Source organism: Meriones unguiculatus, chromosome 1 (assembly GCF_030254825.1).
Source record: "Meriones unguiculatus strain TT.TT164.6M chromosome 1, Bangor_MerUng_6.1, whole genome shotgun sequence".
Taxonomy (NCBI): Eukaryota; Metazoa; Chordata; class Mammalia; order Rodentia; family Muridae; genus Meriones; species Meriones unguiculatus.
Window position 1 is genome coordinate 29128435 of NC_083349.1, and position 140862 is coordinate 29269296.

Genomic DNA, 140862 nt, shown 5'->3' on the forward strand with positions numbered 1-140862 from the left:
CAAGCATGAGCCACATCCTGCTGACACCCTTTTCTCACACCTCTGCCACAGGCTGGAGGAGCTTGGCTCTGTGGATGCATAGAAGCTGATTTCACCAGATGATTAGCCAGGATCCCATAAGACCTTCTGGGACAAGGGGAAGAGGCTACGTGCCCTTCTCTTCTTCAGAAAATGCCTCAGGGACTCATTCCAGGAAATCCTTTCTTTGGTTTGTTTTTGTAACTTTATTAGATTTTTTTTTTTTTTTTTAAACTTAGCAATAAAACATCCTCAGCAGTCAGGGAAGGCTAGGACATGAGAGCGATGACAGGACCAGAACTGAGAACTGAGAAAAGTCAGAAGAGAGAGGATTTATCTGGAAGGAGAGCCCCTTAACATGGTTGCCACAAGAGGGTGTGTAGGGCGTTCACTGCACAAAGGTACAAAGGGGAGGACTCAGGGAGGACTCAGGGCGCTCTGAGATCCTGAGGGAAGTCTGTGTGGGCCTTGGTGCGAGATATGTCTATTAGAAAAGAAGGAGCTGTTTTTAGTTCAGTCAGCAGGCTGCCTGCTTAACCCCTGTTAAGGCTGGAACTGGGCAGAAGGGAGACCTTGTGGAGGATTATTTTTATTTTTTTAACTGTGTGATTGTGATTGTGTGTGTGTGTGTGTGTGTGTGTGTGTGTGTGTGTGTGTAGCTGTGAGGGCGGTTACCTGTGGAGTCCAGAACAGGGTGCTGGATCCCGTGGAGCTGGAGCTGGTGGTTCTAAGCCTCCTTGCATGAGTGCTGGGAACCAGATTCAGAGGCTGAGGTATTGCTCCAGCCCCAAGAAGACCTTTAAAGAGTCAGATTTTACTGCTGTTGAGTTACTTACCCCAGGCCACATAACTAGGGAATGGGAGGGCCAGATTCAAATACTGGTGGTCTGACCCGAAGGTCCTGACCTAACCAGCACACCACACTGCCTTATGGCCTTCTTCATGATTTTATGGGTCGGGCAACATATTAGTTGTGTTTATGTTGCTGAGATAAAAATACCTGATATGACTGCTTAAGAGAAGAAGGGTTTATTTTGACCCATGATTTTAGAGAGTTTCAGCCCTTGTGGCAGGAAACAGATGGCAGCGCCGTTCAAGTTCACAGCAACTGGAGTGTATGGGGGAGGCTATTCACATCATGTTAGAAGAGAATCCGAGTATGAACCAGAAACTAAGGGATGGGTCTAACCATAAAGTCTCACCCCTACTGGCCTTCTGCTTGCTTATTTCCACAGCCTCCCAAAACTGCACAACTAGCTGGAAATCAAAACATGAGCCTATTGGCACAGCCTACACTCAGGCCATCCCAGGTATGGATGAACATTAACCCAAGAATGCATAGGGCCACGCACTTTTAGGAAGGGCTGCAAGCGCCATGACTGGGAGGAGGCGACCTGTGTCTTGAAGCACTGTGAGGAACACCCCTGCTGACATAGCACAGCACTCACCCTCTATCCCTGACGTCTGTCTTATAGCAAGGGTGTCAAGAACAGGGAACAGTGTTCTCGCCATAATCTGGGCACACCGACTTGCCACATGTTGAGTTTGAAGGAAGGTCCCCAGCCCCAGGAAACAAAGAAGAGATAAAGAGTTAGGTAACGGGTTAGAGAGACAGTTTGATTGGTAAAGTGCTTTCTAAGCAAGCATGAGGATCTAAATTTGCTGGCCAGACAGTCTAGGCTATCAGTGAGCACTGGGTTCAGTGAGAAATCATATCTTAAAAGATAAGGTACACAGGAGCTAGAGAGATGGCTCATCAGTTTAAAGTACTCACTGCTTTTGCAAAGTACCTAAAGTCAGTTCCCAGCACCCACCATACATATATGGTGGAGTGATAGCTCAAGGGTTAAGAGCACTGGTTGGTCTTGGTCTTGGGGTCTGGGATTCAATTTCCAGCACCCACATGACAGCTCACAACTGTCTGTAGCTCCAATTCCAGGGTGTCCCATACCCTCTTCTGGCCTCCATGGGAGCTGCATGCACACAGTGAACAGACATACATGCAGGTGAAATGCCCATGCACATAAAATACAATAAATAAAACCTGTAAGAAAAAAAAAAAGGGGGGGGGGAAGGCGGGGAATGATTGAGGAAGACACCTGATGTTGACCTCTGGTCTCTGCATATACTAACACATGTGCACCACCATGCATGCATGCATGCACACACACATATATCACACACACATATGTGCACGACAAGGTGGAGGGCCCCTGAACAACAGCTGAGGTGTCCCCTGATTTCTACACGCGTGAACATTTACAACTGCACACACGCCTGCACACACACACACACACACACACACTCAAAACGCAGACTTCTAAGCGGCAGCCTTTTCCCACTCTGGATTTGGGGTCTCTTTTCCTCATTATGCAGCAGCTATCAACTTTTTTCCATTTTTTTTTTCCCCTGTGGAAGAAGCTGCTTTTGTGAACATTTACTAAGTGCCAGGTGCTCCCTTGATCCACCTCATTCCACCCCTACTACCTGCTGCGAAAAGATTTTGCTCTTGCAAAATCTTTTGTGTGTGGCGACGCACGCCTTTAATACCAGCAGGGGCAGAGGTAGGCGGATCTCTGTGAGTTTGAGGCCAGCCTACAAAGAGAGTCCCAGGGCGGCCAGGGCTGTGACACAGAGAAACTCTGTCTAAAAAAAAAAAAAAAAGAAAGAAAGAAAGAAAAAAAGGCTTTGCTCCTGGTCACAGCTGCCAGCACCCAGAAAGAGGAAGTGACTGACAGCAAGGGTCTCTGTGCTCTTCCCACGGCCTCTCCCCGCTACCTCTGGTTCCCTGGGGACAGGGGTGCATGCTGCCTTAGAAGAGCTTGAATGCTTCTCCTCGGAGGATCTTGGTGTCAGGGGATTGGCAGTCAAGGACTTATAGTGCCCTCTGGGTTGCAGAGGGTCCCCCATGAGGAGAAGGGGTGGACCAGGGCTGGTGGCCTGGATAGAGATGAAAGACCTTGAATACAGCAATCCCTGCCCTCTGAGCTGATAGCTATTTTCTCCTTCAGCTCCCTCCCCTCTTTCCCCTTGCCTGGTGCCCAGTCCTGCTGCTTTCGGGAGCTGCCAGCCTCCCCGACTCGACTCTGCGCTCACTCTGTGGCCAGGTAAGGAGGCAGCCTTCCAGGGGCTGGGCAGCCTTGGTGCCGTCTCAGTATAGACTGAGGGCTGCTCAGGTTGATGTGGGATGAGCTTGGGAGCCTGGTGGGGCCTGATGCCCAGAAGGAAGGACTGTGCTTTCCTGGGTGCTAAGTAGATGATAGACACAATGGTGAGCTGTCCAGTCATGGCCACTGTGCTATCTCAGGTGTGGGGACGTGATCACTTGGTGAGCTTAAAGAAACTGACTAGTTCACCCAGCTGGAAGCTGAGTAACTGGAATTCAAGCTCAGGGCTTTGCAAAGTTGGGATTCCTGCCACAGCAGTGTCCTAGCTCTTTGGGCACACCAAGATCCTGGGTCTTGAAGCTGTCTTCCGGCAGCCTGAGGGATCAGACTGGGTGGTTCCCAAGAGTGTGGGAACACTGTCTCCTGAGCATCTCCCGTGTCTTGGACACTGCAGCTGACCGGAACTGCTTCAGGGTAGAGGGGGGAATGGCTCATATCTGTCTGCTGGGAGAAAAGCCTCAGGCCCCCACCTCAACCCTCCCTCCCCTCCACTTCTGTGCCTCTCTGAACCTGTTTCCTCTTCTGAAAAGCTGCTCACATTGGTTTACTGCTCTGCAGATGCCAAAGCTTAGAAAGTAGGATCAGGAAGAATCCAGAGAGCACAGGTGTGCTTGTGCCCTCTGACCTAGCTCCAAGACGGATTCTTTCAGGAAAAACTCTAGCTTGGTATCCTAGAGTCCCACCGCATGAAGGGCAGTGGTTTCTGGAAAGATGTGGACTTTTTCATTCCGGCCACTGTTGTTGTTGAAAAGAGGAGTGAGTTCTGAAGTCCCCTCCTCTTTCCTTCTCTTCCTCTATCATCCCACTTGCAAAGCCAGAGAGACAGCAGGCTGAAGACCAACCGTGACCCAACATGGCTGTGTTTGGTCAGTCAACAAGCACTTTAAACATTCGTGTCTTAGTTTTCTCATCTGTACAACAGGATGGAGAGAGTTCTGGCACGTTTTGTCCAGAACCACAAGAAAGAACATCTGTGTTAGAGGATCTAGCACAGTCTCTGAGGTTCTCCATGCAGCTGTGAGCATGCATAGAACCTGGCTTTTCCAGAGCACCCATGCTGTCCACATGCCTATTGGCCCAGTAAACAAGGATGGGTTTTCTGGGATAGGCAGGGTCGTCACTGGGCCCCTTGAAACCCCGTGTGATACTTCCTCCAACCAGGTCTCACTCGTGTCCCTCTTATCTTATTTCCTCTCCTTCTATCAGAGGAGGGGCCAGCTCTCCTGATCTCAATCAATCAGCACACCCAGGCAGCAACTTCTGAGGCTGACAGTGGCTCTCTAGGAGGAACTGCAGAGAGGTAAGGCGCGAGGGTGCTGGGTGGTACAGACCTCCTATCTCATATGAGGGAATGAGCTCATCCCTGTGTTCTGGGGACTGGGAAAATGGGTCCTGCCTGGCCTGACCTTTGTGATCTTGGATGTGTACTTGATATTAATCACAATGGTATTGATACAGCACCTGCTTTATGTAAGTTCCTTTGTGTGTGTTTGTGTTATGTGCCTGTATGTGCATCTTTCATGCATGCATGTGTGTGTGTGCATCCATGCATATGTGTGTGTGTGTGTGTGTGTGTGTAAGCCAGAGGTCAACCCTAAATGTTCCTTAAAAAGACTTCCTTTTATTATTTTAAAGTGTGTGCCTAGGAATCAGGTAAATGTGTGAGTCAGATGTCAACCCTGAGTGATGTCGCTTCGGAGCAGCCCACCTTAAAAAGATTTTTATTATTTTAAAGTGTGTGTGTGTGCACGCGCACGTGGACACATGTGAATGCAGGTGCCTACAGAAATCAGAGGAATTGGATCCCCTGGATTTGAATTATATAGGCAGTCATGAGCTGCCCAGCATGGGTACTAGGACTCAAACACTGGTCCCCTGGAAAGCAGTATGTGCTTTTCTGTGGAGCCATCTCTCCAGTCCCCTACCTTGTCTTTTTGAGTTAAGGTATCTGGAGCCTCTGTGTCATTGGCTAGTTTAGGCTGGCTGGTCAGTGAGGCCCCAGGAGCCACCTGTCTTTACCTCTCCAGCACTGAGATCACAAGCAAGTGCCACCATACCCTACTCTATACTTGGGTGCTGGGATCTAACTAAGGTTCTCACACTTGCATAGCAAGCATTTATATTTTCCCTGTTCAGCCACACCCTCTTTAGATTGTTCTCATTTTGTTGCTTCAGTAGCCCTACAAGCTAAAGACTGTTAGGGCAGACACCCATGTTACAGAGGACACAGCCTCAGGAAGGCCACACTTGGCTTGCACTGGCAGAGGAGGGCAGCTGGGTGGGATGTTACTCCCTTGTCTTGCTCGTCCTCACCGATTCCCAGTGTTCATCCTATTGCCACGTCATACTGGCAACTCTGACACAGGCTTATCTCTTGCCCAGGCTGCAAGCTTATGGTTCCCGGGTGCCTGGCTCAGCCCTCCTTTCTTCCCCTTTGCCATGGCCAACATCACAGTGAAGCAGCTCTGTCCACTCTTGGAGGAGATGACCCAGTTTCCAAACCACAGCAACTCTAGCACCCGCTATATTGACCACGTGTCCGTGCTGTTACACGGGCTGGCTGCGCTGCTGGGCTTGGTGGAGAACGGACTCATCCTGTTTGTGGTGGGCTGTCGCATGCGCCAGACGGTGGTCAGCACCTGGGTGCTGCACCTGGCGCTGTCCGACTTGCTAGCCTCCTCCTCCCTGCCTTTCTTCACCTACTACCTGGCGGTGGGCCACTCCTGGGAGCTGGGCACCACCTTCTGCAAGCTGCACTCCTCGGTCTTCTTTCTCAACATGTTTGCCAGCGCCTTCCTGCTCAGCGCCATCAGCCTGGATCGCTGTCTGCAGGTGGTAAGGCCAGTGTGGGCACAGAACCACCGCACGGTGGCGGTGGCACACAGAGTCTGCCTGGTGCTCTGGGCTCTGGCGGTGCTCAACACAGTGCCTTATTTCGTGTTCAGGGACACCATCCCGCGGCTTGACGGCCGCATCATGTGCTATTACAACATGCTGCTCTTCAATCCAGGGCCTGACCGCGACGCCACATGCGACTATCGCCAGAAGGCCCTGGCTGTCAGCAAGTTCCTGCTGGCCTTCGTGGTGCCTCTGGCCATCATCGCCTCGAGCCACGTAGCCGTGAGCCTGCAACTGCGCCACCGCGGCCACCAGAGGACAGGCCGCTTCGTGCGCCTGGTGACGGCCGTGGTGGCGGCCTTCGTGCTCTGCTGGGGGCCCTACCATGTCTTCAGTCTGCTGGAGGCGCATTCCCATTCTGTTACCGCGGTGCGGCAGCTCGTGTCCCGTGGGCTCCCATTCGTCACCAGCCTGGTCTTCTTCAACAGCGTGGTCAACCCACTGCTCTATGTGTTCACCTGCCCCGACATGCTGCACAAGCTGAAGCACTCGCTGCGCACAGTGCTTGAGAGCGTGCTGGTGGAGGACAGCGACCTGAGCGGTGGGTCGGGCAGCCGCCGCCGCCACGTTTCCTCCACCGCCACCTCAGCCTCCACCCTCCTGCCGGCTGACCGCCTTTCCACCCTACGACCTGGGCGCTTGACCCGCTGGATGAGGGGTGGCGGGGCACAGGCCCCGCAGAGGGTCCAGGTGCTGAGCTCCACCTCGGATTAGAACCCCTCGGCCTTGGATGGCACGCCAGCACACCCCTGGCCTCTCCTCATACCCCACTGAAAACGCACATTGCCAATGCCAGGCCCAGGTTGTAGCTCCCCTGGGTAAGCTCCAGCAAACTAGCTTGTGGAAGTGCCCTGGGTGACTGGGAGCAAAGTGAATTGACGCAATCCTTCCTGAACATTTAATCTTGTGGTGTGGAGCTGGGAGATCAGCAGGGTGTGGAAGCAACCTTTAGAGGAGTTACCTAGTTTCACTGCTGGCCCCAGGCTTCTACACATTTAAGAACAACTGCCTAGGGATCTTGATGAGGGCGGGGGTGATTTTGTACTTCCAATACCTTCCAGGCAGCTGTCCCAAGGACAACTGGGAGTCAGAAAGGTTAAACTCACAGCCTGTGTATCATAAGGCACTGCTTTGTGGATGGGACAAAAGGAGATGTTCAATTAACAAGTGTAGGAGGGTCAGAGGAAGGAAAAGGGTTAAGTAGTTTCCAGCCAAACACCTTCACTCTTAGGCCCCTGCTTGGCCTTTCATCACGCAACCTTGCTGGCCAGCTCCTACTCAGGGATCTTCACTCCCCAGTCTCAGGGCTGCTGCTGCTACAGACTGCATCACTGGTTGAATTCTATCCAGAGCCAACACCCTCCAACCTCCCCAGCATTACTGCTGTCTCTAGGGATAGGGCCTGGCAGCTCTCAAGTCCACCTGCAGGTAAGAAGGGCACCCTTACCAGCCATGGACCTTCTACCACACTGCACCTAATGTCCTCTACCATGTGAACAGACTCCAGGGCAGCCAGCAATGGCTCACCTCTACATTCCAGGGGAAGCAGAGTGGATGTGGATATAGAAGAGCCAGGATGAGAAATTTTCACATCTCCTGAACCACTCAAGGCTAAGCTGGTTGTCAGTTCTTCAGTGCCAAGTAGACTTCAAGCTCAGAGCAGGTGCTTCTCAAACTGGCTAGTAAAATGTCACCCTTAACCCCCTTCTGCTTTACTCAGAGCACAGCACACCTGGCACACCATGTATTTTAATTGTTTACTATGAGAATCCCCCATTGGGGGCAGGGACTTCTATCTTTCTGGGAGCCCAGAGATGTACTTGTGCAGGTATCAATAAGCAAACACTTCTGGTTGGAACAGCACAAGCCCTAAGACCTCGACAGTCTAGCATAGGAAAGGGGTGCTGGGAAGGAACCCAGTTCCCCCAAACTTCCCACTTAAATCTCCATCTAGGTTAGGAAAAGGCTGGCTCCAGGTGGCTGAGGGGATACAATCCGAATGCCCAAGTAGACAACATAGCACTGGGAAAACAGAAGTGCTGACTTTGGACAGCAGGCCTCCAGGTATGGGCTAGACTCAAGACGCCAAGAAAGGAAGTTAGCAGCTCACCGGGGATCAAGAACTCATAGTTCAAAATCTTTTTTGTTGTTTTGCTTTTTACATTGTTTTTTGAGACAGGATTTCTTTGGGTAGCCCTGACTGTCTTAGAACTTGCTCTGTAGACAGGCTGGCCTCAAACTCATGAGATCTGCCTGCCTGTGCCTCCTGAGCACTGGGATTAAAGGCGTGCACCACCACCCAGGTCAGCAGTTCCTTTTTTTTGTGTGTATAGCCTTGGTTGTCCTGGAACTTGCTCTGTAGACCAAACTGGTCTTGAATCTATTAATTCAAGATCTTAAGGCACTTTAGAAAGGAGATGGGGACAGTTAAATCTCCTGAGTCCCTAAGAGGTCTTGGGTTCCCTCTGGCCTGGAAGTTCCTGTCTTAATGTGACACAGTTGGTACGCTAGTCCCAGTAGAGGCGTCTGACAGTGGCCTGAGAGGTGCCCTGTTTGCTGTGGCTCTTGGCTTATGGAGACCTCCAAGCTGTCCTGAGCTCAGACCTTGGCTACAGGCCTCTGGGGCGGCTGCTTCTGAAGCAAGGCCAGGGTGTCTCTCTTCTCAATGGAGCGCAGCTGCTTCTTCTTTGCCTTCTTGAGCTTCGCGGGGTTTCGGATCTGAAGATGGGGAAACAAGAGGCATCAGTGTGGCTGAGGACCCTGAGCCTGTCTCGGGAAAAGGAGGGCAGGGGCCTAGGACTGCAGCAGGACAGTGGACATGTAGGACAGGCAGCCCAAACTCCTTAAAGGCCTCTTTCACCTTGCCATAGACTGCATCCCTTAAGTGGGGGTACTCACCACTTGGACAATTTCAGCCTTGCGTTCATTCTCTAGGCGGCGCCTCAGGTTCTCAGCCCGGCGTTCTTTCTTCTCCTAAAACAATAGAAGGAAAATCTCAGGATAGAGTTGAGGTAGCCTTTGTCTCAGACCGCTGGTTAGTGAGAACTGCCACAATCCTAGGGAAAGAAGCCTGCTTGGTGTCAGAGTTGCACCTCGTGGGGAAGGGTGGAGGCCTAGGCACTTCTTGGGGAAGATCAGGGATGAAACGCCTCTGTGGGCCTGGAGCGGAGGCAAGAGTATCTGGCTCCAAAATTAGAAAGAAGGTGGGTAAACAGACACCCGAGGACAGGGGCTTACACAAGATGACTATATGGGCCAAGAAGTGTTGCCTTCCCACCCAAAAGTCACATGCAGGCAGAATGGCCCCTTGTGCCATCCCCTGCATGAGCTGTCAGGAAGAGGGCTGGGGTGGTCCTCTCCTTCACGCTACCTTCCGTTTCCTTCTCACCAGGCTCAGGTGTCCCCAAATGAGGATAAAGACTAGAATAAAGCTGGTTGAGTTGTCAAAGGTTCAGGAGGACTCTGGTCCAGCTTGAGTTTTCATTCTGCTACTTTATAACTAGGTTTTTGTGGCTGAGTCTGGAGGACTCTGGTCCAGTTTGAGTTTTCATTCTGCTACTTTATAACTAGGTTTCTGTGGCTGAGTCTATGCCTCTATTTCCTCCCTTCTATAGTAAAGCTGACCACAGAACCTAACTCATCAGACTGATCTGAAGAGTGTGTGACTAAGGCCTGAAACAGGACCAGCTCTCTGGGGACACTTAAGAGCCTGTTTGAGGGGTGAGAAGTCCAAGGCTTGCTACCTATGCTGCTGCTTACTCCAGCAGGGCTAGAGAACAGATGGTTGTTCCAACATTGACTGCTATGTGGTCAGGGCCTCTCATGCAAAGCTTTGATAACCTGGGATCCTGGCCCTTAGGGAGGAAGTGAACATTGTTCCTACATATTAGGAGTGTTGGAAGGATGCACTTCTCTAGTTGCTCATGAGATGGCAACTGTTTTACCCAAGAGGGAGCCAAGGCTGCACAGGGAAAGAGATGAGGCCTCAGTGACAGCTAGCCCTGGAGTGATGCAAAGCTAGGCAGAGGGATGTCTTAATGAGTGACTGGCCCATCCTTCCTCTCAGTGGCCAAGCTGGGACCACAGATCCGAGACAAGTCACCTGACTCTAGATCAGAGCTTCACTGCACCCCAGGCTCACCAAACTAGCCATGACACTTGAACTTGGTCCTGGGGACAGTGCTGCTAACCAACCCAGAAGGACTTTGCTTAATCAGTACTGCCTGTTAAAGTGAAACCAGGACTCTTTGCAAGGCTTCCTGCAGGCTAAAGGTGTTGGGAACAGCCTGTGGTGATGGTGATGGAACCCAAGGTCTTGTGCATGCAAGTCAAGTGATCTACCACTGAGCTATACAAGCTTACAAGCAAGAACCTTTAATGAGGACATTTTTGGTTCTGAGGTGGAGTAAATTGGAAGGAAAGTACAAGGATCACCCATGGAGTGGTGTGTGGGAATCTCTTCTGGAATCACAGCACCGAATCTGAGGCAAGCTTTTCCCTCATAAGCAGGTCTCAGAGAGGTGCCAGACTCCACCACATTGAATGTTTGATGGCTTGCTGGCCTTTATATTGGGTTCCCTGTTCTATGTCTAGGTTTCCTGCATGTTCCTGAGACAGAGGCTTAGCTGGATGGTAGAAATCCCATTATGGCCCTAGACTACTCTGGTCCCCTTCTCTCCAGCCAGGGCCCTCATACCCAGGGGCTCTGACTAAGCTGTACTCCTCCTCCAGCCCTGGTGCCTGCTGCAGCAGACATGCATTTGGCCTCTATGATCCAGACTTGGATGGATGGCCCCTTACCTGCCGCCGCCTCTGCTTCTCCTCCTCCAGGTGCCGGGCGAACTCCTTAGCCAGCTTCCTCTCTTGTCGCTCCTTCATCTTTCGCTGCCAGGAAGTACGCAGGGGCTTGTCCTGAACCATCTGGGAGAACCTTGGCAGTAGAGAAGGCACTTAGGGGACCTCTGTGCTGCTGCCTTCACAACCTGCTCTCCCTGGCCTCTGGGTCTGCTTCCTGCCTCCTCTTGCCTGCCTGGCACTCAGCTTTTTACAGAAACTTAGGATGGAACAGGCTCCCTAAGCATGTGGCTGTACCTCTGAGGTTAGCTTGTGCTTTCCATTCTACAGAGTAACAAACCAAGACTTTGAGAGTCCTCTTGTTCCTAAGCGCAGGTCAGGACTTGAACCTTTCTGTACCCATGTGGCCTCAGCTGTGAAGTTTTACTGCCAAACCTGTGAGTGAATGCCTCTGGAGATGAGGTATTCACTCCTTAGAGGAGTGTAGCTTTGCTCCCAAACAGCAAGGACAAGGGGGCTTTTCTGTAACAATTCTGACTCTTCCCCAGTTTGGGGGGTGTAAAGGTGGTGAAGTGGGATTAGAGGAATTCTGAGAAGTATGGCTTTTCTAGAGAGATAAATGTTCTTCGAATCATGAATAGAGATGACTTCTGTAAGAACACATCTAGGGTGTGCTGAAACATTCTAAAAGGAAGAAAGTGCAGGGACAAGGAACAGAAAATGAAACTGGGCCAGGAAATGCTGAAAACTGTTGAAACTGGTGATAGGACTCACAACTTAGCTCTTCTCTTTTCTGTACACTTCAAGAGTTTTAAGAAATAAAAATAAAATAAAGATAAGCCTCCATGTCTGAGTTCTCCCCCATCACTTGCCAAGCCTGCTGGGTATCCCATGGGCTAGTTCTTTTCCCCTGTCTTATCCCTAAAACTCTAAGGCTCCTCAGCAGATTCTTACACAGTGGTCCTTCTGCTTCCCACACTGACCTTGACCTACAGGAGTTTCTATTTACCTCTGTCTGTTATAGGGTATCTTGAGGCAACCCTGTCTCTGAAGGCCTTGATGCATTCTGGACAGATAAAGGTCAACACTGCTTTTTTTGAGCTGCCTGCTCCCTTCCTAAAAGTCTGGTACACACAGTCTGGAACTTGGTTCCAGGCTCATTCATAAACAGCACGGTTCTGTTCCCTCCTACTGAACTGTTAGTTTCTGATACCAGTATGCTCCTCTCCTGCCAGGTCCCCAAAGGTTTACTCAAGGTCCAGTTTCCTAAAAACAGAGCAGTGGGTATCTTGTAGACGTCCTTCCTACCCTTAAAAACTAGGATTTAAGAATCCTGAAGAGACAAGATAATGGAAGCCTGGAGAGCCACAAGAACAAGATGCTATGTCTTTTTAGAGCTGCAGTGCCAAGAGAATGTCATAGAAATGGTCCAAATCTCTTCTGTCTTGCAAGGGAATCACTATGCACAGGCTGCTGTAGCACTTGAATTATGGTCATGATTTAAAAAACCGCTCACAGAATCTTAATTTCATTTTACAAAGTTAATGTAAACAGTCACATGTGGCTGGTGGCTACAGTACTGAGGCACTAGTTATTGGAGATGGAAGACAGGTCTGGATGAGTGATGGTCCGGAGCCCATCACTCACTGCCTGTGTGACCCTGGGCAAGGACGCTTCTCAGCATGGCACCCTCCTGCAGGCAGATAAGAGTGTAGAGAGGTAACAGTTGGGGACAGCTGGGACCACGTACCCTCTTATCTCCTACTGTGATTTCCTCTTCTTCCCCCTCAACAGAGCAGAGCCCCTCCATACTCAGCAGATCCATCTTCCCCACCTGAGGGTGAGTGCAGGGCCCAAGGCTCTACACTGAACTCAACTAGCTCCTCACCCTCTTCCCATTGAACCAATCACTCTGGCTGGTTACCTGGAGACATTAGTAGCCTGGCTACTGTGACTTGCTGGGACAGGGAAAAGGAGCAGGTTCAAGCTTTCTCTGATTGTACTTTCTCCTTACGCCCCACTTTCTTCTGTTTAATCAAGTATGCATTGAGAAGGGGCAATACCCAGCACCTAAAGTTTAAGAGTATGACAAAATTACACCTGTAAAGAGCCTGCACAAAGCATGGCACAGTTTGCCCTTAATCCAGTATTATTCTCTTAAAATATCTCATGCCCTAAATGTTATGAATTCTTGTCTCTGGACAGTAGCTAAAATTTCAACTGAACCCCACTTCTCTTTCCCTGCTGACTAAACGATGCCCTTTCTGTAAGGACCCCTCATTCCTTTACTCAAAGATATAAACTGAGCATAAAGGTGATACTAAAAGGACAAGGAAGACCTCATGTCTTAAGAAGGCTGCAACCCAAGCCAAGCTGATCAACAGAAGTTAATGGGTTCCGCTCACATGCTTTGAAACCAAATCTATGTATGCGTCCTGTGTCTCATTTAGTCTCCTTGAGCCTTGGTTTCCTCAGATGAACATCAATACTAGTAACACCTGCTAAGGGTTAAATGTGATTACATGGGCTGCTGCGTGTGAAAGCCTCTCCCTAGGGCCAGTTCCTATTGAAGTGATACTAACCAGTGTCGGGTGATACATTTTATTAGAGAAAACAGCTAGCAGACAAGTGGGAAGGACCTCACTATGTTCAAGTAATGGGTGCCTTTTTTGCTCTGCCTCCTTCACCAGATGTCGCAGACAAGGTGAGCTTGGAACTCTGAATAGAGAATGGAAGGGCCTCAGGTATTGGCCCACGCCTTTAATCCAAGCACTAGGGAGGCAGATCTCTGTGAATCCCGGTCCTACGGGCCGGGGTGGGGGCGGGGGGAGAATAGGAAATGGAAGGGAAGTTCAAAAGAACCCCGCGGAGGGTCTCCCTCCTCAACCTGAGGGCATTTTGACATTTTGATCGTGTTTGTTAACTTGGGTGAGGGGACTGCATTCGGACGAAGACAGGGTCCAAATACACGGAGACCCCTCAACCCATTGCCCACGCTACCCCCACTTTACCTCTTCTTTGAGCGGTCTTTCCACACACGCCCGGATTTGGGCTTCCCCTTCGGGATTACAGGGAGCTCCTCCTTCTTCAATTTCTTGGGCGCAGGGGCCTGGGGAGAAGACGTAACTCGCTTCTTTATGTCGAGGCCTCCTGGCACCGTCTCGCCAGCCGGGGGTGGCTTGGCTGGCTCCTGCTGCCGCTTTGGGGAGCTAGGTGCCTGGGATGTCAGCTCCTCTGGTGGCTGAGAGGGCTCGGGACCCGGTGCTTGCTGGCCCGGGCAAGGCTCTGGGGATCCTGGGATCACCTCCTCCTTAGCGTGGGCCACCTCTGAGTCCAGTTCTCCCTGTGTGGAAGAGAATTTGGATGACTCCTCTCGTTGCGGGGATTCCGAACTCGATTCTGTCTGGAGTCCTGCATGTGACTCCAGGCCCAGATCTTGATGAGGTTGGAGGGACCCAGGGTCAGGCTCTGGCTGCTCTTGGGGGGACCCAAAGCCTGCATCCTGTCTCAGACAGGGTGATTCGGGGTTTGTCTCCGGTTGAGGTATGGGAGATGCAAGGCCCAGTGGCGGCACTCTCGGCGACGTGGGCTCGCTTGTTTCTTCTGGGTTCGACTCGAAATCTACAAGGGCCCGCTTCACCCGAGAAACCGCGTGCTCAGGAAGGGTCTCTTGGGACAGAGGTTTGAGGCCTTCCAGCCGCCGGCTGCGCCTCAGCGGCGTATCCATGGCTCACGTGTAGTCTCGGTCGCTTTCGGAACCACCGGCGCCCTCATATGACGTCAGCCCCGTCCACTTCCGTACCGGGCAGGAAGTGCTCTTGCAGGAGAAGCCTTGATGGTGTTGACGGGTAGAAAGACAGCCGTACCTGCCTCCGGGGCGGGGCTTACTAGACGCATGCGTGTTGTGAGTGATCTTAATCCCCCCGCCCCCCCAAACAGCATATTCTAGGTGCCTGGGTAGGGGATACCTTTTCTTTTTTTTTCTGAGAGAAGAGGTTGGCAAAAAGTCCGAGGGAACCTGTAGGCAGGGTCGAATGAGTGTGTTAACTCATTCTGACACAGCTGGGCCCGCATTTTCTTTCCGCCTCAGTTTTCTCTTTTGTGACAGAGCGGCTTTGCGTTGTTTTAAGAAGGAGGAGGTTCTGGGGCCCTCCGTGAGTGGGAAATCTAAGTCTCGAGTGGTGTTAAACGTTCCCATCCTTGCCACGTCTCTCTTCTCCCCTACTCTGCTCAGGTAGACAGTTCGTGGTTCTCTTCTTTCATCACGTTCGGTTAATCAGCGAAGTGTCAGGTCTGACGCCCAGGAAACCTTGACTGCTTGTTGTTGAGTTGGGGGTCCCAACGTGTGCCCGAAGTCAGATCTAGCTACCCTGACCTCAGTAAGCCAATTGAAAGGCAAATTAAAAGTAGAAAGCTTAAAAAAAAATTTCAATGGGGTCATATTGACCAGAGGGGCAAAGAGATTCTCTGAATCACACAAGTCCGACCTCAGGATCCTGAAGTACGATAAAAATTTAGAAAGAGGGCCAAGGATAAGCACATCCTGATCAAGGTGGGCTACGTCCACCATTGTCCCATCATTATCTGGGTTTTAGTCTCCACCTGTAAGGTGATCCGACAACCTTTTAGAAGTGTGAATTCTCTTTTCCAGGAGACAAGTTCCGCCTCTGGCTGGTACCCTTTTCTTCTCCCAGCATAAGAATTCTGGGGAAATTCCCATTTCTTTGAAGTCCATTGTCTGATAGATTGTCTGACAGGCTGAGATAGAATAATGTCATTTCTGTCAGGATGGTTACATGCTGACCTAGGAGAAGCCAGAGAAGATGAAGACCCAGAGAAAAGTTGCTGCAGGGTGGAAAGTGGATGGAGAATTTTTGAATACACTTTCTAGACACTGCCACGTATAATCTCAGATGCATACTGATGGAGTCAACCCGAGTCTCCTCTTAGGGGTAGGGAGTAGCACAGCTTCCCCATGTCACTAGAAACAGTTTCACCCTTTTGTTATAATTGTATGTCAGTTCTTGCCTCCCTGGTATGGGCTCCGAGCCCTCCTGTTACTGAGGAGAGCTGCAGGCACTAACTCTCCCAGCTCCTCCAGCCTCTCAATTCTCAAAGGAGTAGGTTCTGTTTGGTTACTTAAATGCCTGCCCTTACTTGACTGGTCCAATACTCCACAACGTGGAGGTGTCTGGGGCTCTGGAGGAGATTATGTGCCGCCACTCCACCTCCAGGCCACCTCAGCTCCCCCTCTTACTTCTGTCTAGAGGGGTCAATCACTTGCAAATATTGATCAGATCACATCACAGGTCTACTTAAAATAACTCAGGGCTAATTTTACATCCTTTCCAGGGAAGTGTGTGAGAGGGAGATGGATTTTGGATGGAAAACTTTGGGTATGCATCTGATATGTTTGCAAGGTCCAGCCTGCCATTGGCATTGTGTGCAGTGGCTTCTCCCTGGCATATTTTCCCACTCATTTATGGTTGCTTCTAGAGGAGTGGGAGAGGGGGGAGGCGGGGGTAGCACTTTGCAAACATTATTTGCATATACATCCTAATCTCAAGAGTTGGCACTTGTTTCTGTATTAAAAGATCTCCTGGGTCTTCAATCTCTTGGCAGAACAGTGTGATGCAGGGGACTAATGAAGGTCTGTCTGTTTCTTTGTGTATGTCTGTCTGGGCTTGTCTTTCAAACTGCCTGTGCCTGTGTGTGTCTCTGTGTCCATGTGTCCTCTCTGTGGATATTTGCCTCTGCCAGAGCAAGGTGAGAGAGTACCTGGCTGCCTGTGCTTGTCTCTTGGCTCAAGCTTTCATATCTTTGTGCGCTCCTGTCTGTATAAGTCACATGTGCCCACCTGTGTGTGTTTGTGCACAGCTGTGTGTACATCTGTCAATGTAAACTATTGTGCTAGGATCGACAATCACTCTCCCAGCTTGGTCCTCCAGGGGACCAAAGGAACTCCAGGAGGCCCGGCTAGGCAGCAAGTGTTTAGTGCCGGGGATTTACAAATTCAACCATGCTGCCCTGATTGGGTGGATGATTGAAGCCTAGGAGACTATCTGTTCCATATCATGGGTCCATCTCTAATCACTGGTTTCCTTCAGTCAGCAGATCTCAGGTTACATAAATAAGCCAGATCTTGCCCAGTCAGCACTTCATGGCATGTGTGACACTCAGCCCCTCGAGTGCATAGTCCAGGGGCAGTCAGGAACAGGAATGTCTGCAGGAGGGGCAGTTGCCAGGCAGCTAAACCTTCCAGCTCTGTGACTAATCCTGTCTCACAGCGTCATGTACTGCCTGGCCTCGGCCAAGTGCCTTTTCCTTTCTGTGCCTTGGTTACCTTCTGGGGAACAAGGAGATTTACTATGAAGAGTTGAGGCATGGGTGTCAGACAGGACAGGTGTGACTCCCTCCCACCTTCACCACCCATTTGCTGCGTGATCTTTACCAGCACCTAATCCTCTCTCTGTGCCTCGGTTTCTTTACTAAAATGAGTCATGAGAACAGCCCACCTGCCTCCTGGGGTGGTTGTGCACAGTTAAACAAGTATGTATCCCTCTGCTACTCACAGATGCTAACTTATTCAAAGATAGTTTCCCTATGGCGTTTCCAGAATCATCTTTTAGTCAGGCTGAAATTTCCCACTTCTCCCAACTGTCCCCCAGTTCTCCACAGACCTCCCTCTTCTTCTCCCAGGATGGACTGCACTCAGCACTGTGGAGTCATTATCTTTCTACTCCATAGTTCCCAGCAATATGACCAGCTCCTCCATGCCCTTCCTGGCAGTAAGCCAGGAAGTCCTCCATGTGGGTCCAGCTGTCTCCCAGTGTTATTTTAGATACTGTAATATTTCCTATCCTCCTCTCCTTTCCCCTCCCCTCCCTTCCCCTTCTCTTACCTCTCCTTTCTCTCTGTTTCCCTTTTCACATTCTCTTTTTGCTCCTTGGCCCCCAACCCCCTACCACACAGAGCCATCTTGGTTGGTCTGGAATTCGTGGCAACCCACCTATCCCATCCTCCTCTGCTACAGTGCTTGCTACAGATGTGAGCCACCATTTCTGGCTAGTATAGGACTTCTGTTGAGTTGTTTTGACCTCTTTCGGGTCAAGCTCCTCTCAAGTAACTCGCTTAATCCCCCTCCTTTTTGGCAAATGTGAATATGTATATAAGTATGTGTATGTATATATGTATATATTTCAGATGTATATACCATCAGCTGGTTCCACAGAGTACATGGAGTAGGACAGGGGCCAACTCTCCTTGAGAGCACTCATCTCAGTCTTCAACCCCTTTGACCATAACTAGGAGGAAAAGCGCAGGGCCATTCAGTTGTGCCTGCAGGGCACTCACAGCGTTCTGGGAAGCTGCTGGCTTAGGGAAGGGTCACTCCAAAGCTCTCTGGTGCCTGCTGCCCAGGGTAGAGGAGAGCAGAGCCTACCTCCAGGTCCTCTCAAAGCATCTGCAGGTTTTGCTGAAACAGGAAGGGACACTGCTGCCATCCCCTGGTTGGTAGAGGGCGGGGATGCTTGTGTGTGTATGGATGTGTGTGGGAAGCTAGTTTCTCTCTTCTCAGGACCTGCTAGCTTTCATAGCATGCTCCCTGCCCTGAGCAGGTCAGAGAAGAGGTTAGAAGTGACCTGAGCAGGGATCCTAAGAAGGTGGGCATCTCATACTCATCCCATCCTCTGCATCTAATAACAGTGCTGCTCCAGCCTCAGTGAGAATCAGTCAGCTGCAGGGTGTCCAAGCCTCAGATGTCAGGATTCAGTAAGTTTGGTATGGAGTTGTGGGCTTGGATTTCTAGCAAACTCCTGGGTGCTGGTAATGTGGTGGTGCTGGTGGTAGTGGTGCTGGTGGTGATGTTGGTGGTCCAGAGACCACACCCTGAGGCTCAGTGTCCCAGAGAAAGAAATGAAGGAACCCCAAAGAGTCTGTCTTTGCCTTCCACACAGTGCAGAGGCTGAGCTCACCAGCATCCTATCTTCACCTAGAACTGATTACTTCCCCTGTGCCTGATACTAGAAATACCTCTGGGGAGCAAGTAGTCATGGTACTTGCTTTGGAGGAATTTACATCACTTTCAGGGTTCCCCTGGAGAACACAAATCTGAAAGCCCCAAGGCAGTTGGATCAGGAATGAGTTTCCCTAATGAACTGGGGAGGTAATAGCATCTCAAAGAGGCCATAGGCTTCCTGAAAGGCACTCAAATGTGACTTTAACTCAGACTCTTAGCTTAAGATACGCTTCCATCTCCTAGCTGGGAGCCACCACCAGAAGTGCTTGGGGGCTGGGCTTGGATGGGACAGTGACAGATCTTGTACACATTACTAGAGGGTATCATCGGGGGCTTGAGTGTAAAAGGATAGCTCATCAGAAAGACAGGTAAACATGTCCCAGTGTTTACCCATGCACACTCAGACGCTCAGTTCCCAGGATCTGGTCAATGACAAAATAAGTCGCTGCCCTCTCTCCCCTTTACTGGCCTAGCCTTCTCATTTCCTTCACATCTAGCTTCTTAACAGCTCTGCTTTTCTGTTTTCTCTACAGTGTGATATCCACTTCAGTGGTGTTTGTCTCTTTCTCAGTCAATATGGCCTTATCTCCACAGCAACCTCTGGAGTTGCTGTCTTTCTGTGATGCTGGGAATGGTACCCAGCATTTCATATACACTAAACAAGGATTGTAACACTGAGCCATACCCCCAGCCCTTGGCGCTATTGACTTGGTGACTAAGAAAAAGCATCTCAGAGCAAAGTATGAGGTCCCTTCCCTAAACCACAGATTAAACTGATCTCTGGATTAGTGGCAGGGATCTCAGTTCTCTCTACCATAGCAGCAGCTCAGACTGTTGGGTCTGATGGACCTGCAAATAAAGAGGAGAGAACCACTGAAGTCTAAGTAAACCAAAAAATCAACTTTATTCATCGCAGGAGGAAGTTTCTAACCCGTTAAGACTGCAGTCAGACTGCAGCCCTGAAAGGAGAAGGTAGGTTCCTTTTAAAGCAAAAACCAAAACCAAAACCAAACCAAACCAAATAAAACAAAACAAAACAACAACAACAAAATAACAAGGTGTCCAGGAGATGATTAAGTAAGAATTCAGTCACACTCTGCAGGGGCAGACCCTTAAGGTGAAGCAGCTGGTGTTATCGCTTTCTATTGCCTGTTGCAGGCCATTTGGCTTTTCCTGCAATTAGGGAGAATCTAAAGACAAAAGGGCGGCAAGAATCTAGGGCAAAGGACATTCAGCAGATGTCCCATTCATTCCATGGAGACTCTGGGTTGGAGGGTCCCTTCAGAGACCAGCCCTAGAACTCAGGCAGATGGGGCATTCATTCAACCTCAGGTGGGTGAACTGATCTCTAAGTGTCAACAAACGACCTTTTCTGTTTCCATGGAGCCTCCAGATGTCTCACGCTCCCCTTGGAACAGGGCTGCACGTGGAACTCAGCATCCCAGGGCAGGGCCCGAGCTCTCTGTCATCCTGTCATCTGCACACACATCAAGAACTGATTGTGTGTCCTGTGGTCATAATGCTGCACCTCAGATACGCTGGCGCAAGTAGCTCTGCCAAAGGACCGTCATGGAAACAGATTGTTTCCTCCACTAACCCCATTTATCTGCAGGTTGAAGGGCGTGCTGCTAACAAGATGGCCAGAAATACTGATAGGAATACATTTTACACAGTAGATTAGAAAGTCATAAAAAAATGTTCAAGTTTCACCAGTAGTTTAAACCATCAAGAGTCTAGTAGCTAGCACATACGGGTGATGCTTGCAGGTCTTATCTGATTCTCTGGGCAATCTTGATTTTCAGAGGTGCAGGGGCAGAAGCTGGTGAGTGGTCCAGCGGGGGTTTGAATCCAGGGCTCTGTTACTACAACACGTGTGATTTTACCCACACCAGGCCTTTGTGTCTCAGGCTAAAGGTAGCATAAGTTCCCACCTGTAGCCTAGGCTGACCGTTCTTTCTAAGATAGAAGCTGCAGGTCTTTAAAAGTGCTCCTCATCTGGGTGCGGAGATGCACGCCTGTAATCCCAGCCCTCAGGAAGTGGGGACAGGAGGATTTGGAGGTAAATGCAGGAGGACATGGTGGTGTTGCAGGCTATTTGATCCCATTGTGAACCCTGAGATCAGGAACTGTAAAAACCTGTTTATTGTTTGGGGTGGTTCAGCTCTAATACACAATTTTAACCCAAGAGTTTTCTGTTTACTGCAAACAGGTGATGATGGTGTGCCTCAGCCCTAGCACACAGCTTCAATCCTAGCGCTTTCTGTACACAGGATTTAATAAAGTTAACCCAAGGTCAAGAGGCAGGGCAAGAACATGGCTGATAGGGATTAACAGAAAGGAGGGACTTTGAGTTGACAGTGTGGAGGAGAGGCTCTTGAGCAATTTGGCTCTTTGACTTTTAGCTTTTGGCTTTTTCCTTCTGGGCTGTCAGGTGAGCTAGCAGGCCTTTTCCTCCTGGGCATCAGCTGAGCTAGCAAGCTTTTGGTCTTGGGCTTTTGGCTTTTTCCTTCTGGGACGTGAGTTGAGTAGGAAAGGCAGTTGTGTACTTTCTCTGACTCTCTGAGCTAGCAAGTTTTCACCCCAGCATCTGGCTCCTGAGTCTTGACTGGTAAAATAGAATGATTTGGGATTTTTTTTTCATTCTTTATAACAATAGGGAGGTGTTGGCCAGCTTGGAAATAAATAAATAAATAAATAAAATAAGTTAATTAAAATAAATCAAAGTAACAAAAAGAAAACAAAACCAGACTTCCTATAGAGATAAATGACAGATTAACCAGTGATATTTTACTCAGTTCTGTGCATCTCCACATAAAACACAGTGCTCAGATGTTATCATTTTCTGCTTGTGTGGTTTTAGCTCTCTATTTTAGCTTTTTATTTTTCATTTTCTTTGTTGTTATATTCTTCAAACACAATCAGTACTTGCTACTTAGCAATTACTTATTAATAATTGTCAAACAAATAAACAAAGATGAATTACTATGCTGGTTGGGGTGGGGCTGTCTGGAAAGATGGCTCAGTGGTTAAAAGTACTCGCTGCTTTTGCAGAGGACCTGGGTTCCTAGCGCTCACATGGTGGCTCACAGCATCTGTAACTCCACCCAAGGGGGTCTGATGCCCTTTTCTAACCTCCATGGCCACCACGTGTGCATGTGGTACACAGACGTGCATGCAGGAAAACACTCATACACATAAAATAAAGATAAATAAGTCTTTTAAAAAATGATCCTTGAGGCTGTAGAGAGAGCTCAGTGATTAAGAGTGCTGGCTGCTCTTGCAGAGAACCCAGTTTCAGTTCCCAGTGCCCACGCGGTTTGGCTCATAGCCATCCGTAACTCTAGTTCTAGGGCATCTGATCCTGTCTTTGGGCCTCCAACAGCACTGCATGCACATACATTCATCCAGGCACACACTAATACACGCTAAATAAATGAACATAAACATTTTGAAATGATCCTTTAAGAGAATCTTGCTAGCAGCACCACATTCTAGATGCTATGATCATGTAAAAATCATATCCTAGGCAAAGACAAGTTCACGTTGAGGTGGGAATAATAGCTTCATAGTAATAGTTCCAGGTCTCAACATTTTTGTTGTTTTGTTTTTTTGAGACATAGTCTTTCTGTGTAGCCCTGGCTGTCCTGAAACTCTCTGTGTAGACCAGGCTGGCCTCAAACTCCAGGGACCTTCCTGATTCTGCCTTCCAAGTCCTGAGATAAAAGACATGGGCCACCACACCCAAGCTCACTTTTCTTCCTTCCTTTCCTCCTTCCTTCCTTCTTTCCTTTTCCCTTTTTTTTTTAAGAGACTCTTGTGATGCCTGGGCTGGCTTGGAACTTGCTATGAAGCCCAAGGTGGGCTTGAGCTCACAGTAATCAGATGAAAACCCCTCTTGGCTTCTGTGATCATAGGCATGTACCACCATACCTGGCTTCAACTTTTTTTGTTTTAAAAAATAAAAAGCAAGCAACAACATTGAAAATACAAGTATTGGTAGATTTCAGGTCTATACCAGAAAATTTAAGACATTAGCCCCTGGAGTCCTTGATAGCATTAGCTTCTGTTGACAAATAGGCATCTTCTAGGGCCACAGAGAAGAGCAGGAGGAACACTGAAACTTGAAGATGAGGAGTTACAATAAGCTGTCTCACATGGCTCAGGCTTCTATCTGAAAACCTCACCCAGAGGGAGAAAAGAAATAAATTAGTGTCTCTCTTTTTCGGAACACTAGCATTTCTTATTTTCCCAAACTAGATGATGCCCTTACAAAGAAAGGAAAATGGCTGGCTTCTCTAGCCCCAGCTTCTACCTCTGTGGGGAAGCTTTATAATGTGTGTTTCAAGCTCATTTTGGCCTAACGGTCTTGGGTTGAATCATGAACCTGAGGCCTGGCTTAGGACTTACCAGTGGGTGGCCCAGGTCTCAGTGGGCAGCCCAGAAGTGCCATTTGCCAAGAAGGAATCTATCAGCCATTAAAACATGTTCTAAAAAGTCACCGGGGGTGGGGTGGGGTTGTCTGGAGAGATGGGTCAGTGATTGATGCTGTTCCTACAGAGGATCTAAGTTCTGCTCCTAGTACCCAAGTTGGGTGGCTCACCAGTGCTTTTAACTCCAGCTCCGGGCATCTGATGCCCTCTTCAGGCGTCGGAGAGCTCTTGCATTCACTCATGCACATATAACCCCACACAGACATGCACACATACATATGATTTTTTTTTAAAGTCACCTTTTGCAAAAGAAAATGACAGGGGATAGCATAGGAGAAAAGTAACAAGCACAACACCAGAAAAACAGTAAAAATATATTTACAGCAAGCCTTACTATTGTCCCTCAGTAAGTCAGTTCTGTGATTTGTGAATGGGGAGAGCATGCAGAAGCCAAGAGAGCATGGGATAGTGTTCTGTTGGTGTTTGTGCTAGTGTCATGTTGAACAGAAAGAATGAGGGTGGTGACTTGTATTAAAGGGATACTGGCTTCCTTTCTTCCCACTCAACTAAATTCGACATATATCAGAAGTTACCACATCCCAGTAACTTATAACTTCAGAGTATCCCACAAGCCACAGCCAACCCCCAGAGTGAATTAAATTAATCAGGGTAGTGGAGTTAGGTGTGTCAGCGGAAGCCGGAGACACTAGTGTTTCAGAGCCTCTGTGGTCTAAGTTCTGTGTACCTTACCTTTCTGGGTGCAGCCCCTGTGCAGAGTGGGTCTGGCTGGGCATGAGTCAGAAGACCTATGTCTAGGCAGGCACCTTCTCAGATTCATGGCATCTTCTGAGGTCTAGGGGAAGCAGGGGTTCTGCTAACAGGGTCAGGTGCCCAAGTTCAGTGCCCCAGGCCAATCACTATCCACTGGGGTCCTGGTGGACGTCTCGGGTTTTCTATTTGTAGAGTGACTTTGTTAGGACCTTCAGTGATCACACAGCTCACTGTCTAAATAGGAGCTTTTGTCCAGATAGGAATAAAAGTTGTGAGCAAGTGGCTCTTCCTGGGAGATCTACTTGCTCTAGATAATGAACTCATGCCAATCAAAAGAAAACCTGATTCCACAGAAGCCTTGTTTGGTCACCCAGTGAGTTTACTGAGGTTGCTTACAGGAGCATAGGTGAGAATCGACTTCTAGGAACATGGGTGACTTGAAGGCAGTCGCGTGACCATAAAGTCCTCTAACTCCCCTGTGAGTCACAAGCATTTACAATTTCTGTCTCTTCCTAGAGCTCTGTCAGGCTTGCAAGGCTCCTGGAAGATGATCACTAAAGATTTTGAGGTACTTTAGTGTTCCCCAAACCTGACCAAGCAGCCTGGAGCTCTTGACAAAATTCGAACAAACTCAATACTTTGGGAAGGGGCTGAGACAACATTTCTTTCCAGCTCCTGGGGATGCCGAAGCCTCTGTTCCCTGGACAAGCATTCTTTTGAGCAAGCACTGGACCATTGGAAAGCACTCCCTCTGTCTTAATTCCTATGAATTTCGTGCACCTGCTGTGTGAGTTTCAAGGGTGGGTGTAAGAGAAACGCTTGTCTCTAATAGGAGACAACACCAACAATACAAAGATGTCCCCGACAGGTCCATCTTGATGACTGAGGAGAGTATTAGTTGTAACTTACAGGGATGTTGCAGTCATACAAAAAGGCCAAAGCCTCACCTGTTAGCGGCTATGTATTTCACATGGCTCTAAGGCTGCTGAGTAATCAATGCAAACATGGACTTTGAGTGCCACCTAGTGGCAATAGAAATAACTACAGGGTCGGGGAAGCCGCCCAAATCAAATTCAGAAATGGATACTCTTGTGCACCGGTTCCTTCCCTGTATGGGCAAATTTAATTAGATCAGTAGCCGTGCCTCCCTGGGCAAGTCACTCAACCTGCCTGAGGGTGAGCATCCAAGAGGAGACTATGAAGGACACGAGTGGTCAGGCAAGAAGCCTCATGTGCCAGGCCCTGCCAGAGTGTGGGTTCAGGTAATCCAGCATCTAGGCAGGAATGTCTCCAGATTTTCTATTCTATGGACCCAGACTGACTTTTCCATAACACACAAAAAATGACTCCTATGGTCGATAGCACCATCCAGGAGCCCAGGCCTCATCTGTGCACAGGGCTCCTCAGTATCAGAATCTGGATAATGCTTTTTTTGGAGGAAGTATGTCACTGTTATGTGGGCTTTGAGGTCTTCTGTGCTCAAACTACAGCCCAGTGTGATATACAGTCTTCTGCTGCTGCCTGTGGCTCAAGATGTAGAACTCTCAGCTGCCTGTGCCATGGCTGCCTGTAGCATGGCTGCCTGCGCACTGCCATGCTTCTTTTCATGATGATAATGGACAAATCTCTGAAACTGTAAACCAGCCCCACCTAAATGTTTTCCTTTATGAGAGGAAAACTTTGCTATGGTCATGGTGCCTCTTCTCAGCAATAAAATCCTAACTAAGACACCTGGTGTCCTAAGAACGCACTCTTACAGACCCATTAGAACTAGCGCTCCTCAACTTTTGGGCCTTGACTCCTTTGACAAACTTCTATCTCCAAAAAAAATGTACGTTATGATTCATAAGAGTTAGCAACATTATGGTTATGAAGTAGCAGCAGAAATAACTTTGTGGATGGGGTTACTACAACATGGGAAAATGTATTTAAAAAGTCATAGCATTAAAAACGTTGAGCACCACTGCTTAAAGCAAAGCTCTAAATGGAGACAGGGTACAGACAGGACAAGTGACCACCGTCTCCTTGTATACTGGGAAGGACTATTCTTGGAGATGCCCCTTATCCAGAAATGTCTGTGGGACTCTTCAGACAGCCACCCAGCTCAGCCAGGAATGCTGGAACACACAATGTCTCTTAGTCTAGCTGGTGATGACAGCTGACCTTGGACCCATTGCTCTGATCCCTCTTCAAAAGGGCCTTTAAAAGAACAGGTGCCACTCACGGGGGGTGAGGGATAGGGGGTGGGGCAGAAACTCTCTGCTTCAGATCTCCACTATGCTGGTTATCTGTCTGCCTGCTGAAGTTAATACATCTCTTGCTGGAAGGACTCTGGCTCGGTGTCTCTCTCCTGAACTCCCTTCTCCCTCCAACCCTGGGACCCTAAGAGCTTTTTCCCATCCTAGCCAGCAGCACCTCTAGTTGTGACAACTAAATATGCTACAAGACACTGGAGTTGCAGAAGGGAGGGAGGGTGTGTGGCTGAGACTGCGTCTCTTAGAGGCTCCCTAGGCAATTTAGATGCCAGGAGGACCTCTTACCCAGGTCCCTCACGTTTTTCATGCCCAGTCATCACTGACATGACATTCTATCGTGTACTTCAGCGTGGTCACACCAACTCAGAGCAGATGCCAGGAGTGACGTAGAACTCTGTCGGGTTCGACTATGCATGCTTTGTTCTTCTGACTTCCTAACCAGCCGGAAAGGTTGGAGGTGGGGAAGAGAAGTGATGTTTAAGTAAGCAGCCGCCCCTTCTCACTCTTTCTTTAGAAGCTGACACTCACAGAGGGTCTAGTGGGAAAAGGAGGATGTGCTATTTCCTAAGATGGTTTTACATGATGAAACATTTTGAAATTTAAGGAGTATCTCTGTCTCTGTCTCACTCTCTGTCTCTCTCTCTGTGTGTGTATTGGGGGCTGTATATGTACATATATATGGTGTTTTACATGAGAATTCCCCCTACATGGGCTTATATGTTTGAGTACTTGGTCCCCAGTTAGTGAGTGGAACTATTTGGGAAGGATTAGGAGGTGTGATCTTTTTGGAAAATGTGTGTCATTGGGAGCAGGTGTTGACGTTTCAAAAAGCCTACAGCATTTCCAGTTAGCCCTCTCTGTCCTGTACTTGCCAGTGAGGTGTGAACTCCCCTCCAGCCCATGCCTCTCTTGCTGCTGCCACACTCCTCACCATGATGTCTATGGACTCACACTCTGAAACTGTAAGCTCCCAATAAACTCTTTTTTAAGTTGCCTTGCTAGTTTATTTTTTCAATCACAGCAACAAAAGTAACTAAGGCAGCATGTAAGTGTGTATGCATGTGTGTGCACACGCATGCGGAGGCTAGAGGCTGACTGTGTGTTTTTCTTGATTATCCTTTACCTTATATTTTGGGTAAAAAGTACTTTGAATGGTTTCGGAGTAAGACTCCATAAATGTTCGCTAGTAGCCTGAAAGAAAAGGTTCAGTGTGGAGGTGTCTGAAGACTAGTCCCCTCCAGCCTGCAAAGGTAATTCTGTGGGCTCTGGTCTCTTCATCGCCCTCTTCTTCAGCTTTGTCTCTGTGTGACTATGTGACAATATTCTTGCCATGTCATCTCCTCCTAAACACTCCTGCCTGGAGGAGGGCGTGAAGTGCCTGGGGAGTCCAGGGTGTTAGGAGGGTCTGGGGAGGACCCTGAGTTATAAAGCAGCACACAGAGGAGTGTGTTCTGGGCAGAGGAGATGTTTCCTTGGATCTAGAGACAAGTTGGACAGGTAGCCCCAAGGACGCAGCTGTTAGGAGTTGTGCCACTCAGGCTGGTGCAGTTGCTTTTGGGTCACTCCTGCAAGTGACCCCAATAAACTCATTGCATTTCTTGGGCGGGATCCTTTCTCTGCTCACAGGTTCTCATGGGAAGTCATGTCACAGTTACTCATGGGAAGTCAGTTCCCCAGTTACTCAGAAGAGTCTGGGTTTGTTGTACAGATGTTTTGCTGTGATCAAATCCATAGTGCAAGAGGCCTTCTTAGCTAATCAAGGTAGGTCTGACTCCGGGGAAAGGTATAACAAACAGAACCAAGACTCCCGAGCTCTGTGTGAATCTCCTCCCGGTAGAAACTGTTCCTCCTGTGGGGAGGATGGAGGCTTACAAGACTGGAAGTCCCATGTGTGTGGTGGCTCCAGCCGTCCAGGTGCCTGTCCTGCAGACTGCCTGCCACGTGGATGGCCTAGTCCACACGTCCTGGACTTGTTCTGCCAGGCTCTGTCACCGCATGTGCCAATTCCTTGCATTAAGTCTCAGTGTGTATCTGTCCCCAGGGATATTTTTCCTGTCTTGACCCTGACAGGTTACAGTGTTCAACCCTTGGCGGAGGCCGGGGACATTCAAGGCAGTTTGATTCAGAGTCAGTGCCAGGCTCCGGGCTAGTCTAGAAGGATGAGCATGCCAGGAGAAAGTGGCTACAGCCACAGGGAGTGGTGAGGGAGGAAAGGAGTGGACTCGGATTGCCTGGGAAGAACTAAGTCTGTGAGAAGGACATAACAGGGCTGAGGAGGGCTCAGTGGTTAAAGCGCTCAAGGCAGCAAAAGGGTTGGAGCTTGGATCCTGACTTAGTTCAGGTTTCTATTGCTTCGCTAAAACATCATGACCAAAAGCAAGTTGGGGAGGGAGAGGGTCTATTGGGCTTACACTTAAACATTGTAGTCCATCATTGAAGAAAGCCAGAGCAGGTACTCAAATAGGGCAGGAATCTAGAGGCAGGAACTGATGCAGAGGCCATCAAGGGGTGCTGCCTACTGGCTTGCTCTTCATGGTTTGCTCAGTTTGTTTTCTTATAAGACCCAGGACCATCAGCCCAGGGATGGCCCCACCTCCAGTGGGCAGGGCCCTTCTTCATCAATCGTTAATTAAGAATGTGCCCAGCAGGCTAGCCTGCAGCCTGATCTTACAGAGACATTTTCTTAACTGAGGTTCTCTTCTTTCAGGTGACTTTAGCTTATGTTAACTTGACATAAAACTAACTATCAAACCCTGAGATGTCCAGGACCTATCTAGACCCTGGGTAGGCATGGTGGCTCACCTGTAATTCCAGGCTCACAAGGCAGAGGGGCACAGGATCCCCCGAGCAGGCTGGCCTGTGGGAATATAGATATTGGCAAGCTTTGGGTTAGAGTGAGAGGTCCTGCTTCCACGAACAAGGAGGAAGAAGAATGATTGAGAATAAACCTCATATGTCCTCATTTGATCTAGGATGATGTCTGACATCAGTCGTCTCCATATGCACACGCATGCATACATAGCCTCCATGCCCCTACAGATGCAAACATGCATACACACACATGCCCAACACACACACACACACACACACACCACTTGGACAGCTGGACCTGTAGGCTTCCCTTGACATAACTCCATGGAAGAGGCCTCTTGGCTTCTGCACTCCACTTCCCTCTGTTTCCATCACACTCTCAGAATACCTCAGTTTCTCTTTATAGCAGTTATGCATTTATTTGTGTGAGTCACGCCTGTGTCATCACTGGAGTCCAGCTGCTGGGAGGCAGGAATGGACTTGGCAGTGTAGGAATTCAGTCTTTATCTGTGGGACAAAAGAATGACCATCAGGCCTCCATGACCTGCCTCAGTGGTGAAGGAGGAGGCCCATGTTTCCGGTTTTCTCTTAATGTTCTTGGGGTGGCTGTGGGGTTAGACTCTCATACTGGAGGAAACAGAAGGTTTGGAAGCTAGGGAGCTGGGTGGGTGATCTTCATCCAACTCTCAAGATCCCAGGAAGTGGGGGGGAGGGGCTGTGGGCTGAGGAGTCATGGCCAAGGTGATAATAATGTAAGACATGGGATCCAGCCTCATGTCCGTCAAAGCCACCTTCTGGCTAACACTCTGAGCCTTCCTCACCCATCTGGCCCTTAGCATCTCCATCTGTGGCATGAGGTTAAGTGAGAAGATTCCCAAAGATTCTTTCAACATAGGAGTTTGGTGAGATTAGAAAGTAGAATTACAAGTTCAAGGGCCATGGGAACATAACTGAAGTCAGAATTCGAATCCAGCTCTTTTCTGTAAGCTGAGAAGGGGAGGGAAATCTACTTTGCTTGCTTCTCAGGCAGGAAAACCCTCTGACAACTTAACTACAAACTCTTAGCATGCACACGTCATAACACCTTCCTTTAAATGGACTCATGCCATTACAGTTCAATGATGTTTAGAATCAAATAGGGTGCAGGGACACTTGGCAGTTCCTCCAGGTCGACAGCAAGGACCGAGTGCTCCCTGGACCCAGATGCCCAGAGGGGACTCAATTAAAAAGTTGGGCTGACCTGTGCCTTGTTGTGTGGCAGACAGGCTGGAGGGGGACAGGGTTCCCTGGAGCTAAGAGGGCTGATGTTGCTGGAATTCCTTTGAATGTGTCCATGTCACCTCTCCACTGAAATGTCCTTTCTGGAGAGTCAGGGCTGTGCTACAACCACCTTGCACATCATCAGTGGGACAGGACTTCAGCTTGGAACTAGCACTTACTAGTGAGAAGTCTTCAACTGCTTTCTCAAGTTCCTTGGACCTGTATAAAGTGGAGATTGATGGGAGGAGTCAATGAGTCTGGAGCAGTCCAGAGCTGGTGGCCCAAGAAAGACTGTAGTAAGCTCTGCCAGTGTCAGAGGAGGAGGCTGACACCTATCTGGAGCTGGGTGGGTGGCCCAAGAGAAGGGACCGCCACTGCTCCTTGGTGTACAATCTTAGCAACAGCACTGTTTGTCCCTTTCCCAGGGGAACGGGCTCCTGTCTGTGCCAGGGAAAGGTCCGGGGTGAGGGGCCAGGGCGACTCCCTTCTGAAAGTCTTTGGAGTCCAGGATGAGAACCTCTCCACCCCTTGTTTTGCTCATGGTATGTGTTACCTTGAGCCACGCTTTCACAGCATGGTGGTAGCCCCAGCGACACCTTCACCTTTCATGGGTGCGTCAGAATCAAGATGGCTGTCATCCTTATCCTGCAAGAGAGGAATCACTGTCCTCATCGGTCTAGTACAGGATATAACCAGCTCTTTACAAAGTGTGTCTTGGCAGGGTTGCTTTTGAAGTCTCAGCGTCCACATGAGGTTTGGTGAGGGAACCCCTTGAGGCCTGTGTGTGACTGTCTCCTCAACATTGATCAAGAGAGATCCACAGGGGTTTGTTGGTGGAGTCTGAGTTCTAGTTCCACCTCCAGTGTCCTGTTGACTGTGGGCAGCTTGCTGGGATTCCCATGGTGAACTGGTGTGCTCCAGCTTCAAAGAGGTGGAGTGTTTTCTCAGAGCCTCGGTTTAACTGTGTACTGGGAAGTAGCACTACGGCTCATTACTATATAATTATACTCAGATTAATTCAGTGTTCCACAGAGGACCCAACATCTAGGCGTCCAGTCTATGATCCCTGCCTGCTGCCTGTCCATTCTGAGCTCTCTGCTGCCTCACGTGCCCGGGTCCTGAGGGTTTGTCTTCAGGAAGGCCTCACCTCTGCACGCAGGCGCTTCATCCTGCAGATTGTGACGGCTGTGGGCCCTGCCAGGAAGATCTCCAGGCAGGTGAAGCAGAACAGGGCAAGCTCCAGTCTCTGGATGTAGGCCTGCAGGGAGCAGAGGGAAGACAGGACAGGGCTTCCTGCCTGTCGCCTGGGTTTGGCAGGCAGGTCTGCAGCAGAAGCAGCAGGGCCTCTGCTCCCCTGGCAAGGTAGGGAGGGACTCTGAGGGACTGGGGTGGTTTCCATCATGCCCCATGCCTAGTGCCTGGCACGTAGGGGCCAGGGTGACTATTTCCTGAATTGTGAGGACCAGAGAGACTCTCAAGTCCGTGGGCCCTAAGGGTCATCTGGGCAATTCTGTTCAGCTGATGGAGTTGCTTAGGCCCAGAGCTTTATAGCAGGGTGGGGGGAAGGGTGAGCTGGGAGTCACTCTGGGGCGGAGTTACTGACATTCATTAGGGAAGCTTGTGTGTCAGACCCCTGGAACATGGCTGAGAGGCACCTGACTTAGAGAGGCAGTGCTTCCAACTGTTGTAGAAGCAGCTGTGGTGCCATGACAGGGCCCTGGGCCCTCTTGTTTCACACAGGTTTTAAGCCTTCATTGTACCCCAGACTTGCTGTGTGGCCTTTGGCCACTAAATTTATCCATCCGTTCTGAATCTCAGCATTCACTCCCATAAAATGGGGTGGGGGGTAACAAAGTGGAGTCAGCCAGCTCTGCAGGGGGAAGAGGTGCCTTAGATGTGAAGTCAGCAGTCCTAGGGTCTGGTCTTGCAGTCAATTTGCTACTCAGCACCGGACAGGACATTCTCCTTCTCTGGGTGTAAATGTAACTTTCATTCCACAGATGTAATTGTCATCTTGGAGGCTTACTCCTGAATGAGATCACCCTTTTTATTTCTTTTCTGAACTCTTCCTGGTTGGTTCAATTTAGCTGTTCTGGCTGAAACTCCTCTCCAAGCTGACCAATTCAAATTGGCTTTTCTCAGCTTCTGACTGAATTGCTCTACTTAGCCTCAAAGAAACTATACCAATCTGTTCTAATCTTCTGGCTCCTTCTCATTCTTTGGCTTGTCTGTCTTCACCTGTGTCTAGATTGTTCTCTCTACAGCCTGTCTCTGTAAAACTGTCCCAGTAAAACTGCCCACTCCCTCTCTCTGTGATGCTCTCTTTTCTCATTGGAGTTGGGCATATCCTATCTCTCTAACTCATTCTGTCAAGTCTTTCTCTGATTTGTCACTTTGTCTGTCCCTCAATTAGAAATCAATTTCAAATACTGGTGCCTCCTTCTACAAACTAATTTTACCTTTATTGTTTGGGACTAAAGGTATGTACTACGAGAATGTCTGTATCCCAGTCAGAGGGATTAAAGATGTGTGGTAGATCTGCATTCTAGCTGGATCACACAGACCTACAAGGTCTTTGGTGTGATCAGAGCAGCCATGTTGCTAGATTAAAATTCCTTTACATCTGGGCCTCAATTTTCCTGTGTGTAAGAGGCCTGGGCATGGTGACTTGAAGCACAGCCCAGTTTCCTGATGTTGACTCATGAGAAGGCCATCCGTGCTCCTTTTGCTATGCCTCTGGAGGGGTGTGTATAGATTGGCAGTGCCTGGTTCCAGGGCAGGTTTCCTGAGCCCCGAGTGCTTCTTCTCGGGCAAGCTCAAGGGGGTTCCTTCCTTGGAATCAGAGGGCTCAAGAGGGGAGGGTAACTCACTGTGGGGTTGGGGTATGGTCTCCAGATTGGCCATGGAAAAGGGCTCTCCAGAAAGAGGTCCTTGGCAATGAGATAGAAGCCAGCCAGTGCACACAACAAGCTGACGATGTTTGCTGTCACAGAGAGTATCTTCTGCAAGTAGAGATGAAATGTTAGAGCTGGTGTCCAAGCTTAGAAATACAACTCAAGGCTCTCCTTCCAGGTACTTGGTTTGTGACACCCTCACCCCCACCTGAAGTCTCTGCCTGTCTTTGATCTCAAAGCTGCTAACTTGGACACACTGGGCTCCTGATCACTGGAAGGCACTGGCATGTTCATCCTCTATAGGACACACTGGAAGGACCTAAGAGCCAATGCCAGGTGCCAGGCTCACAATAAAGAAAGGTGCATCATGACACACTCCTCAGAGATATATCCTCCTTCAGTTTCACCAACTTTCAGAGAACCCCACAGGGAAGATCAAGAAGAGCCTGAAGGGGTTCTGCTCCCCATACCCCAGGGTTTTGCCTCCTCCCCATCTGTCTGGCCGGGTCCTGAAACAGGCCCCTATCCTGTCGGCCAGGTCTCTGCCAGGTATCTTCTGCCTCTGCTGCATCACATGCCCATTCTCTAAGCTCCCCAAGAAGCTCAAGGACATGGTAAGACTTACACTCCAGAACAAACCCTTGGGGCTGCTGTGAGGAGAGAGTGTGGGAGGACTCCTCCAGATCAGATGGATGGGATAGATGTGAGCTGAGAGAGGGTGTGGGCTGGAGAAGGTGGTGACCGAGGGATATGTGGAAGCAGCCCCAGGACTTGGAGGGAAGGAATGCAGAGCCAGGTGGTCCTCAGGCTGATGGCTTAGGGGCTTGAATGGCCATATACTGAATGAAGTTAAAAAATTGCTAGATTTGTTCTAGGGAGCAGGCAGTTAAGTTTTGTGAGGGGAGGAGGCATCATATCTCAGTGGTGTAGGCGCTGGTAGGTTGTCCTTGCTCAAGTAAATAACTCCCACCCATGCTCATGTAGGTGACACTAATTAAAACGCAATGGATCACAACCCCCAAAACAAAACAGAAAACAAAGAAAAGACACGAAAGAAAGAGGGGGACTTGAGTATTGCAGGGAGAAAGAAAAGGTTTGGTGGGAGGGGGAAGGCATAAGAGAAGATGAAATGGCAGCAGGGATATGATCAAAGTTCAAAATACATATGCATGGAATTATGAAAGAAAAATAAATGAATAATAAATAGACTTGGTAGATTTGGAAGGAAGCTGTGATGCCTTATCTTTACTACTAGCTTGAGTGTTAGAATCAGCTAGAAGACACACCCCTGGGCACGCCTGTGGAGGTATCCCAGAGAGGTTCAACTGACGAGGGAAGACACACCCTAAAGGTGGGTAGCATCGGCCTCTTGTTGGGGGAGGGGCGCCCAGACGGAATGATAAAAAGGAGTCCGATGAGCACCAGCGTTCATCTCTCTGCTTTCTGGTCCGCTCAGGTGCGAGTAAGCAGCCTCCTGCTCCGACTGCCATGTCTTCCTCACCACACTCGACTGTACCCTCCTAAACTGTAAGCCACTTTCTGTCAGGGGTCTTGTCACAGCAAAGAGAAACGCAATCAATAAAGAAGCCAAGGTCCGTTCTAGGTGGAAGGGAGGGTGCCTGGAGCCATTTCCGGGAGGGCAGGAACTCCCGGTGGGGCCTCCCTTTTTTTCCCTGTCAAATCTAGCCAGTTGTTTGCCCCTGGAACTCCTCAGATGCTTTCTTCTACCCTGAAAATGCACTCTTGCTCCCAGCTGCTCCTGGGGCTCCCTTGCACACAGATGCAGGGGAGAGAAGGATCTCAAGTTGCCAACTCACCAGAGAGGTCTTGGAGGGAAATGTCATTGTTGTCATGGCCATGATCCCTGAAATGAGAAACTGCAGGCCAGGTTTGGAGGTCAAAAGAGAGAAGTTGAGGTACCTTGAGACCACAAAGTCCCCTTTATTCTCTAAGAAAACAAATCCTTGTTGGCCGGTGGGGCAGAGAACACCACTGCTTGGACAGAGCAAGCCCTCTCCAGCCTCCGCACCTCAGTGTGTTTACCCATGGAGGACACAAACCTCCAGATCTCGTGCAGGTCACAGTACCACCCCCCCAACCTTTCTTCTGCACAAGAGAGGGCATTGCTTTTGGCACTGAGATGTAGGGTGTTTCTGATCTATCTTTTCTATGTATGCTGAGTCCTTGCTCTGTTCTCATCCTGGGGAGCATGAGTGATAGGCGTCTCATGTTTAGAAAGCCCTGCCACTGTGGTGGGAGTGCCAGGCTGGGGCAGTGGGAACAGAGGACTGAGGTGAAGCTGGGGATTGTGGGGAGAGGCGTGAAGACATTTGCCCAAGAGGACACTATGGCGCTGGGGCTAAGTGTGAAGGCAGTTTTCGGGGCCTGGACAGTGTCCTGGAGTCCTGGAGGAACATGGATCCTCTGAGGAATGGTGAGTGTGTGAATCTCATATCATCTCTCTTCCTGGCTGATGGCCTGCAGAGGACAGGAGTTGTGGGTTACAACTGTGTGTTAGTTGTAGAGACAGCCTGATAGCAATGGAAAGCCCTAGGGTTGCTTTGGCTATAAAGCCCTACGAACCTACCTCATACTGGCTCTTCTCCTTGCCCAACATACATGCTCAAATAAAGGAGGGTCCACAGGGCCCAGGAGTGACAGGTTCTCCCAGGAAGGAGCTATGGATAGTGTGACTGAGGGAATGGAGCAGAAGGAGGGAAGATGGAAGCAGGATGGGTTTGCACTTTGTGCCTCTTGGTTGCACCTAGCCTCCAGTGCCAGGGCCTCCCAGGGTCCCTATGTAGCCCTGTACCCACTGATTTGGGCTCCTACTCACAGAGACAGCTCCCCAGAATGGATACCAGCACTTCAGCACCACCAAGTGCAGATTCTTGACTGTGGAGAGCAGATAACCGCCAAGGGCCAGGTGCACAAAAGCAATGGTGATGTGAAAGCCCTGGGTGGGAAGCCAGAAGTAGCCAAGGTGAGGCGGCAGGTGGCTGGCCCCACGTGGCTCCAGTGCTGGGATCTAGGGTGGGCGTGAGCTCCTTTCTCTACCTCTCAGGGGCACTGGTCCTCAAGGAGGGGCCCCCTTCTCCAAGGCCTTCTGTAGGGACAGGTAAGGATGTCAAAACTCTACGTGGCTGGCTTCCCAGGCCCTGTGCACACCCCACAAAACACCAGCCTCCCCTTGCATTTGTTTCAGTTTTAGGATGAGAGGAGCTGGATGATCCCTCCTCATCCTCCTCCCTGGGTGTCACCTCCCTACTCACAGTCAACTTCTGCAGAAGGCCACGTCCCTCCAGGAGCTTCTCAAGGTGCCCATCTGGAACCAGATACTGGGGTTGGGCCACTTTCTGTGTGGGCTGGGCAGGTCCTAGGTCCTGACACTGAGAGACTTCCCCAGAGCCAATAGCGGTGGGAGCTTGTAGTGCCATTGCCTTTGGCAGGGTACCCTGGCTGTGGACCAAGAAGAAGGCCTTGTCAGAGCTCACGGGTCTGAGACTTGGATGCGACTCTTGCTGTCACTTCTGCCTGTCCTGGACAGCAGTAGCCTTGTCTAACTTTTGATCTTGACATTTTTTTTCAGATGGTAAAGCAAGGCTTTTATTAGGGGTGAGAAAACACACACACACACACACACACACACACACACACACACACACACAGAACCAGCACACACAGAGAGAAAGACCCTCTGCAAAGCTGAGTGGGGTCTCAGAGAGTAGAAGCCCACTGACTTTGATTTAAATAATCTAGAACCCGGGAATGGGGCCTAGCTGCTGTTCTCAGCCTCTCTGGGGTTGCAGGGAAATGAAGACCAGACGAACTCATGCCCAGTACAAGAGGGAGCTCCTGTTGGCTACCCTGAAGGTCAGCAGGAAGGGTTAGGAGGCCTGGCTCATGTGAGCATTTTGTAAACAGTCCCTAGCCTGTGGCTTAGAATGAGACAACGGAAGGTGATAGGAACATGATCCTGTAGGAATGCCCACAGGGTTTGGGGAAATGGGGGAGAGAAAGAGGAGACTTCTAACCAGGGCTTACTCTGAGCCCGCATGGAGCCAGTGAATAAGTCTGTATCAGGGTCCACGACACCAACACTCCTGAGAGTCCTTTTCTATCCCAACTGTTCCAAGCAGTGGATAACAAGTTGATATCAAATGATAACAAGCTTTTTTTTTTTTTTAAGTTTTGTTTCTTTTGTGGTCGTTGTTGTTCTGTTTTTGTTTTTTGAGACAGGGTTTGTCTGTGTAACAGCTCCCTGATGATGCTGGACTGACTTTGTAAATCAGGCTGGCCTTGAACTTACAGAGATCTGCCTGCTTCTCCCTCCCGAGTGCTAGGAGTAAAGGTGTGTACCACCTAGCCTGGCTGATACACACATTTTATCGGCATCACCTTATGGTACCCGCACCCCAGCCCTATGAGGGAGACGCTGTTTTCACTCCTGTTTTGCAGGTGAGGCTCAGGGAAGTTCACCCACACGCCTAAGGTTTCACAGTTAAAAATAGGACTGGAAACATGGTAAGGTGGCCCAGAGCCTGTGGGCTTAAAGCCTTCCATTGTGGCCATCTGCCTGCTGTGTCCTGAGATGACAGGTATGTGACGTTTATGTGGGTCCTGGGAGTGTGAACAGTGGTCCCCAGCTTGCTGCTTTTGTGATGAGAGATTTGACACCCACTGAACCATCACGCCAGCTTCTCTGTCAGATTCTTTGTCCTGGAAAAAGGGGATGAGATACCCCTGGAAGTCTGACTTGTGGACTCAGAAGACCTCTTTGAATTTAGAAGAATTTCTGTGTTCCTTCCACGGAGGTGTGGGGACTGCTTAGTTTCCACAGAGGGGGAAGGAGCCTGGGAGGTTGGTGCAGACACCACAGGTCAGGAGGAAAGTGAGGGTCTGGGCGGCCTCTTGATGCCAGAACCATTAGAGGGGTCTTGTAGGCTAACCTCTCTCAGTCTCCCGGACGTCAGCACCACTGCATAGAAGAGGAAACCAAGGTGCAGAAAGGTCCAGTGCCTGGGCTGTAGTCACATGGTAAGGAAGTGCCTAGGATCGAAGCTACTCATGGCCTGACCCCATCACCTATGTTCTTGGCCTGGGCTGCTGGTGAGGGCCCCGGTTGATAGTTTCATTAACCTGCAGTGACAGCTCGTGGTTTAGTGGGGGATGCTGGGGGTTTAGTGGACATTTTCTTCTGTGGGTTTTAGGAGCTAAACCCAGAGATGGCTGCGTGGCCCTTTTTTTGTGAGCTAGCTGGGGAGTGTTTGGCATCAATTCAATTGTGTGGCTTTCCCCAGGCCTTTCTGATGCAGCTGTGACTTCAAGTGAAGCTTCTTGGGAAGAGAGCTAGGATGAGCCGGATTGTTCAGCCGTGGTGACCATCTGGGCACTGGGGATGGGAATGTTTCCACCGGGCTCTTGCTTGTGTGAACCGGCAGTGAAAATGATTCAGGTAGCCAAGAAGGAGTTGGACTCAAGAAGACGGAGTATCCTTGCCCAAAGCACTTCCCGTGGAACACTGGTCCTAAAGGACCTACCTTAAAAGGGTTCCCTGGCTAAATAGGTTTAGGAAACCTTACACATCACCTTCTTCTCACTTTTTCAAAGCTCTGAGGACTCCTGCGGGGGCATGCTCTGTTTTAATACTAAGGACGTTTCCTACATCTAATTTGCCCTGGACTCCTCTTCCCTAGGGTCCAGCCATACTTCACAATTTATATTCTGTAAGGCCTGGTTTGGGTTAAAGGACAAACTTCCAAACCTTTGGTTCTGGGAATCTTTTGGGTGTCTGTTCCCTCTTGTTGGTGTCTTCATGGGTGCATTATAGTGAGGCTGGGGATTAGTTCTGATCTCAAGGCTTATTTCCAGCTTGAAATTGGAATGGAGAGCTGCTAAAAGGAATCTTGCATACTCTTAAAGGGGAGGGGCCCAAGGGGGCAGTCTTTAGACACCAGAGGGAAAAGGTGTGGGTTATAAAGTCCCTTGACACTTTGCAATACGAAGGGCATGATGGTAGTAGGCTGTTGCAAGTGGTGTCGATACCTTTTTGTGTCTTTTTCCAGTTTTTATTTACAGGCTCCAGCCTTAACTCTCATTTCAGAGACCTTAAGATAATGGCCTGGCCATTAGGAAGTTGTCATCATTGGTCTGCAAAACACTGGCTGTTGACTGAGCTGTGTCCTCAAGATAGGGGCCACACAACTAGGAGATGAGTTACAGTTCTGAAAGAACATGGGCTTCTGACTTCTACACAATGCTCCCAACCTTTTCCTCTTGTAAAATTCCCCACTTGCCTAGACGTGAACACGAGACATTGGCCTGCACCCTTTCCCACGTGTACTAGTCACTGTTCTATTGCTGTGAAGAGACACCATGACCCAGGTAACTCATAAACAAAAGCATTTGATTAGAGGCCTGTTTACAGTTTTAGAGGTTAGCTCATCATGGCGGGAAGCATGGTGGCATGGTGGCCTGTATGGTGTTGGTGAAGTAGCTGAGAGCTTTACAGCCTGATTCACAGGCAGAGAGAGAGAGAGAGAGAGAGAGAGAGAGAGAGAGAGAGAGAGAGAGAGAGGGAGAGAAAAGGAGAGAGAGAGAGAGAAGCTAGACTTGGTATGGGCTTTTAAAACCTCAAAGCCCATCTCCAGTGACACACTTCCTCCAAAAGGCCACGCCTCCTATTCCTTCTAATCCTTTCAAAGAGTGCCACTCTCTGGCAACTAAGCATTCAAATATATGAGCTTATTGGGGCAACCACCACACCAGGCTGTAGCCTTTTCAATAGTGCTTTGTCCCCTCCTGCCAAGCCTGCCTCTCCTAGGCATAGGTTTTTCTAGAAGTCCATCTTTTAAAAAAGCTGTTGTTGGTAACACACCTCTAGAATGCTGTGCCCATGCCTTGTCCACCTTGCCTCCAGGACTGTGCAGACTGCCTTGGCATGAAGGCAGACTGGCAGGATGGGAGGGAGAATTTCTTTACTTGTCCCCTTTCCCCGGCTCCCCATCCAGCTGAGGACCCACAGACCTAGCTGTCTGGTATCTTAGGGAACGCTAAGGTCTTGGTGATTTATATTCAGCCTTGGACTTTCTGGACCCTGCAAATATCCCCCTTTACCTTAGGCTCTGGGAGGCAGAGACAGAGCTAGGAGGATCCTGCAAAGCTTCAGGGGCCTGAACATGTGCCTTCCAAGCAGACAAGCCGGGACCAAGCTTAGCTCTCCTCCTGCACCTCAGGGTCTAAGTCTCTTTCCGTGGACACCCAGGAACACTTGCCCGAGGGTGGGCTGTAAGGATTAATTGGGCCAGGTGCAGAGGTTGGAATCTAGTACTAAAAGCGAGGGATACCACCAACCTGCCCTGCACCTGGAAGCTCCCTTGACCTTTGTCTGGCTCTCTGTTAAGACAGATTCCATTCTAATTGCCGGGAGTGAGAAGTTCATTGCCACCCCCTGACTCCTGCTCAGAGCAGGGAGAGGAGTCTGCTAAGAGCTCCTGCTAGCTGGGCAGGTTGTGGAGAGGGCAGTGTGTGGAGATAGTGCCCCGGGAGTCCTTGCCTGAACCCTGGGATCTCGGTCTGCAAAGCAATGAGCTGGGCAGCAGGGAACATGTGATAGGACGGGCAAGATCTGTCCATGGGAGGACTGGGTTAGGAGGCTGAGAAAACTGTGTGACTATAACCCTGATCAGAGGGTACAGAAGAGGCCAAGTGAACAGGGAGGGCAGTGAGTGTTCACATATAGTGTCTGTGTATGTCCTACTTATGCATATATGTGCGGGTGTGTGGATGTGTGTACAGGCATGTCAGGCAGAAAAAGGCAGGAACTGCGAGGCATGGAGTCACACATGTAACAGAGTGCCTGCTGGCAGCCACCCTTAGAAGATGCAGTTTTTAGTTACGTTGGTTTAGGAGGAACCCAGGCAGGCATGAGCAAGCAAGGAACCTTTCTCTGGGCCTCAGGGTTAGGCACTTGGTGTAAAGGGAGGTTCACAGGTAACAGAAAGTAGAAAGAAACACAAGCCTCTTCCTCTCTGCTTTTTCAAATCTGTCTCTTTGCGTGCTCAAGGTCCCAGAGTTAGAAGGGGAGGGATGACGTTCCTCTCAGCTCTCAGGATCACCAGCTGGTAGTGGGCTGGGCTCCAGGTAGCAGATTTCTCCATGGAGAGAGGCTGATAGTACCTTCCCAGGGCTCCAGAGCATGAAACATCTGTCCTCCAGCTGTTGCCACTGGTAAACAGTTCCTGCTCCCTTCTAGGGGGTCAGGTTTCAGCCACTCACCGCCGGCGGTCTCTGTCAAGGTTGAACCCCACAGCCTGGAGGCCCCACTGACCCTCCCTTGCTGTGTTCTGCTGTGGAGAGGGGGATACTCACTTGGCCCAGGGGCCTCCGCTGTGGGCTTCAGCTGCGCCTTACCATCCAGAGCTGCCTCAGCACAGAGCTAGAAGTGGAAATCAGAACATCTTTATGGCTTTAGACTTTGGCTCTTTTCCTTCATGGGCCTGCCCCTTGCTCTCTCCCTCAGCTGTTTAAAGCTGCATGTATGGATTAGATCCTTCAAAACCATCCCACTTCCAAACCCAAGCAGGTGAAAATCTGAATCTTTCCTTAGTCTCCCTTCAACTGCGGAGATAGTTAATGTTGCAATCTTGATGGTTCAGACAATTTGTGGAGCAGGACTGATGGAAGGCATTTGTCATATTGGTGGAATCAATGATTGATTGGATTATTAAAATTTTCAATTTTTTTATGTGTGTGCGTGTGTGTATTGTAGGTCAGAGGACAACTTTGTCAAATTTGTTCTTCCCACCCTAACGTGGGTGCCGAGGATTGAACTGATATTGCCAGATTGTGCAGTTTTCAGTTATGTTACTTTAGCTTCTGAGCCATCTTGCTAGCCCCTTAAAGAATCCTTTAAAATAGTCCAAGTACCCACAACAGTAGAGGTTAGCACAATGACCCCCTTTCCCATCTCCCTTCCAAAGCTAGCCAGGGCTATCCTTAGTTCTTGGTTGACCGTGATCTCTGATGGCAAGCAAGACTCTTACCACCGGAGACATACTGCCACCGGAGATAAACCTTGGCTAGTGTTTATCTTGAAAAGACATGGGTTTAAAAGTTACAGTCGTGTGACCGCAAGTAACTGGAAGCCCTGAGAGTAAAGTCCAACTGCCTCCAAGCGTGCAGCCCGTGTACTCAAAGAAGGGACTCACCCATCAAGGACATGTGTGGGTCTTGGCATGGACATGGTAAGACAGTCAATGTGTAGCTCCAAGCTGTCCAATTTGTGTGGATTTGTGTGTGTGTGTGTGTGTGTGTGTGCATATCCCTTCATCTGTGCACGTGTGTTTGCGTGTATGTGTGAGCATGTACACATGAACATGTTGAAGCCAGAGGTCAAGGTTGGTTGTTGTCATCAATTATTCTCCATCTTACTTTTCTTTTCTGTCTTTTTAATTTTTTTTTTTTTTTTGGTTTTTGGGACAAGGTTTCTCTGTGTAGCCTTGGCTATCCTGGAACTCACTCTGTAGGCCAGGCTGGCCTAGAACTCATAGAGATCCATCTGCCTCGGCCTCCCGAGTGCTGGGCTTAAAGGCATGCACTCCCCCCCCACCTACTTTCCTTTTTGTGTGTGTGTTCAAGAAAGATTGTTTTATTGATGATGCCCCAAAGCGGAATTAACCTAGTTATCCAACGACGGTAAAATCAATGAAAGTGATAGAATAAAACAAAATGTTTACAGTATTAAAATAATAAAACGAAAGTATAAGATGTTGTGGGATGGTGGTGGCACATGTCCTTAATCCCAGCACTCAGGAGCCAGAGGCAAGTGGATCTCTGGGAGTTCAAGGCCAGTCTGGTTTACAAAGTGAGTTCCAGTACAGCCAGGGTTACACAGAGAAACCCTGTCTTGACAAAATAACAACAAAAAAACTACAACAACCACAACAAAACAAAACAAAACACAAACCAAACCAAAACCCAACAACAACAAAAAAGAAAATATAAGAGCCTACAGATAAATCTCTAACATATTTTATTCAGTAAAAGGATTCAGACAAAAAGACATATATATATGTCTCTCTCTATATATAATATAACTCTATTTGTGTGACAATAAAGAGCAGGCAAAGCTAGTGATGTTTAAAGAAAAAAATAAGAATCCACCTTTTAAAAACACTTTTTAAGGGCTAGAGAGATGGCTTAGCAGTTAAGAGCACTGGCTGTTCTTCCAAAGGTCCTGAGTTCAATTCCCAGCAACCACATGGTGGCTCACAACCACTTATACTGGAATCTAATGTCCTCTTCTGGCATGCAGGCCCTCATGCAGACAGAACGTTGTATAGATAATAAACAAATAGATCTTAAAAAAGTAAATAAAAAAAAACTTTTTACCTTACTGGGCAGAACTGATTCATTGTGGGATAAGCCAAGGGTTTCCTTGCGCCACCCCCTTTGATTATTAAGTACAGTCTCAACAACTGTGGAATGACCAAATAGGGAGCTAAGTAAGAGCCCCTGGGAGGTAGTGAGAGTGCCACCCTCCTTGTCAGCAAGCAGAAACAGCCGGACAGCAGTGGTCAGCTGCAGGAAAGTGAAGCCTTGGGATGTGATGAGGAGCAGAAGGGTACCAGAGTGAGGCCCCATAAACGAATCCTGGTGGCTTTAGCAAAAACAGAGATATCGGAATTGCATGCATCACCTTTTTGTCTTTCACCGTGTAAGGTTTTTTCCTACCTTTAGACTCTGCCAGAGGGCCACCACCATAGGTGACCTTTGACCTTTAGTCTCCAGAATGGTGAGGTGAATAAATCTCCGGCCTTTAGGTTAAAAGTTATAATCCTTGGGCATTTGATAATAGATTGCTGCAGCGTCCTTTGTAAAGATGGAGTTCCCTGAGGTGGGCATGCTGGGATTCTCCAACAGGAACTATTGAAGAGACACTGACACAGTCCTGCGATTATTTGGACCGAGTTTTTTCTGGGATTTCTATCCAGAACCTTTGTTCATTGTCCTGAAACAGACATGCCCATTGCCAGATGGTGTTTTGAGATCTCTTATTCAAATGTATCTCAGCATAACCTTGGTTGCCGTTATTGTAGATTCTGAGTCCTCAATCTAGATATGAGGAAGCTGGAAGGGAATTATGGGAGATTACTTCTTGGAATACTGGGAAAGGCACAAAGCTAATGATGTAATGAGCATCCAGGTGGGTCAGAACACAGGCATCCGACTGTGAAATGGTGGGAGCCTGGGCAAATCTGCTAAGACTTTGACCTGCTTGGTTAGAATTCAGGACTGATGTCAGAGCCTGGTGAGCAAGCATGTAAGTTCTGCGTGTTACGCAATGTTGTCATGCATGCACATACTGACTGTGTTTGAGAAAAAGTACTACACACTAAGTTCAAGCTTCCTAAGGCTTCCTTGGCTCTTCCTCTCGCCCATCTTGCTTTTCAAACCAGGGTTTCTCACTGAACCCGGAGCTCACTGATTCAGGTAGATTTGCTGGCCATGCAAGCCCAGGGCTCCTCCTATCTTCGCCTCTGCAGTGCTAGATTACAGACAGGTGTCACTGTGCCCGGCTTCCTACGTGCATGCCGAGCAACCAGATTCAGGTCCTTAACCACTGAGCCACCTCCTCCGACGCCAGTTAAGTCAATTTTCATATATGCAGTTGCCCATGTGATCATCATGAAAGTCAAGGCACGGAGATGCCCCTGGCTGCAAGAAGTTAATTCCTGCTTGCTCTTGGGGGTGGGGTGGGGGACCACGCCGAACCTCTGATTAACCATGGACAGCCCTCAGAAGGCCCAAGCTTAAACAGCAAAAGCCACCACACCGAGACCAACCTAAAATCTAAGCCATGCTGTTTATTTTTCCCCAGAGTACGCTTGAAACAAGCCACATGCCAGGGCCTAGGAACACCGGGCTGAAGGTGTCTCTTTATTTTTATGGGGACCCAAACCTGTTCCCATGGTAACTCTCAGGGGTACTCTTGCTCTTCAGGCAGGTGTAGGGTATGGAGTGCTGAAAGGTATAGGAGGGTCAGCGAGGCCACTTTCCCTGTGCCCCTATTGATGATGAGCTGGGTGCAAGAGTCGGCCGGCTCAGTCGCCTCTGCGGCCCCTTTGTCCTGATAGGTGGGCAGGGCCAGAGTCATGACGAATCTCCTATGACAAATAAAGAAAAGGGCAAGTGTCTGGCTTAGGTCCAAGGATACCAGGGAGTCAAGGGGTGTTGGATTGGCTTAATGTTATCTAGTTTATTTAATACTTTAGTTTCCAGGTGGGAAAAAGATGTAACAGCAGATGACAAAGGACAGAGCTGGTCTTGGGGGCCAGGAGCCTAGAGGTTAGGGTCCACTGCCTTGCTGTGTGGTAGGGCCAGAGCTCTGTGCCCCTGAAATGCCAGTCTGTTCTGGAACATTCTGAGTTCTCTGTGCTTGATGACCACCTTGAAGGCAAACCCGTGAAACCTCTGTGAAGCCAAGATTTCTCCCAATGAGTAGAGGACAGGGCAGAGGAGCCCAGAGGACACGTATGTCAGTCAGGTGACAGGGCTAGGGGTGGGGTGGTGCTTAGGGACACACACCCGGGACACCAGGACACGTCTTTTCCGGAAAGACACTGCTGGAGGAAATGGGAAACGGATGGGACGGTGACACGGTGCGTGTGGCTTTTCCTCGTTGAGGAAAGCCTGCCTGAGAACCCACAAGGTGAGGATGGAGACGCTGGGTCGAGTGAGAGCCTGGACTCCAACCTGCAGAAGCTGCAACGTACTACTCCGAGGATTCCTTGGGCACATACGCGACATTGTCATAGGCAGGGGGCGGAGACACTGCTGGGCTGGGGATGTTGAAATCCGTGCCGAAGGCGTTGGGTAGGAAAATCACAGACTGCAAAGAAAAAAACAAACCCAAATCCCGGGAGGCTCTGCGGTCTTCCGGGAGTGTTGCAATAGTGCCCCCCTGTGGGCACTCGGAAAACAGCGCCTTAGAACGGAAACATTTTCTAGGGTTGTAATCCAGGGCTTGAACACATGCAGCCAGCAAAGTAGACAAAACCTCATATTTTTTTAGGGGCTAGTCGGCTGCTGTTTCCCCTCTGACAGTCCCTGTTGAGTTCGGGGCTTCTATAGCTCTTGCCTGAACACTGCACTGGTCCCTTCTAAAACCAGTAGCCATTCACTGGGCGCCTTGAATCTAGTTCGTGCCGCTGCTCCAACCTTTAAAAGGCACCCCTCAGCCCTTGGCTGCATTTTCCTGCTCAGGCAAGCCTTTGTGCTATCAGTACCTCCTCTTCCCACACCTTTTGTCGCCCCCCCTCCCGCCTCTGCCCACCTTTCCCCCAGAAAAAATGAGCTTAACTTCCACGGAGGCTGCCTTTTCTGCCTTTTCAGTTTGTCGACACCTCTGTGCAAGGTGCATCCCTCGCCCACCCCAACCCTGTCCTGGAAGGATCTCAGTTCTTTCGCTAATGTTGACGCGCCCCCCTGTGGCCAAGGGTGAATAGTTCATAATTTGAGGCCCTCATCACAGCTCAGCCCCAAAGGGGAAGTGGAAGGAAGGCACAGGCTCTTCCTAGAGAGCAGGCTGGTGTCAGTACTCACTGCGTTAGTTTGGGCACGGGTGGCTTGGCACCCAAAGTGGGTGGCAATGACAGCGATGAAGAACTCCAGGATGGTGAAGATGGTCAACACGGCAAGGTAGCCCCTGCCCACATCCTGGGGACCCAAAGCCACAGTCAAGGCATACTGAGAGTTTAAAAGTAAAGGACCCCCCCCCCCCAGGCAAGAGGCAGAGGTACCAGGGTCCTGCCTTCCTGACTCCTGTCCCAGCCTCCCTGCTTCCATTCTATCAGTCCTCATCTCCCTTCCCCCCACACCTGCTCTTGGGCTGTGTCCTAACGTTAGCACACTCATGAGGTCTATTGGAGCTCTGTAAATAGCCCAGGGCTGCGGACTATTGGGCTGTCCTGGCTTCGGGAAGCCCTCGTCTTTCCAGGTTTATCGCCCCTGGGAGAGTGCACCAACACACCCAGTTAGTAACACCAAAGTCCATGAGAAGAATGGCTGTCCCTGCGAAGGCTGCCATGGCACTGAGGATGTTGGTTCCCAGACTGCTCCGCACCTGTTGGAGGGAAAGGAGCACCAACAAGAGGAGAGAGGAGGAGGGACACTAACTGTGCCCAGCCTGCACCCTCCCTGTCATGGCTTTGGGGCTTGGGGCCTTGCACTAGGCTGGGTTTTCCTTTCCCCACTCATCTTTTTCTTTTCCTTCCCTGTGACCCCAGGAAGAGGACCCAACGTCTCCCTTTGCTCCTTCCACCCTCTTGGGAGCTGCTGGGGAGGAGGCCTGACCCTGTTGGTGGCTTTCCTGGGCTGGGTTTGCAACAGGTGTCTAATCTCCCAATTTACCTTAATCCAGGCCCAGGCCCAGGCCCACCCACGAAGGCAACTTGGTGGCTATTCTCCTGGGGACCTTTCCTGCACCTGCTTTCTCTGACTGTCCCTGAACACTTTCTCTCTAGACCCTTACCATCCACTTTGGGTGGCAATTTGCAAGTGTCCCATCTTTTCCCTCTTTGTGTGGGTGTCTGAATTCCCTTCGTGGACACTTAGGAAACCCCCAAGAAATGCTTGTTGAATGGGCCAGATGAGTGAGCAGATGGGAGGGGGTGCCTGGGTAGCACCCATCTCCATCCCTGGTTCTCTGTCTCCTTTGAGACTTACCAGGCAACTGGTGTGGTTCCGCTCAGCTGCTACCGAGAGGGACCCGGAGATGATAAACTGTGTGGGGAAGAGAGGGCCCAGTGAGGTTTTGGCTGGGATGCTGAGCAGGGAGCATCATAGCTAGGTTCCATCAAGAAGACATGGGTAACAGGTAGAGGACCATCAGCTTCCTTGTCTGCATCCTGGCCTGGCATCTTGCGTGTATCTTAGGTATCTTTGTAAGGTATCTTAGTGGTTCTGTAAGAGGCCTCTGTCCTCAGGCATGGTGGCACATGCCTAATTTAATCCCAGTACTTGGGAGGCAGAGACAAGTGAATCTGTGAGTTCAAGGCCTGCCTGCTCAATATATTGAGTTCTAGGACAGTCAGAACTACAAATGGAGATCTTATCTCAAATGAACAAACACAAAGAGGCCTCTGTCTTGAGACCTCAAGCCATAGTTTAGTAGGTATGCATTTTTTGTTGACATAGGTCATTCACCTTTCCTTTAAATAATATTCACTCCTCAAATATTTACCAAGTAGCAGTTGGGTGTCAAGAACATAAAATGGAACTGGGCATGGTGGTCACACACCTTTAATCCCAGCAATTGGGGAGGCAGAGGCAGGAGGATCTCTCTAAATGGAAAAAGAAGATATCCTTCTCTCATGGGACTGATATTCAATCGGGCAGCATCCCCAGATGTGAGGGTGTGTGTGTGTGTGTACTCATGCCTATGTAGCAAGCTCATCCTCCGGGTGTCATGCCTCCTCAGGAGCTGCCCACAGTTTTGAGATACGGTCTCTAACATGGGCTCACTGAGTATGCCGGGAGTCTGACAGTGAGCCCAGGGAGGGCTGCCTGTCTCCATCTCTCCCGCCCTGGGGTTACAAGGCCAGGCTGGTTTTTGACAACGGTGATGGAGATAAGGACTCAAGCCCTCATTCTCGCTATGCACATGCTTTACACACTGAACTAGCCACCTCCCCCAGCCCTGTGAAGCTCTTTGAGAATGACTGAGATGGAGCTACACATGACCTCACAAGCCTGCTGTCCTCTGAGACTGACCAGCAGGCTCTTGTTTATTTTTCCCTCCTACCGTATGGCTGGGGCACATTTTGTGACAGATTTTGAAGCGGGAGGGAGCTGAGAGAAGAGTGCTACCTTTGTTTCTTCCTGAGGCAGTCCCCCCTAAGACTCCTGTGTTAGACTCCAGGACTGTTAGAGGCAGGACTCAGAGCTTGTCCCCCAGCCATCTAGCTCTAGCTGAGGAGTTTCAGCAATGTTGGCTCCTCTGAACTCCACTTGAGATAGGCTGGGACATGCAGAAGGGACTTCACCGTCATACAGAGTGGAGCTGCAGTGCAGACCCATTTACCTGGTCCCAGAGTCTATGCTTCCTGAAGGCGGCTGGAGCCTCCCCATCACCAGAGGCACTGGCACCTTTGGTGGAGGCACAGGCAGCGGTGCCACCTCGAAAACCCCCTCTCTGTTTGCCATCCAGGCGCAGACAAGGAAGTCCTGGTTTAGTTCTCCGGTGAGGTATGGCCAGAGGAATGGACGCAGGGCAGGGAGACTCCCTAGGGATTGGCTCAGGCAGGCTTAGGACCCACAGCAGGAACTGAGGGGTTTCTGATGGTGGACTGTGGGTGTGGGTTTAGGACACAGGTAGCCCAGGTGTGGTTAGGACACTGGCCTCACCCATAGTTTCTGGTAGAACTTTGCCTGTTTGCTGGGAGTGGGTCAGGCTGAGGTTTTTGATGAAGGTTTCGGGTGAGTGATAACTATTTTGCCCAGGTTAGTCTGGGGCCTGAGTAAGACCCTTACCTAGGATGGGCTAAGGCTAGGAAAATGTTGGGAGCGGGACAAGGTGAGGTGACCTGGGCAAGACCACCCCCCAGCCAAGGATGGCACCTCCACACTCACGAAAGCTCCTCCCCAGAAGGGGACGCCGCCTTCGATGAAGAGCATCCCCAGGTGGCCTCGGCGGACCATGAGCAGGACGCTGCCGAAGCCAAGGTGGATGAGGCCGATCAGGATCTGCACCGTCTGTGGGAACCAGCGATGGCTCAGGCCACTGACCTCCGGCTGTGAGCTGCACACCACCCACTGCCCGCCTCTCAAGAGGGCTGCCTGCCCGATCCCCATCCCCGATGAGGCTGAGGCCAGAGCATTAAATCAAGACAGAACCAGCTCTCCTCAGCCTAGCAGGAGCTCCAGGCCAATGCGGGACATGTGACTGGGGCTGCAGTTGTCAAGCACAGCTGAGTTTGCTTCTCTGATTTTTTTTTTTTTTTTTTTTTTGCTTTGGTTTCTTGACTTTCAGCACTCTGGTACCAAACACCTCGTTTGCCCTCTTCCTGTTATCTTTCAATAGCCCATCCTGGGGGTGGGGGGTCACAAATGCTTCCACTGGCTGAAATTTCCACTTGGTTTTCTTTCCATCTTCCTTCCTCCCTGCCCTCTCTTACCTTCCTCACACCCCACTCTTTCTCCTACTTACCAGCGCCCTGCTGAAACATTCCCAGAAGTGGGGCGGTTTTCCTAAGAGTGGGGACTCTCTGGCTAGTGTGGCCTTGCGCTAAGTTCTGCTGCATTGCCTTCTGAACAGCTCTTTTGGTGGGCAATGAATTCCAGAACTGAGCAGAAAGCTATAGGGAAGATCTTTGAGTCCAGCCTGTGTCCAAGCCCTGGCACTCCTTTCCAGCTCTGGGACTCCCACAGGGGCACCTATGGTGAGCAAGGGGGCAGCATTCCCAAGGCAGCAGTCCACCCAGGCTGACTCTGTGAGCAGTGAGAGTCACATTCTTGGCGTCACGGAGACTGCAGATCAGTTTCTAACGTGAGTGTTAAGAGCTGTGATATTTACGGGCACAAACTCGTGGATTCTGTTGCTTTCTCTCCTCCATTGCCCACTGCCCATCTCTCCAGCTTCCCTGGGCAATAGGGGTAGGAGCAGAGATGGGGGTCTGTGGGGATGGAGGGTTGGAGGGTCCCACTGCCAACAGCACCATCTTTTCCTGCCACTGGGATAACTCCTGTGAACCCCAGCTGACACTTCCTGCAAGCCTTTCAGTGGGGCACTATGCTGGCGATTTTCAGGTGTGTCCTCTTCTTGACCCTGACACAAGGATGTGAGCACTATCTTAGTTTTGGAACCCAGGAAACAGCTCACAGACACCCAGTAACCCCAGATATGGCCAGCTGACGCCAAAGCTAGTGTGCTGGCTAGTTTTATGTCAACTTGACACAAACTAGAGAAATGAAGGGAACTGAGGAAACGACTCTCTGGCTGCAGTCAGTAAGGCATTTTCTTTTCTTTTCTTTCTTTCTTTCTTTTTTTTTTTTGGTTTTTTGAGACAGGGTTTCTCTGTGTAGCCTTGCCTGTCCTGGACTTGCTTTGTAAACCAGGCTTGATTCTAGATCAAGCTCACAAAGACCCACCTGCTTCCTGCTTCCTGAGGACTGGGATTAAGGGAATGTGCCACCATGCCTGGCTAGGGCATTTTTAAAATTAGGATTGGTGTGGGAGGCAGCCCATCATGAATGGTGCTATTCCTGGACTGGTAATCCTGGGTTCTAACTAGGCTAAGCAAGACAGTAAACAGCACCCCTCCCTCCATGGCCTCTGCATCAGCTCCTGCCTCAAGATTCTTGCTCTATTTGACTTCCTCCAATAATAAGCCTACAATGTGGAAGGGTGAGCCAAATAAACCCTTTCTTCCCCAACTTGTTTTTGGCCATGGTGTTTCATTACAGTAAGAGAAACTGTAAGAGAGCTAGTGTTCTTCCCCATGGCTCACACTCCTAGATGCTTATTTAGATTGTCTACAGATTTGCTTTTTCTCATCAAATTTCGTGTGTGTGTTTGTGTGTGTATATCTTATTCTCATTTGCTATCCACAGCCATCTTACGCTCCACTAAGCTTTCAGGATGGGGCTCTGCATCCCAGCGGGTTTGAGTTCGAGGTCCTGGCATGACTAAACAGTGGGATTGAAAGTAGAACTCTACGGTCAGGCTGTCCCGGGTCACAGGGTGCTACCTACCTGCCAGCAGCCTGGCCTTGGGCAAGTGACTTATACTGACAGGCCTTAGGCTCTTAGTCTGTGCAATGAGAACTGGAGTCCCTGGCTCATAAGGTGATGCTGAGGATTTGAAGAGATGATGTAGGTACAGTGTAGGCGTCTCTCAGAGCTGTCATTGTCACCACTGCTTGGACTGTTTCTATTGTTCACAGGGAAAAATGTGTATGCACATATAATCTGTATGTGTAATTGGACAGGACAATGTGTAATTGTCTCTTCCTCTGCAGCAAACTGCAGGCTTAGTATGGAAACAAACAGAAACCCAACGTCAGGGGCATAGATGTTAAATAAACAGTGGGGTTCAGCCCAACACTGAGCTCATCCAGTCACAGGCACCGTAAGGATCAGACCACACTCAAATTAGCCAAATGCGCCCTCTCACGCAGGCAACCTCCCAGCTGCAGCCAGTCGGGGGATCTCTCCACCTTGCTACATATGTCGGCCTGTGAAAGTTCACCGCTTACGCTGTGGCACGGGGCTTGAATCCTTTGGTTCCGAGGGCTGCCTGGCGTTATGAGCTCTTGGCCCAAATTAACTCTGTTATGATTATGGGCAAAGAGCCACGATACACAAGCACAAAATCACCATTATGAGACTCCTTATTTTGTACACTGAAAGACCTCAATTGACTTTAAAGCTTTTGTTTTTAGCAATCCACATGCCTATCTATCCATCACCTATTAAAAAAAATATCATCTATCAGTCTTTCACCTATCTATATGACATATCTAATCCATCATCATTATCATATATTATCATAATTATCTATCTATCTGTCTATCTATCTATCTATCTATCTATCTATCTATCTATCTATCTATCTATCTATCTATCTATCTATCTATCTATCTATCTATCTACCTACCTATCCTTTTTTGTTTGTTTCAAGACAGGGTTTTTTTTTGTGTAGCCCTGGCTGTCCTAGAGCTCCATTTGCTGGGAATTCTCACATTTATCCCTTGCCTGTGCCTCTCCTTGTTGAGCATGGGGCACACCGCCTGCCCAGCAATTTTGTCTCAGGTCACAGGAGAAGCTGCTCTTACCCCTAAAGCTTTGGGTTCTCCGGTCAAGAACGTTTCCACCGGTCTAAGGTCAGGTGGCTGGGTGGCCCTCGGTGCCTGCGCCCCCAGCGGTGACTCTTCGAACTGCATGATCCCTGGAGGCTGGCGCATGGAGGTGGGCAGAATGGCCGGAGGCGGGCGGAGGCCGCTGGCGTTGCTGGGCGGGATGACGACGAACACACCGTTGCTCGCAGGAGGTGCAGACATCGTGTTCAGAGAGCCTGGGGGATGAAGGCTCAGGAGATAACAAGGCAGTAATGGTGGTTACACATTTGCTTTAAGCCTCTTGTTTCATAAACGGCACATCTCCCTGCTCTTGTTGACTGAGGCCTGGACATAGTCGAGCCCAAATTCCCATCTAGAGCCGGGGAAAGAGAAGAGACTCACAGAAGGGAAGTAGGCTCCTGGTGAAAGCTGTGGCTTTTTTTTTTTTTTTTCTTTGGCTTGAATCTTAGGCTTTTTCGACTCTTGACTCTGATCTTGATTTCTCCTACGTTACATGGAAGGAATTTTATTTTCAGTGCCGGCCACGGAACCCAGACTACATCCCAGGCAAGCCCACTACGGCTGAGCCATATCCCCAGCCCAAGTAGAACCTTGAGAGAAGCACATATTTCAGCATCGCCTTTCCCCAGAGAGGGTGAGTGATGGCTTAAGAACACACAGCCCGGTAAGGCGGGGCTTAGCTGAAGAACAGTTTTATTCACGGAAAGAGAAGGACCAGGTAGGACACGCCTCTTCCTTCCTCTAGGCCCACATCTGTTGACTGTAGGTACGTAACTACCCTGGGGCAAATTTTTGCTACCCTTGACTGCCCAAGGAGTAGCCGCTTTTGCAACCAAGATCAACATGGATTAGGAAAACCTTAGATGTGTCTCGCCTGGGAAAACCACCCTAGGGAACACAGACCCATTAGTCAGATGTCAGGGGTGGCTTTCCTGAGTGCCGCAGTTACTAATCTAGTGGATTACATGACATTAGACAGTCATCCTCCTTGTTGGCTTCCACAAGAGGTGAAGAACCCAGCAGTCCAAGTCACAGCTCTGTGACAGAAGCCAGGATTTGAACCTGGGGCCACAGCCACCTCTTCCTGCCTCAGTTTCCTGACCAAAAAAAGCAGTGGTAAGGGCACCAGACCCTATCACAGTAGAGGGCTGGGAAAGGCCATGGTGTACACAGGGAATTGTTCTAGCATCTTCACCTGAAGTATTTTTCTTATACCTTATATATTCACCACATAAATGCGTATTTACCCACTGCTTTGAGGGCTGCGGGTTGTGCTCATGAGGCACTGCAGCTCGTAGCTCACACAGCCTGAGGGGATCAGGCTATGCTCTACACCAGGCTACTCCACATGTGTGAAAGGGTGGCTTCGGGCTGTACCCTGCCCTGGGCGACTCCACTTGAAAGGCAGCACTTGGCCATTTTGTGAGTTCAAACAATAAGGCGGGATGACTGCTTGTCTCACTGTGCACACAGGTAGCACCACCCAGCACTGCCCACGAGGCACAAACAATTTACTCCTAAGGCTGAGGAGTAGCACCCGGACCCTACAGAGAAGACACCTGGCCCTGCAGTGGTGATGGCTCCGCTGACCTGGCGCCTGACCACCCAATGTGTGTGTCATGGGGCCACAGACTGTCCATTTCCAGCTCAGCCTGGTCTCCAGCGCTTGGTGCAGCCTTCTGAAATTACCGCCAGTCCGTGTCTTTGTCTGAACCAGCCCTGCACTTCTCCTCCGTGGTCCTGTGCCTCTGTAGCACCTCTGGGCCACGAGTCCTGTGCCTTCAGCTCTCCAACTGCGGTCCTTAATATCTTTTTTGTTTTGTTTTGTTTTGAGACAGTGTTTCTCTGTGTAGCCTTGTCTGTCCTGGACTCATTTTGTAGACCAGGCTGGCCTCGAACTCACAGAGATCTGCCTGCCTCTGCCTCCCTGGGTGCGGGGATTACAAACATGCAACACTATGCCTGACTGGTCTTAATATCTTATCCAGCCAATGCAGCGACTTCTTGTGTTTCTGGTAGCTCTCTGCTTCTGGTAAGGCCTCTTTAAACTATGCTGTCCTCTCTGTACTTTTGAGGTCATTCACACACACACACACACACACACACACACACACTGAGGTGTAATATGTGTGATTTGAGAGTTAACACCAATACTTAAGATCAGAATAAAAGCGCCCATATTAGTCAACAGCCAGCTATTAAGGGAAAATCAGGAGCACTTGGCAAATTGCAGGGAATGAAACTGACTTGGTTTGTACATTTATCGTTAGTCAATAAATTCTGGCACTGTAAAAAACACAAGTGTGAGTGAATCTTATGAAAGAAGTAAGAAATAGTAAGACCTGGAGAGGACAGGAGCTCCACAAGGAGACCAACAGAACTGAAAAATCTGGGCACAGGGGTCTTTTCTGAGACTGACACTCCAAGGACCATTCGTGGAGATAACCTAGAACCCTTGCACAGATGTAGCCCATGGTAGTTCAGTGTCCAAGTGGGTTCTCTAGTAATAGGAACAGGGACTGTCTCTGACATGAACTCAGTGTCTGGCTCTTTGATCAACTCCCCCTGAGGAGGGAGCAGCCTTACCAGGCCACAGAGGAAGACAATGCAGCCATTCCTGATGAGACCTGATAGACTAGGATCAGAAGGAAGGGAATGAAGACTTTCCCTATCAGTGGACTTGGGGAGGGGCTTGGGTGGAGAAGGGGGAGGGAGGGTGGGATTGGGAGGGGAGGAGCTACGGGGGGATACAAAGTGAATAAATTGCAATTAATAATTTTTTTTTTAAAGAAGGAAAAAAACCCCACAAGTGTGCCCACCTCTGGAATGGGAGGCTCTTGATGCAGCCCATTTCCTGTGGCTCTGTGGGAGACCTCAGTGGATGGGCGTCTTTACGCTAGATGGTGGCACTTGCCACCTGTGTGCTCCTGTGCCATTTGCTCTGTGATGGACCTGATCCATCCTGGTGAATGTAAAGTGCAAGGGTCCTGTTGGACCTGCCCCTCGGAAGCATAGCTGAGTCCCCACAAAGAGTGAAGTAGGGTTCCAGTGGCTGGAGTACCCCACCCCCCCGGGAATGGCAGAAGAGGCAAGGGTTAAAAATCTGCCGGCATGAGCATTTTCTGCTCACTGTAGGTGATTAATAAAATGTTTCACGTGTTGGGGAGACAGCTAACCTCATAAAGTGCTTGCTGTACAAGCACTTACCTGAGTCAGAGTGGGGTGTGGGGGTCCACATTTGTAAACCTAGTGCCCGAGAGACAAACTCAGTTGGCTCCTTGGGGCTCTCTGGCCTGCCAGCCCAGCCTACTCGGTGAGCTCCAGAACAATGAGATACCCTCTCTCAAAAAACAAAAAACAAAACAAAACAAAAAAAGCAAAACAACAACAACAACAAAAAACAAAGTAGTTGTCTCCAAAAAAGTGACACCCAGAGTGGACCTCTGGCCTCCACACAAATGCACTTGCAAGAACCCGCATACACACATGCGCACACACATGCGCACACATATCCATGTATTCACACACATGCACAAAAAGAACATGTTTCAGGCTAATAGTGTTACTGAACGACAGTCCCATGTGGGGAGGGTGGCAGAAGTCGCTTGACATCTTCAAGACTTTCTAAGGTTTCCTGCGGCCAAAGCTGGGCGGCCAACGTGTGACATCAAGAGCAAGTGTCTAGGAACGGCGCTACCACGCCCCCCATGGTGGAACTCAGTTGGCGAGACTCTGGTCTCCAGGCCCTCGCATTTGAAATGCCTCTTAGCAGACGTGCCTAGGACAGCCCTGGCAAACGTTCCCTGCAGAGACTCGGCTAGTGAAAATTTGGGGCTTCCGTCAAGTAGTTTCCGTTTGAAGTAGGAGCTGCCTCTGCTGCAGTATAGACCCGACACAGACAATGGATACAGGAGTAGGTGGGACTGTGTTTCAGTAAGGTTTATTGACGTGAACAGATGGTCTGGATCCAGTTGGTGTGCTGGAGTTTTCCAACTCTTCTCTCAGAATACCGCCTGGGCGTTACTAAATAGCCACTGGGATTTACTTGTTGCTTTAGTCGTCGTTTACATTACTTTCTGTGGTTTGGGGTAAGAAGGAAAAGAAATCGAGCTACCAAATATTTCTATACAAGGAAGGTAAAGATGGCTGTGGTGGCTGTGGCTAGGGTTTGGGTCTTGAGTGTCCCCCAAAGGCACATATGCTAGACAAAGGCTTGGTCCTCAGGATGACCTGACTGACAGGTGACAGAACCTTGTATTACTTTTCTTAGTTCTGTGACCAAGTACCCCCAAATAAACATGTTAAAGCAAGGAGGGTTTGTTTTGGCTCAGTGTTCAAGGGACAGTGTCCATCCTGTTGGGGAAGGCCTGGTGGCACGAGCATGAGGTATCTGGTTGCAATAACACCTGTAGTGAGGTATAGTGCCCAGAATTAACCTGCCAGCCTCACCAGGTAGACTTCCTGGAATGCTGGGAATTGTAGTTCGTGGGAAATAACAAAGCCTCATGGGAAAATATGGTGGCTTATAGGTTTTTACAATACACCTGTAGTGAGGAAGCAGTGCATGGGCATGGAGTAGGGCTAGTCTATAAAACCTCAAGCCCTGGCTCCACTGAGCCACTTTCTCCAGAGAGGTTCCATCTCTCAAAGCTTCCACAGTTTTCCCAAATAGTGTCACCAGCTCGAAGTCAAAACTTCAGGCACATGAGCCAAGGTGAACTCATATGAGACAGAGGCAGGTGGAGGGTCCTCTGGCCCTGAAGGTGGGACTGTGTTCTTGAAGGGGATTTGGGGATCTTGGCTTCCAACTCTTTGTTAACTAGGCACATAATCTGGCTGTCATACCCTACCTCCTGACAGGCTCAGAACACAGGGGCAACCAAGCATGGGCTGAGCCGGAAACAGACCTGTTCTCTCAATATGCGATTCCCCAGGCATTTGTTTTAGTTACCACAGGTGTTCACCCATCTCAGAGGCTGGCAGCAAAGATCAGAAGTCAAAATGGACAGGAACGTCCTCAGCAACCTGCAGAGGGCTGTGCTGTGTTTGTTTCAGAGCGCTGTTGTCAGCTGTCTGAGGTCCTCACTGACCTTTGAGACTTTCTTAACTTTTCACAAGCCACCAGCTCCACCTGCCCCGATGAGGAGATTGACAGCGTATGCTAACCTTATCTTAGGTGAGACGGACATGATACTTCTGATACACTGCTTCTTGCCTTCACAGTGATGACACTTGCAGCAGAGAAGGGACATACTTAAGGTGACTCAGATGCTGAATTTGAGGGCAGGGATTCAGGTCCAAGTCTGCCTGTGTCTCAGCCTGTATCTGTAACTGCTGCCTCCAGGGACAGTCTCTGTCATTTGCCCCATTGTTCCAGCTATTGTATTCTGGGTGCCTCCATGTTTGGAGTGGTCCTGTATTTTGGTTAAAATAACATTAGTGACAGTAAATTCACATCTTCTGAGGTGTTAGTGACCAGTCCAGGGCACTATGGAGGGCCTTTCCCCTTTGCTACAGTAACTAGCCATCTTTTGGGCTCCCTGGAATGGGACATTTGCCGAATGCCCTCTGCCCTAGACTCCTGTCTCCCTTTAGATTCTCCCTAATTGCAGGAAAGGCCACGTGGCCTTCATCAGCCATTGAAAGAAAGAAAAGATATCATTGCTGTCTCGCTTTGCGCTTGGGCAAACATCCTGCCGTCCCTCCTGGGAACAAGCCTTTTACAGGAAGGGCCTGTTCCTTCAAAGAAGGACTGAATGTGTACTTCAAAGAAAGATTGAACATTTACTTAATCCTCTTAATCCTCCCCTAAACCCCTGGTTGTGGCTTTTGGCTTTAAAAGAAACTTACTGCTCCCTTCTGCACGGTAGCAGCTCCAGAGCCTGTTATGATCCTAGTTAGAAGTCACGCCCCTGAGGTGGATAAAGTCCTTTCACTTTTCCTTTTTACTTGCCAGCCCCTAAGACCCAACAAGGCTTGGGTTCCCAAGTGAGTAAAGTCTTCAGGGCTGTGAAGCATGAGAAAGACTACCTTCTGCTGCCTTCCGACAATGGGAGATAGCTGAGTTAGTAAAGTGCTCGAAAGCCACAAGAAGCCAAGTTCCATGCCCAGACCCCACACAAAAATGCTGGGCATGGTGGAGTTCTTAGAATCCCTGTGTGTGGGAGCTAGATCTAGGCAGATCCCTAGGGCTTGATGGCCAGCCAGTTTGGCTCAATTGGCTAGCTGCAGGCCAGCAAGACACCCTGCCTGAAAAAACAAGATGGAGGGCACCTGAAGAATGACACCCCAGGTGTCATCTCTGGCCTCTACATGTATGTGTGCCCACATAAACATTGCATATACACATACACATGCGCACACGGACACTAAGCTATGTGATCCTGAAGCATACAATAGCTTTTCCTGACCATGAACATCCTCCGGAAACAGAGAAACATACGTGAAGCAGCAAGACACAAGAGTCTATGTCCTCAAGCAGCCTAGAGTATGGGAAGGAGCAAGAGCTATGTACAATTCAGACTAATAGACCAGAGAGGGTGAGAGTTTCTCTCACAGTCACACAGCACCTCAGTGGCTGAACTGTGAGAGATCCCAGAACCCCCACTTCCTGTAAGGAGGGTACTGACTTTAGATAACCCATCCACCCCTGGACCAGAATCCTTGTCTTGTCAGGGGACCCATTGCTATACTTCCTTCCTCAGAACAACAGTTCACATAAGCTTGGTTTTCACATTAAAAACAAAAGGCGGCTGAATGAGCCTACCAAGGCGGTGCTTCCCCAAGTAAGGCTGTTCAAAAAGTTACTAAGGAGAGTTCAACGTTTCGGGAGTCAGAAAAGGGGGAATTTTAGGTTAAAGGGACATTCTTGCTCTCATAGCTGTCATTCCAGCAGGGACAGGTGAAGATCATGTCTGGAGGCCATGATGGTTTTATTTGTATTGGGGACATCTTCTGAGGTCAGAAGGTCTCTCTGGGCTCCCACCGGGCTCAAGGAGCCCAACAGGGAGCACGTGCGTCATTAACAGCATCTCTCCTAGGAGGGTGGTGAGAAATACGATCACACGCAGACCCCCGTGATCCTCAGGAGAAGAGAAAACACCTACAGAAATAGGCTTTGCACCCTTGGCGGGGCAAGTGGCAAACCCAAGCAGGAATACATCACAGTCCCGAGATTCACACTCCCGCCTCCTCCCCCGACCCCTGGCTCCTCCGGAAGCCAGTGACTAATCAATCTATCTGTGAGATTCCAGGTGACTCCATCTCTGTGCTCCTCTCTCTCTCACCAACGGTCAGCCTGGGCATCGCCACCACTCATGCACACCTAGAAAGGGAAGGAAGGAAAGCCGCTGCTCCTGCCTTAAGGGAGCAGCTGCCCGGAAACTCAGGCCATTCAGGACAGCTGTGCTGATTATCAACTGCTGCATGAGACATGGCAATTCCTTTACGCACAGCCCTTTACAGTTTATGTATAAAGAGCTCTCCTACAGACTCTAGGGCAGCCCTGGGGAGGAGGTGTTATGTGGGCCATTTTGCAGGGGTCGGGTGGAGGGTGGGGGGTGGGGAGCAGAGGAAAGTGGGGCAGGTCATGGGCCTTCAAGGCTGATGTGTTGGTTGGAGATGTTAAGGCCGAACTGTCAGCTGAGACCAGATTCTGAAGTGAGTGATGTCACCAAAGGTGTCAGGGGACTTGTGAAAGGCAGGTGGCTGAGAAGCTGTGGGTGGTTTTTATACCCTCCCTCCCACAGTTGCAAGTGAGGTTGAAAGTAGATTTGACATCATTGCACAGAAAGGAGGGGGACGTGTCTCCAGTTATCTTTTGCCTTGGCAGAGAGTCTGTCTGGCTTTGGGAGCTTGCTGAAAGAAAGTCACATGTCGGCTCTTTTTATCGGACCTGCAGATTTATAAGTTGGGCAAGAACTTTTTTTTTTTTTTTTTTTTTTTTTTTTTTTTTTTTTTTTTGCAGAGGGGCACACAGGAGAGAGATCTCTAAAATGGGGCCTGTCTCCGTAGAGACCCCTTTAGAAAAGTGTCTACCTCAGGGAGGGTGGCAGTGAGTCACAGAGCACCCAGCTGTGTGTGGCCCCTGTCCCCTTTCTCCTCCTTGACCTCTGTCCAGCCTTGGAGATGCCAGTGTTGGCCAGCTACTGTATATTAGGGGGCTGGGGGGCAAGAAAGGGCATGGGGAAAGACAAAAGCCAGCAGACACCCTTCTCACCTGCTGTACCTGGGCTGAGGTGCAGCCCCAGGTCAAGACAGGACACAGCACAAGACCAGGCAGCCCGACTGCTAGTTACTGAATTGCTGCTGTTTGGCCCAGAGTGACTGGGAACAGCCGCAGGACTGCTTAAGTGTCACCCTGCTCAGTAATCGCTGTGAACTTTTGAAAACTGATGTGAACGGTTTCACTCAGGAACGGATAGATGCCTCTTCACATCACAGGATATAAAAACTTGATTTACCTCTCATAAAAAGAGAACCAGTATCCAAATTCTAAAGGACTTTACAGAGCACATCCCGCCTTAGGCTTCATTGAAACCGCAAAGACGAAGCAAAGCCCACCCTCCCCACACCCAACACTCCATAAAGAGAAGAATGCCCAGCTACCAACCCCTGGCCCCACGCCTGGAACAGAGGAGGGCTTCAGCTGTTAGCAGCCTCGGCTGCTAGCCGCGCCTGCCCCAGCATGCTCGCTGCAGCACCTTTGGGCAGCCGGTGTTCGCCTAGCGGCATCTCCAGAGAACCTCTTCTTCCACCCAGGTCCCAAAGGAGCTTTGCTTATTTCCCCGTCGGAGCTGCTTTCTGGGGAGGTGTTGGCAGCTGGAAGGGGAGTGACTCCAAGGGCTAGGGATCCTGGGATGAAATGCGTGGTGACACGTGCGGGACCCGGCAGCTTTGCTTGGTAATTAAGTCACGGACCCTGCGCTCAGCTTGGTAAGAATCCACGTTACCATCTGGGGAGATGAAGTAGCTGAGTGAATTGGGGCAAACTGTTTAATCTCCCTGGGCCTTCGTTCCCCCGTATATCGCACTGAGTGGCTGTGTAGTAGTGGGGTAAGGTGTTTCAGGCTTCTAAGGATTTCCTATGCATACATCCTGGGTCTGCAGCCACTTCTCAGACTTGCATCTACAGAAGTCTGGCTCTGCCCAGGCCCGCCTCACCGACCCAGGAGCGATGCCACCAGATGCAAACATGCCATGGGGAAGCAGATCTCCCAGTCATTTTCTCCTATTCCCAGGTTGGACCTCACATACCCCGTGGCCTGATCCTCCCCACCCCCTGAGTGACACTGAAGTTGGGCAGTGGGGATATCCAATTCCTTCCCCGACTAGCTCTTCCCATCTGCAAACGACAACAGTACTTGCCCAGAAGACTTTTCTAGCAGGGATCCTTGCCATGTCCTTCTCCTCCCGTCAGAGAGGGGACCAGTAGGACACCTCTGCATGGGTTGGAATCACCTGACTAGATCGGGCTTCTAACCTGAGTGGCTTCTGGAGGAAGGAAGTCTCTACTTCTTGGGGGAGTGATTGTCTCTCTGGGGTCCCTCCCTGTCAGGTGCCTGAGTAACCTCTGGTCCTGGCTTTGAGGAGAGAAGACAGTCACCCCCTCTTTACCCCCCTTCGCTGTGGAGTGGGTCTCCTGTTGCCCCGAGCTGAAGTGGACAGCCCTGGAATCCTCCTTCCCAGTCTTGGTGCCAGGTGGGCTCCCTTCAATGAGCCCTTTCGCCCTCCCTCCCTGGGAGCCTCCACAAACCCAGGCCTCTTCTCCTGTTGTGTTCCCCTGGTGGCCTTTCTGGAAGGGCAATAGGGGTACTCACCGGCTTGCCACGGCTGCTGTGCGGGCTGCTGACTCCCCTCTGCCTCTGCGCTCCCGCATTCACACATTATCCTGTGAAAAGCTTGCTATCCGTGTGGGGCTTGGAAATCACTGCTTGGGAGCTGCGTCTCTGGTAGGTTCTCAGTCCTTCCTGGCCCGGAGGCCTCCGCCTGGTTCCCAGAGGTGGGGGCCAGAGGAAGCCACTTGTGTGATCACTGGCCTCCGAAGGGCCTAAGAGCACCCCATTCCCTTGCTCCCAGTCTCTGGAAGGGGACACCAAGGCCCAGAGAGGAAAAGTGAATTTCTGGGTACTACCTACTAGTGTCAGAGCTAGGATGGGGACCCCCATATGGCTTTCACCCTCTCCTTCACCCCACTGAGAGGCCTGAGCAGGCTACCTGTGTTCTTCCCACCAAGGTTTGACAAGGGGCCTGGGAGGCTCTCAGCTCTCTGATGACAAGTGGCAGACGGTCTAATCATGAACATTCGTGTGAGCATGTGTTAGTGTGTATGTATTTTGTATGCACAGTACCCTTCAAGTACTTGACAAATTAGCCTGTGAGCTTCTGGGTTCAGGCTCTCACAGAACAGCTTCTGAGGGAACCGGGAAGGCCGCAATGATTAGGTAGGACCTGTAGGTTTAGACACCCTGGGGGCAGGCCTGGGCCAGCTCTCAGCCAACTGTGGGATACAGATCAGGGCGCCAGGTTGAATGTAAACATGGCCTTGGTTCCCAGGTGTCTGTGTGTCCACACTTGCAGAGAGGGTCGGAGTTGATCTCCTCAAAACGGCTGCCCCGTGACTTCCTATGCTGACAGGAAGTAGGAGTGATCAGTTCTAACCCGAGACACAGCAGATTTCGCCTGCTGTACTCTCTGTGAGCTCTGCATTTATCACAGAAAAATGTGGCTTCCCCGCTGGAGGATGAAACATGTGACATAATCCAATTGTGCTGGGTGAGGCCCCCCACACGCAGCCATGGTCAGCAAGGCCTCGGAACCAGCCTTCCACTGAGCACAACCTCATGTGACAGCTCTGCCAACCCCAGGTCAGACCGGACCTGCCCAGGCAACCGCGGACGGGGAACAAAATGAAGGCTTTCTGTGATATGCCAGAGGGTCTGACTCTTTGTTACAGGCGTAGCTTTGAGACACATGCTAAGATTTCTAGACTATGCTCCTGAGTAAGGAGGTGGACCACACATGGAGAGTGATGTAGAAACAGAGAGTTCTTAAGGAAGAGAACGGCTCTTGAGAAGTAGGATGGACGTCTGGCCCAGTTCCACTCTCAGGGCCCTTTGTAGGTTACTTGCTTAGAACCTGCCTTTCCCCACCTCTGTCATCAGTATGTTGTGCTACTTTTTCCCCTTACCTATAGCCCTTGTAGGGAGGTTCCCAGTCTCTGGCCACTGGCTTCTCATGTTATTCTTGATGCCTCTTTCTCCTTGTCCAAATATCCTGCGATAATCTTTGGGGTAGCCTGATCATCTCCTGTACCAGCAGCCAGAGGCATTGTTGGGGGCTTAGGAAACAGATGCCTCAGAACACATCTTATTGGTGTGAACTAGGGTCTCTGACCTTAAGCTCGCCTGTCTCGCTCCCTCACCCTCCTCCTCCTCTTTATGGCTTGCTCCTCGGGGCGCTCTTGAAGTTCCATTATCTAAACAGATTCTCCAGCAGGCCGTGTTGTTGCGGTTAATGTGCCTCCATCTCACCGAGCAGGGGATCGTTAGTGTCACAATAGACTGAAGGTCCACATCACAGGCTGCCGCACATCACTGCCTGCAACTTTTACCACCACAGAGAAAGTATCCTTGTCCCTGCCTTGAGACCTATGTCCACCCTGCCCTGCTCCCTTCATCCTCCTCAGCCCATTGCTATCCCTTCCCTCCAAGCCTCAGCTGCTTCATTCTTTCTGCAGTACTGGACACTGCGTAAGCCGTACCCATGTGGCTCTTCTCCCCAGGAATTTGTGAGATTCTGTGGCAGGCGCCTAATACATTTAAATCTCTTTTCTCCTGTCGATCTGTCTACTGTCTGCTGACTGAAAGGATTCTGGAAGCTTCAGAGGGGAGAGAAGACACGTGCTTCCTTTTCCCTTACAGGACACTGACATTTCAGAAGAGGAAGGGAGTCAGGTACGGTGGCCCATCCCTGTCACACCAGCACTTAGGAAATGAAGGCAGGAGGATAGGGAGTTCAAGGTCATCCTCAGTTACAAAGGAATTTGAGGCCAGCCTGGGAAACATGAGGTCTTGACTTATCTCTCTCTGAAACTACCTCTACCTCAACCAGATAAACAACGGGAAGAGGAGAAGCCGGAGGCTTGGGAGGGTCCAGGCCGAAAGCCCAGCACCCAGCCCTACCTCCCCCTGCAGCTTCACATAGCCCACGAGCCCAGTATGGCCAGCTCTCCCTCCTGCTGTATGATTCTTGTCCTTGCTTTTTTTTTCGTTGGAGATGGCCAAATCTGTCAATTCTGTCTGTATATTGGGCTAAATAATGCTTTGCTGGGAAATACTACATAGCAGACTGGCTACTACAACATGCAGGCGCTCTCATCCTGCTTGTCCTCATCCGTGAGAGGTCCCTTCCTATCTGCCCCATGCCTGGGCTGTGCTGCTCCTCTGACTCTGTCTAAATGATCTAAAAACTAAAGTACTAATGCCCGGCCCACACTTTAGACCTGCCCATTTATTTCCACTGCCAGTTGTACCCTCACGGCTAGCACCAGGCACATAGTAGACATGCAGTTGTTGAGTACAGGAGTGTATGAATGCTTCTACTCTCCTGTCCAGTACCCAGCACATCCCAGGTGGATGTGGCCACACCTTCTTTCCTTCCTTGCATGTTCTGAACGAGAGCTTTGAGCAGAGGAGCAGCTTGGGACACAGGTCCTGAGGAGAGGTGACAAAGAGGGAGGGAGGAAGTCTTGGGTCAAGTGCTTTGGTTCTGGACCTCTCGATTTATCTTAGTGGTGGAACAGTAACGGGTTTTCCCTCAGAAGATTCCTATGCCACACGCTCTGAGGAACCAGCCCAAAACACAGGGACAACTCTTCAGCTAGTGTGCATTACCTTGTCCTGCCCTGGGGCGGACACTTTGGGGAGAAAGGACAACAGGACAAGCTATTGCATGGTAGAAGGAGCTAGTGTGTGGGTCTGGTGCTGGGAAAGTCTATGTTATAGCTACTTAGTGACTGTAGTTGAAAGAAGGGATCCTGGCCTAGTTAGCATTAACTGAGAAGATGACTCAGACAAGGATTTAAGCCTGTATAGCCAGCTAGTGACTACACTGAGTGCTCAGAACCTGAGAGCACCCCTGAACCTTTCTCAGGGTGAGCTTTTAAGCACAAAAATTATGTTGATACTCCTGGGTTAACAAGAACAGTTAGCCAGGTACTCCTGCCTCTGCCTCCTGAGTGCTGGGATTAAAGCTGTGCCCCACCACACCCAGCTAAGAACCCCATTCTTTTTTTAAAACCATTTTAAATTAATTATTATTTATTACAATTTATTCACTTTGTATCCCATCTCCCTCATCTCCTCCCAATCCTGCTTTCCCTCCCTCTTCTCCTCCCATGCCCCTCCCCCATCCACTGATAGGTGAGGACCCCCTCCCCTTCCATCTGACCATAGCCTATCAGAAGAACCCCATTCTTTCTTTTTTTTACAGCTTTAAATTTAAATTTATTTTTTATTCTCTTACAATTTATTCACTTTGTATCCCAGCTGTAGCCCCCTCCTCCCCTCCCAATCCTCCCTTCCTCATCTCCTCCTATGCCCCTCTCCAAGTCCATGGCAATTGCAGGGCCCTGTGGTTACGGGTTATACAATGTGTAATCAGAGTTGTGACTGTGGGAGGCCTCAGGCTAGTGGATGCCGCAATATGAAAGTTTTTGACCCTTTACTCTTTTTTTTTTCCTCTTCCCACCCTTCCTTACTGCAGGTGAAAAAGAGATGTTTGAGGGGCTGAAGATGTAGCTGGCAAAGTGCTTGCTTTGCAAACACAAAGACCTGAGTTTGATCCCTAGAGTCCATGTTAAAGAAAAGGTCAGAGCTGGGCAGTAGTGGCACACACCTTTGATTCCAGAACTTGGGAGGCAGAAGCAGGAGGATCTCTATAAGTTCTATAAGCCTGGTCTACAGAGTGAGTTCCAGGACAGCCAAGGCTACACAAAAAAATTTTGTCTTGAAAAATAAAAAAAAAAAATAAAGTCAGACATGATGGCACATGATTGTTATTCTGGGCCTAGGGGCCTATGACAGTCAGATTCCTAGGTCTCACTGGATTGAGAGCTTAGTTTATTTGATAATTTCTATGCCAGTAAAAAGTCTCTTTCTCAAGGGGGAAGAGGAGGTTGAAGAGAATGCCCAAGAAACAACACCTGAATTTGTCCTCTGTATGCATGGACTCACATGTACAAACACACTCATGCATAGCCTTGCACCAATATGCACCTGCATGCACCTCAAACACATAGGCACACACACATGAAATTAAAAAAAAAATATGCTTGAACACCGGCACTTAATGAAGCAGTATCAGGAGCAAAGGCCACGCTAGGGAAAGCAAGGCTCTTTTGTCCTTGTCGAGTCTTCAGTTGGAGGCAGCCTTGGGGATGGGAAGGAGCCATGGTCATGCTGCTGAATGGCACCAGGAGCATGGGTCCTATCACTTGCCCACGCTGCCCTTTGTGAAGTAGCAGAGGGTTTGCGGTTGGCACCTCCACCACCGCCCAACCCAGACCGCTCGCTCTCTTGGGCTTGCTTCTTGCGGTTCCACCAGGCAGGCTGGTGTCCATTTGCTCTCTCACTCACACACCCAGGAGTGCTGGGGACACACACCAGGGTTGGGCAGTTCATGCTTCTTGGGCTGCTGCTCACATTCCATGAGTGCTGGGAGTTACTTTCAGGATTGGAGTTGGGGGGTTCCCTTAGAGGCTGAACAGACAGTTGGCCGGATTGACTCCTTAACACTAAGCATACAACTAGAGGGACACAACAAAAAACCACAACCCTGCATGCAGTTTGTTAAAGTTAAAAGACACCTAGCGTCAGAGGGAAAACTTTTATGAATTTAAAAAAGCACATTAGTAACAAACCAAAGGGAAGTATGCGGGGAAAACGGATGTTTGTTTATCTTGGCCTAGCGGTAATGCCAGGGTCAAGGTCACAGGTGTTTCCAGGAGAAGCAAAGCAAAACAGGGCTTCCTTGCCCTTGAGATGGGCATTCTGCTATTCCAGCTATTTCTGGGGAGTGACAGTTTGGTATGTGTGTTCAGGGGGAACATGACTGGGGAGGGTGGGCTGGACTGGGATGTTGGTGGCATTGTCTGGGCTGGTGGTGATGACAGGTCCAGCGGTCGTGTTGACTGTGTTGCCACCGAACATAGAAGAGATTGCTGTCATGTTCTGAAAGACAAAGGACAGGAGGCCACCAGTGTCATCTGCAGTGTAGAAAGGCTATCCCGTCTTTCCCTTCCTCTTTCCAGCATCTCTCATGGATGCTGGCCTTGGCCACAAGTCTCTCCTTGGCTAAGAAGACAATTATCACAATGTCATAAGCAGAGAGCCGTGAAGCTGTTGCCTCCTGGGACTTGATCTTTCTTGGCGCTCGTCAGAACAGAAAGCAGTCTGGACCGACCTGATGAATAGTGAGATAAGTAGCCCAGTTTTCGTGTTCACAGCCAATTTGCCCACGGCCACGCACATGTATGCATCTACACATGTATGTATCCAAGACCACCCAACCGTTGGGTATCACAGCAACCAGCTGTGGACTTGGCAATCCGAGCAGATCAGAAATGTCTGCAAGGCCCCTCTGGGTCCTGTGCTAAATGCCTATTGTGTGAACCATTACATCGTGGGCTCGTGTTTCTAAGGTTATCAGTCGATACATGATATTCAATGTAAGTATTAGGATTAACAACAAATTGGGGATAGATCTGCACAGAAAAGGCTGTGTCTATCCAACCCTATGCTAAGTAAGACTGTGTGTATGTATTTAAAAAAAAAGTGTGTGTGCACAAGTGCATGGGTGTGTGTGGATGTGCGTGTGCATGTGTACAGAGGTTGACTTGGTGTGTCTTTCCCCACTGCTCTCCTCTCTACTTTATTTATTAGTTAAATATTTTATTTTTTTATTATTTATACAGGATTCTGTCTGCGTGTGTGTCTAAGCACCAGAAGAGGGCACTAGATCTCACTATAGATGGTTGTGAGCCACCATGCGGTTGCTGGGATTTGAACTTGGGACCTTTGGAAGAACAGCCAGTGCTGTTCGAAGCATCTCTTCATTCCTCCACTGTAGTTTTTTGAGGCAGGGTCTCTCACTGAAGCTGGAGCTCACTGATTGGTTAGATTGGCTGGCCAGTGAGCTCCATCTGACTGTCTTTGTCCTACCTGCCCTGCCCCCCTCCAGGGCTAGGGTCACAGATGCATACTGCAGAATCTGTCCTTCGATGTGAGTGCTGGGGATCTGAACTCGGGTCCTCCTGCTTGTACAGCCAGCATTTTACTGACTAAACTGTGTCTGTAGTCTTTAGTGAGGCCTCTTGGCTACACTGAAAAGCTTCTAAACAGTCTTATGGCCTTGGTCCTGGAGAGGCCTGATCTTAAAATAGGTGCTGGTAGATTTAGAGAGAGGTTCATCTAGGACACAACTTTATGAGGCTTTCGTCAAATTGCAAAATCCCTAATCTGGTATATAAACGTCCCCAGAGATTCTGAGGGACTTGTCTTTGCCAAAGAACCACCAAATGTGAACTGAGATGGTTCAAAGTACAAAATTGCTTAGAGGATTGCCCATCTCCCCTAAGATGGAAAAGGTGGGCTCTCAGGAGAAAGTGAAAATGTTGCTGATGGTAGAACCAAAAGATTAGAGAGTAAGGCCCAAGAGAACAGCGGATGGGGGAGGACCATCCAGGAAGCAGTAGGAAGCACTGGCAGGCCCTTCCTCAGAGCTGAATTTATTCCTAACCAAAGAATGTTCTTTGCCACCTTGTGGGCAATATTGCTCCTTAGGATAGATTAAAAAAAATTTATTTTGTGGAAATGGGTGTTTTGCCTGCATGTATGATTGTACACCATGTGCCTGCCTGGAGCCTGCAGAGGGCAGAAAAAGGCATCAGATCCCATGGGACTGAAGGTGTAGACAGTTGTGAGCTGCCTGCACCATGTGGGTGCTGGGAATTGAACCTGGGTCCTGCAGAAGAGCAGCCAATGCTCTTAACCACTGAACCATACCTTCAGACTGCTCCATAGGATTTTAGAATTTTATGGAGCAGTTACCATCCTGAGTCAGAAAATGTCTTAGTCATTTTTTTTTTTTTTTTTTTTTGTTGAATGGGAGAGTACATTTGAGTCATCTGGTTCTTGTCTCACTAGACTCTGTTGAGTCTATTTATAGAATTTGTTTTTATTATTAATGTCATTTTTTTGAGACAGAGTCTCATGTAGTCCAGGTTATATATTGATCTATGTAGCAACATATGTCAATATATCTGATACACTCTCTCAGCAAGCAGCCAAGGATGACCTTGAAGATCTGATTCTCCTGCCTCTACCTTCTAAGTTCTGGGATTATAGGCATGTACCACCATGCCTGGTTTATACAGTGCTAGAGATCAAAATCATGATTTCCTGTATGTCAACCAAGCTCTCTGCCTACATTCTCAGCCCCAAAGTTGTTTTTAGTTTCTAGGTTGGTGTGTCGAGAAGATTCATATTCTAAACTGGACCCTGGACTTCCAGCAAGGTGACAGAAGTGGATAGAACGCTTGGAATCCTGGACTGGGGACAAACATGGTTTGTTTCTTTTAGAAGTGTTAGTAACTTGATTGGAAAACAACAACCACAACCACAACCACAAATCCTATTCATGCCTCTTAGGTGACTTCGTAGCTTTTCTCCCCAGAGCCGGAGCTGTTCCTCTGCTCACAGGTTCTAGGTTTGGCCATGTGGGTGACTCTGGCCATAGGGAATCAACATTCAGGAGAAAAGCAAGGACTAGAGTGCTTGTCTGTGAGGGAATATGTGTCTTGCTGAGAATCCAGCTGCCTTGTGAAGAAACTCAGGCAGGCATTCTGGAGGACGAGATAACACAGGAGCAGAAATGAACTCGCCCACCCAGACCCGCTGAAACCCATCTGGCTGAAGACTAAAGAGTGAGGCCATCTGAGAACAATGGAGGAGGAAGGCATGTATCACAGTACAAAGGGATGATGCCCGGAACCAAGAACCGAGTAAATCAGTGGTTCTCAACCTTCCTAATACTGCAACACTTTGATTCAGTTCCCCATGTTGGGGTGGCTCCCAACCATGAAATTATTTTCATTGTTACTTCTTAAGTGTGATTTTGCTACAGTAATAGAAATACCTGATATGCAGGATATCTGCCATGTGGCCCCCAGGTTGAGAACCATTGAGGTAAATGCTTTCTGTTATAAATGCTTTCCTTAGGGGCAGTGTATTATGTAGGAACAAGTATCGATAGATCTGATACACTCCCTCAGTCCCCACTTCTCTGGAACTCCAGTCACCTTTTGCTAACTCTTCCCAGAGCAGGCTCTGATTCCTGGAATAAAGCCCAATACTTACCTCAAAATGGGTCCAGCAGACAGCCTGACACCCGAAATGTGAGACCACACAGGTGAGGATGAATTCCAGGAGGACAAAGGGTAGGAGACCGCCAGAGATTGCCTTTGTAGCGATTCTCACTTCTTCCTAGAGGCGGTCAGGAAATGAGGGCATTTCAGTCTTCAGGGTTGACTGGATGACAGTCTACATTAGCTCTCCAAAAGCAAACGCCATCTGCCTCATATAGAAGACTGACACAGTGTCTGTGTGTGGCGTCTTGGTATAGATGCTACTGGTAGCTTTACGTACCTTTGCCATATCCTCTCAGTACACCCCGGCTTCCACCTGACAGGAACTGCTTTTCTTTATTGTGGACTTTTATGGCCTCTGGAGCCCACTTTTCTGTGTGAGACCCCAATTAAAATGAAAGCCCTACCTGAGACCCCATTAGAATCTAACATAGAATCTGGACTTACTCCATGACAGGCCTCAATTCACTGTCAAAAGGAACAGGCCTAAGTTTCCATTTCTCTGAAGTGAGTTAACATTTACTGGAAAAAACACAGAAAATGAGCAGCCAGTCAGAGGCCACCTGGCTCTCTGCTGGACCCTCTTCCAGACCATCTGTCAGGAAAGATAAGGTTGTTTAACTCATGACTAACACAAAAGTTTGCTGACCACCTCAAAGTTGCCCGTGTTTTTTTGTTTTTTGTTTTTTTTTCCCCATGCTATTAAATTTGAATGCTCCAATCATACTTTAGATTACCTAACCCACACTGAAATTCCCCCTGAGCACTTATAAAAGAAACCTGTGAGTTTCTTTCATTTGGGGTTCTTCACCATTTTGCTTTGCATAGGCAGGGACCCCAGCGCACCGGATTTCTGCAGGATAAAACGCTCTTTGCTGTTTGCACACTGTTTGAGCCTGGGGTGTTTTCTTGAGCAAGCTCCGGAATGTAACAGCTGTTGGTACCACAAGCCTGAAGCTCAAACAATCCCTTCTAGAGCAGTCTTCCACTGATGACTAGTAGGGTTGGCATGACAGATTCCTTGCCCTGAGGTCATGCTTGCTTTCTCTCTCCACAAGAACTACTCATTTAAAAACAAAGCCATTTTGTTTTTGTTTTTGTGATAGCCCTAACTGATGTGCCCTGACTGTGAACCTATAAGAGGGCCTGTGAGTTGGGGATGTACCAATGAGGTGTCAGGACCACCAGTTCTGTCTGACTTCTACTTGTCTTCATTTGCTTGATCCCTGTGGTCTTGTCTGAATCAGAGCTCTGAGGGTGGGACTGAGCTCAGTGAGCCTTGGCTGTGGCCCAGTCCACTTTTCCTTTTCAGCAGAAGATGGGACTCTAGGGGTTGGCCTCAAGCCTGCTGGGTTCCTAAGCGTTTGTTCTACACGACACTAGGGACACTGGCACACTCTTTGACCACAGAGGCGCCTGTTGCCAAACAGCCTCTCTCCAGACTAATAGATAACATCAGTTTTAATTTCCCATGACCACAGTCTCACTCTTTGTCAGTTCATCCTGTTGCCCAGGGCTGGATTCCAGAGGCCTGCAGCCTTGCCTGGTTTTCTGCCTTGTCCTGTCAGGATTAAATTCTGTCTGCTGGATTAGGATTCTTGTGGGGCCTAACAGGAAAGCTCTCCCTTTGAGGACAGTCCTCACTCCTGCCCTGCCAGGCTTCCTTGTTCTACTTCATTAGTCCTGAGGGAGACCAGGTTGCAGCTTGAGACCAGTAGCCATATCTCCACCCCTGGACCATTTGCCTCTTAATCTCAGAGTCCTCATTGTGGTATGAGGAATACTGTGGTTGTCTTAGAAGTTGCAAGGTTTTGGTGGAAGTTATATCAATTTATGGATATTAAGATGGAATTCTGTTGCACTTCCTTCCTGCTCAAGGAGCAATTGTGTAAGCTCTCCTCGTCCTGAAGAAGCATCGGAACCAGTCAGTTGTAATGCTCACCGCAGTAGGACCACTGGATAAGGAAATACACAGATCTATAATGATAATGATGATCCCAAACACAGAGAGGATGGAACTGACGACATTCATGCCAATGCTGCCGTTCACCTGAAGGACATGGAGGGAGGGGAATGGTGAACAAAGGTCAAAGCTCAGGGTTTGGGAAGACTCAGGAATAAAAGAGAACAGGAGAGAGGGGCAAAGAGCAAGGAGAGAGAGGGTCAAACTGGTTGGAGCAGAAGCCTACTAGTTTACCCTGAGGATAGTGAGACAGTGATTGTTGGTAACCTGTTCCTTCAGGGCAGGGACCCCCATTGGAAGAATATTAACACCTGGCTAAGCAGCCAGGGAAGGCAGTGTAAGACTTGGAAGGTGGGGGTGGAGGCAGGGTGGGGGTGCTGGCCTGCTCTGCAGAAGAAAGAAGCAGAGACACCAACCTCTTCCTGAGAAGAGACCATAAGGAAGACAAGGATTCTGAGGGTAAGCCAAGGGCTGGAGCCTGGCTTGGCAAACTTGGCTGGGGGAAGACTTTCAGATGTGCAGGATCTGCTTCACCATGGTGAGATGTCAACAACCTTCAATTGTTTACCACCTGCCTCTGCTCAAGCTGCTTCCTTTAATTGGATTCTGGGGAAGACTCAAAGGTCAACTTGTCATATTTGGGCTGAGTCTGGCACACTTGCCAGACATAGAAATTGAAGGAGAGATTTCAATTAGAAGTCAGATATCCAAGCAGGGTGGTGGTGGTGCATGCCTTTAATCCCAGCACTTGGGAGGCAGAGGGAAGCAGATCTCTGAGCCAGCATGGTCGACAGAGAAGTTCCAGGACAGCCAGGGCTGTGCAAAGAAAACCTGTCTCAAACCAAACCAAACCAAACCAAACCAAACCAAACCAAACCAAACCAAACCAAACCAAACCAAACCAAACCAAACCACTCACCCACCCACCCACCCAACCAACCAACCAAACAAACAAACAAAAAAAAACAACAAAAACAAAACAGACATCTGAGCAGGATGCTTGGCAAGGGCATTGGGCTTCCCTGAGGGTGTAGGCCAATCTAGTTGGGATGTATGAGATTAATTGATATTGGGAGCCAAGTGGGTTCTCCTTTTGTAAGGCAGATCCGGGTAACAGAAATTTGCCTTGCAGACTGAGGATTAGGAATTGGGAAATGCTTTAGTGAATAACCTGCCATTCATTTACCACTTTCTCTAAGAGACAAATGCCATGTAAAGAAAGTAAGGGAAAGAAGGGCCTGGGACCAGCTCTGTGTATGTGCTAAGGCTCTTTAAGGTTGCAGAACGTGTCAAAAGATGACCAGACTCTTCTCTGGCTTTTGAGATGAGGAATAGCACTCCAAAGGTAAAAGAGGACCGAGGGACCTATTCCTTATGGTTAGGGCTACAATTGCTCCAGGCATGCTTGTTTTGGTCCAGCTAATGAAAAAAGTAGGAAATACCTCAGGGAGATGGCTGAAATACAAACTCATCTTCATCTAGCCCAGGCCTGGCTTTTTATTTAATGCAGAACATCCCCAGGTTAGTGCACAGCAAATTTTCATGACTTTTTCAATTTGCTAAGTGCTTTTTGTTTGTTTGTTTGTTTGAGACAGGATTCATTATGTAGCAGTGGCAAATGCAGTAGGCTATAGCATAGTTTGGAACCAGAGAATTCTAGACTCAAATCCCAGCTCTGTCACATACTCACTGTATGATTTGTGACAAAGCTTGAGCTTTCTCTTGGGACAAGAGACAAGACAAAGTTTCTTCCATCTTGTCTCAGCTGGAAGCATTTTTTAATTTAACCTGAAACTGATCCTCCCCCTTTTCTACTCACACCATGAAAAGTCCCTTGGGGAAGCACTCAACCCTGTTCTAGAAACTCAAGGTCAAAATGCCTACCTAACTGCATGTCTTTGGCTTTTGTTAAACTGCTTGCTTGCTCTACTTCCCTCTGCAACTGCCAGCCTGGATGTAGTTTTCTGTGTTTGCAGTTAAAAGCTTTCTGTAAGAGATGCTTTGGCTGATCTTCGAGAAGTGCTGCTTTCCAGGAAGAACTGCTGGCTTAATACAGACTGTCAACTTGGACTTTGGTAGTGCTGAGTGGTCTTTGGGTCTCTACCCCAAAATGCTGTGCCTCAGTTTCTCCTCTACACCATGGGAGAACAGAACATCATGGGGTGTGTGATGTGGATCCGGTGGAGTATAGTGGGTAAACATCCTGAGCCTAGTGCCAGAGCACAGGGTCACTGTGAGACCTCCTTGCCCAAGTGTGGCAAGAAGTGCAATTTTAAGACTCATAGGTCATCAAAGAAATGGCATAGTGACTTACCATGCAACTGCTGGCAGACTTTTCAGCACAGACTGAGAGGGATCCAGAGATGATAAACTACATAGACATAAAAAAGAGACATAAATCTCTCTTTAAGTTCCAAACATTTTGTTTCTCAAAGATCTTGTAAATCTGTGTGCTTCCTCTTAACATTATCATTGCACCAGACTTTAAGTACTAAGTGTTGTGGCACTCAGATGCCTCAGGTAATGTAGGTTGCCCTAAGTGAGTGGTTCTCAATGTTCGTAATGCTGTAACCCTTTAATACAGTTCCTCATTTTGTGGTGACCCCCACCATAAAATTATTACATTGCTACTTTATAACTAATTTTGCTGCTGTTATGAATCATAATGTAAATATCTGGTAAAGACCAAAGTGTGTTATATCTAGACTGGACAGCCTGGCATGTTTTTTGATGGTCTTAGGTGACCCCCTCATTAAATGGTTGTTCAACCTCCCCTCTCCTCCACAAGGGGTCATGTCACCTATGTTGAGAACCACTTTGCTTAGTCATTCATTATCACCACTATCTGATTAGGTGTCCTCAAGTGCATGGTGGGCCACACTATTGTCCAAACTCATTCACTGCCAACACTGTCTAATACTTGACTATGATCTTACCCTGGGGAATTAGGGGCCAGGGTAACATGGTTATCATAGTACTGAGGCTGGGAGAGAGAAAATGGGGACTTCTGTTTCATATCTGCTACTAATTCATCTTGCTGAGCTCCTAGACCAGCCTGATAGCCCTAACAAAATCCTTGTTTTCACACAGTTGATCTCTGAATTACTGTGGAAGCTGTTTCCATCTCATCTATAGAATGACCATTGTAGTAACAATAGTTCCTACTGACATTACTTTATTTTGAGGATCAGGCCCAGGGCTTTGTACGTGCTGGGTGAATACTTGACCTCTGAACCATATCCCTAGTCCTATATTTCTTTCTTTTAAGGATCACTGAGATAAAACACTTCTAAATGGCAAAGTGTACTGCTTTTGTACAGTCAGAAGGGAGCTTTGAACTGGATGATCTGAAACTTTAAATAATAAGTTCTCCCTAGATCATTTAGTTTTGGAGACTGAAACCTAAAACATAGCTAAAACCCAGTAACTCAGGAGCGGGCACCAAACCAATGTGATACGACAAGAAAATGAAATAAAACTGTATATGGTTTAGCAGTGTGTTTTTGGTAGATGATATCAGAGCCTACACAGAAATTCTAGCAGATCCGAAAGTCACTTGAATTAATAAGGAAGCATAGTTATTTCACCAGATAGAAGATCAACGTGCAGAGGTCAATTGGTTAGCTGGGGTTGTGGTGCAGAGGGTGAAGAAACTCTTTATTGGAGTAGTCTGCAAGTTTTTTGAAGCATCCTCATTCATGTGGGCGTGAGCGTTCAAGTGACATAGCTGCCTGGCTGTGTCAGAAAAATGTCCCAAGATCCCAGCTAGCCTGTCTCTCATTAACCCACCTCAGTAGGCAGGATCTCAGTCTTCACCCAGTTTCTGCCGTATGAGAAGCCCCCACACAAGCAGCTCCTTGGGCTTTTCTGTTGTTGCAAGTACCTCTCACTTTTTCTGGCAACCCACGCTTGAAGGCTCTGCTTTCTTTGTGCTTTTTAAAAATCATTCTATGCTAAAACTCCTCTTAAACTCATCCTTTGTTGCCTGTGAATTTCATTCAAAATTTCCAGGTAAGGAGGCACTGACGCCGTGGAAGTTTTGAGTGACTCTGAGTGACGTGCATCCTAGCTCTCAAGTTAAACCCCTCGAGAGATTGTATCTGTCCATCTGAAAGAACCTTGCTCCTTCTATTCCCTTGGCTTTCACATACACAGGGCTGTGCTTGCAAATGTTTGCCACCTGCTGGTGGTGGGCTCTCTACACGGTAGGGGAAGGCCTTGATCAGGGCTGTTTGCTGCAACAGCCGATTTCCTATCACCAAATGGGTGGACGACTTCCTCAATTAACTCTTGAAAAGTTTGCAGTTGCCTTCATGAATGGGAGGTAAACCCGGCGTACAGCATAAAACTCTGTGGACTCAGATTTGCATATATGAGTGTACTAAAACAATGTACACCACGGGATTAAAATTGCCCAGGAAGTCCTGTGCTGGAGAGAGAGAAAGGCTGAAGCTTGGCGTCGGCCAGAGGAAGAACTTGCCTCCTAGAGATTTCACACAGCTGTGCCAACTTGTCAGCTCACTTCGCAGGACAGACTGGAGCTGAGCCGAGGATGAGCCAGTGACTGATAGGACCACACCTTGACTGGGACTGCTTACTTACATGTGCTCCTTGCTCTCTACTTAATCCACCCCGAAGGTGGATTTAGGGGGTGGTGTCTCTGGGTCTCTTTATTTGCTCCTCTTCTCACTCTGGTCACAGTGAACAAATAATTTTTCTTTTCTCTTTTGCTATGACCTGTCTTGTCAGTTGGCCTATTAAGGGTGGGTATTGGAGCCTAAGTTGCTCATGCTGCGTAGCCCGGGCTCTGACCCTAAAACCTCTGGTAATAATATGGTAATGGATGCTTGCAGCTAAAAGCTGCTTATAGTCAGGAGGTGATGCTGTCAGGGCCGGGGTGTCTGAGCACTTCAGCCCTCAGCAGTGGCCTGCGGACTTCTAAGCTGTAAGGGTTGTAAGACTAGGAGCGGGGTCCAAGGGTTATTTCACATCTTTCCCCCCAGTTTTCCTCTGATGACGTAGGAGACCACATGCCCCTGTACTCACAGACAGTCCTCCCCAGATCAGGTACGCTGATGCCCCCAGCACTGTAGGAGCCTTGTATAGCTGAGGGTTGACTGCAGAGAATATATGGAACAGGCCAATGAGGATCTGGATGGCCTGTGGGGAGAGCGGGGAGAAAACTGGTGAGAGAACAGAGCTGGGCCGTGGGCTGCTGAGCTGCACTTGGTCACCCTGGCTGTGCTCTAGAGCCACTTGAGGTGTGAGTGGTATCGGGGTTCACTCAGACCAACATCTAGACTAGACCAGCCTCTGGGCGGGGCCTGTTCCAGGTGTGTTTTAAAGTGCCACAAGTGATACCAATGGGTCCTCTGAGTAGTGAAAAGGGTAAGACTATTCAGAGCAGTTTTCTTTTTCAACTTGGATTCCCAAATGTTTTCAAATAGTTGGCCACCAGAATTAAGAGACTAATTCATCAGTACTAATTAACAGGATAGAAAGTGCAATACAGAATTACAAGGCTTCTGTAACATCACCTCCGTTTACCTGACCACATACAATTATAGTCTTCCTTGGTCCTTGGGATCAGCATTTGGATTCCTGATACAGTTTTACAGACTTTAGTCTAAGAGGTGGCTCTGATAAATTTGGGGTGCAAACAAGGCTCTGTCCCCGCCCAATCTACTTATCTATTTCTGAAGATAGACAAGGAGTAAGAGGTTGGGGTATATAGTAGCTCATTTCCTATTGCTATTATGAAGTACCAAATGCTGGGTAATTTGGAAGAAAAGAAGAGTGTCTATTGAGCTCACGGTTTTGGAACTGTCAGTTTAGGCTGGCTCTGGTGAGGGTTCCCCTGGCTTTGTCACTGTGTGGTAAATAGTATCATGGTGGGAGCACCTGCAAGAGGGAAAGATTATATAGTAAGACAGAAAGCCTGAGGGGTTGAGGGAGGCCAGTCTTGCTTTGGTGAGAACTATTAAGAGCTTCCACAAGAACATATCAATTTCTTCTGAGACCAATGACCTAAATATCTCTGTGTAGGCCCTACCTCTTAGAGACTCTCTGGCACTCCCAACCTTGCCTACTGGAGACAAAGCTTCTGACTTATGAAACCTTATAAGGCATAATCTAGCCACATCCCCACCACAGTAGGGTTTCATTGAGTCTGTCTCATTCCTGGACCTGCCTTTGTCTTCTAGGAGGGTTGCAACCTCTCAAAGGAAGCTGGGCCTTTTGCACTCTTTGGGCACCAAAGCTGTATGTATGAATGTATATATACATACACATATCTATCTATATATACATGTGTGTGTCATATATGTATATATACATACATATATATGTATATATATCGTGGTGATTGCCAGACGGTGCAGTTACAACAGCTGTTAGGAAGTAAATATGCCACTCCCCCAATCTTGCCTGGTCTTTGAGAACTATGTTTCGATCATCTCCTCACCTCTATCTCCTCATTGCCGAGTGTGCTTCATGCTGAGTGAGTGAGTTTGTGGAGATGCAGAACTTGCTATGAGTCAATCATCCTTCTAGCCAGTCATCTTACAAGGAGTTGGCTAGCATCTAGTGGAGCATAGGCCTGATCTTGTTTCTGCCTCAAAAAATTGAATGCAGTTGAGCTCTTCAAATGAAACTAGAGGATTCAGGAGAGAGGCAGGGATACCCTTGGTAGAAGAGGAAGCTAGTAAAATATAGAGGAACTTACCAGTTCTTATGATAGAAAGGCAGCAACTGAGACTCTAGGTAGCCCAGGTCACTTGCCTGGGTCAATAGTCTCTATTGAAATGGCTGCTGGACCTGTCACTGATAGCTAGGACAGCTGGTCAATTTTTAAGCCTCCCCCAAAGCCTATGGAGTGAACCGGGAGGCCAAGGAAGGCAGGATGGTCCTGCCATTTGTGGGGTTATCCTAGCCCTAATCTTTAGAAGCTGCAATCCTCCATTTTCCTATGACCCCCATCTAAGGCACCAGAGACAGGCTTACAAAGCCGAAGAGATGACATCATACTCACCCCTAGCGTTCTGACTTCTTCATTTATGAATTTCTTGGGATTAAATTCAGGAAAGGTCACAAAGGACAGGTTCCACTGGGGATGGCTTGAGGTCTGTGTCTGCCCGGGAACAGTGTTCAGGGGATTCTGAGGGTCTCCAGGCAGGATCTGGACACTTGTTATTTCTGGTGAGTACTGGGTCCCTCCTGGTGGAGTCTGCACACCAGCCATCTCTGCTGGGTACTGGAGCCCAGCGGGCTGAGCCTGCAGGTCCGTCATCCCAGCTGGATTCTGGATCACAATGTGTGGGCTCTGTAGGTTTGCACTCCCTGGGTTGTATGGGAGCACGGTTGCTGAGGTCGGATACGTGGTCTTTTCCAAAGGCTTCTCCTGGCTTCCAGAGACCGTGGCATATGAAGGCTGGGTGACATGCACATTTCCTGGGACAGTAACTGATACATGCTCCTGTTTGCTCATGATTCACAGCTGCTGCAAAACAAACAAGATACAATTTCCATTGAAAAACCAACGATCCTTCTGGCTCCTTATGTCTATCATTGCCTTCACTGAAATACAAGCCTACCACACAAGAAAAGCGTCTTCATTTCCTTGAAGTCCCTGTTCTTTTTGGGAATACAATATTCAAATGAACTAGAACTACTTGAAAAACTAGGTCTCTTAAAATTATATAATTTCGTTTTTATGTTTGTGGATGTTTTGCCTTTATGTATGTCTGTGCACCATGTATGTGCCTGGTGTCTAAAGAGGCTACAGGTGTTAGATTCCTGAAATAGGAATTACAGTGGTTGTGAGCTCCCATGTGGGTGCTAGGGATTGAGATTGAACCATGTGAGTACTTGGTTGGCCTCCATCTATCCATTTTCCTTCCTTCCTTCCTTCCTTCCTTCCTTCCTTCCTTCCTTCCTTCCTTCCTTCCTTCCTTCCTTCCTTCCTTCCTTTCTTCCTTTTCTCTCTCTCTTTCTCTCTCTCTCTCTCTCTCTCTCTCTCTTTCTTTTCTTCTTTCTCTTCTTCTTCTTCTTCCTCTTCTCCTCCTCCTCTTTTTTTTCTTCTTTTTGAGACAGGGTTTCTCCGTGTGTAGCACTGGCTGTCCTGGACTCTTTGTAGACAAGGCTGGCCTCAAACTCACAGAGCTCTGCTTACTTCTGCCTCTTGGATTAAAGAAATGCCCCAGCACACCCAGCTCCCATTCATCTATATTTCAAGTGCTATTTCTAGGGTACTACAGAGTCTGGGGATGGCATAACCCTTAACAGCACACGGTTTCCATCTTCAGTGATTGAGGCTGCTGGAAGAGAAGAATGTGACTGTGGTCCCAACCTGACTTCTGATGAGGTAGATCAGGAGGAGTCTTAATTTTCCTATGCAGATGAGGAAGGATGCAGGGGAGCAGGCAGGCAGCCTCCTCAGCACATTAAAGACATAGGTAGAAATATTTTCCATTCAGATGAGGGAAAATAAAACCTCACCTGCTAATACCCCCTTCTGTTTAATCTAATTGCACATAAATTGTATACCCCTAACTGACAGGATGTCAGATACTATGACACAAAACAATGGGTTCTAGCATTATGCCTATCAAGACGACAAATGCAAAGTAAAAAACCATTCCAGCGCTCTCTGATGCCAGCAGGTGCCAGGATGAGGAAAATAGTCTGAAAGTCTGATAGCAACCTGACTCTAGTGTTGGCTGGTGGACTGGCGCTGATCGATACTAACCATCCAGATAAGCCACAGGCAAGGCAGCACCAGGGTCCAGAGGTCAGACAGGTCTGGCTTTGTTCCACAGTTTCTGCTTTTATGACCCACAGGTACAAGAGTGCTAGCTCTGTGTCTTGTCTGTGAAAGTGGACAGACAACACCTTCCTTGGAGACTTCACCTCCAGGACAGAAAAGCACTCTTGGCTCACCCTTTGTTGAATTGTGTTAGCCATCTGTAACAGAAAGGCTATTTATTCTCTGAGCCCTGCCTCCTCAGACTCTAAACTATTTTAGCTCCGACACTAAAGTCAAGTGGATCTGAAAGTGTGGTCAGCAGTGTGGGTTTCAGGTGGTAAAATCTCAGCTCCCTTTCCAGACTTAGTTTGCCTTCTAATGTGCCTCCTAGGTGACTCTGATGCTGGCAGAGTCTGAGACACCCAGTAGCACAGAAAGACTCCCCACCCTGCTTTTACTTGGTGGCTTCACTTCCTTCTCCCTGAATCCAAACAGCTGAAGACATAGAACTTCAGAAAATACCCAGCATTTCCTTTTTTCCAGACGACACTGGTTTCTGAGGCTTTTTGCAATTTTTCTCTTCTATAACAAATGGCATCACTGTGGGCGTAGCTTGGTGGGTAGAGTGTTTGCCTCATGCACAAAATCCTGGGTTCTATCCCCAGCACCAAATAAACTGGGAGGGGGAGCACATGCTCAGGGTCCCAGCAGTTTGGAGGAGAAATCAGGAGAACCAGAAGTTCAAGATCATCCTCTGTTACATGGTGATATCGAGGCCAACCTGGGATACAGGAAACCTTGTCATAAAGCTAAACCAAGGAAGACAATAACAGCAGCAAAACACCTGTCAGGTAGGGGCTGTACAGGCCCACAATACTACCTCCTCAGGAGTCTGAGGCAGGAGGATTGCAAATTCAGTAACTTACTTATATTCCAGAGCAATTCCAAGACAACTAGGAGCACTTAATAAAACTTTGTCTCAAAATTAAAATTAAGTGAAAGTCAAAAGGCCTGGAGCTGCAGCTCGGTGGTAGAGCACTTCTCAGGGCACAGGAGGCCCTGGGCACAATCCTCAGCACCCAAATAAGCAGTGGACAAGAGAAACAGCTGTCAGTGTATCAAAGCAGATACTGAGACTCATAAATAAACTTTGGGCAGAGTGCAGGGCATCTTAGGAAAGAAGGAGGAGATAGTAAGTCCTGGAGGGGACAGGAGCTCCACAAGGATAGCCACAGAACCAAAATATCTGGGCCCAGGGGCCTTTTCTGAGACTGATACTCCAACCAAGGACCATGCATGGAGATAACCTAGACCCCTGCACAGGTGTAGCCAATTGCAGCTCAGTATCCAAGTGGGTGTCCTAGTAAGGGGAACAGGGACTGTCTCTGACATGAACTCAGTGGCGGGCTCTTTGACTGCCTCCCCCTGATGGGGGAGCAGCCTTCCAGAGGAGGACAGTGCAGCCAGTTCTGATGAGACCAGATAAGCTAGGGTCAGATGGAAGGGGAGGAGGACCTCCCCTATTAGTGGACTTGCAGAGGGGGATGGGAGGAGATGAGGGAAGGAGGGACAGAGAGTGGGATTGGGAGGGGAGGAGGGTGGTGGCTACAGCTGGGATACAAAGTGAATAAGCTGTAATTAATATAAAAATAAAAATTTAATGAGAAAAGAGAAACATCTGTCAACATTGGCCCAACACCTGTCATCGGTGTGACACTGGCAGCCAAGGAACCCCACAATGCCTCATTATTTCCACATTTCCTCATGTCTTCACTAAGCCTCCTGGGGACCAAAGCTCTGAGGGGAGATGACTAATTGCACAGCTCACAGGCATGGACTTAGAAAGCAGGCTTCTTAACGTGTCACTATGTTTTAACTTCTGTAGAGGAATGCTGTGTCTGCGCTGTAGGAGTTGCAGCAACCACAGCAACCGTGTTTCTTTATGCCCCACAGCCCTACGGAATGAAGCAATTCCTCCAGCCATGCACTATAATGACCGAGGGTCAGAGAGGATAGCTAACTTGAGCAGAGTCACACAGGAAATGCTGAAGCTGAGCCGAGGTTTATTTTTGAGACAGGGTCCCACATAGCCCAGGCTGTCCTTTAACTTGTTATATAGCTAAGGATTCTCCTGGGATTATGGTCATGTCCCACCGTGCCTAGTTTATGTGGAGCTGAGCGTGTGCGTGTGTCAAACCCAGGGCTCTTTGCATTCTAGGCAGATGTTTAACTAATGGAACTGTAGCCAGAAACTGAGATCCAAATGGTTTGGATGAAACCTCTGTCTGTCTCTCACTTTCAAAGGAAATGCTACGCTGAATGCTAGTCCCTCCCTTTTGTGCCATCGGAAAATGGGTTAGTTCTGTCTTTCCTGCTTTTCTCAGACAAGGTTCCTTGTTGTTTGAGAGCAACACCATCGCAGACATGGTGATTGACACAGGCAGCTGAGCCGTGGGCTGGGCTCCAGAGGACCTGACAGGAACAGAGGAGGTTGTTCTTGCCCACCGATTCTTGGTGGAGGTCCAAAACCAAACTGGCCACAATGCATTTACCAGATGGACTCAGGGAGTGGACACCTGGGTGTCCAGCTCTCCATCCTGGGACAGCCTTGCTCAGGCAGAGGGAGAAATAGCTCCAAGAGTCTGTCCTGACTCTTGCCACCAATAAAGAAAGCATTCAAACTCAAAATTTACTAATTATTAAAACTATACTAATTTAATAATTATTTAATAATTTACTAATTAGTAAAACTGTTGCCTGCCAGGTGGCTGAGCAACAGTCTCCAAGGATGGGGTGTTGTGAGCTCCCACCATGCTTCAGTGCACTGTCCATAGGGGACCCCTGACTCCTGCAGCTCCCAGAGGACCTTCCCAGGGCTTGTCCATATCTTGGGGCCCTCTTGATAGGGTCCAAGTTCAGTTAAGACTCTGTACAGGAATCCCCAGAAGTCTTACCTTGAGTCCTGGCAAGCCTGTCTCCCTCTTTAAGCTCTCACAGTTTCGGAAACTGCTTTAGAAAGTTCTCACAAGGGAAGAAATACTGGGTTTCTCTTTCAGGTTCCAAAGTCCTCCTCGAAGTTTCACCTGAATGCTCACAATTTCCACTCCGAGAATGGCCTTGTCTAGGACAAGATTCGGGGGGAGCATTTCTTCCAGTGTCTGCCTTTGAGAAAGCATCAGCTGCAGAATGTCAGAATGTGGTTGCACTAGGAGACCTTATAAAAAGGAATTAAGTTAAAATGAAGTTATCAGGATGGGGCCTAAACCAGCATGAATGGTGCTCCTATTGAATAAACGAACACACAGATCTATGTTATGCCAGCAACTATGAGTCCAAGGCATGGTGTGTGCGTAGGCGTGTTCACCAGACCAGAACTGATATAAACATTCTAATGAAGAATATACACTGTGGACAGAAACATGGAGGGAAAGGTAGAGGATGAGGGGAAGGAGAGAAAGATGGGGTGGAGAGGAAGAGAGAGAAGGAGAGGGGGAAGAGGTGAGAGAAAATATGTTGAACCCCTGATGGGGAATGGCCCCTTTTTTCACAGCAGTTTAGAGGAGTTATCTGGCCTTGCCTTGGGTTGTCTGTGTGAGTTAGACTGAAAGATATTATAGGTTGTAGCTCACTAGATTTTATAACTAGATTTTATAACATCTTCCCCAAGACCAGCCACTGGGGGTGAGGAACCAGGGGTCTTTAGGAGTCAGGCTGTAATTAATTATAGAAGACATTTTAAGCCTGGGCAGGCTTCAGGCAGTTAGGGTCTGATTGTTAGGGTAGGGGATTTTGGTTTTTGACCTTTTAGGGTTTTGTTTTTTTTTTTTTTTTTTCTTCTTTCTATTTAAGATTTTATTTACTTATTTTGAATGCTCTATCTGCGTGTACACCGGCATGCCAGAAGAGGGCAGTAGAGGATAAGGAGCCATCGCGTGGTTGCTGGGACTTAAACTCGGGACCTCTAGGAAGAGCAGACAGAGCCCTTAACCACTGAGCCGTCTCTCCAGCCCCTATTATTTTTTTCCTTTTTAATTGAACAATATTTCCCCAGACAATATATTTTGATCATGTTTTATGTCCCACAATCCCCCCAAACCTCCCCACCTTCCTACTCATTCAACTTTATATTCTTTTTCTTAAAAAAAAAAAAAAACAAAAAAACAAAAACAAAAACAAAAAAAAACAAATGAAAACAAACACACCCACACCATAAAGAAAAAAAAAAACATGCAAGAAAAAGACCAGTAAGGCAACAAATGCCCCAACAAAGCAAAATGAGACAAAAAGTTTTCAAAAATACAATTGAGCTCATTTTGCGGCCTGGGGCCTGCCCTGAAGCGTGGCACCTGTGCCCACTTACCACCTCTCAGGGCTTGGGCCCCCTCTGAGCTGACTCTATGGCAAGGTCCAAAAGGAAACCAGGACAGCTACACTAACCCTCTCGAGCCCAGGGCTTTGTTTCCCTTCCCGCTGCCTCTGATTCCTATAACAACCCGCCATTTTAGCTGTGTGCTCGCTTGGTCCTCTCTCTTCTTCTCCTCTCCCGTTCTTCCCACCTGTCCCTCCTCTCAAGGCCCTGTTCAGTCTGCTCGCCATATTCTGTTTCCTACTTTCTGTCTTTGCTCTGGATTCTTCCTCTGGCTTTTCTCTCCCTCATATCTACAATCAAACCTTCTCCTCAACCATACCTTGGAGCCTCATGTCCTTATTTCAGTCACCTGTGTAGACCTTGATGGTTTTTATTTTGTTTTATTTTTATTTTTGGCTCTTATGTCTCTGCAGTCTCTACAGACACAGAAGCAGACCCAGACAGAGAGTGGACACTTTGCATAGGAACATAAAGGCAGGGAGTGGCTAAAGCTTCTGTTAACCAAGAAAGGAGGAGAGAGGCACACAGCAGGTTCTTTTCCCAGCTTTCAGAAAACCCCAAATATGCAAACATCTTGGTCTCAGACTTCAGTGGGTAGCAAACTTATGTAAACTGGAGTTTAAGGAAAAGTTCCAATTGACTGATTAGAACTTCCATGATGGTGCTGGAGAGAGAGCAGAACTATCGCAAACCTAGACCCAGATTCCTGTGGGCTAACTTTAATTTCCTTAATGAAGTACTGTGATTATCAGATAAATCTTTTTGGACTATATAGTAACTATATATTAACGAACCATTAGCCTTCCTCAAGTCCGAAGCTAAGAAAGTCATCAGATAGCATCACAGACTTAGGCAGAAGTTTCCTCGCTTTGCTCTGATGTTTCTACTGGCATATCTTTCAAGTGCCTAGATGTATGACTTTCTTTTATTCTGGTAATTCTAAAAATGTCACGAAACTATTCAGGGTCACCTGAATCTGTATTACGAGGCCACAGTCACTGATATTGGGCTCCAGAATAAACTCGTATTTCCTTTGAGGTGAAAGCTGGGTTTTTCACAGGCATTTCATTCACAATCCACTCGGTTTGTGGTATTTTGTTGTGTCAGTCCTAAGAAACTTTAACTCCCTGTCTGGATTTTCTCAAAGCTTTATTCAGTATGTTGGTCCATGTTGCTGTGTGTGGGGCCTTGGGGTTGGCAGGGCAGGGCAGTTCAGCAGAGAGATTCACTCAGCAATGAGAACTCATGCCTCCTATCTCAGCTTCTTGACTGTTCTTGCCCTAGAACTGAAGCAGGCCCCCTTTTTACCTGTCTTCTAGCCTTTCTTCCTCCTCTACTCATCTCCCTTTCTTCTGATCCTGGTGCCCCCTGACATGTTGGCAGAGCTGTCCCCAGAACCTCACCTGCCCCATCCTGGCCAGTTACTGGGGTGGAAGGAGGATTCGTTTGTCATGCTTTAAAAATTCAAAGAGGTTGTCACCCATGGGGTTTGCTGAACTTTTCAAAAACAAACAAACAAACAAACAAAAAACAAACAAACAAACAAAAACAACAACTGTGCTTCATCTATGTTTATTGTAGAACTACCCACAATACTAAGTTATCAGGTGAGCCTAGATTTTTGTTCCAGTTTCATTTCTGTTGCTGTGATGAAATACTCTGATTAAAATCAATGTATCGAAGGAAAGTGTTTATTTGGTCTATACTCCCTGATCATAGTCCAGGGAAGTCAGAGCAGAAACTCAAACCAGAACTAGAAGGCAGTCATGCTTGATATTCCACGAAGGATTAACGCTGACCAAAGAACTCTCAGCCAAGGAAGTACAGCAGAAATCACAGAGAATGCTTGTGTGTGGCCTTAGGCTCGGCTAGATTTCTTATACAACCCATCTGCTCAGGAAATGGCACTGCCCACAGTGGGCCGGCCACTCATATCAATTAACAGTCAAGACAGTGGCCCCACAGATACTGTGGTGTTTTGAATAAGAATGGTCCCCATTGGCTCATATATTTGAATACTTGGCCATTAGAGAGTGGCATTAATTGACAGGATTAGGAGGTATGGCCTCGATGGAGGAAGTAGGCTTTGGGGTTTCAAATGATCAAGCCAGGTCCAGGGTTTCTCTCTTCCCTCCGATCCAAATGTACAATTCTCCTCTAGGTCCGTGTCTGTTTTCATGGCTGCTACATTTCCCATCGAGCTTCCTGCCATGCTAATAATGTACTAACCCTCTGAAACTGTAAGCTTTCCATTGTAAGAGCTGCTATGGTCATGGTGTCTCTTCACAGCAATAGATCACTGACTAAGACAGCTACAGCCACAGGTCAATAAGATCTAGGCAATTTCTCAATTGAGTCTCTCCTCTCAGATGAATCTAGGCTGTGTCAGGTTGACAATTTAAGCCACCAAGGATAGTTCTCCTCAACAGATGAATGAATAAAGAAAGTGTGGTGTACGCATAATGAGGTTTTAGTCATCTATAAGGAAGAAAGAAATTATGTCATTTGCAGGAAAACGAATGAAACTGGAGATTGTTGTGCTAAGCGGAATAAGCAAAACATGGAAAACTAAATATATTTTCTATTATATTTGGAATTTATTTTAAATGTATAGCCCTTCATACCCAAACCTGCATTTATCTGTGTTCATATATATGACATAAAAATAGAATTTGGGCCATTTTGAAATTGAAGGTAATTTGAGGAAGCAGGACAAGAAGACCAACAGAGTCAACTAATCAGGGTCCAGGGGGCTTGAGGAGGCTGAAGTACTAACCAAAGACCATGCATAGACTGGATCTAGGCTAGGCTGCTTACACAGTGTAGCTGATGGACAGCTCAGGCTTCATGCGTGTTCCCTAGGAAAGGAATCAGGGGCTGCCTCTGACATGGAATCTGTTGCCTGCTTTCTGATCACTTCCCTCTGGCAGGACTGCCTTGCAAGCCCACAGGGGAAGAGGACCTGATCAGTACTGATTTAACTTAACGAGCTAGGGTGGGTCGGTAGGGGGGCACCACTTATGGAGGAATTGGGGAGGGGCTGGGGGGCAAGGGAAGGAGGGTGGAAATAGGAGGAAAGGAGAGGAGGCTATGAGTGGGATGTAAAATGAATAAATAAATTAATTAAAATAAAAATTCTAACATAAATGACCAAAGAATAAATTAGGAAAAAGTTTTATCTTGCTCATATCATATTTATCAGTGTGACATTTTAATCATAGATGAGTACTAATAAAGAGTCATTGTAATGACAGAAATACCAAAAGAAACTCCCATTTTGGCTTTTGCTTTTAAAAAAGAATGTTTTGGAGACTGTATTTTAGTTTCAGCACTTTACCTCTCCTTTCCTCCCTCCACCCTCTCCCACATACCCCTCCCTGCTCTCCCTCAATTTTCTGCTCTTTGATTTTTTTTTATCATCAATTGTTATTGCATGTATGTATGTATCTGTATATACATATATATTCCTAAATATAAATGATTGAGTCTATGTAATGTTACTTATATGTGTATTTTTAAGACTGTTTGACACTGACAACCAATTTGGTATGCTCTTGCTTGGAGAGAGTCAACTCTCCTGCTCCCAGCTCTCCTCAGTTGCCTGTACTTGTTTGTGTCCTGCTGAAGCCTCATGGCTTCTCCCCATTATTGTTGTCCTCATTGTTCACTTTGGAAGGTCATGTTGGGGAAATTTTACAGGGATAGCTTCTGCTGTGATTGGGAGACACAATTCCACAGTAAAATCCCCTATCCTCTGGCTTTTACGATCTCCCCACCCTTCAGTACTATTGCCTAAGCTTTAGGTGTGGGAGTGTTTTGTGGAAGGAGCCACTGGAACGACTTCTAATTTCAGTGGTTGTGGTTTTCTGTAGCGATCTCCATGTGCTGCAAAGAGAAACTTTCTTGGTGAGAGATGACAACTGAAACTATCTGTTGGTGTAAGGGCAAACGTTTACAGACTGTTGTTAGGGGTTACACTGGTTGAGTAAAATTTTTAAAAAGATTTATTTATTTATTATATAGACAGTGTTCTGCCTGTATGTACACCTGTACTCCAAAAGAGGGCATCAGATCTCACTGTAGATGGTTGTGAGTCACCATGTGGTTGCTGGGAATTGAACTCAGGACCTTTGGAAGAACAGCCAGTGCTCTTATCCTCTGAGTCATCTCTCCAGCCTCTGATTAAATAAATTAATATTTGTATTTTCTCCTCCAATAACCTTGATTTCAATAGAACTGTAGGTTGTTTCTGGATATTACAGTACAGCTTGAAGAAGAAGAAGAAGAAGAAGAAGAAGAAGAAGAAGAAGAAGAAGAAGAAGAAGAAGAAGAAGAAGAAGAAGAAGGTGGCATCAGATCTGTAAGCCATCATGTGGGTGCTGGGAACTGAACTCAGGTGATCTTCAAGAACAAGTGCTCTTAACTATTGAATCATCTGTTTAGCTCTGTATGTTGAAAGTTTTATCTAAGATTGAATCCTAGGGGAGGCAAAAGATAAATGTAGTTGGCTTCTGGGCTGAGGAAGAAAAGGGCAAAAAGTCTGGGAGACTATTTGAGGCTACTGAAGTAACCTAAGTTGGGAAAGTAGGTAGCCTAGGCCTGGGAGTAGATGTATAGTGATTGTTCTGAAAATATTTGGAAGTATAGTTAGTGAAATTCCTTAGTAAGCTAGTTGAGAGAGAGAAGAGTTAAGAATGACATCTGTGATTTTAGTTTGGGTAGATAGGGTGTTGCTGGGACGCAAAGAATGACCTCATTATCATCATCACCACCATCATGTTTTGCCTTGTGATCATCATTGTAGAAATGACAGGATACAGGATCCATACTGCATGGAGTGTAGAAGAGGAGGACATGAATTAGAACTCAGTTCCACCGTGTGCTGGTTAGTTTTTGTCAGCTGGATGCAAACCAGAGTCACCTGGGAAAGAGGGAATCTCAGCTGAGGATTTTATTCCCCCAGACTGGTGTGTGGCCATGTCTGGAGTGGAGGTGCTTAACTTCTAGTTGATGTAGGTGGGCCTAGGCAGGTGGGCCTGGACTGGACAAGCAGACCAGCAAACCAGAGGAAGCAACCCAGTAAGCACTGGTTCTTTGTGGTCTCTGTTTCAGTTCCCATATCCAGATTCCTGCTTTAAGTTCCTGCCTTAGTTTCCCTTGATGACAGACTATAACCTGTAAACCAAATAAATAATTTTCTCTCCAAGTTGGTTTTGATCAGAATTTTATCTTAGGAATAGAAAATCAAACTAGAACACAGTAATTACTGGCAGGTGTAATATGACAAATCACTAAACCTTGATGAGCCCTGAATTTTTGTATGTCTTGGTCTTAAAGGATTGATAATTCCCTGTATTGTTGAATATGCAATGAGATAGCAGAGGTGAAAGTGCACTGAGCAGAGGTAACATGGTAGATGCAATAAAAGTTAATTACTTGGTTTTCCAGAACACTGAGTTAATTGGTCAGGCACTTGCTGGAGATTGCTGTGGTTTAGATATGAAGCCCAAAGTTTCGAGTGCTGGAAGCTTGTTATCTGCTGTTATGGTTTTGAGAGGTGGCAAGATCTTTGAGAGGTAAGGCTTGTAGGAAGTGACTGGGTCATAGCCCGCTTTGTGAAAGGATTAATGTTGGTCTTTGGGAGTGGGTTAAATATCTCAGGAGTGGGCAAGCTCCTGAGAAAGTGGCTTGATATAAAAGACTGGCATCTCCCTAGCATCTTACTTCCTCTCTTTTCTCATGCTGTTGTATTGTGATGAATACAGGAGACCCTCACCAGATGTTCGTGTTTGAACCTTCCAACTGTCAGAATGAAGAGCTAAATAAATCTTCTCTGTCTCTTTTTCTTTCAAGACAGGGTCTCTCTCTGTTGTCCTGACTGTCTTGGAATTCACTATGTAGAGCAGGCTAGCCTAGAAATCACAGACATTTGCTTGCCTCTGTCTCCCAAGTGCTGGGATTAAAGGAATGTGTCACCACCACCTGGCTGGCAGGCATTTAAAAAAAAAACAACAACACAAACATTAAAACAAGCACATGTATGTCTTTATTAAACACTTGAGAGGTGTTTAATCACAGACGGAGGAGAGCATTATGTTACTAGATCATGTGTGATGCATCTACAAGTTTTGACTGACAAAGGAATGCCCATTATACCATTTTATTTTCCTCTTATTCAAGTGAAGTTTAACCTTACTTCTCCTGCCTTTATTGGATAGCTTCTCTTGACTCCTGGTTGTTGATTTAACTTTATGAGGCATAAAAATGTACTTGACACTAGCATGTGCGAGAAAGACCAATGAAAGGTAAGTCGAGGGACTGAGTCTAACAGAGAATGACAGGAAATAGACAGGCTGTCTTGACTCTTATCTACCATTCCAATTCGAGTCTAAAGGTGAAGGGTCATTTTTAAATCTACTAGGGTTTGAATGTGATTTGTCCATATCAGAGTTAGAGGTGTCAGGAGTGTCTACAGAGTATAAAAGTGGAACACTTATACGTGATTGGATTGTTAGTTCATTAGGGTAGGGCTGGTATGATTGGATCCTTGTGGCATTATATGGAAAGGCAGAGAGAATGCACCCCCTTCTGCGATAGAGTATGTGATACAGTAAAGATACATTTCTTTTTTTTCTTTTTGTAATTGACTCTTTGGTGATACTAACAAACAACAACCACAACCAAACCCCCAACAAACCAACCAACCAACCAACCAACCAACCAACCAACCAAATGGAAAACTAGACTAATACACTCCCACTTGACACCTTGAGAAATGTCTCATCTGGATGTTCTTTTTGGTTTAGTCCAGTTTTAGGAAGAGCTTCTCAGCAGAGTTGCCACAGGGTGGTGTGGGCTGACGTACACCACAACATACAGCATATTGGAGGGTGTTTGGGTTATTCAACCAAGTTCCTGAGGCAACTGTTTTGGCCTCAGGGAGAGGCTCGAGTATACAGACTCGGAAGCGCTGGGAAGCAGGCTTCATTTATGAGCCTTCAGTGAAACGAGCATCCACCGTGGATACAGACCTTCCAGTGTGGCTGCTTTAAGGCCACAAATGGGCCTGCCAGTAACCTCTCACCCACTGCTCTGTAAGTAAACCCAGTAAACTTACTGGTTACCCAGAATGGACAACCAGGAAATTTTACCTTAGTTTATCATTAGGACATTAGAAGGAGAGGTAGACATTTTTTACATTTCTGCCAGGGAAGAAATTTTATTTTTTAACAATAATGTATTTTGTGTGTGTGTGTGTGTGTGTGTGTGTTTGTGTGTCTGAGTATATGTATGTACATCACATGCCTGCAGGAGCCTATCGAGAAGTTACGGATGGTTGTGAGATGCTATATCGATACTGGAAATGAACCAGGTTCCTCTTTAAGAGCATTAAGTGCTCTTAGTCTCTGACTTGTCTCTCCACTGATGGAAAAGGATTTTAGCAACACCACGTAGGTAAATGACTGTTACCCAGTTTTTTTGAATCAGAAACCTTGACATTGTGTTCAATGCCTTCCCCAGGTCTTTGTGTAGAACGTGACGTATTAGGGCCATTAAGTCTGGGGCTATTTTTCCCAGAGCTCCTTCCTCTAAACCATGCCTAAACGTTTCCAGGGTTTTCCCTTACCATGACTTAGCCCATATAGAAATTCAGCAGGTGCCTTCTCAGTATCATCATTCTTGCTGCATCCCTGTCCGTGATTGTATGTCTTAATATCACTAGGAGGAAACCTCGATTATGGTCATTAGGGGAAGCAGGGATTGGGACAGGTGCGGGTCATAGCCCTTCTCTTTACAATGGGAAAGAATTGAATTGGAGCAGAATGACTCTGGTATAGAGGATAGAGATGCTATCGTCAATATTGTTGGCATTGATTTTCCATGTTTGGGAACTTTTTTTCTGGAAAGTGTTCAGTAATAAATATTTTAGGTTTTTCTTTTCTTTTCTCTTCTCTTTTTAGGTTGTATGGTCTCTGTCTTGGTGTTATAGTTAGCTTTGAGTCAACTTTACACAACCTAGAATCACCCAATGTCTACATTGGGTGGCTTATGGACATGTCTGTGGATAATTACCTTAATTACGCGAATTGACATGAGAAGACCCAGCCGCTGTGGGCAGTGGCATTCCCTACGCAGGAGTTCCTGTACTGTATAAGATGAGTGAGATTGGGCTAAAAACAAGCCAACAAAGAAGTGAGCATGGTGCATTAATTTCTCTCTGCCCTTGACTGTGGATGTTCTGTGATCAGATGCTTCAAGGCCACCCTCTTGTGTCTTTCCTGCTGCCTTGGTTTCCCTTCAATGATGGACTGTAGCCTGGAATTGTGGTCTAAAAATAACATTTATTCCCCTAAATAGGTTTTTTTTTTTGGGGGGAGGGGGTGAGGGACAAGAATTTATTCTGGATTCTAGTTCCAGGGTATAGTTCATTATGGCAGAAAATTCAAGGCAGCAGGACCTACGCAGTTTTAGTCATGTATTTTATGATAGCAACAGAAATAAAATGAGGATTCCTGGTATCAGACTCTGCTGTTGTATTCAAAAAGGAGCCAGAAAAAAAATTAATGGTTTCAGCTGCGGTTCAATAAAACTATTTGTAAAAACAGATGTGCCAAGTTTTCCCTCAAACAGTCTTGTAGTACTATCCTGAAGGGAGGTCATCCTTTTTTTTTTTTTTTTTTTCCTGAGACAGGATTTTTCCCATTTCTCTGTGTAGCTTTGGCTGTCCTGGACTCGCTTTGTAGACCAGGCTGGCATCACCAGCAACTAGTTCTAACAAGATGAAAGTGTAAACCCCTTGAGGTGCAAATAGTTAGGCCCTGCCTCTAGACTTCTCTAATCCTAACTCCACCCTACAGAAAAAAACAAAAGCCCAAGATCAGGCCACAGAAATCTCTCCAATCCCAGGCCATCCTGGGCAGTGCCACCCTCGAGAAGCCTCACTTAAAGCCCTATATAACTGCCTCCTGCTCAGTTCTTTGCTACTTCTCATCCAAGCAGAGGCAGCCAGCCTCTTGTGTCTTTCCCAAAATCCTCATGTGTGAGGTTTGCTGTGTGGTGTGACTTTGTGGTATTTCTTGGCTCCCAACTCCCAGAATACCTTTCCCTTCAGAACTGTGACACTTCCACCGGGGAAACCTTCCCTCTCAGAGCTGCAGCACCTCCACTGGGGAGGCCTTTCCCCTCAGAACTGAAACACTTACAGGCAGTTATGGAAAGAGCAAGTGTGGATCACTCAGCCTCCTCTGCTCCTGGATTGACACCTCAGTGGTTCACCTCAGTGTCCTCCCGAGAACTGAGCCAGTGTAAGTGTCATGCTTTTGAATCTCCAGATGGTGAGCTAAATAGCTTTCTCTTCCTCACAACTAGGCTGTCATGTGTTTTGATACAGTGATGAAGAGCCAACTAATATGTGAGGTGTTCCTTTTGTAAAGCCCCAAATTCCTTGAGACCTAGGACAATGTCCTCCTCACATTATTTACTCAAGTCCTGCCACATAAAAAAAGAACTTTCAAAATATCAAATAAGCATTCCATACATAGTTGTTAAGCAAATACATAAGTATAGAAAATCATATTTCTAGATACTTGTTCTTTCAAATCACAAACTCTCAGTCAAGGAACTTCGTTCACGTATGTATACTAAGACTGGTTTGTAGATGTCCACACAATAAAACAAAAATAAAAGTGCTCTGGAGACCTGTTGGTTAAAACGCGTATTACATTCCTACTTGTTTATTAGACTATGATTTATCAAACTGAATCAAACCACAAGATTCAGGGTATAAGCAATGGGTAAGGTATTTCCTCATTTGTCAGGAAAGGGAGATCCTAGAAGGGAAAGCCTAGAAGGAGAAGGTCTTCTTTGGGTTCCAGTGAGAGATGCTGTTTAGATTTGCGTAATTACATAGTGGGTTTCACTTCATTTTTCTTTGAGTGGCTTTTAGATGTCTTCTGGGCTCCCTCTGAGGCATATTGGCAGGATCCATTTCTCTGACAGAAAAAAAACAAACAAACCAGACACAAAGGGGAACATTGAGTGACAGGAAGATGGTCATGCTCAGAGGGCTTAGACATTGTGTGACTATTTGCTTCTGACCAGGGTAGGAGAAACAGAAAGACACTCACCAACGGGCATGGCCAATTCTGCCCAGGTATCTGGACAGTAATAAAATAGCACACACCAAGGCGTATCCCAGTCCACCTGTGAGTAGTCCTATGATCTGGAAGCAGATAAACAGGGAGGACAGGAAAACAAGTTTGTACAACAACAAATCTGATTTTGAACTTCTGTTAATCAGGGACTGTCTCTATGGCTTTGGGAAGTCCCCCATTGTCTCTCAGTCCCACTGGACTGAGTCCTATTTTCCTGTTGGGGAAAGTGTCTCTTGGAATCTTTAAGAGGATCCATTGTGGTTGGAAAAGAGTTTTTTTTTATTTTATCTCACTATCAGCAGTCTTCTAGGGAAGAAGAGTCATTGTTGGGGCAAATGCTTCGGTAGTTGGCTCAGGTGGAGAGGTGTGGTCTGGAGTCAGTGAGGCAGTGAAAGTGGTCTGTGGAGAAGGTGAATAGTGTTTGTACTGTGTACAAGAACATGGAGAAAAGTTAGACAAAAGCAAAAGGAGGAATGAGCATCGTGAGGGAAAAAGATGCCGGTAGAAAAAGCCCCTTGGGGGAGGGGAGACTTCAACCATGGTTAAGGTGCCTCATCTTCAGCGATGGGTAGTTTAATGGTCCTAATGCAAACCTCTACTGTTTCTCTGAGCCTCCAGATAAATCCAGGTCCTGTGACAATTTGCTCAGCCACGACAGTGGGTGATAGCGGAATAGGAGGAGAAAGTGAAGCTTCCCTTTGGCTGATGAAAAAGAATTAGTGAAGTGATTCCTAAACTGAACTAACTCAGCAGAGGAGGAAACCAGAGGAATGTAAGCCTGATACTAGGCAGGTAGGAAGGCAATGAATAGAAGTGACCCTTGAAGCCACAGAAGCCATTGAAGATACGCAGATAGCTGTATGTCATCTTCTGCTGAGACAAATGGCATTAGCAATTCACTGCTAGATAGAGAACTAGAGGAAAAATAAGAAAGCAGATTCAAGGGCAATAATGAAAGACCTCCAAGCTGTTCATAAACTTCCACTGCTATGTTGGAAGTCCACCTGCACTGGCTCACAGTAAGAGCAAAAGATCTGGAGGCTGCTTGTAAAGAATTCAAGGTAAAGATGCACTGATGGCAGAGGCTATAAGGTAAATCGACAATAACTGATGCTGTTCAGTTATTTCCTCCTGTCCCAAAGCTAATGAATCTGAAAGGTAAACTGATTGAAATAAGTAATAATAATTCTGTCTTAAACACAATTCTGAGTTCTAGGCTATTCAATGAAACTTTTAGTTAAAAAAAATAGTAAGGTTATTTACTTTCTCTTTGGTTGGCTTGAAAAGGTGGAGTGTCACTTATGTGCCCAAGGCAAATGGAGTGAAGAAGATACTACAAAGAGACACACTTTCTTTATATCTAAATCTTATGCCAAAGATAAAAGATAAACTTGGTGGTGGTAGCAGGGGGTCAGCCACTGGTTCTTATTATTTGTCCCTCTTCTCTGTGTAGCCCTGGGACAACTCTTTCTCTACATTTTATGATTGTCTCTTTAATTGACCCCTTGAAGACAGCTTAACTTGTTAGAGCTATTTGGTCCTAGGCTTGTGCCCCCAAACTATAACAATGTCACCTGAGAGGAGGCCAAATTTGTACCCCTCAGTATAAAATATAAAGACCAAAGGCCCCAGATACCTGCTCCTGTTGTCCTTGTGTGTCTGTTCTGTACATTATTAAATACATAATATCTCTTTCTCCTTTTCCACAGCCTTCCTCTCAGAGGCTACCAAGATTTCCAGCTTGCCCTTCTTGCCTTTTTTCCCCCCGTTTATAATGTCAGTAAATTTCTCTCAAGCCTCCAGATTTCTCTTCTGAATCGATTTTAAAATTGTGTTTGTGTGTGTGTGTGTGTGTGTGTTTGTGTGTGTGTTCTTGTGTGTGTGGAGAGAGTAGGAATGTGTGGTGTGTGAATATGTTTCTGTGTAGAGGGGCAAACTTTAGGAAAGGGATGGAGAGTGGCAATGCAGAAGAGGAATGGGGATGAGGGAGAGGCTGTGGTTGGTTGTGCAGGTGGAAGGGTTGCAATTATAGGGGACACGAAGAGTTCATGTACAGACACAACTTCTGAAGTGAGACCCAGCTCCCTTTGAGCCATCTGCACCTCTCCCTCAGACCACAACCCAGCTCTATGGACACGGGGAGAGAGCTAGCTGCCTTGCAAAAAACATCATAGTTTCCCATGGGAATCTTTTTTTTTTTTTAAATATTTTATTTATTTTATGTATGAGTGCTCTATCTGCATGTATACCTGCATGCCACAAGAAGGCATCAGATCCCAGTGTAGATGGTTGTAGCTGTGGCAGCCTTTTTGGAGTTAATGGCATCTGAGCAGTGGAATTGGGCCTCTTGGCTCTGGCTATTTTCCAAAGTCCAGTCTCTCATAGACTGACCTTGCTGGTCCTACAGCGGATTGCTCTGACCTTGAGAAACTGCGCAACCATTTTAACCAGACAGCAGGCTCGGTGTCACCTTGAGTGAGCCCTCATATGTTTTGGCTAAGTAAAATTGCCTGCGTGAGAAACTGCTTGTACTTTTTTGCCTACTTGAGTGTTAACCTGACGTCCATTAAATCGACACTTTGATCAGCATGTAGAAGACTTGGTGTCCTTCTCCGTGTCGCTCTGTCTCTCTCTCGCCAGCCTTCTCTCAGGTGATATTCAGGTGTCACTGCTGGTCGGTGACATGTAGCCACCATGTGATTTCTGAGAATTGAACACAGGACCTCTGGAGGAGCAGACAGCACTTTTATCCACTGAGACATCTCTCTAGCTCGTGTGGGAATCTTATTCTGTACAGTAGCTTTATTTTCATAAAAATTTCAAATAAGATGCATACATTCACTCCTTCTAAGGTCAGCAAACTGGACTGAATCCCTCCCAAGGGCAGTCAACCCACAGAGACTTTCCCTTATAAATCAAGAGACACGGGCTGAAGAGATGGCTCAGCAGTTAAGAGCACTGGCTCTTCCAGAGGTCGGGAATTCAATTCCCAGCAACCACATGGTGGCTAATAATCATCTGTAATGGAATCTGATTCCCTCTTCTGGTGTGCATGAAAACAGAGCACTCATCTGCATAAAGTAAATTAATAAATATTAAAAAATATAAATCAAGAGACTTACAGAAGGCATCCTGAAGTTGGCACTCTTCTGATCTCCTGCTTGTCCCTTTTTATGTTAAACTCCTTAAGAGTTTAGGATAAAGCAAGATTTTAAGAAGTTTAGCTGAGTAGGAAGCGATTCCTGAATCGTAGAATACCAAACTGAAAGAGTTAGAAACTGCTGATGTTTTTATATAGTGAACCTGAAGGCAAAATGAAACAACTTGCTCAGCTGCTGTTTTTAGCTAATTATTTTTAGCTACTCTAATTTTAGCTGAGTTTCAGTTTCGTTTTTGTCTAAGAGAAGCATTTAAAGGAAATGACTACAGTTCTGTTGCACTAGCTTTTTCTTATCTGTTTATGCCAGATCAAAGCTACTTACCTCATTGGTTTTTGTTTTTATTGTTACTATTTCGGAACTTTCATTATAAAAGACTATTGGACTTTTTCAGTGGCTTTTTCTACTTTTTTCATTCGTTCATTTATTCACTAATTTACTTTAATTGCAGCTTCCCCTCCCTTCTCTCCTCCACCTCATTGATTTTGTTCACTTGTGAACTATTTAGCCTCTCCTGAGATAGCTCACTGGTTAAAAATACTCCCAGCTAGGACTGACAACTTGATTTTGCTCCCTGGGGTCTGCAGGGTTGGAAGAGCTAGTTTACTCTGAAAAGTGCTCTTTTGACATCTGCGCTTGTGCCTTGGCAAATGTTCCCCTGTTCTCGCAAATTTAGTAAATGAAGTGCCCATATGCACACACAGAGAAAATGCTCAAATAAACATTTATTTATGTATTTATTATTATTTATTTCTCTTTTATGTGTACAAGCATTTGCCTATACGGTGCTCTTGGAGGCCAGAAGAAGGCATTGAATCCTTATGGGACTGGAGTTACAGGCTGTTGGGGGTTCCCATGTAGAAGCAGGGAATCAAACCTGGGACGTCTGAACGAGCTGTCAGTGCTCTTAACCACTAAGTCATCTCTCCAGCCCCAGGTTCTGCTTTGAAGCAACATTTAGAAGCTTTGACTCAGAAGGATAAGCCTACAACGATGACTAAAATAAAAAAGTAGGATCTCATAAACTTATTGAATAGCGCTAGTTATTATAGCTGCTCTGATGTACAAGCTGATGTCACATATCCAGTAACAAAATGACCAATAGATAGAAGACCGAGGTTCCGAATGGCAAGATTGTCCAAATGACAGGTTAGGCAGGAAAAAGCCTGAATATATATATATATATATATATATATATATATATATGTAATATATATATATATATTAGTAAAACAGCTCAGTCTTGGTATCAATCTGTGGTAAAGTACAGAAAAATGGAGTGGTATCAATGAAGTCACATTTAAGCTAAAACATCAGAATATGATAGGCAGGAACTTGTTGGTTCTGATTGTCTTGTATTTTTCTCAGGACCCCAACAGACAAATACTGTGCAAGGTGCTCACACAAATTCTCAAACAGCCACCATATGCACTCAGTAGGCATTTTAAGAGTCAAACAGCTAGATAGCTGTCTTTCCTAGCATCCTCATTCCTTGCCATTCCCTGAAGCATGATTAGATATCATAATAAACCAAAATGTATAAGTGTTTCAACAAAACGTATTATTTATCAGAAATTACTCCAATAGAAAAATGAGCCCATTTCAATAATGACAAGATATATGTTTATTTTATATGGATCAAGGACAAGAAATCATATAAAATATACATTATTTAGGGATTTTTTTTATTGTCTTCCCACTTCAGCCTGGTATCAGTTGCTTTTTACCTCCAGTCAGTGAAGCAGAGAAATGAGTGTTCGAACTCTATTGTTGATGCTCAAAGCATGTACAGGCTAACCCTGAGTTAGTTGATCTTTGAAGTTTGCCTAGCCAAGTCAGGCCAGCAGAGGAAGTATGATGGCACTCTGTTAGTTGTCTTTTTTCTTTTATCCAATATAGGCCCCCAAACCTGGGGGATGACTCCATATTTGTGCTACATTTTCTTCCTCACATGAATCCTTTCTGGAAACACTCTCCCAGGTATTTCTGGAGGAATGCCTACCCACTGGATGATTCTAAATCCTGGTCAAACTGAAAACAAAGATTGACCATCACAGACGCAGCCCTCGTTAGTGTTTTACTGCTGTGAAGAGACACCATGATCAAGGCAACTCTTCTAAAAGAAGGCACTTACTTGGGGCTTGTAAGTCCAGTACCTGGAGGGTCAGTACATGATTATTGGGGTGGAAAACAGTCAGGCTTCTTGCAGTGGACCAGTAGCTTTACATTCTGAGCAGCAGGAAGCAGGCAACAGGCAGGGGGGTGGGGAGGGAGTGAGAAGAAGGGAAGATAGAGAGATAGATAGATAGATAGATAGATAGACAGACAGACAGGCAAGAGGGTGAGGAGGGAGAGAGAAGAAAGGAGGAAGATAGATAGATAGATAGATAGATAGATAGATAGATAGATAGATAGAAGCACCGGTGTGCCCTAAAGCCAGCAGTTTGGTGTGGGCTTTTGAAACTTGAGAGTCCACACCTCCAACAAGGCCACACCTCTTCCAGCAAGGCCAGGTTTTCTAATTCTTCTCAAACAGTTCCACTACTCGGTCCTAGCACTCAAATGAGCCTTTAGGGGCCATTTTTCATTCAAACCACTGCATATGCTCATCGGCAATATTTAGATAGCAATATTTAAATTCTTGTCTATAGATGCGAAAGTTAAGACACAGCCATTTCTTTTGGAAATTAGTTTCCATACTTTTATGAACAAAAGCATGGCACCCTAAGGATTCTGGGAGATTTCTTACTCAAAGCCACAGTACACTCATGACATCTACAGTGTTGGGAAGAACTGTAATGTTGGCCCAAGTCTCTGGGCAAGGTGGAGCCATCTAAGACACAAGACAGGGCACGTGATGACCTGTGTGGCAACTAGCCCCTTCTGGAAAATAGAAATTGCACATTCTGCATGTCTCAAGAATCTGATCCTAACTCAGTGAGAATAGCCTGACCACAGCATCCTGTTTTCCTCCATAGCATTGTCTATTTTTTTTTTAAGTTAAAGAGTAGTACAAACAAAGCATTTCTCATTTTTATTTTCAAAGCAAGAAAAACATGAAGTGCCTTTTTCAGTTAGCTTAAGCAAATACAAGTACAGTGAGAGAATATACATGGTGTTATGACCTACCCTCTTTGGTCATATGAAAAGAGCCAAGAATATTCCCTCCAGGCCTTTGCTTTTATCACGAGATAATGTGGACATGCTAGCCATTCCCTTTATGCCTGCTTTCAAGTGCATTTGTTTATCACAGTTTATATAATTCTTTCTAGAAAGTCAGCTGATGGGAAAAACATTCTGCACTTTGCCCCATCCACAGTTCACAGCTTTCTCAAATTACCACAACTGCATGTCAATTTTTTAAAAAATTATTTACTTATTTTATTCACTTTAGATTCTGGTTGTAGCCCCATCCCTCCTTCCCTCCAAATCTTACACTCCTTCCCTCCCCCCTCGCCTATTTCTCAGAAAAGGGGAGCTCCCTTTCCCATCCACCCCAGCTTATCAAGTTGCATCAGGACTGAGCATGTCCTCTTCTCCTGTGGCCTGGTGAGGCAATCCCACCAGGAGGAAGTGATCAAAAAGCTGGCAAGGGTGAGCTTGCCCAATGACGTCCCTACTTCCCTTAGTAGGGAACCCACATGATGAAGCCTAAGATGTCCATCTGTGTGTCAGCTTCTTGATGTAGCTTTCTTAATATATATCCACCAATGACGGTTTATCTTTGTAGGGCATGTGGATTGTGTGACTGGAGCTAGGGGCTGAGAAGAATCCAGATCCTGAGAAATCTCAACCTTGAGTCTGGTAGGAGTAAGGATTGCCCCTTTCCTATTCTGTGTCTGCATGCCCTGGTGCACGTAGTCTCTTGACCCCCACCTTTTGACCACCCTCGAGGTAGTCACATAGACGGGTGACCAGAACATGTCCAGCTAGCACCTGGAATTCTTCTCTATGCAAGTGAAGCACCCCAGCCAATGATGTATACTCACCCCCAAACCCATACCCAGTTCTCCAAGGTTTATATGGCCTCTATTCCCCCAATAAAGAGAGCTGTGTCACTGGAAGAGCTGTATTGGAGACTCACTGTCAAATCGGGATCTTTCTACTGTTTGTGTTTTCACAGATTTCTTTAAGGGACTTATTAATTTCCTTCTTAAGGACCTCTAGCATATTCATAAAAGCTATCTTATGGTCATTTTCTTGTGTTTCAGTATGTTGCATTACTCAGGGCCTGCTGTGGTAGGATTGCTGGGTTCTAGTGGGACCATACTGCCCCAGCTGTTATTGTGTTTTCATGCTAACATCTAGGCAACTGGGTTTGGGAAGATTGTAATTCTAGATGCTGAGATCTAGTCTTTTCTTTGTGGGTGGACTTTGTTCCTCAGTTTCTTTGCCCTCTTTGGAGGGTGGGATGGCTGTGTGTTCCCTGGTAGGAAATTGTTCGGGGATCCTGATAGATGTGGCCCATTACACTGGGGGTTACAGTAAAATATATTTCTAGGTATTGCAAGCAGATACTTAGGAATGGGTATTAGCTAGGATGGTGGTGCTAATGGGGAACACTGGAGGGAGGAAAGCAGGGTGTTCTACCAGGATCTGCTTAGTCCCCTGGGAATGAGAGCAGAGAATGAGGCCAAAGCAGGTGATCTGCTACAGAGCTGGGGGTGAGACTGGGGACTGGATTTGGAGGAACTGAGGGAGAGGTGAAGAGCTGCAGTCACCCTGCCTGCTTAGCTGGCCACAGTTGCATCTTGTTATCTTAGTGACCAGAGGTCTCCTGAAAATTTCTGCTCAAGAGATCTCCTTTTGTTCTTTTGTTTACAGCAGTTCCTCCTTTCCTTAATGTTCTCCTGCCACCCTCCCACCCAACTTAAGCCATTTTAGAAAAATCTAAACTCTCTTTTGGCAGGGCTGTTTTATACTCTCTTGCACATAGCCCTGCAGTTCACATCTCACGAAAGGTTTGCTCTTTAAGCTCAGTGCTGCTCCAGTGGTCTCGCTCCCTCATAAACTTTACAAGCACAGCATTTAACTGATCATTCTCTCCCTAGAGCCTTTCCAAATGTGAGGTTCCTAATTATAGGGAAGACCCCATCCCCGCCTTAAATGACCCACTGATAATGTTGCTTCCTTAGCAAGCTTGGTTCTTTGTCTTCCTCATTCCAATAAGCTGCATCCATCACTGTGCTCATTCTTTCCCTTCCTAATGCTGTCATGTGTAAGAGGAAACTGCTTACGTGGTATGTCACCTAAGCCACACATTTCTGGAAGTCAAGGGCTGCATCACAACATCCAATAGCCTCCTTTTCTCCTCTGTGAACAGAGCCTCACACGTATCAAGTGCTGGATCCATATTTACTACATGAACGAATGATAACAAATTCAGTGGCTAGATAGTTGTTTTGCTATCTTACAAGTTCATAAGGGGAAAGACAAGTACATGGTGTTTATATTAAAGCATGTACGTGGGGGCTGATGACACTCAGGGCATGAATGCCATCTTAAATTTCCATATCTTAGTGAAGATTGGCAGGGCTGAATGAAAGGCTATTATGATGTTTGGTTTTAAGCAAGTCCTAATATAGGAAAGGCAGTGAGTACTTCTGAGCTCCCCCTATATCCTTGAACAAGCTCACTGGGAGAGCACAGTCTCCTCCAGTCTTTAGGAAGGGAAGAAGCAGGGTGATGTACATCCAGAAGAAAGAGGATTTATTTTGGCATCTAGCTTTGCTTCTTGAAAGGCTAGATTTTAATCCAAGATGGCAGCACCGAGAGGACATTGTCTCTGACAAGCAGGACAGCGGTGACTGCACAGTAACCAACAGACTGAACTCTGGGCCCGAAAACAGCAGTGATTGTGTTTCCCAGGTGAGAGGAAACCCACGGTATGGGAAGCAATCTGGTTCAGGTCGCCCAGCTAAAACCCGGAAGAGTTCCTGGGTCCTGGCAGACACTCGGTCACCAGCCTAGAGCCACATGCCTGCCTGCTCTGATCACCATCTCAGGCTGTACCGTGGGGCCCACAACACCAGAGACTGGGATTTCCAGTCAAGAAAACCCCACGGTGAAGGAAGCCATTGGGACCGACCTCAGGTCACTCAGACAATCCCTGAAAAAGGACCAGGGGTCCAGTGGGTGTTCAACTGCCAGCCCAGAGACCTTCCTGCATGCACGACTCACCATCTCAAACAGAACTGTGGGACCCAGGTCACCAGAGAAACCCAACAGTGGGGGAAACAGCAGGTCTGATCTCAGGGCACTCAGCAGAAATCCCCCTTCCCTGGCCCCGAAAAGTTCTTGGGAAAAGTTCCTGGGTTTCTACAGGTACCCAGCCACCAGTCAGTTTGAAGCAACTTGCCTGCACCTGCGTGCTTTACTCACCATGCAAGGCTGAACTGTGGACCCCCAAACACCACAGACTGGGATGCCCTGTCAAGAGGAAACCCCACGGTGGGGGAAACATCAGGTCCAACCTTAGGACAACCAGCTCTGGAAAAGTTTCTGAGCTCCCATAGGCTTTAGACTCTAGCCTCCTGCTGTATACAGGACTGCTGTGCTCACCTCCCACCAATTACCACTTGGGTACTGGGGCACAGAGCTCCAACCTCAGACCTACAGAAGCCTGGGATCCAGGGGTTCAGCCCCAGACACTGAACCAAGGCACAACTTGTCTCCCTAGCTAACTGACCAAACTGCGGGGTTCCCTGCCACTTCAAGAGGGCTGCACCTAGCAAACACAGTGTAGGAGCAGCAGCAGCAGCCCACCAAATTCAGAGCAAGTAACCCAGTGGCAGGCAGCTGTCTCCAGGACTTCTCCTGGTGAGAGGAAAGCCCCACTGACTACGAACGACCACAGTTACAACACAAGTTCATCAAGTTCATATGCCTGAGGTGAGCTGTGGCAATTGCTGAGAAGCACCAGCCATTCAGTGACCATACCCAAAAAGGTGAGGAAGCCTCCTTCAGGAACAACCATCTTCCTGCCAAGGGGATTCTCCCCACCCCAGGATTCCAGGAGGTACCAGAAACTAACAGCCAACACCTGAGACAGCCAGATTGGTAGAGGCCAGTGTAAAAGCACAACCAAGAAAAGCCAAAGAAATATGGCATCTCCAGAACCCAATTATCCAGGGGCAAGCAGCCTTGAACATCCTATCATAAGGAAAATTCAGGAAGATGACCTTACATCTATGCTTATGAAGAGGTTAATGGAAGAAATAAATAAAATGTGTAAAGAATTAGAGGAATGTAAAGTCAAACAGATTATGGCCATCCATAAAAAAATACAGGAAGATGCAGCCAAACAGTTTGTGGCCTTTAGAGAGGAAATAATTAAGTCACTGAAAGAAATGAAAGAAACAGAGGAATGTTCAAACAAACAGGTGAAGGAATTGAAGGAAAAATAGGAAAATACAGTCAGACAGGTGAAGGAAATCAACAAAACAGTTCAAGATCTGAAGATAGAATTGGAAAAATTAAAGAAAATACAAAAAGAGGGAATCATAGAGAGGAAGAACTTAAGGAAGAAAACAGGAACTACAGAGATAAGTGTAACCAACAGAATGCAAGAGATGGAAGAAAGACTCTCAGGTGTGCAAGATACAATGGAAGAAATCGATGTATCTGTCAAAGAAAATGTTAAATCTAAAAAATTCCTAGCACAAACCTTCCAAGAAATCCAAGACAACATGAAAAGACAAAACCTAAGAATAATAGGACTAGGTGAAAAAGAAGAATCACGTTGCCAAGGCCCAGAAAATATTTTCAACAAAATCATAGAAGAAAATTTCCCCAACTTAAAGGAGAGGCCTATAAGCATACAAGAAGCCTACAGAACACCTAATAAATTAGACCACATAATCCTCCTGCCACATAATAATCAAAACAGTAAGTATCCTTCTGCCAAATAATAATCCTGCCACATAATAATCAAAACAGTAAGTATACAGAACAAAGAAAAAATACTAAAAGCTGCAAGGGAGAAAGGCCAAGTAACATATAATGGCAAACCCATCAGAATCACACCTGACTTCTCAACAGAGACTACGAAAGCCAGAAGGGCCTGGACAGATATCATGCAGACTGTAAGGGAACACAGATGTCAGCCCAGACTAATATACCCAGCAAAACTCTCAGTTGTCATAAATGGAGAAAACAAGATATTCAACGACAAAAACAAATTTAAGCAATACCTACCCACAAATCCAGTATTGCAGAAGAAACTAGAAGGAGAAATATAACCCAGGACATTAACTACAGTCAGGAAACCACAGGAAATAAATAACCCCACTATAGCAAAACTAAAAGTAGCCAAGCACACAAACACACTACCACAGCCACCAGCAAAATCAAAGGATCTAATAGTCACTGGTCATTAATCTTTCTCAACATCAATGGATTCAACTCTCCAAAAAAAGGCACAGATTAACAGAATGGATGGTAAACAAGACCCAATAATCTGTTGTATACAAAAATCACACCTAAATCACAAAGATAGACATTACCTGAGAGTAAAGGTCTAGAAGATGGTTTTCCAAGCAAATGGACCCAAGAAGCAAGCAGGAGTAGCCATTCTAATATCTAATAACATAGATTTTCAACCAAAATTGATCAAAAGGGATATAGAAGTTCACTTTATACTCATCAAAGGAAACTTCCACCAAGAAGATATCACAATTCTGAACATCTATGACCCAAATACATTTGTAAAAGAAACATTAATAAAACTTAAACAAGACATAGATCCCCACACATTAATAGTGGGAGACTTCAACCTCATTCTCAACAAAGGACAATTCAACAAAACAGAAATTAAACAAAGAAACAATGACTCTAACAGAAGCCATGAGTCAAATGGACCTAACAGACATCTACAGAACCTTTCACCCAAACACAAAAGAATTTACCTTCTTCTCAGCACCATATGGAACCTTCTCCAAAATAGACCATATAGCTGGTCACAAAGCAAGCCTCAATAGATACAAGAAAATTGAAATAATCCCTTGTATCTTATCTGACCACCATGGACTAAAGCTGGACCTCAACAACAACAACAAAATAGCAAAAAGCCTACACACACATTGGAAACTGAACAACTCGCTACTCAATGACAGCTGGGTCAGGGAAGAAATAAAGTAAGAAATTAAAGAGTTGCTAGAATTCAATGAAAATGAAGGCACAGCATACCCAAACTTATGGGACACAATGAAAGCAGTGCTAAGAGGAAAGTTCATAGCACTAAGTTCCTTCAAGAAGAAATTTGAAAAATCTCATTCAAGTAACTTAACGGATCACCTGAAAGCTCTAAATAAATAAATAAATAAATAAATAAATAAATAAATAAAAAAAGAAGCAGAGACACTCAAGAGGAATAGATGATTGGAACTAATCAAACTCAGGGCTGAAATCAATAAATTAGAAACAAATAAAATAATTCAAAGAATCAATGGAACCAAGAGGTGGTTCTTTGAGAAAAATCAACAAGATAGACAAACTCTTAGCCAAACTAACTAAAAGGCAGAGAGAAACTGTCCAAATCAACACAATCAGAAATGAAAAAGGGGACATAACAACAGACACTGAGGAAATAAATTTTCTGAATCAGTTCCCCTTACCAAAACTGAATTAAGACTAGGTAAATGAATAATACTATATCCCCTAAGGAAATAGAAGCTGTCATCAAAAGTCTCCCATCCAAAAAAAGCTCAGGGCCAGATGATTTCAGCGCAAAATTCTACCAGACCTCAAAGAAGAGCTAACACCAATACTCTTCAAACTATTCCACAAAGTAGAAACAGAAGGAACATTACCAAACTCATTCTATGAAGCCACAGTCACCTTGATTCCTAAACCTCACAAAGACACAACAAAGAAAGAGAATTTCAGGCCAATCTTCCTTATGAACGTTGATGCAAAAATACTCAACAAAATACTCGCAAACTGAATTCAAGAACACATCACAGATATCATCCACTATGACCAAATAGGCTTCATCCCAGGTATGCAGGGGTGGTTCAATATACAGAAATCCATCAATGTAATCCACCATATAAACAAACTGAAAGAAAAAAAAACCCACATGATCATCTCCTTAGATGAAAAAGCATTTGACAAAATCCAGCACCTATTCATGTTTAAAGTTCTGGAGAGATCAGGGATACAAGGCACTTACCTAAACATAGTAATAGCAATATACAGCAAGCCTCTAGCCAACATCAAACTAAATGGATAGAAACCTAAATCAATCCCACTGAAATCAGGGACAAGGCAAGGCTGCCCACTCTCTCCATATCTCTTCAACATAGTTCTTGAAGTCCTTGCTAGAGCAATAAGACAAATAAAGGAGATCAAGGGGATTCAGTTTGGAAAGAAAGAAGTCAAAGTATCACTATTTGGAGATCATATGGTAGTATACATGAGTGACCCCAAAAATTCTACCAGGGAACTCCTACAGTTGATGAACACCTTCAGCAAAGTGGCTGGATACAAAATTAACTCAAAAAAATCAGTAGCCCTCCTGTATACAAAAGACAAAAGGGCTGAGAAAGAAATTAGGGAAACAACACCCTTCACAATAGCCACAAAGGACACAAAGTACATTGGTGTGACGCTAACCAAGCAAGTCAAAGACTTGTATGAAAAAAACTTCAAGTCTCTGAAGAAAGAATTAGAAGAAGATATCAGAAGATGGAAAGATCTCCCATAGTCAGGGAGGATTCACATAGTAAATATGGCCATTTTACCAAAAGCAATCTACAGATTCAATTCCCATCAGGTTACCAAGACAATTCTTTACAGAACTTGAAAGAAAAATTCTCAACTTCATATGGAATAACAAGAAACCCAAAATTGCTAAAACAATCCTCTACAATGAGAGATCTTCTGGAGGTATCTCCATCCCTGATTTTAAGCTGTACTATAGAGCAACAGTAATAAAAACTGCATGGTACTGGCGTAGGAACAGGCTGGTGGATCAACGGAATCAAATAGAAGACCCAGAAATAAACCCACACACCTATGGACACCTGATCTTTGACAAAGATGCCAAAACCATACAATGGAAAAAAGATAGCATCTTCAACAAATGGTGCTGGGCTAACTGGATGTCCACATGTAGAAAAATACAAATAGATCCATACTTATCACCCTTCACAAAACTAAAGTCCAAGTGGATCAAAGACCTCAACATAAAACCAAACAACTAAACCTGTTAGAAGAAAAAGTGGAGAAGTGCTTAGAATTGGCACAGGAGACAACTTCCTGAACAGAACACCAACAGCACAGGCTCTAAGAGCAACAATCAATAAATGGGACCTCATGAAACTGAAGTTTCTGTAAAGCAAAGAACACTGTCGTCAGAACAAAATGACAGAGGGATAATATCCAGAATATATAAAAAACTCAAGAAGTTAAACAACAACAAATCAAGTTATCCAATTAAAAATGGGGTACAGAGCTAAATAGAATTTTCAACAGAGGAATATTGAATGGCAGAGAAACACTTAAATGCTCAACATTCTTAATCATCAGGGAAATGCATATCAAAAAGACCCTGGGATTTTACCTTACACCCATCAGAATGATTAAGATCAAAAACTCAAGTGACAACACATGCTGGAGAGAATGTGGAGAAAGGGGAATCCTCCTTCAGTGCCAGTGGGAATGTAAACTTGTAAAACCACTTTGGAAATCAATCTGGTGCTTTCTCAGACAATTAGGAATAGTGCTTCCTCAAGATCCAGCTATACCTAGGCATATACCCAAAAGATTCTCAAGTATACAACAAGGGCATTTGCTCATCCATGTTCGTAGCAGCTTTATTCATAATAGCCAGAATCAGGAAACAACCCAGATGTCCCTCAACTGAGGATTGGATACAGAAACTGTGGTACATTTACACAATGGAATACTACTCAGCAATTAAAAACAAGGAAATCATGAAATTTGCAGGCAAATGGTGAGAACTAGAAAAGATCATCCTGAGTGAGGTATCCCAGATGGAAGGGGAGGAGGTCCTCCACTATCAGTGGACAGGGAAAGGACATGGGAGGAGATGAAGGAGGGAGGGTGGGATTAGGAGGGAATGAGGGAGTGGTCCACAGCTGGGTTCCAAATGGAATAAATTATAATTACAAAAAGAAAAAAAAGAAAAAGAAAAAGAAAGAAAGCCTGGATCTTTCTGGAATGACCAGTTGGCTGGCTTTGTCCACTTGAGTTGTTCAGTGTTCTTGCCATGACGTCTTGGGACTGGAAGTTATGTACCTAGGAACACAGGTACAGTGAGTCTTAGTGACAAAGAGCCAAGAAGGATTTGCAAACTGTAAGATTCAAAGGTTGTGTGATTCCTCCTGCCTCTGGGCAGGGGGCTGGAAACAAGAAGTCTCTTCTGCAGACCCACCCTCTCAGGGGGCGTTTTTCCATCCAGCAGAGAACCCTAGGACTTACATATGTGGTTTTATGGCAGAGTGCAAATGAAATTGTATTCTCAGAAGACCTTTGTGCAAGGCAACTTTGCACCAGGCAGACGATGAGCAGCCCACCAATGGCAATCATCTCCGTGATCTGGAAGCAGAGTGAGTGGAGAGGACATGAATGCTGATCCCAAGTGTCTGAGCTTGAACTGTGGATTTGCAATGGGCCACTTCTATGGCTTTGCGAACTCCCGCATTCTCTCTTAGGTCTGTAGGTAAAAGGTCTCTCTGGGTCTTTGAGAGGCTCCAGGGTAGATGAAAAAAAAATTGTTACTTATAGTCAGTGCCTCTGTAATGAAGGGAAAGCATTACTGAGGCAAGCACCTTGGCAGGTTGCCCAGGTAGAGAGAGGAAGCCCTGAGGGTGTAGTCTTGGGGGGGGGAGAGGGAGAGGGAGAGAGAAGAGAGGAGGCTAAGAGCCTGTTACTATCCTGAAAAAGATTGCCCGCAGTCCAACAACTTGTGAAGACTGCCTTGCAGAAGGGATTGGAGCAGAGACAGCAATGATGGGTAGGGTCACAATTTGATTCTAAAAATGCTTAGCAATGCATACCTCTGGCTCTCTCTTTAAACCAAATCTTCATGTTGGGAAGGGAGAAATAAACCTGGGTGGGGCCAAATCACTGGACCCATTCGCTCTGCTTTTCAGTTAGGTTACAACGAATACATCTTTTCTAACTTCCACTATTACTTATTTGTTTAATTGGTCTATCGAGGACTGGTAGCTGCACCTGGATTGTTAGAGCCTAAACATTGATCCTGACAACCTTAGTCACAGTCTGGAGTGAAACAGAGAGGCTTCTCTGGGTAAGAGTGAGTGGGATGTGAGGCTGTGGACAAGCAGACAGAAAAATGAGATGGTTAAAGGTGCCATGAGCAACCTGGGGGAAACAATGCTAACATGGAGAGAGCAAGGCCTGTGCCAAATGTCTTCTGCGGGAGAGGAAGATTCCAGCTATATACAGGATGCCTTTCTGGTCCGAATACACACCTCTGCCATAGCTCTGGACATCTAGAGAAAGCTAGATCATTACAAAGTCTGCTGGGCTAGGACAGACATTTTAAAAGGGGGAGGAACTGAGGCCTCTCTTTGGATTGAGAAAAGGGTCAGTGTAGTCATTCCCAAGGAGCACAGATTTAGGAGGAGCCAGGAGGAACTAGGTTTAAATCCTTTGCTCAGTTCTCTCCAGAAATGGGCATGTGTGTGGATCTCCCACAGCACTTGTGAGATCAGGTCCTATATACACCAACCTAATGCTGTGTCCTCCCTGCATCCCAGGCTTGGACTCAGACAGGAGATACCCACCCCGAAAGAACTCCATTTCCCTGGAAAAACAGATTCAGAAATAATAACAAACTTTGTATAAGCTTTTCAAAATGTAAGGTGACATTCACTCTCCCCAGTAAGCTGTGCTGGGCCAGCTCACCCACTGTAGAGTTCCCATTATAGACCAAGAGGTTCTTACCACAGACATCTTGCAGATTGTTGGCCAGAATGTTGCTAGTCCTTAGGCTTTTTATAGTTGAGAATGTCAGTTTCACTTTCTGTATGAACTGCTTTGGAACAATTACTTGCTAAGCAGGAATGGACAAAAACAAAGAAACAAACAAAAAATCCCAATGCAAGTTAGTTGGCCTATCCTACAAGCAAACAGAAAAATCCCCAAACACACCCTCAAGCAGCTTTTTCCAACTTGGGAAATTCCTTGCTTGAAGAACAGTACAGTACTGCCTGAGACAAGTGCTTCATCTTGGGCTATGGAAATAAGCAGACATGATATTTCAATGCCTTAAAGCAAATGCTGATTTATTGGAAAAGTGATGTGAGTGCATGGGCCAATGGATGTTCCTTAGGGCTTTCTAGGGTGTGGCTTCAGGTTGTATAAGGTTTTACTCAGGTGTGCATCACCTGCGCTTTTGTTGTGGGTTGTAGGCTAAAGAGTCAGCCAATGTAAGCACAGGAAGGCACAGTGTTTAGACATGCAGGAATCAGAGTAACACTGAGACATACTGGATGCTTCCAGAAGTCAGAGGAGAGGAGAAGCCTGGAGGAGACTCTCCTCAGAATCTTCAGAAGGACCCAGCCTTGCTAGCACCCTGAGCCCAGACTTCCTGCCTCCAGAACCAAGGGACAATACATTTAATACACCTAGCTTGTTTGTGTCGCTCTGCTATCATGGCCCTAGTTGGCTCAAAGAGTGTCTATGAAAATTCTTGTCATTTAGCGACAGGGAAGCCGTCATTGCTGGCACATCCAGTTGACTTGTTAGATTGGGATTGATGGGGTCTGTTGACCCTCCCAGGATTTTTCAGGTTCCTAACTACCTGCAGATGTTATCAGCACGCCAACTTTGATGTGGGGAATTTTGCAGCTTGTCTCAGGTTTTTACCTCCCTAGGGGTATGGAGGAGAAACCCCGGACCACAGCCTCCTGTTCTAGGAATCCCTGAAACACCCTGCTCTGTCTTTTTTTTTTTTTTTTTTTAATTTTTTAATTTTTTTATTTTTCAATGCAGTTTATTCAGGGACCTTGAACAATCATCTGACCCTGGGGAAAGCCAGCCCACAGCTTAAATAGCCTCTGGGTAGCCAATCCCAGCGTGCCACGTGGGCAATGCAGATAGGTCCACATACATGGAAGCAAGCCAGATCCTCAGCCTTAGCCAAATGTGGAATTGTTTGTGATAGAGAGCACTCACCATCGGGAAGGTGGAAGGTGGAGACCAGTCAATCTTTAAGGCATAGCATTCCACAGCTCTCTACAGTTCCCCCTTTTTGTTTTAGACGCATCATGCAAGAGTAGAGGTCTGATCTCTGATATTAGAAATAAATTGGGACTTTGTACCGATGTTCATTTAGGTGTCATCCACCCAAAGAGCATCAGACCCGTCCGATACCTTTTTCTCAGAGGCGGGACCTGGGGTATCAACCCGCATGCAATCAGACATGCTCTTCTCTGGGTCCAAAGCGGCTGACCCTGAGTGCAGTGCTTAGCGGAATTCATTTTCCTAGTGGCTAATCAAGGCGCTGGGGCCACCATGACAAGAGCAGATTTGCATACTATTTGTCCCTGCTTCTTTGAACTCACTAGCATGAGGAAATTATTAAAGTCGAGTGGTCTTTTGTTTCCACTAGAACTAGGATAGCTTTCTCTGTTCTTATAAAAATATCTTTATTCCCAATGTCCTGGGCTGTGCAAGTGTGTCTCAAATAGTTATTCTGTTTTTTATTTATTCACAGATGAATTTTTTAGTAATTAGAAATTGATATCTCTATTTTTTTTTATTTGACTTTGGAGATTTCCTTCATGATTTTTCTAAAATTTTACCCAGCAAAGCATAGCTGTTCACAGGGTGTGGTGATTTGGATAAGAATGACCTCCATAGGCTTGTAAATTTGAATGCTTTGTCCCTTGTTTGTGGAGATGTTTGGGAAGGATTAGGAGGTATGTCCTTGTTAGAGGAGGCGGGTCCCTGTCTAAGGGCTACCCAGCCTCTGTGTTTGGCCCTCCTGGCAGTCTCAGGGATGTGCTCCCTCTCATAGCATGGGTCTCCAGCTGGAACAGTCAATGGTTGACTACTGCCTTTTTTTTTTTTTTTTTTTTTTTTTGTATTACCTTTATTCCAGCACAAGGAGGACAAAATTCTTGCCTGGTTATAGGAGGTGGCTGGTTTAGGCTCCATAGCCACCATTACTAGGAGTCTTAGCCAGGGTCATTCTCATATATTCCTGGGAGTTTTCATTGCACTAGGTTTATAGCTGTCCCCGAGATGCTCTCCAGTTCTGGGTGTCTCTCCAGTACTCTCTCTCTCCATCCTCCTCTGACCTGATCCCTCCTGTTCTTGTGCCATCCACCCCACAACATCTATTCTATTTCCCCTTCCTAGGGAGATCCATGTGTGCCCCTTTGATCCATGTATGCTCCTGTTACTTAGCCTCTCTGGGTCTGTGGATTGCAGCATGATTATCCTTTACTTTACAGCTAGTATTCCCTTACAAGTGAGTACATACCATATTTGTTGTTCTGGGTCTGGGTTATTTCACTCAGAATGATTTTTTTCTAGTTGCATCCATTTGCCTGAACATTTCATGATACTATTTTTTTTAACAGCTGAGTAATACTTCATTGTGTAAATGAAGTATTATCTATTCTTGAGTTGAGGGACATCTAGGTTGTTTCAGTTTCTGGATATCACGAATAAAGCTGCTACACGCATATGAGTACTGGGTCTTGAGGTAGATCAATTTCCAATTTTCTGAGAAACTGCCGTACTCATTTCCATTTTGGCTATATAAGTTCATATACCCATGCATGGCAGGTACTTGGTGACTGTGTAAGGGTGAGCAGATGACTGAATCAGGTGCGATTTACGTAGGAGCTGCTGAGTCTGACAGGAGGACCATGACTTCACACTGCGCAGGTGGAAGGAGGATGGAGGAGTTTTAGAAGGAAGACCTGTTCTTTGCATGCTGGAGACTCTCACAGGGCCTTGAGATAGGGATAACACAGCACATTCTAACTCTAGGCATTCCGGGCACCTTTGAGCTTGGAGGAAATCAATTAAAGACTGTGAGAAGCTTCCAGGGATTTCATTTGTTGATGTTTACCACTTGATAAATGAAAATGTAATGCCAGGTTCACAGGACCCTCAGAGACCACCAGGAAACCACTTGATGCAATAGCAAGAGAGCTTTATTACGAGAGCAATCGAACTCTGGGCCCAAGTCTCACTGACGCAGCAGTAGAGAAGTGGGACCCTGAGCCCTGAGTGAGCAGTTTTTAAAGGGAAAGTCTGGTGATCAGGGGTTTTCCATGACAGAAAGCGGGGGGGGGGAGGGGCACATGTTTTTATGACAGCAAACAGGGGAGGCATGTGCCTTGATGTAAAAGTTAGAGGGGCGAGGTGTCTTTCTCTAAGGCACAGTTGCCTAAGGCATATGCCTCTCTGAGGCACATAATCGCAATTGCCTAAGGCCCATGATTACAATTGCTAGTCTTCTAAACTATATCTGAAACATTGGGGAGAATTTTCACACCCGATCCCCAACCGATTCTCATTGATTATTGCCAGGGAGATTGTCTCTATTTTCTATGAAGCATTTATTCTGTAATATTTCCTGGAAGCTGTTGCTAGGAGAGTTAACTTTGTTTTCTGCCAAGTGTACATTCTGTGATATTTCCTGGTACCTGAATTCAGCTCCCAGCCAAGACGGCTCTTTGTTTTAAAAATGGAGTTACACTCTGGCTAACCATACCCAGGCTAACTTAAACTCTTCAAAAGCAGAGACGTCTAAGAGGTATTTGTTGGTTGTTAAATTTAAACTGTACATTTCATGTCAGCACAGATAAGTGTCTTTAATGTAAAATAACTATTTTCCAAAATAAAAATTTACTAAGAAGAGAATAGTTTTTTTTTTTTTTTTTTTTTTTTTTTTTAGCAATTGTGGGAGAGGAGAAATATCTTTGCATCTTTCAACACTAGGTTCATGAGTGAAGCCTCTGAACAAAAGAACAAGAGAAAAGCATATGCGTGTATTCACTATGATTTTTCCCTTGACTTTTGTAGGAAGTCAAAGACAATACGATGTGAGTAAATGTGGGTGATTCTGTGGTTGGTTTATTATAAATGTGGATAGTCATGAACTGGATTTAAAAACGTGATGATCTGGAAGCTGGAGAGATGGCTCAGTGGATAAGAGCGTTGGCTGCTCTTCCACAGGACCCAGGTTCAATTCCCAGTGTCCACTTGGTGCCTCATAACCAGCTGTAACCTCAGTTCTCAGGGATCTAATGCCCTCTTGATCTAAGGCACTGAATTGAAGGCAAAACACCCCATACACATAAAAGAAAATAAATAACATCTGAAAAAAATTTAAAAGGGTGATCTAAGGTGATTAACAGGGAAGCTTGGCACGACCTGTTTGCCTAATACCTTCTTTGTGTCTTCAGACAGCAGGGTGCCTTTGGCTGTAGGTGTGGACGTGGCCCTTGAGTGAACTTCTCTGTACTTGCCTTAGGTGGATGGGGGTGAGTTTCCAGCTTATTGCTTTTCTCAGGTGCCTGATGACACACTGTAAGGTTGTACACTCTGAACCTCATAAGGTTTGTGCACGTTGTTCATGTCTGGCTCAACCGTTTTAATGGTTTGTTTTTGGCTCAGGAATATAAAGAAAACCTGGTTCTGTACACTTGTGTGTTTGGAAGAACTAGGCTTTCAAAGCCCTTTGAGATAATTATTTTGTGTGTGTTTTTTTTTCTCTCAAGATTTTATCCTCAAAAAATAAGGCTCATTTCTCAACCTTAGCACTGACGCCATTTTGGGACAGAACCTTCTTTACTCTAGGGGTGTCCTGCAGGCTGCTGCATATTTAGTGTTACCCTCGGTTCCTACCCAGCAGATGCTGTGGTACCTCAATCCACTAGCAATTTCTAAAGATTAACATCTGTCCTGCAGTTTCTCTTCCACCCTCCCTCTCTTCCCATCCACTTTTATTCCTTCAGAGAAGGGCAGGTCTCCCCGGGGTATCAACCAAACATGGCATATCAAGTTGCAATAAGACTGGGCACCTTCCCTCATATTAAAACTGGACAAGGCAACCCAGTAGGAGAAAAAGGGACAACCCCCACTCTCACTGTTACGAGTCCCACAAGAAGACCAAGGTACGCAACCATAACTTCTAAGCAGAGGACCCAGATCAGACCCATGCAGGTTTTCTGATTGTCTGTTCAAGCTCTGTGAGCTCCTATGGGTCCAGGTTAGTTGATTCTGTGGGTTTTCTGTGGTGTTGTCCTTCACTTCTCTGGCTGCTTCCTCCCCCCACTTCTGCAGGATTCCCCTGAGCTCTGCCTAATGTTTGGCTGTGAGTCTTTGCATCTGTTTCTATCAGTTTCTAGATGAAGCCTCTCTGATGAGGATTATGCTAGGCTGCTGTCTATGAGTCTAGGAGAGTATCATTAGGAATCATTTTATTGGCTTGTTTTTGTTTGTTTGCTTGCTTTTGTTTTTGCCAGTCATCTTCAGTTCTATCTTAGGTCTACGGGCTACCCAACCTCTGGTTTTTGGCCCTTCTGGCAGTCTCAGGGATGTGCTCCCTCTCATAGTCTCAAGCTGGAACAGTCAATGGTTGACCACGGCCATGTTTTTTTTTTTTGTACTACCTTTTTCCAGCACATCTTTCAAGGAGGACAATTGGTAGGTTGGTGTCCTAGTCCCTCTCCTGAAATTCTTGCCTAGTTATAGGAGGTGGCTGGTTTAGGCTCCATAGCCACCATTACTAGGATTCTTAACCAGGGTCATTCTCATATATTCCTGGGAGTTTTCATTGCACTAGGTTTATAGCTGTCCCCGAGATGCTCTCCAGTTCTGGGTGTCTCTCCAGTACTCTCTCTCTCCATCTGACCTCCTCTGACCTGATCCCTCCTGTTCCTGTCCCATCCACCCCACAACATCTATTCTATTTTCCCTTCCTAGGGAGATCCATGTGTGCCCCTTTGAGCCCTCCTGTTACTCAGCCTCTCTGGGTCTGTGGATTGCAGCATGATTATCCTTTACTTTACAGCTAGTATTCCCTTACAAGTGAGTACATACCATATTTGTTGTTCTGGGTCTGGGTTACTTCACTCAGAATGATTTTTTCTAGTTGCATCCATTTGCCTGAACATTTCATGATGCTATTTTTTTTTAACAGCTGAGTAATACTCATTGTGTAAATGTACCACATTTTCTTTATCTATTCTTGAGTTGAGGGACATCTAGGTTGTTTCAGTTTCTGGATATCACGAATAAAGCTGCTACACACATATGAATACTGGGTCTTGAGGTAGATCAATTTCCAATTTTCTGAGAAACTCATTTCCATAATGGCTATACAAGTTCATACACCCACCATCAATGGAAGAGTGTTCCCCTTGCTCCATTTCTTTGACAGCATGAACTGTCACTTATATTTTTGATCTTAGCTATTCTGACAGGTATAAGATGGAACTTCAGAGTGGTTTTGATTTGCATTTCCTTAATGGCTGAGGATGTTGAACCTTTTCTAAAGTGCCTGTTGGCCATTTGAGATTCTTTTGAGATTCTCTGTTTAAATCTGTACCACATTTTTAAGTTGGATTATTTGGTTTTTTTGATATCTAGCTTCTTGAGTTCTTTATACATTTAGGATATCATCCTTCTATCAGATGTAGGGTGGGTGAAAATAATTTACCTTTCTCTAGGTTTTGTCTTTTGCTAGTGTCTTTTGTTTTACAGAAGCTTTTCAGTTTCATGAGGTCCCATTTATTAATTGTTTATCTGTGTCTGTGTCATTGGTGTTCTGCTCAGGAAGTTGGCTCCCATTCCAAATTATTCAAGTCTATTCCCCACTTTCTTTTCTATCAAGTTCAGTGTATCTGGTTTTATGTTGAAGTCTTTGATGCACTTGAACTTGAGTTTTGTGCTGGGGTTTTAAGTGCCAGTGTGGTTTCTGGTAGACCAGTGGGCTTCTGAGAGAGTTGTGGGCTGGAATATGGAGACAAGGGGTGGAGGTGCTGCTGGGAAAACTGGGCAGGCTGCTGAAGTTGTGGGCCAGGGTATGGAGATAAGGGAAGATGGGTGCTGTTTGGGAAACTGCTTCACTCATAATTTAGACAATTGATCTCTCAATATCGCTGATTCCATTCCTCCTTGTTGAAAACTGAACCACCCCCCCCGCCAGCTTACCTGTTGGTTTCTTATACATGACATCTAAAAACCAAAGCAACAGATTTTACGTAGTTTGTCTTGTAGGCTGATATCTGTATACCCCTAATGCATATATTAAAATTTAGCTTAGAAAACTCAGGGTGCCAGTATACAAATTGACTAGCAATTTTGGAGGCTGGCCCTCTCTAGCGGTCTCACAAATTCTATGCTTCCTCACTACAGCTGGAAGCTCTCACTGCCCTTTAACAGCCTACCCAAATGCTGCCACTCAGCCAGCCTTGTGCTGTACTGCCCTCACTTCTTGTTGTATCACTGGCAGAATCAATCGTGCCCGTCTTTGTGTTTCTTCTGTGTTTTCTTCCCCTACGTACTGCCCTGGATTAGCAAAAACAGATTTGTTTTAATTTTTTTCTCTCTTTCTGAGGCCAGCAGTTTGCTTATCCATGAAGTCAAGAACTACCACCATGTTCATATCTGCCACAAATGGAGCCTTGGACATTTCTGATGCTCGATTTAGTAAATGATTGAATGACGGACAGAGAAAAGTTCAGATGATGAAATAGCTATTTTTCCATCCTGTGACCTCCCCTAGGCAGGCAATCCATGGATGTGTGTAGGCCAAGGCCGTGGTACAGGTGCGTGTGTCCTGGCAGGACATTGTTGTTTAACTCCATTTCAGTCTCCCTAGAGAGCCGGTAGGATTTGTCAGGGTGAACTGAAGCAGGAGTCCACAATATAAGCCACAAGAAAGACATTTCCCCTAGTTTGTCGGGAAAGGAAGACCCTGGCTTACAGGAGCCTAGGCAGGAGAGAATGTCTCATGGAAGATTCTTCTAGAATCTTCAGCTTCATTTATTTGGTCTTGAGCTCCACTGGAATAACTTGGTATTGGGTTTGATGGTTCTGGGAAGACCACTGTGCTTGTTGCATAGACATTTGGGATGACCACAGGTGCCTGAAAAACAAAGGCACACAGTAGGTCCACAGTGCACTAAGGCTGGAGTAGTCCTCCAGAGGCTTGTTGCTGGAAGCCAACACTCCAGCATGGTGCTGCTGAGGTGATGGAACCCATAAGAGATGAGGTCTGGTGGCTGTTGATCAGGCTGTGGGTACCACTTTCATGGATGGATCTACGCTTGACTCAGGGAGCAGGCTAGTTTTCACAGGATGCCATGATAAAGCAAGGGTAGCTCACATGCTTGACCCTTTCTAAGCCGGGGCACTTCTTTTTCCTTCTCTGCTGTGTTATATGACTCAGAGAGAAACAGCCCCTGCTCTGAGTCCCCTGGAGCAATGCTCTTTAGATACTCCAGATACTAGAACTGAGAGGCAAGTAAACCTCTTTATTTTATAAAGCACCCAGCCTAGTGATAACAACAGACAGTAGACTAAGGTACCTCAGTAATAAAGGCTAATTAGAGACAAACACCAAGACCTGTACGTATTTTTTCACTTCCTCCTCTTTAGCAGGAATAAGATCTATCATCTTGGAGTGTATTTCCACCCACAAAGGAGCCCCAGGACTCACATTGTTGTAGTTACAGCAGGTCACCTGGCAGCCAAAGTGGGAAGACACACTCGCAATGCTGAGCTCCAAGAGGCAGAAGATGAGCAGTGTACTTGAAATAGCCACGGCTGTACCCTGGAATCAGAAGAAATCTAGAGGGTTTTAGTGCTGGGCCAAGCGTTTGACGAGACTATGCAGTGGGCCATCTGTCTGGCCTTGACAAAGTCTCACTCCCTGAGCCTTATTGGGGCAAACATCCTCCAGGTCTTTGTGGGGCTAAAGCGTGGGTGGAAAATTGTTATTTTATCATCCACTGCAATACCCTTTATGGGAAAGAGATTCAGTGGTTAAGGAAATGCCGAAAATGGTTGCATCAGGAGTAATTTCTTAGTAAAATGGGATGAGCAGAGAATACACACAACCTTTCTTGTCAAAGGGATCAGGCTGGATGCCATGCTGAAGAGAACTTTGAGAAGGCCAGGGTAGCAGGGGGTGGGTGGCAGGTGAAGGAGCAGGGAGAGGCTGTTTCAGTGACTGAGGAGAGAGGTGCAGTGGTAAGGGCCAGCTCTGTGGTGGAGAAAGTGGAAAACATGGTCAGATTCTAGATGCATTTCCACAGAAGAACCAGTTGGATTCCGTAAGGAACCAGCTGTGGTGTGAGAGAAGAATATAGTTAGTTCTTCTTTGGAAATTCACCTGCCTTCTTCCCACACTCTCCTTACCCCAGTTTTGTCTCCAGCAACTGAATGATGGAGTTGCTTTATGAGATGGAAAAAAACAAAAGTGTGCTTATGTGCTGATAGAAAATCTCTAAGAAAATGGAGGGGATGATTAGTGTAGAAGGGAGAAGGGGGTGAGGCTGTGGTCCTTTGGTAGGTTGAGAGAACATGTCCAAAGCTGTCTATTTATTTAGCTCAGGATCATGGTCCCCTGTGGCTGCTGAGGCCCAAACTGAGATGTGTTGTTAGTGTAAAACATAACTTAGATTTCAAAGGGCTACCACTCGAAATGAAAATATCCCTGACCCTTCTTATACCTGAACTGAATGTGGCCCTGCCCTCATTTCTCCCACATCTTCCCACATTAGTAAGAATTCTTCCTCCCTTCTTGGAAATGTAAAGCCCTTTCCGTTCCTTTTGCCACATTTCTATGCAGTGAACTGCAGCCTCCTCCCTCCCCCCAAGACCTCTAAGACTGACCCTCTATTCTGCTACATGATCCTAAACGATTCCCAAAGTCTCTATGGTGCTGTCTGTGCATTAATCACTCTTCCTAGGCCCTCTCATCTACTGAGAGCTGGATCTGAGTCTCCACTATAGCAGACAAAGCCTGCATCAGAGCCTGTCTCTACAGGTTCAGACCTCCCTCAGTCATCATTTCTTCTTTTAAGAGTGTATGATTAAAAAAAATGAGTTGCATTTTTAATGTGGCAAGAGGAGGATTTGAAATTATATATGCAGCCCATATTCTGCTAGATGGTGCTGGTTGCTAGTACAGGTGAGAAAGTGACAGTTTTTGGAGCTGATCCTGTTGTTGTCTAAGCCATGATCGTTAATTTACTGTTTTCTGTGGATGCTAAAGACCTGCTGCGTGTGACGGGAATTGTATGTCCTACAAAGCCCAAAAGCCCATCCGGCTCTGCAGAAAAAGTTTGTTCGGATCTGGCAGTCCTAGCCTCCCCCTATGATGGGCTGTTGTAGGTCCTGGTCATGTGTACATCCTGACATTTGCAAGAAAATGTCTGCAACTAGAAGTCCTTATGTTAAGAGAAATAAGCAGGATTCAGCAAGATGAATGGTGCATGCTTTCTCTTGTATGTGGAACCCAGACTTTAGTGTGTGTGTGTGTGTGTGTGTGTGTGTGTGTTCGTGTTGTAGGTCACAACATTAGAAGGGGGATCATGGGAAGGGAGGAAAACATCATAGAGGAGGTGGGGAATGGAAAGATGTTTTGTGTTTGCTATCACTGGCTGCTTTTGCTGATGGCCTGGGTGTAGTTCCCAGCACTCACATGGTGGCTCAGGAGATCCAAGGGTCTCTTCTGACCTCCATGGGAACCAGGCATGTATGTAGTACACAGATGTACATGTAGGCAAAACACTTGTATGCACAGGATAAAAAAAATCTTTAAAAATAAGAAAATAGAAATAAAGCAGAAGCTTTGACTTATTGGTATGTGTTAGGGGGAGGGAACCAATGGAAGGTGGAGGTTAAGTGGGGTTGGGGGGTGGGAAGGGATAGTACAGAAAGGGAACAGCTGACGAGGGTGACAGGTGTGTGTCACGACGAAACCCAGAGCTTTGTATAGTAACCTAAAAAAACTAAACAAAAAGTCTTCAAAGGAGAAACAAATGTTTTTTGAACCCCAGTCCACATAGCAGGCAGGAAATCTGAGGCCATGGAGGGCTGCTAATGCACTGTTACCTGTGCTCAAATGTTGATTTTTTTTCCTCATGGCTACAAGGCAGGTACAATTTTACAAAGGCAACAGGAGCTGAGGACTTTAAATCCTGTCCTGACTCCCTAGAGCACTTCCTTTTCTTCCAGTGCTCACTGGAAAGGCTTGGTTGCCAGGCCCTTTCTGGCATGGTCTGAACTTAGCGGAATGAAGGCAGAGCTCTTCGGTTGAGGACACTTACCGTACCCCAGTTGTACTGGTTGGGGTAATCACCGGGGTACGCATATGCTCCCGAGAGGCAGATGTCCACGATGAAGAGACTGATGCCCACTACAGAACAGATGGCGCTGAAGATGTTCAAGCCCACGCTGCCATTCAGCTGGGAAAGACACACAGGGTCAAGGTGGGAAAGGACGATGAGGAGGCTGAGACCTGCAGGGTCAACAAAGCACCCCTTCCCCTTCCGTGCTGCGTTAGCATAGACGGCACATAAGCTTTACCGTCGCAACCATTTATAAAAGTCAGAGTTCGGCGGTATGAAGCGCTTTATGATTCTGGACTGTGCACAGAAAGGTGTGTTAAACTTCTCTTACTGGATATTTTCTAACAGAGCTCCTCTGATTGTAAGACTCCTGTTGACCAGGAGACAGTTACCCTGGGCAACCTGCTCATCAAGGAAGCAGAGCTGTTGGTCCATTTCTGGGGAGGCACAAAAAGCTCTGTCCACGTGGGTCGGATTTGTTGGTACAGCAGGTGTTTGGGGCCTTTGCTTCGCCCCCGAGGAATGGCTGGACACCTGCTCTACATGCTGTGGGCATGCGCAGTTCCTTGTTCTGTGTAGTATGTCTCTGGCACCGGGAGCTTTGTTTCTCCTCCATTGAAGGCCTCCTTAGCAAGCTAGTCCTCTCTCCTGCTGGCTTTCTTCTCATTCTGACACCTCAACAGTGGTGGCACCATTGTCCGTTCCCTATATAAGTCGCCTGTGTGTGTGGCCTGCATGCAAGAGTTAGCCTTCCTGAGCGTGCCCTATATCTGTTCTTAGTGGTGTAAGAGTAAGGGAAGGGTTGCCTTTTGGTCATATTTTCCACTGTGACACTGTAGGTCTCCAGCTAAGACAGACAGCCTCGGAATGTGACTTACCAGGCAAGGGGAATTGGCTTGAGTTTCTGCTGACACCGAGAAAGATCCTGAAATGATAAACTTGTGCACAAGATTGGGAACTTAGCAAGAGGTAGGTACCAGGATACCCTCTCTTCCTTAGAAATCTGGTTCTGAGAGTGCATACATTCTCCCGCATACAGAATTACTTATGTAGATGCCAGATCTAGCATGGTAGATACTGTGTGTGCAGACTTGCCAAGGGACAGGGCAGTATTGGGACAATCAGGATTTTAGGATTCACCAGAATAGGTTTTAAAATTTGGTTTGAAACCTGGTGAGTCACTTAACTTCTCCGAGTCTTTATTTCCTCATCTGAAAAAAAAATGTGAACATTCATATCCTTTCAGGCATCATTGTTATAACTCATGTCTCACATTCACTGTGTCTTGTTCAGAGCGGTCAATCGACATTAGCCCATTTCCCACTGTTCATTTACACATGTTCACCATCTGTTGCTTTCCAGGTTTTATCTCAGGATTCCTGAGGTGTGGGGCTCTGGAGGGAAGAGGGAAAGGTATGACTACTCTGCTGTGTTCTTATGGTTCTGCAGGCTGATGAGACTGGGGATTGCAATGTGCCAGTCTGTTGTATTATTATTGTTTGGGAAAGGTTGCCATTGGTTGACTTTTAAGGTCATTTGGGAGTGTAGATATTTATGGGAAAACTTGTATTTGAGTCACAGGTAGGTGATGAAAAACAGAGAAAAAAAAAAAAAGAAGTTGGAGAGGGGCAGAGTAGGGTGTGTGTGTGTGTGTGTGTGTGTGTGTGTGTTGGGACAGTACCAGGAAAAGAATGAGAGTGTCCAAAGGCAATAAACAGACATGGAGGAAGGATTAACATTTTTGTGTAGTCACAGATCACCTTGAGAATCTAATAAAAGCCATGTATCATTTTCTTTGTGAGTTAAATGCTGCTGTTTCTGGGTTGATGATCTGGAAGAAATACCTTGGTCTTTGGTGGGTACAGCCTTGTAGGGCTATAACTTTATCTGTGATCTCCAGTTTTTTTTTTAATGTAACATTTAATTTTAATGTTTCAAAAATTATGGAATCTTTTGCCCCAGATATAATGTGTTAGTCATGCGTGATCTCCAGTTTTATATTTTCAAATACCTAACCCTAGAACCTCAGACTGTGACAATAGACAGGGTTTTATATGTAGCCCTGGCTAGCCTGGAGCTCCATATATGGACCTGACTGGACTTGAACTCACAGAGATCCTCCTGTTTCTGCCTTCAGAGTGTTCTATTATGCCCAGCAGTTAGCATTCTTATGAGTGGAGGTTAGCGATAAAGATGGATGAACTAGAAATTATCATGTTAAGTGAAATAAAGAAAAATCTAAATTTCTCATAGGCAGATTGTGGTGTGTGTGTGTGTGTGTGTGTGTGTGTGTGTGAAAGCCAAGAAGAGATCATAAGACAGAATACACTGTGACATGAGAGCAGAAGAGAAGTGTGATGAATTGTTAACTTGACATTCCCTAGATCATCTGGGAAGACAGTCTCAATGAGCGCTTGTCTACATCTGTTTGACCTGTGGATGTGTCTGGGGAGGATTAACTTAATTTAAGTTAATTGATATGGGGAGCAAAAAGTCACTGTGGGCAGCACCGTTCTTCAGGCAGGGGTTCCTGACTGTGTCAGAGTCGAGAAACCAAGTTGAGCACAAGCGAGCACGGAAAGTGAGCTGCATGCGTTCATTTCTCTTTGCTCTTGACTATGGCTCTGGTGTGACTAGCTCTTTCAAGTTCCCCCCACCTTGACTTCTCTGCAATAAAGCACTGTAGCCTGGAGTTATAAAGTAAAACAAACCCTTTCTCCCCCTTTGTTGTTTTGTAAGGGTATTTTTATTAAGGAATAGAAATTAAACAAACAAACAAACAAACAAACAAACCAGGGAGGTATTGAGGAAAGGAAGGGGTCAAGTGGGAGGGAAGCAGGGGAGCAAGGGAGGGGAGTGCCAGCGAGAAGACAAATAAGAACAAAGTGTGAGTGAAAGTGCAGTGATAAACCCGTTCCTTTGTATGCTAATTTAAAGCGACAACAAAGAGGTTAGGAAACAAGACAGGCACTAGCACAAAGGGAAGACACGAGGCGAAGATGGCCAACTGTAAGGTAAGAGAGACCTCAGTGGAGACTGCAAGCTGACAAGCTGGTCTTGGGTGTCTGGCTTTCCGAACTGGGAGAGAACACAGTTGGAAGCTGGGAGCTTCGTAGTCTATGGCACTTTGTTCCCAACTCCTTCTCCAGCTAAGACATTTGAGCAAACACCTCCAGATTTCCCAACAGCTTGATGAGGCTGCCCTGAGCACAGGACTGGAGCTACTCACCCAGATGCCTCCCCAGAAGGGGAAACCTCCGTAGAGGGAGATAGGTACAAAATTGCTGTAGAGGTTGGTGAACATGATGGAGCCCAGGCCAATGTGCACCAGGCCAATCAGGATCTGGATGGCCTGTGAGGAGAGCCACAAGCTGAAGCCGTTGCCTCTGATCTTGCCTTTATTTTTGTACTTCCTTTATATTTTAATACTAATTTGGTTTCCCTGGTCTAAAAGATAATGTGAGAAACATAATAATAAAATTAAAGCTATCCGTAATAACCCCACCCTGGAGAAAGCAAGCATTTACCTCTTGGTATAACCTTCTACTATTCTTCAAGCATGTATCTTGGTAACATAGAAACGGAGCCTCTGCACCTTATTAACTTAATGCTTCATCATGAGCATATCTTGGGTCATTAAATTTTCTTTGCGTGTGTGTGTGTGTGTGTGTGTGTTTATATGCATGCATGTGTGCATATAGGTGCATATGTGCATGTATGTGTGTGTGAGTGGAAGCTAGAAATTGACGTTAGTCGCTTCCCATCCTGTTTTTTTTCTGAGACAGGAGCGTTCATCATACCTGGAGCTCACCAATAGGCTAACATGGCTGGCCAGCACTCTCCAGGGATCCTCTTGTCTCCATCTCCCCAGGGCTGGTATTACAGGCTTGTGCTGTCATACCTAGTTTTTACGTGGTTACTTGAGGTCCGAACCCAGGTCCTTACGTTAGTGTGGCAGACACTTTGTTAACGTAGCTACTTCTCCACTCACTAGCTTTGTCAGAATATTTTCTAGGGGCATCCTGGAGTCTCGGGGTGTAGTTGTAACACTGAGGTGGGAGGGGTGAGGTGACCGCTAGTATTTTAGATCATACACAGCCTTCTGGGCAGCATCCCTCTGTGTAATTATTTTTTGCCTGCATCTTTTGTTGTGTCATAGGTTCACCCATACTTCCTTGCTCTACCAAATTCAGGTATCGATGTTCTAGTTTCTCTGACTATGACTTTAGGAATATTGCTGATGTCATGGCTCAAGAGGAGGTTATGCTGGGATAGGGTGAGCCTCAGTCCAATATGACCAGAGCCATTACTTAAAAACAAAAGTCATGAAAATCCAGAACTCTGACTCCAAGGCCTACCCCAAGAGACAGAATAAAACGAACAGCCATGTGAGGACAAAAGTGATGATGCATCGAGACAAGGAGCTACTGGGAAGTAGGAGGAAGATCTGGAAGAGATCATTCCTTCATGCCGTCAGTGGGACTCTGATCTTGGTTATCTGATCTCCAGCACTGTGAGAAAATGCATCTCTGCTCTTCTTGGCCATCAGTTTATTGTACTTTATTATAGCAGCCATTAGAAGCTAATACAGATACTGTCCTGTGTGCATGTGTGTGTGTGTGTGTCCTGCAGGTGTGACATAAAAAACATTTATTTTGTTTACTTAGGTTCATACTAGTGGTACATTAATGACATATGTTGGAGCAAGACCCAATCGTTGCACAAAGATCTTCCTTGTTCTCTTCATAGTTCCATAACATTCTTTATGTTATAAGCACAACACAGTGGTTTGACTAGGGTTAAGCTGATGGATAGTGCGCTGGTTAGTTTTAACTATAAATTTGACACAACCTAGAACCACCCAGGAAGACAGTCTTAACGAACAATTGTCTACATTAGGTTGGACCATGGGGATGCCTGAGTGGGATTGTCTCCATTTCTGACCCATGTAGGAAGACCCAGTCCATTGCGACCAGCACTATTTCCTAGAAGGGGGTCCTGAACTATATAGGATAGAAGAGAGCAATATGAGAGCAAGAAGGCAGCATAGATATGTTTGCTTCCCGCTGCTCTTGACTGTGGATGTGATGTAACCTCTTCAAATTTCTGTTTGGACTTCCTTGCTAAGCCAAACAAACTTCTTCCTCCCATCTGTTGCTTTTCATCAGAGTGTTTACCATAGCAACAGAGACAGAACTGGAGTAGTTTGGTTGCTTCCATCCTTCTGTCTTTGTAAGCAACGAGGCAGCAAATAAGCTTATATGAACACATTTCTTGTGTATATTGGTATATTTGGGGGATAAAGTCTCAGAAATGGCCCATTGGTTGTTTTTTTTTTAAAAAAAAAAAAATATATATATATATATATATATATATATATATATATATATATATATATATATATGTTGTCTCTTTTTACAATTCCCCAAACAAGATTAGAGCACGAGCTGGGACTGGAACATAGGCAGTCTGAATCTCAGTCAATGCTTGTCGCTCAGGGCTATGCAATGAAATGGGCTCCCTTGTACTCTCCAGGCCAGCCTTTCAGGAACTGCTGCTTCTCTCTCCTGCTTTCCTTCTTTCTGCTTTGGGCAAAGGCTTGATTCAGCAACCCTGGGCTCCATTACGTCTTTGGGAAACTTTGTCCTTGTTGGACTTTCTTTCTTCCCAAACTATCAGAAGCAAATGTGTAGAGGCAAAAGGTTCTACATTCAAGAACACTGTTTTTTGGTTTATTCTTTTTTTCCTAAACACCCAAATCAGAAACTTCAAAGCTGAGGCTCCTTGTGATGCAGAGATTGTCAACAGACCTGGGTTTGGCTAAGCCAGCACCACCTGGTTTATTTAAAGTTTCTTTTCATTCTTTTTTTTTTTTGTATGTATGTATTCATGCAAGCATTTGTGTGTATGTGTGCATGCATGTGTATTTATATGTGTGTGTGTTCATGAATCAGTATGGGTGTGTGGATACTGCATTTGTGTGTGTATGCATGTGTGAGGCCATGTATGGTAAGGCTAACATCTATGTTGGGTATCATCATTCCACAAGAACCATTTATTTTCTTTGTTGTTGTTATTTTTAGAGACAGGGTCCCTCGCTAGCCTAGAACTCACCAGGTAAGCTAAGCTAGCTAGACAGATTGCTGCAGGGATCTACCCGTTTTTGCTTTCATGTTTCTGTTTCCACAGCCAGCTTACGTAAGGTGGGTTCTGGGGATGGCGCTCAGCTTGCAGACACTTCACTAAACACTTTACCAACTGAACTATCCTATTCCCTGGCCCTATATTTGGACTTATTTGTTTATCTCATGTCTCTGCTTTCCTCTCTCTGTAGTGTGTGGTCTCTGGCTCACCAACTGGACTTTTTTTAATTAAATTTTTATTTTTATATTAATTACAGTTTATTCATTTTGTATCCCAGCTGTAGCTCCCTCCCTCATTTCTTCCCAATCCCACTCTCCCTTCCTCATTTTATCCCATGCCTCTCTCCAAGTCCACTGATAGGGGAGGTCCTCCTCCCCTTCCATCTGACCCTAGCCCATCAGGTGTCATCAGGACTGGCTGCATTGTTCAAATAGACTTTTACTTACCCCTAGGACTTGGCCTTTTTTCAAGACTTTCTGGGAAGGCAGCAAGGTTACAGCTGGCACAAAACCAGGTGGATTAGCAGAAACCACATGGATTTGAGGCAGGTTGGTTGTGTACAGAGGCACCTGAGGCATGGTTCCTGGGGCTGCAGGATAACTGTTAGGGGGAGCCACCACATATGCAGAGTTGGCCACGAGGCCTGGAGAAGTAATTGAATTCATGCTGATGAAAAAAAAAAATAAATGCCATGGGAACACATCACTTATACACTGTGTTTACATTTTAAAATGACTCCAGGAGGCTGGGGAGATTGCTCACTCAGTAGCTTCTTGCTCAATGAGCGTTAGAATATGAGTTTGGATGTCCAGCACCTTTTATAAAAAGCTAAGTATAGGGCCAGTGAGAGGACTCAGTAAGTAAAGCACTTGTTGCCTGATGACTTGGGTTTGGACCCTGAGACTCACATGCTGGAAAGAGAGTACCAACTCTCAGAATTTGTCCTCTAATTTCCAAACACATTTAGTGGCACACGGGTGGCCATACACAGTAAGTAAATGATGTGTAATAACAAAAATTAGTAAGAATATGAACAACTTCATAGTTAATTGTCTTTTTTGCCAAATGTGCCTGTGAGTCCAGAGCTGCAGCAAGAGGGGCACACCCTCTAGGCCAGCTCGTGCCAGTCTGAAAGACAAGATGGAGAGCAAGGGAGGAAGGCACCCAGCATAGACCTGTGGCCTCCATACACATGAGCACAGATGTGCTTGCTCACTCATACGTGTGCACGCAGGAGCACACATGTGCACACACACACAGAACATTAAACGCCTTAGGATAAGTGAGAATGACTTTTGCTTGAGCAATTCAAGCCCCCATACTTGTTAATTCCATCTGAGAGACAACGTTAAACCTTCTTTAGCAGAGCTTGCCGCCTACAGTTATGATCCTGGTTTGCATGCATTAGAACTATCTGATCCTGGAGTTCCACAAGTGGAAGGACTCTTGGAAAACACTGAGTTCAATCCTCTTAGATTTTGGAAAAGGAAACTGAGAGTGGGAGAGTAGCTTTGACTTTTCCAGTGCCATGTACTTAAAAAAATGAAGCTCACTGTGCTCAAGGGAAATCAGTGTAGTTTGTGTGTATATGTGTGTGTGTGTTCCTTGTCACACACTTGAAGGTCAGAGGATAACTGGTAGGACTTGATTCTCTCCTTCCACCGTGTGGGTCCCAGATATCAGACTCAGGTTATCAGGACTTGGTTTGCCTTTAAAAAGTTATTTCCTTCTTTCATTTTGTTTTTTTGGAGCAGACACAATAAAATGAATACACTATGTTCTTTTAACATCTTTCATCTACTCACATTCTCCACGGCTCATTTGACACAAACCCCTTCTCTCCATTCCCCAGCCATGAGTACAAACACTTGGTGGTGTCTACTCACCTTACTGTGCCTGTGGCCAGGTAATTCTCTGTTGCTCCTGTTCCCAACTCCCTGCTGCAGGCGACTGACCTTCCGAGAGAATGGCTGTTCCCTGTGCAGTTGGGTGATTCATTTAGAATAATCTAAAGTCCTCTCCACTTCTTCCTGGTTGAGGGCTGGGTCAGCAGTTGCTTAGAGCTTCCGCACCCACATTTCCTTCCTGCTTTCATCACTAAAGCAATTAAGTAAGCTTAATCTGTCAAGGGTTTCACGGTGCCTGAATGGAGAGATGCTCTGGGAAACAAGAATGATCTCGATGTTCAGGGCCTGATGTACTGAACTGAAATAGAGGACAGGTTGACTCAATTTCATGACAAAGAGATAAGTGGTCCCAGGAGAACACAAAGAGAAGTGATTGATTGGATTTGGAGTGCTTAGATGCTTGAAATCACTGAGCTGCAATGAGAAAAGATGGAACCAAATGGGTAAAATGAAACTTACATTCACCTCCCCGTCTGTATTTTTAAAGATTTATTTACTTTTATTTTGAGTCTGTGAGTGTTTTGTCTTTATGTATGCTTGTCTGCTATGCGTGAGCACTGACTGCAAAGGCCAGAAGAGGGCACTGGATCCCCTAGGGCTGTTACAGATGATTGTGAATCTCAGTGTAGGTGTTGAGGTAAGAACATGTTTTTTTTTTTTTTTTTTTAATCAGTTACATCATTTTATTAACTCTGTATCCCAGCCGTGTCGTGTCCCGATCCCTCATTCCCTCCCAGTCCCTCCCTCCCTCCCTCATCTCCACCGTGCCCCTTTCCAAGTCCACTGATGGGGGGGACCTCCTCCCCATTCATCTGATCCTGTTTTATCAGGTATCTTCAGGACTGGCTGCAAAGCCCTCCTCTGTGGCCTAACAGGACTGCTCCTCCCTTCGGGGGTAGGGAGACCAAAGAGCCAGTCATTGAGTTCCTGTTAGAAATAGTCCCTGTTCCCCTCACTTTGGGAAACCAATTGGTTACTGAGCTACCACAGGCTACATCTGAGTGGAGGTTCTAGGTTATATCCATACATGGTCCTTGGTTGAATGTCAGTCTCAGAAAAGACCCTGTGCCCAGATATATTTGGTCCTTGTGGAGCTCCTATCCTTTCCCCATCAGACTAACTCCCCTTCTTTCTTATGATTCCCTGTACTCTGCCAAAGGTTTGGTCATGAGTCTTTGCTTTGAAAACACTGCTAGTTAGAGTCTTTCAGATGCGCTCAGTAGACTCCTGTCATATGTTCCATGCAATCCCATCTGTCTTTCTAAACGAGGATTGATCATCTTACCCCATGTCTGCTCAATTGATTATCTTTTTTAGGTGTATAGATTTCATTATGTTTATCATATCTTATAGGTCTATATAAGTGAGTATATCCCATGTTTGTCTTTCTCCTTCTGGTATATTTCACTCAGAATGATCTTTTCTAGATCCCACCATTTGCCTGCAAATTTCATGATTTCCTCCTTTTTGATTGCTGAGTAGTATTCCATTGTATAAAAATACCACAATTTCTGTACCCATTCCACCGTTGATGGACATCTGGGTTGTTTCCAGGTTCTGGCTATTACAAATAGAGCTGCTATAAACATGGTTGAGCAAGTGTCCTTTTTGTGTACTTGAACAAACTTTGGGTATATACCTAGCAGTGGTATAGCTGGGTCTGTAGGAAGCACTATTCCTATTTGTCTTAGAAAGCTCCAGATAGCTTTCCAGAGTGGTTGTACCAGTTTACATTCCCACCAGCAGTGGAGGAGGGTTCCCCTTTCTCCACAACCTCTCCAGCATGTGTTATCGCTTGAGTTTTTCATATTGGCCATTCTGATGGGTGTAAGGTGAAATCTCAGGGTCGTTTTGATTTGCATTTCCCTGATGGCTAATGAGGATGAGCATTTCTTTAAGTGTTTCTCTGCCATTCGATATTCCTCTGTCGAGAATTCTCTGTTTAGCTCTGTTCCCCATTTTTTAATTGCATTACTTGGATTGCTGCTTTTCAGCTTCTTTAGTTCTTTGTATATACTGGATATTAGTCCTCTGTCAGATAAAGGGTTAGTGAAGATTCTTTCCCAATCTGTAGGCAGTCGTTTTGTTTTGATGACGGTATCCTTTGCTTTACAGAAACTTTTCAGTTTCATGAGGTCCCATTTATTGATTGTTGCTCTTAGAGCCTGTGCTGTTGGTGTTCTGTTCAAGAAGTTGTCTCCTGTGCCAATGAGTTCTAGGCTGTTACCCACTTTTTTTTCCAATTGATTTAGGGTATCTGGTTTTATGTTGAGGTCCTTGATCCACTTTGACTTTAGTTTTGTGCAGGGTGATAAATATGGATCTATTTTCATTTTTCTGCATGTAGACATCCAGTTGGTCCAGCACCATTTGTTGAAGATGCTGTCTTTTTTTCCATTGAATGGATTTGGCTTCTTTGTCAAATATCGAGTATTCATAGGTGTGTGGATTTATTTCTGGGTCTTCTATGCGGTTCCATTGATCCTCCTTTCTGTTTCTATGCCAATACCATGCAGTTTTTATTACTGTTGCCCTGTAGTACAGCTTGAGATCAGGAATGGAGATACCTCCAGATAATCTGTTGTTGTACAGGATCGTTTTGGAGATTCTGGGTTTTTTGTTTCTAAGAGCATGGTTTAGCTCCATACCCCATTTTTCAATTGGGTTACTTGATTTGTTGCTTTTCAACTTCTTTAGTTCTTTATATATACTGGATATTAGCCCTCTGTCAGATGTAGGGTTGGTGAAGATCCTTTCCCAGTCTGTAGGCTGTCGTTTTGTTTTGATGACAGTGTCTTTTGCTTTACAGAAGCTTTTCAGTTTCATGAGGTCCCATTTATTTATCTTAGAGCCTGTGCTGTTGGTGTTCTGTTTAGGAAGTAGTCTCCTGTGAAGATGAATTCTAGGGTATTCCCCACCTTTTCTTCTAACCGATTTGATGTGTCTGGTTTTATGTTGAGGTCTTTGATCCACTTGGACTTTAGTTTTGTGCAGGGTGATAAATATGGATCCATTTTCATTTTTCTGCATATAGACATCCAGTTGGACCAGCACCATTTGTTGAAGATGCTGTCTTTTTTCCATTGAATGATTTTGGTGTCTTTATCAAAAATCAAGTTTCCATAGGTGTGTGGGTTTATTTCTGGGTCTTCTGTTTGGTTCCATTGATCCACTACTCTGTTTCTATGCCAATACCATGCAGTTTTTATTACTATTGCTTTGTAGTACAGTGTGAGATCAGGGATGGAGATACCTCCAGATGATCTGTTGTTGTACCGAATTGTTTTGGAAATTCTGGGTTTTTTGTTTCTCCATTTGAAGTTCAGAATTTTTCTTTCAAGGTCTGTAAAGAATTGTGTTGGTATTTTGATGGGAATTGCATTGGATTGCTTTTGGCAATCTACAGATTCAATGACCATTTTCACTTCAATCCTTACTTAGAAAGACAAATGGGATGGACATTGGATGTAGGAGAAAACAAGTAACAGGACAGGAGCCTACCACAGAGGGCCTCTGAAAGACTCTACCTAGCAGTGTATCAAAGCAGATATTAAGACTCATAACTAAATCTTCAGCAGAGTGCAGGGAATCATATGAAAGAAGGGGGAGTTAGTAAGACCTGGAGAGGACAAGGACCAAATATATCAGGGGTCTTTTATGAGACTGTTTCTCCAACCAAGGACCATGTATGGATATAAACTAGAACCCCTGCTCAGATGTAGCCCATGGTAGCTCAGTATCCAAGTGGGTTCTCTGGTAAGGGATACAGGGACTATTTCTGACATGAACTCAATGGCTGGCTCTTCGACCCCTCATCCCCCAAGGGAGGAGCAGCCCTGGTAGGCGACAGAAGAGGACATTGCAGCCAGTCCTGAAGATTCCTGATAAGCTAGGGTCAGATGGAAGGGGAGGAGGTCCTCCCCTATCAGTGGACTTGGAAGGGGGCAGGGAGATGAGGGAGGAATGGGGGGACTGGGAGGGAATGAGGGAGGGGACTACTGCCGGGATACAAAGCAAATAATCTGTGATTAATATAAAAAAATAAAAATTATATATAAAAAAAAACACGGCCCTCTGCAAGAACAGCCAGTGCTCCTAGCTACTGAGCCATCTCTCTCCTTCATTTATTTTTATCTCACCTACAAAATCAGTACAACATATAAGAACTTCTGCAGTGGGGCAATGAGTTCCTTGGAAACATAAGTGACACTGACTTTTTTTTCCAATTGGCATATAAAAGACATCGAATAACATCTTACTGACTGAACACACGGAGAAGAGGGACAGCTGGAGCTTTGTAAGTTGGCCAATTGAAAGGACACTATAGTCAGAGGCTATGAAGAGGGGCAAAGGCAAAGAGAGAAGAAAACACAGGACAAACTTTGGGCAGTCTGAAAGCAGGCACACTGAAAGCAGACTTTACCCTGGCAGGCTACTTGGACCAACCACAGGGAAAGAGGATACACTCAGTGTTGATGTGACTTGATTTGCTCGGATGGGTGGGTGAGGGCTTCCCTTTTCTGAGAAGTAGGGGAGGGGGATTAGGGAAAATAGGGAGGTAGGGTGGGACCGGGAGGAGAGGAGTGGGAGGGGCTACGACTAGAATGTGAAATGAATGAATAAAAATTAAAATTAAAAAAGGGTGAAAAAACATGATGCAGCCAAACCTTGCCAATACCCATTTCTATCATATTTACTCCCTAAGTCTTAAGACTAGCTTCTTCTCAGATCTTATCTGTGGAATATTGTCTCAAGATTTGGCATTTGTTTATTTTGTATGTATTCTTGTGTGTGTGGGATGGATGTCTGTCTGCAGATCAGAGGTTTGTGTCATGTTTTTCTCTATTGCTCTCAGCCTAATTTTCTTTTCACTTCAAGCTTTTCTTTAGCACATATTAGTTAAACATAATGATGAGGTTTCATGCTGACAGTTTACACATTTACATACTAAATTTTGGTCATGGTCATCCCCTCATTATTTTCATATTCCTTTCATTCCTGCTCATCCCTTTCTTTTTACCAACAAGTCCACCTTCCAGTTTCATGTTTTTCTCTCTTTTTATTTTTAGTGCACGATACGTTTAATAAAGATCACATATAGAAACGCTGAGGATTTACTTACGGTTGCATGGGAACCTTACATAAGGCTACCCCGATGAAGGAAATGTCTCTCCTTCCCCCCAACAACCGTTAACTGCTCACAGGTCCCCAGGAGTGATATGGCATAATGAGCTCCTCCTGCCCAGTTGCTTTAGTTTTAGAGACAGGGTCTCACACTGAATCTGAAGCTTACTGATCCCACTAGACTGCCTGGTCAGTGAGCTCTGGGCATTTAGTCGTGGAGTGGCAGGAGAACACTGCTTCATCTAGATCCTTTTTCATGTAGGGGCTGGGGAACTAAACTCAGGTCCTCATGCTTTCTCAGTAGGCATTTTGCTCACTGATCTATCGCCCTGGCCCCAGTGATTGTATTTTGACTCGTTAAAATTTAAAATGTATTAATTTTTTTTATTACTTAGGATTCTGAGTTGCAGAATACTTTTCAAAAAAAATTCTTCTCTTATACAATTTATCCTAACCACAGTTTCTTCTCCCTCCATTCCTCTCCCCACCTACTGTCTCCCCCAGATCCACTCCTTTTCTATTTCCCTTCAGGAAAGAGTGGACCTCCCAGTGATCTTAACCAAACCCAACATAAGCAGTTACAATAAGACTAGGCATATCCCTTCATATTAAGACTGTGTAAGGTAACCCAGTAGGAGAAAGGGGTCCCAAGAGCAGGCAAGAGTCAGAGACGTCTCCACCCCCACTGTTAGGAATCTCAAAAAACACCAAGCCAACAACCATAACATGCTGAGGACCTAATGCAGACCCATGCAGGCTCCAGGATCACTGCTTCCATCTCTGTGAACCCCTATGAGCCCTGCTTAGTTAATTCTATCGTCTGTGTTTTTCTGGTGTCCTCAACCACTCTGGCTCCTACTGCTTTTGCCTCTGCCTCTTCTGTGGGGTTACCTTAGATGAGAAGGAAGGGATCCAATGGCTGTTTCTCAGCCCTTTGAGATTCCTCTATTGAAAATCCTGTTTAGATCTATACCCTTTTTAAGAAAATTGGATTATTTGGTTTGTTGATGTCTAGTTTCTTGATTTCTTCATATATTTTGGATATTAGCCCTCTATGGATGTGTAGTTGGTGACGATCTTTTCCCATTCTGTATGCCGATATTTTGTCTTATTGATGGTGTCCTTTGCCTTACAGAAGCTTTTCAGTTTCATGAGGTCCCATTTATTAATTGTTGATCTTGGTGCCTGTGCTATTGGTGTCCTGCTCAGAAAGTTATCTTCTGTACCAATAAATTCAACTCTGTTCCCCATTTTCTCTTCTATCATGTTTGGTGTATTTGGTTTCATGTTGAGGTCTTTGATCCAGTTGGCCTTGTGTTTTGTACAGAGTGATAAATATGGATCTATTTGCATTCTTCTACATGCAGACATCCAATTAGACAAGCACCATTTTTTGAAGTTTTTTTTCTATTGTGCATTTTTGGCTTCTTTATTAAAAATCAGGTGACCATAGGTGTGTGGATTTATATCTGGATCATTGGTTTGGTTGCTTTTTTTCAATGTGTCTGTTTTTATGCCCATATCATGCTGTTTTTGTTTTTCTTTTTAATGTTAGCCCTGTACAGTATACCTTGAAAGCAGGGATGGTGATACCTCCAAAAATTTTCTTTGTTGTTCAGAATTGTTTAACCTATCGTGTTTTTTTTTTTCCATATGAAGTTGAGCTCTGTCCTTTCAAAGTCTGTAAAGAATTGTGTCGGAATTTTGATAATGATTATGTTAAATCTGTAGATTGATTTTGGTAGGATGGCTATTTTTACTGTGCTGATCTTACCAATCCATGAGCATGGGGGATCTTTCCATCTTTTGATATCTTCTTCAGTTTCTTTCTTTAATGTCTTAATTTTTTCCATTGAATGCATGAGTTTATTTTATTTACAAGAAAAGAAAGGTATCTCATGACAGTTGCATTGATCTTTTTTTTTTTTTAGGTTTTTTTTTTTTTTCAATGCAGTTTATTCAGGAACCTTGAACAATCATCTGACCCTGGGGAAAGCCAGCCCACAGCTTAAATAGCCTCTGGGTAGCCAACCCAGGCGTGCCACGTGGGCAATGCAGATAGGTCCACATACATGGAAGCAAGCCAGATCCTCAGCCTTAGCCAAATGTGGAGTTGTTCGTGACAGAGAGCACTCACCATCGGGAAGGTGGAAGGCGGAAACCAGCTCCATCTTTAAGGCACAGCATTTCATAGCTCTCTACAGTTCCCCCTTTTTGTTTTAGACGCATCAGGCAAGAGTAGAGGTCTGATCTCTGATATTAGAAATAAATTGGGACTTTGTACCGATGTTCATTTAGGTGTCATCCACCCAAAGAGCATCAGACCCGACCGATACCTTTTTCTCAGAGGCGGGACCTGGGGTATCAACCCACATGCAATCAG

The 140862-nt window shown here is 46.5% G+C and overlaps 6 protein-coding genes and 2 long non-coding RNA genes across 13 annotated transcripts; 1 reads left to right on the top strand and 7 right to left on the bottom strand.

The window, feature by feature from the left end:
* Positions 1–2652: 2652 nt before the first annotated feature.
* Ptgdr2 (prostaglandin D2 receptor 2) lies at positions 2653–8059 on the top strand. Its single transcript, XM_060386725.1, has 3 exons — positions 2653–3125; positions 4392–4485; positions 5568–8059. The coding sequence occupies exon 3, from the start codon at positions 5625–5627 to the stop codon at positions 6795–6797; it is 1173 nt and encodes a 390-aa protein (XP_060242708.1). The 5' UTR covers positions 2653–3125; positions 4392–4485; positions 5568–5624; the 3' UTR covers positions 6798–8059.
* A 140-nt stretch (positions 8060–8199) lies between these two features.
* Positions 8200–14670, bottom strand: Ccdc86 (coiled-coil domain containing 86). The gene is made up of 4 exons (XM_021636126.2): positions 13889–14670; positions 10884–11013; positions 8982–9056; positions 8200–8801 (listed from the first exon to the last, which is right to left on the bottom strand). Exons 1-4 carry the CDS (start codon positions 14602–14604, stop codon positions 8682–8684), a joined length of 1041 nt encoding a protein of 346 aa, XP_021491801.2. The 5' UTR covers positions 14605–14670; the 3' UTR covers positions 8200–8681.
* A 14884-nt stretch (positions 14671–29554) lies between these two features.
* On the bottom strand, positions 29555–41750 carry Ms4a10 (membrane spanning 4-domains A10). The gene is made up of 9 exons (XM_021636042.2): positions 41686–41750; positions 36588–36774; positions 36152–36271; positions 35133–35192; positions 33292–33423; positions 31569–31679; positions 30975–31066; positions 30601–30640; positions 29555–29668 (listed from the first exon to the last, which is right to left on the bottom strand). Exons 2-7 carry the CDS (start codon positions 36750–36752, stop codon positions 30989–30991), a joined length of 666 nt encoding a protein of 221 aa, XP_021491717.1. The 5' UTR covers positions 36753–36774; positions 41686–41750; the 3' UTR covers positions 29555–29668; positions 30601–30640; positions 30975–30988.
* Positions 41751–45178: 3428 nt separating this feature from the next.
* On the bottom strand, positions 45179–63151 carry Ms4a15 (membrane spanning 4-domains A15). 4 transcript variants are annotated; one of them, XM_021636117.2, is made up of 8 exons: positions 62993–63150; positions 53151–53403; positions 49948–50070; positions 48043–48099; positions 47348–47440; positions 46921–47034; positions 46072–46207; positions 45179–45482 (listed from the first exon to the last, which is right to left on the bottom strand). In XM_021636117.2, exons 1-7 carry the CDS (start codon positions 63049–63051, stop codon positions 46091–46093), a joined length of 816 nt encoding a protein of 271 aa, XP_021491792.2. In that variant the 5' UTR covers positions 63052–63150; the 3' UTR covers positions 45179–45482; positions 46072–46090. The 4 variants fall into 4 exon arrangements, with proteins under 4 accessions (XP_021491792.2, XP_060248387.1, XP_060248249.1 ...); XM_060392266.1 differs by lacking the exon at positions 45179–45482 and having other exon boundaries at positions 45507–46207; XM_021636118.2 differs by lacking the exon at positions 45179–45482 and having other exon boundaries at positions 45508–46207; positions 53151–53389.
* A 4895-nt stretch (positions 63152–68046) lies between these two features.
* On the bottom strand, positions 68047–85566 carry Ms4a18 (membrane spanning 4-domains A18). 3 transcript variants are annotated; one of them, XM_060386747.1, is made up of 7 exons: positions 85259–85566; positions 80592–81056; positions 78608–78721; positions 75876–75932; positions 73541–73648; positions 71591–71716; positions 68047–68404 (listed from the first exon to the last, which is right to left on the bottom strand). In XM_060386747.1, the coding sequence occupies exons 2-7, from the start codon at positions 81045–81047 to the stop codon at positions 68237–68239; spliced, it is 1029 nt and encodes a 342-aa protein (XP_060242730.1). In that variant the 5' UTR covers positions 81048–81056; positions 85259–85566; the 3' UTR covers positions 68047–68236. The 3 variants fall into 3 exon arrangements, with proteins under 3 accessions (XP_060242730.1, XP_060242722.1, XP_060242738.1); XM_060386739.1 differs by having other exon boundaries at positions 80592–81059; XM_060386755.1 differs by lacking the exon at positions 73541–73648 and having other exon boundaries at positions 80592–81059.
* A 10809-nt stretch (positions 85567–96375) lies between these two features.
* Positions 96376–100198, bottom strand: LOC110548105 (uncharacterized). The gene is made up of 3 exons (XR_002476375.2): positions 99950–100198; positions 96801–96895; positions 96376–96665 (listed from the first exon to the last, which is right to left on the bottom strand). It is a non-coding gene; the product is annotated as an uncharacterized LOC110548105 (long non-coding RNA).
* An 11622-nt stretch (positions 100199–111820) lies between these two features.
* Positions 111821–113976, bottom strand: LOC132656863 (uncharacterized). Its single transcript, XR_009594646.1, has 3 exons — positions 113921–113976; positions 112430–112546; positions 111821–112246 (listed from the first exon to the last, which is right to left on the bottom strand). It is a non-coding gene; the product is annotated as an uncharacterized LOC132656863 (long non-coding RNA).
* Positions 113977–121629: 7653 nt separating this feature from the next.
* Ms4a8 (membrane spanning 4-domains A8) lies at positions 121630–133446 on the bottom strand. The gene is given in 8 exon segments (XM_021636077.2): positions 121630–122093; positions 122667–122780; positions 125284–125421; positions 126183–126242; positions 128534–128656; positions 131895–132114; positions 133335–133350; positions 133353–133446. Coding segments are annotated over 8 exon segments (921 nt in total). The 3' UTR covers positions 121630–121937.
* Between the last annotated feature and the right edge of the window lie 7416 nt (positions 133447–140862).

Coding starts and splice junctions, on each gene's coding strand:
- Ptgdr2 (XM_060386725.1), top strand. CDS start 5,625: ATGGCCAACATCACAGTGAAGCAGCTCTGTCCACTCTTGGAGGAGATG.
- Ccdc86 (XM_021636126.2), bottom strand. CDS start 14,604: ATGGATACGCCGCTGAGGCGCAGCCGGCGGCTGGAAGGCCTCAAACCT. Junction 11,014..13,888: donor AAAGACCGCTCAAAGAAGAG/GTAAAGTGGGGG, acceptor TCTACTGCCAAG/GTTCTCCCAGATGGTTCAGG. Junction 8,802..8,981: donor AGGCTGAAATTGTCCAAGTG/GTGAGTACCCCC, acceptor CCCCATCTTCAG/ATCCGAAACCCCGCGAAGCT.
- Ms4a10 (XM_021636042.2), bottom strand. CDS start 36,752: ATGGCACTACAAGCTCCCACCGCTATTGGCTCTGGGGAAGTCTCTCAG. Junction 33,424..35,132: donor TTCCCTCCAAGACCTCTCTG/GTGAGTTGGCAA, acceptor CTCTACTTGCAG/AAGATACTCTCTGTGACAGC. Junction 31,680..33,291: donor GACCATACCCCAACCCCACA/GTGAGTTACCCT, acceptor TGCTCCCTGCAG/GCCTACATCCAGAGACTGGA.
- Ms4a15 (XM_021636117.2), bottom strand. CDS start 63,051: ATGCGGGAGCGCAGAGGCAGAGGGGAGTCAGCAGCCCGCACAGCAGCC. Junction 53,404..62,992: donor ACAGCAGCCGTGGCAAGCCG/GTGAGTACCCCT, acceptor TTATCTCCTGAG/CCTTCATCCCCCAGGCTCTC. Junction 47,441..48,042: donor GGAACCACACCAGTTGCCTG/GTAAGTCTCAAA, acceptor TCCCTCCAACAG/GTGCGGAGCAGTCTGGGAAC.
- Ms4a18 (XM_060386747.1), bottom strand. CDS start 81,047: ATGAGCAAACAGGAGCATGTATCAGTTACTGTCCCAGGAAATGTGCAT. Junction 73,649..75,875: donor AGTCTGCCAGCAGTTGCATG/GTAAGTCACTAT, acceptor CATGTCCTTCAG/GTGAACGGCAGCATTGGCAT. Junction 68,405..71,590: donor TCTGCTGGACCCATTTTGAG/GTAAGTATTGGG, acceptor TTTGTCTTTCAG/AACATGACAGCAATCTCTTC.